This window comes from Pteronotus mesoamericanus, unplaced genomic scaffold, assembly GCF_021234165.1.
Source record: "Pteronotus mesoamericanus isolate MK-2021 breed Mesoamerican mustached bat unplaced genomic scaffold, CSHL_Meso_final contig_639, whole genome shotgun sequence".
NCBI classification, from domain to species: Eukaryota; Metazoa; Chordata; class Mammalia; order Chiroptera; family Mormoopidae; genus Pteronotus; species Pteronotus mesoamericanus.
In genome coordinates this window covers 757,065-899,532 of record NW_026555223.1, presented here as the reverse complement: position 1 = coordinate 899,532, position 142,468 = coordinate 757,065, and the positions used below count along the sequence as shown (strand labels likewise).

Genomic DNA, 142,468 nt, shown 5'->3' with positions numbered 1-142,468 from the left:
CTCTCACCCTGATGTCTGAAAACTCAGTTCCTCTCTGCATGTCTGTGAAGCCTTTCAATCTGCTGCTCCCATGTTGGAGCTCAGAGCAAATGAGTCCAAGTAAGCCTAGACATGTAACCTTTATAGGAACTGGCTGGGACTCCAGAAGTTTCTGTATCCCACAGCCTCAATCCCTGCTGGTTTTTGCAGCCAGAAGTTATGGAGACTTACCTTTCTGGCATTGGAACACTGGACTGGGGGCCCTGGTGTAGGGCTGAGATCCTTCACTCCTGAGGTGTCTCTCCCAATTTTTATTTACCACACGTGTGTGGTACCAGCCTGTTTCATGTTTTCACACCTCCTACTAGTCTCGATGTGATTTTTTCTTTAATTCCACTGTTGTAGGACTTCCATTCAGCTTGATTTTTGGTGGTTCTTAATTATGGTTTCTCTACAATTGAGGTGTAATTTTGATGTAATTGTCTGAGGAAGTAAGCAAGCCATGTTTGTTTACCTATCCCACCATCTTGACTGGAAGTCTAGATATATGTTAACATTTTCATAAATTTCAATTTTGTTGAGCATTTTTTCAAACATGTTTTTTGGCCAACTGTCATTCCTTTACTTTGACTTTCCTATTCTTGACTTTTCCTATTATTTTTGTTCTTTTTTTCCCCCCAATTGATCTAAATGTCATTCTGGATACTTCATTTATATAGTTTACTGATATATACTATATAAATGAAGTATACAGTTATTTTCTCCTAGATTAAATATAGCATTGGTTATATATCTCCTGAATACTCATTCTATTTTTATGATGGATTTCTAGGTTATAAATTGTATAAACTGAAAATAAAATTTTATTTTTTCCAATATTTATTTATTTACTTATTGAAGTGGTCATCAATTTCTCCCAATTTAATGGAAAATTTTATAACAATTATTTACTGTAACCTTCACTGTTTATTTGAAGATTAATTCTAGCAGAGGGTACCTGCTTTGTTTGGTAGTAACTGCTCAACTTTGTTCAAGAATGTTTTGTTATCTGTTAGTAAATCTTATATTTTTCTCCTTAAAGTTATTGATGTATTAATTTTTACTTAATAATTTCTTGAATTTTAAACATTTCTTGTAATATACTGTGATTTTTGTCATACTGTTGGAGTCCATTTAATAATATCTTCATTAGAGTTTTTCCATCTTCGGTCAAATGTGAGGCAGTATTATAATTTTCTTTTTCTTTGACAAGATTTTAGAATTGTAATAAACTGTTCTTTAATAACTAGAAACAACTTATATTTAAGATATAATGAATTTTTAAATATTGACTTTGTATTTTATGGCCTTGCTAGATTCACTTAGTTCTAGACGAGTTTCTTTTTTTATAAATTATTTAGAGTTTTCTGTAATTACAACCAAGGCATCCATGAAAATAGTTTTTAAAAAAATTTTTATTTCCATTACTTGCCTTACTGCATTTGTTAAAAGAATATTTACTAGAAGAATCAGAGAAGACTTTGTTGCTGACCTTAGGGTAAAAGCATTTAATATTTTATCATAAAGTATTAGGTTATCTGCTTGTTTTCCATAAATATCTTTTATCAGATTGGAAATTTGGTGTTGAATTTTGTTAAATTCATACAAAACAATTATTGACATGATCTTTAGGGTTTCAATTTTTTTCTTTTTTATTATAATGTTTTGGTTTCTCTCCTTTAATGTGCTGAATTATTTAGATTAATTTTAGAATGTCACATCAGCCTTGCATTCCTGAATTGTGCCCACTTGGTCATGATGTGTTATCCTTTATACATATGTTGCTGAATTCTATTTGCTAATTATTTTTAGAGATGTTTTGTATATTTTTATAATTGATATTGGTCTGTAATTTTTTAAATATCTTTCTCAGGTTTTAGTATCAGTGTTAAGTTGACATTATAAAATGAGATGGGAAGCGCTAGTTCTTTCTCTATTTTCTTTTTTTTTAAGATTTTATTTATTTTGCTTTTAGAGAGGGGAAGGGAGGGAGAAACAGAGGGAGAGAAACATCAATGTGTGGTTGCTTCTTGAGTGCCCCCTCCTGAGAACCTGACCTGCAACCCAGGCATGTGCCCTGACTGGGAATCAAACTTGCAACCCTTTGGTTCGCAGTCTGGTGCTAAGTCCACTGAGCCACACCAGCCCTGCTTTCTAGATTTTCTGAAAGACATATCGCAAAATTCATATTATTTATTTCTTAAATCTGTGGTCTAATTGATACTAAAGCTATTTAAGTCTGGAGGTTTCTTTGTGGGATTTCTAGTTTCAAGGACAATATACTTCCTCAAATTGAATTTTCATATCACAGCAAACAAAATGAAATTTCAAAGAGAAAAATTCTACTTATAAAGAACATACAATACTTAGGAATAAATTTAACAAAACACATGTAGGATCACTACCTGAAAATTATACAATTTTGCTGAGAAAAGCTAGAGACCATCAGAATAAATGGAAAGATATGCCATTATCATGGGTAAAAAGATCTAATAATGTTTAGAAGTCAGTTCTCCCAAACTGATCTATACATTCAGTGTAACTGAACCAAAATCCCAACAGGCATTTTTTAAATAGAAATTTCTAGGTTGATTATAAAACATAAAGAAATGTGAAGGATTTAGAATATCTTAGACAATATTTAAAAAGAAGAGCAAAACTGAGGGATTTGCACTACTTGAACTCAAGATTTGCTATGAAACTAGAGTAATCAGGGCAATGTGATATTGGTATAATAATAAATAGATAAATGGAATAAAATAGAGAATCAAGAAATAGACCTACACTGATACAGTCATTTGATTTTCCTAAAATATTCCAAGACAATTCAATGACAGAAAGGAAAGTTGTTTCAACTAATGGTGCTAGGACAACTGAATGAATGTGGGGGTGGCGTGGGAATAACCTTAACCTATACCTCACACCATACACAAAAATTAAATTTAGGTGGATAATAGATATGAAATGTATAGAATCTTTTCATGATCTTGGAGTAAACAAAAAAACTCTAACCTTTAAAAGAACTGAACTTCAATAAAACTAAAAACTTCTCATTAAAAGATACCATTAAGACAATGAAAATGAGTCATAAACTGGAATAAAATATTTTCAATACATATATCCAAAAAGGACTTCTATCCCACATATCTAAAGAGCTCATTCAACTTGATAGAATGAAGATTAATAACAAAAAAATGGGTAAAAGATGTGAATAGGCACTTCATAAAAGAAGATATACAAATGTCCAGTCAGCACAAAAAAAGTCCACAGCGTGAGTGTTTTAACTATATTATCTTGGGATGAGGTATGGTGATGCAGATCAAGAGAGAAGCTGCAAAGTATTTTACAATTTATTATACTTACTATTCCCAGGGGAAAACACAGCATGCGATGCAGGGTCATTCTGGGGAAGCACCAGGATCATACACAAGGCAGAGGGAGAGAGACAAGAACCTTTATTGTGGTGTCTATGGGAAAGGATAGACAAGGAAAAGTACGTATTTTGCCATGTATAATGCACAATTCTTTAAAAAGATTTTATTTATTTATTTTTAGAGAAGGGAAGGGAGGGAGAGAAACATCAGTGTGTGGTTGCCTCTTGCGTGCCCCCTACTGGGAACCTGGCCCACAACCCAGGCATGTGCCCTGACTGGGAATTAAACCAGCGACCCTTTGATTCGCAGGCCTGCACTCAATCCATTGAGCCACACTAGCTTGGGCTAATGCACAATTTTTGCCCAAATTTTTGAGGGGAAAATAAGAATGTGCATTATACATGAGTGGTACTAATTTTGTATTTATATAAATGTTTTTAATTTTTATTTGTGCTCATGCATTAAAAGTGTAACTCTAGAAAGCAATAACAATATCTGTATACAAAATAGTACCCTGGAATATGATAATTGGTTGTGTTTCTAAATATAAATAAAAAATGAATTTAAAAATTAAAACGAAATTTTTTTTCCTGAATGTTTGGGCCAAAAACGTGGGTGCACATCATACACAGGAGCACATTGTACACAATAAGATACGGTAGGTGGTTTAGGATTGTTACTTTGAATAATTTCAATAGGCCCTGAAAAATAGGGGCTGTCCCTCATTGTCTGGTACCCTGGCAATTAGAGTAGGTGGTTAGTGGCCTGGAGTATGAGAGCCCAATAAGAGAGGTGGTTAGGGGTGTAGACTTAACCAGCAGCTCAAGCCCAGGTCTAAAACTTGGGTCAAGACAACATTTATAAAAACTATATTATGATGACTCACCAAGAACAATGCAAATTAAAATCACAATAAGCAATTACAACATATCTATTAGAATGGTTAAAATGTAAAAGACTGGCAACCTCAAACAATAACAAAGATGTGGCCCAACTGGAACTTTCATATATTACTTACAGGAGTGTAGAATGGTACAACTGCTGCGCTGGTCAGTTAGCTCAGTTGGTGAGAGCATCATCTCCATAATCTAAGACTGTGTGTTCAATTTCTGGTCAGGGTACATACAATATTCAACCAATGATTGCATAAATAAATAAGTAGAATGACAGATCAATCTCTCTCTCAAATCAATGAATTAAAAATAAAATAAAATGGTACAACTACTATGAAAACTATTTGGCAGTTCTTATAAAATTAAACACAGATCTATCCCATGATCCAATCATTTCACTCCCAGGTATTTGTACAAAAGAATTATAATTATACACCTCCAGAAAACTTGTGCAAGATAGTTTATGGCAAGCTTATACATAACCACAACTCAGTAATAAAAAAGACAATTTCTCCCTTGCCCTCGAAGACATGAGAAGCCACTAATCTACTTTCCATCTCTATAGATTTCCCTATCCTGGAATTTCATATGAATGTGATTATGTAATGCATAGTCTTTTGTGACATTTTTCACTTGTGTAATATTTTTCAAGGTTCACCCAAGTCATAGCATATATAACTACTTCACTTCTTTTTATGGCCAAATAATTTTCCATTGTGGATATTCCACTTTATTCGTTTGCAAGGGCTTCCATGACAAAGTACCACAGACTGGTGGTTTAAACAACAGAAATGATTTTAGGAGGTTTTCAGGGAGAAAGCCTGTAGGAAAAAAGGGTGTTATGCGTGGGTTTTATTTTGTGTCCTCTATCTAATAAATTCCATATTCTCCAAAAAAACCCAAAAAACAAAAATAGGCAACAGAAATGTATTTGCTCACAGTTGTGGAAGCTAAATATCCAAAGTGAATGTGGCAGCAGGGTTGTTTCTCCTGAGGCCTCTCACCTTTGTATAGAAAATATTAATAAAGAAGACCTCAAACAAGATTGGAATCTGGAAGGCTGGTGGGGTGCTCTCATGCCTATGTTGATTGAGAACTCTGGTTATAACTGCCTTCTAACTTTTCTTCTTTGTGCTTGCTGATTTACACATGGCTCACCGTGGATGCATATTCTGGATTGAAATTCTCTTTTTCCCTCAAGTAAATCCTTTTTGTTGGAGAAATATCCAGCTGACATTTTGTTTATGGTCAACATTAGCTTGAAGATAGCCATCTTCTTCCTTTGTCTTCACATGGTCTTCCTTCCATATGTGCATGTCTGTGTCCTAATCTCCTCTTCCTATTAGGACACTAGTCATATTGAATTAGGGCCCACTTTCAAGACCTCATTAAATCTTAACTACCTCTTTAGGGAGCCTATCTCCAAATATAGATACATTCTGAGTTACCAGGGGGTTAGGACTTCAATATATAAATTTTAGGGAGATAACTTTATCCCACAATGCCATCTCTTGATAGCATTTTTTTTATCCATCTCTTGATAGACATTTAAATTGTTCCCCCATTTTGAAGAATACAATAAAAAATAGATAGTTGCTAACATTTACAATAAATAAAATAAGTAAATAATTCCCAGATTTTGGCTATGATGACCAATGCTATTATAAAGATCCACTTACAAGTTTTATTTATTTTTTACAGTGCAAACTCATTTTATTGGTCTGGTTTGTTCACAGCTAAGTCTCTTGCTCAGAGAACCAAAGAGCGAGCTAATGGTGACGGAAGGCAGGGTCTCAAGCCCTCTCGAGTCAAGGGTCTGCAGGTCCTCCTCCATAGCCCAATGGGTGTTTTCTGCTTTTGTGCCTAAGAGGGAAGAAGGGAGATGGTGCTTCAGCTGTGGGGAGGGGGCAGCTATAAGGTAATTTTAGTACAGAGACCAGGGTCTGTTCTTCACAATAGGAAGTAGAAAGTATCACATAAAGTTCTTTATTACATACCTACAAAAACTGACAGAATCACTTGTTTGGGTTTCTTTTCTTTCCTCCCTGCCCCCTACACCCCCACCAACTTTTTCTTTTTAAAAAACAGCAGCGGAGGCAAGGGGAATGAAAGTAGCAAATAAGCCAGGCACCAAGATTCAGATCAGAAGGGACCAGGGACATGAAGACCAAGCTGTTACTGCTCGTAACAGTAACAGTGTTACAGTCACAGTGCAGGCTGGCCCCTAGGCTCTCCCCGAGCACTTTTGGAGGACTGTAACAACCCTAGAGAAAGCAGACAAAAGTGGGAAGACAGCTGTCCCCAGATCAGCAGCATTGCCATTCCTGTGATGGCCACCCTGAGAAGTCAGCTGAATTGAAAGTTCTCAAAGCTCCCAGGTTGGGAGGCCTGATCTGTAGAGCATGGAACCACAGGGGCCAGACCAAAGGGAAGCGGTGGGAAGGGCCAGCACAGAAGAACTATTAGTTCTATTAGAGTCTCTCCTGGGTCCACAAGGGCAAGGGAAATCAGGACTCTTCCCTGCTTACCAGCCAATCAGCATCTTCAAGAAGGCCTCCAGCTAGTCCTTATTGTCCACTAACTTATCCACCACATCCCCATTGTTGATGGTCAATACAGTAGGAAGGGTGGACACTGCATACATCATAGGGAGGTCTGTGTGATCATCAATATCCAACTTGACCATCGCCATCTTTCCATGCTGTTTGGTCACCATCTTTTCTACTCTAACATTGGCCCCAGGATCCTGCGTGGGCCACACAACTGCATGGAAATCCACAACCAGTGGTGTCTCACTCAGTCTTGAAAGTCAGGTCCACTAGGGATGTTAAATGTCATTGTAGAGATTCTGATAGTGTATATTGACCAGGCTGGACTGGGTGTTACTGTCAGGCAACCAGGACTACACTCTGGTTGTGGGGGACGGGTCTGCAGGGCCCTGGAGGTGAGGGGTGACCACCTACCCCAAGAAGGGTTCCTGGAGATTACAGAGGCCAGGAACCTCAGGAGAAGTTGCTGAGCCATTTTCCTGCAGTGTGAGTGGAGGGTTGTACAGACCAGCCCTTCCTGCCCATCAAAGCCTCTCCTCCATTTACAAGTTTTTGTATGACCAGATGTTTACATTTCCCTTGGGTATATACCCAGAATTGGAATCACTGAGTGATAGAAGAACACTGTTAAATCATTTGAGGAAATGCCAGACTATTGTCCTAAGTAATTGTACCACTTTACATTCCTATCAGCAGTGTACAGGGGTTCCATTTTCTGTATATCCTCACCAACACTTATAATTATCTGACTTTTTTTAATTTATAAATCATGTTTATTCTATTACATTTGTCTCAGTTTTTACTCCTTTACCCCCTTACTCCCATCCCACCCCACCCCCTACTCCCACAGTCAATTCCCACCCTGTTGTCCATGTCCATGGGTCATTCATACATGTTCTCTGTCTAGTCCCTTCCCCTTCTTTCCACCATTGTCCTCTTTCCCCATCCCCTCTGGTCACTTTCAGTCTGCTCCATGTTTCCGTGCCTGTGGTTTATTTTGTTAAATAGGTGAGATCATACGGTATTTGTCTTTCATCAACTGGCTTATTTTGCTTAGCTTAATATTTCCCAGTTTCATCCATGTTGTCACAAAAGGTAGCAGTTCCATCTCTCTCTCTCTTTCTTTCTTAAATGCAGATTGATTTTATTTTTTTAATGTCAAAGTTAATTACAAAATATTAAAAAAACTTAAAACCATTATAAAGTCTCAGCAATTAGACCAACATGACACCAGCACCGGAATAATCAAGTAGACCAATGGAATATAATGAGCATTCTAGAGACAAATGTATATATCTATCTAACAATATAATATATGATTAAGTTGATATTTCAAATGAATGGGTAAAATAAGGCTTATTCAACAAATACTGTGCATAGACTACTATTACTTGAAATAAAACAAATATAGAGCCCTATTTCACACATTATACAAGAAATATTCAGGTGAATTAAAAATCAATATGTAGAATCTAAGGAGTTTTAGAAGAAAAAAGAACTAATATTTTTCATGATCTGAAGTAAAATATTCAAACCCAGAAGCTATAAATATTGACAATATGACTATATTAAACATTAGACTATATAGTAATATACATATAAAAAAAGTTAAAGGACCAGGAATAGAATAGAAAAGTATTTGCAACACATCTAAAACATGTTTAATAAAAAAACATGGTTTTTTATTTTGGGGGGCAGGGGGGAAGTTCTATAAACCTTTAATCAATAAATGAATAAAGAATACCAAAGTCATTTAAAGCTTTTTTAAAACAAAATAATAGAAATAGGTAAGAAATATACTAAAACAGGTTTAGTTTCAACAAATAGTAAAGGAACAATTAAAATAACATCATTGTCACAATCAGATTAATGAGTATTAAATATATTGGTAATATCAAGTATTGGCAACTCTGAAAGGAACTGGGTATTCATAGAAACTTTTTCTGCATCTTAAAACAGTCTCTTTAGCATATTTTGCCGTGCTGGTTTGGTGGAGGTGTATTCTTTTAGCCTTCTTTTGTCTGGGAAACTCCTTATTTCACCTTCTATTTTAATTGAGAGCCTTGCTGGGTAGAGCAGTCTTGGTTGCAGGCCTTTGCTTTTCATGACTTGGAATATTTCTCACCACTCCCTTCTGGCTTGCAGTGTTTCTGTTGAGAAGTCACATGCTAGCCATATTGGGGCTCCCTTATATGTTACTACCTCTTTCTCCCTTGCTTGCTTTAGGATTCTCTGTTTGTCTTTGATATTTGCCATTTTAATCACGGTGTGTCTTGGAGTGGGCCTCATTGGGTTCTTCTTGAATGGGACCCTCAGTGCTTCCTGGACTTGTGTGACTTTTTCTCTCCTCCAATTGGGGAAGTTTTCCATCATGACTTTTTCAATCAGGTTCTCTATCCCTTCCTCATCCTCTTCTCCTTCTGCTATCCCTATTATATGGATATTATTACGTTTCAGGTTGTCCTGCATTTCCCTACATGCCCCTTCATTCTTTTTGAGTCTTTTTTCATTTTCTTGCTCTTTCTGGGAGCTTTCTTCTACCTTGTCTTCCAGCTCGCTGATTCTGTCCTCAGATTCATCTAGCCTGCTTTTGATTCCTTCCACTGTGTTCTTCAATTCAGAAATTGTATTCTTCATTTCCTCTTGTCTCTTATTGATAGTTTCTATGTCCTTTTCATGCTGATATAGTTTGCAGTTAGTTCCTCATAGTTTCCCTGTAGTTTTTTTGTAATTTTCTCTGAGCTCACTGAGCTCATTGAGCTTCCTTAGAACCATTGTTTGGAACTCAGTATCTGACAGTTTACTTGACTCTATTTCATTTAGTTTTCTTTCTGGGGATTGCTCCTTTCCCTTTCAGTGGGGCATATTTCTTTGTCTTCCCATTCTTTGTGAGGCTCTTCTCTTTTGCTTCCGCTTCTTAAGTTGATCTGTCTTGATTTCCTGACTTTGTGGTGTGAACTTCTAAGGTAGGAGACCACCGTTCTTTTTCTTTCTGGATCTGCCTCTGATGATGTCATATGTTGACTCCGTCTGACCTTAGGCAGTCTGTTTGAGACTTCCAGGAATCTACTGTATGTGGCTGCCTCCTTCAGATGTTAATCTAGTCACTCTGCACTCAGCAGGCCGGCTTAGAGACACCACAGGGTGGGGCAGAGTCCCTCCTGGGGGCAGGGTTATTGGGTCCTCTCATGGTATTGCTACTCAGGGAAGTGGTATCTGCCTGAGCAATATGGCTGCTGCTGCATGGAGAATGAATCAGTACCAGGGTCCTGCCAACTACTCTCTCAGTTTTCTCCCCAAAGCCTCCTTCCCCCGTCTCTCCTCAGGCATCCCCAGCCCACTCTGCCTCCACCTTTGCCAGAGACCAGTGTAAGTGGCTGCAAATAAAGGTTTATGAGTTGGCCCTTTAAATGGCTCTTTGTGTCTCCAGCTGCCTGTCTCTGGCAGAGAGCAACCCTGATGCTTTTTGCAGCTGGCTGTTCTGCGTGTACTTTTTGAGCTCTGGTGCTTGTCGGCTGGAGATCCCTGCTTATGGTTTAGACCCCACTCTTCTCAGGGGCATCTGGCTGGCTGCTTCAATATCCTTCTGGTGCTGCCATCTGTGGATGCCCCCACCCACCTTCTCGAGTCTCTACCGCACTCCTTACCAGTTAAGTTGTGCTAAAGCTGATTCTTCTCTTTCTGAGGATATAAGGCTCTTCCTTCGGTATTGTTCAGTTCTTCATTCCAGGTGATTTCTCCACAATTTAGTTGTAATTTTAGGTTGGTCCTGGGAGGAAGTCAGTGTGACTTTCACTCACTCGTCCACCATCTTCATTCCGAAAATAACAGCTCAGACTTGTAAATGGAATAAAATATCTAATGTGCAAGCTTTTGTGTTGTTATATCATAAGTATTCTACCCAGAAAGGATTTAAATTGATGAAGTAAAGAGGAGAAAAGATCTCACACCCCTCTCAGACAGTAAAACTCATGAAGAAAAGAAAAAAATGAGAAAAGGAGCTTTTTAAGCACTCTGATTCCTCTTTCTGGAGGACTGGGAGCTGCTTCAGTCCTGGGAACAAGCCATGTCAAGCCTGATATCTCCTCCCTCCTCTTCTCTAGTCACCTTAAAGTTGTCAAGGGCATTAGATAATGAAACAGCTCACTGTTGAGCACACTAAAGGAATGCAGTAATTACCAAGAATCCAAATGAGTAATTTAAATTTGGTTGATAACCCCTAAAGTTATTAACATAAAATATATTGGTTTTGCCTAGGTTTACAAAAAAGTTCAACTTATCTCTGTTATGTCTCTTAAAAATGTAAAAATATTTGCAAGTGGAAGGGGAAAACTGTTTCTGAAAGTTATGAAGTTTATTCATAAATCTGTCAGTCTAAAGAATGCTAATTACTTTTAATCTTCATTAAAAATAAAAAATTCTAATTAAATAGGGAAAGAATAGGTTTTGGTAATAAGCGGTGTAAGTTATGGCAATATATTTTGAAGGAGGAACAAACTAAAAGGGACTAGGAAAGTTGCACAGGGTCTTTGTAAGTTGTAGAGGGTTCATGTAAGTCAAAGCAGATCTGTACAAGTTGAAGAAGGATTGTGTAGAGAAAAGAAACAAAAAGAGAATGAATTGAGGAACTGAAAAAAAGATTAGAAAGGATAAAGAAAAGAAATACACATATTACAGGAAGAAAAAACATTTGACATAGGAAACCCAAGAAGGAAAATGGAAATGGGAAAAAAGAATTAAGGAAAATAAAGGTACATGAGTAGATGGTAAAGCAAAGTGATAATTTTAATGACAAGTGAAAAATCCAAAAGCTCCCTTTAATTTTCCAAAACCAATCGTTATTTCCCAACAGAAACCCCAGGTACAATTGAGTAACAAATTAATTGATTTATCTGTCTGATATACTTTCATTTGTAATTCTAATTGTTATCTTAAAATGTTGTTACCAAAGAAAGGAAATTTATTTGTAAGTCATATTGTAATAAGATCTATAACCATGTCATTTAAAAGTTTTTTCTCATTTATAGACGGCTGTTGTTTTACTCCGATGCATTTGCAAATATGTTACATCTTCAGAAAGATCCATGGAAAGGACTCTAACTTATTCCAAAATATGAATTTCTGAGAATAAATTTACAGATAATACTTTTGAATTTAGTGAAGATTTGTGGGACTTAAGGAATGATGAAATTCATAGAGATGCTGGCAGATAATTGGGATAAACAAGAATTGGTTAGGGGGGACTGAATTATTATTCTTGTGAAATTGTTAAAAAATATTGCTGATAAAAAAAAAAACTTGTTTGTTTCCATAGAGCAATTTGGTCAGTTGTAGCAATATTGAAGCACTTGTATTTTTCCTTCTACTTGATTCCTCCAGAACTTGGAAGCTCTTAATGAGTATTATTATTTTCATGGCAATATATTTATTTGCATGAATCCAATAGAAATCTGATTTCTTCCAGTTTCCAATTGTAGATTTATTAACCGTGGCTTTACAGGAATGTCATGTCTGAAAGAGACATGCCTAGGCTCTGGGTGTCAGCAAAAAACTTTAAGGAATAAAGATTGAATTTGAAAGCCAGGGAATGCCCTTTCGAGAAATGGCCTGGTAACTTGCTTATTTACATGGTTCATGGCAGCCTTTCCAGGTAAGAAGTGAAGGTTGCTTTCCACAGAGATGGCAAGGAAAGAACATCAAGACATTTTGGAGACCTCAAGAACTTGAGGAGTTTATCCAAACCTATAGGTACTGTAGGCAAAGCCCAATGGCAACTGTGTGGTTTGGCTTCCCCGTCCTGAGGGGCTAATTAAGGCTCAATCGAAAAATTCCTTGTAAAATTCCAGCAAAGTAGATTTAAGAAAGCCTATATGATTAATAGCTACTCCTGTTATATTCATGCAAATAATCAGGCAAATTGAAACGACTTAATTCAGTAAATAAATTGGTCTGGATTTGGCACTTTGATAAAAATGAAGGTGATTTTAGGAGAAAAATTATTTCAATAAAATCTATTATAAACAATTATGGAAATTAAGCTCTAGTTCAGTTAATTATCCATAAAATTTTATTTTTCACCCATGAACTAGACTAGATCCTGAATTTTTCTAGTTTTCTTAAATTCTTTGGCTAAAGTTTTCTCATTTCCATAGAAATGGAAGAAAAATTGACAGTGAGGGTTTGTAACAGTGGAAAATGGCTACAGTGGGAAATTATAACCTACCCCACCATTCTTTTGACATTGTTTCTGTAAGTGCTGACTGACTAATATGTGGCTTTGTAGATGAACAGCATGCTTGTATAAGAATCTTAGGAACTAAGTTCAAAAGATACAGACCCTGACCTTCAGGCATCCCAGCTCCAGATTTGCTGACCTGAAATCATGGAGCCAGAAGGATGTGAAGCCAGGACAACTAAACCAAGATGATGCACACTGGACCAGCACTTGCCGTATCAGAATGGACTGTGTGCGTCTGCACATGAACTTTTCAACCCCCTCCCTTGATCTCTTTATTTTGTTGCCCTCTCCCTACTTATAAAAGATTCTGCCTCCTTCAAAAGGTGGAGATGGGCTTTGAGACACGAGTTCCCTGTCTTCCAGATGGCCAGCATCTGCAAATAAACCACTTTCCTGTATATCAGCACCTACTTCTCGAGTATTGGTTTCTGCAGCAGCAGGCAGCTGGACCTGTGTTTGGTTACATGGTGATGGTGGCACAACATCGTAAATGAAATGAATGTCACTGTGTTTTACACTCTATAATGGTTAAATTGGTAACTCATAAATTCGTGCTGTCATAAAGGTAAGAATTCCTTCTTTTTTCAGCTGTATAGTATTCCATTGTGTAAATGTATCACATCTTTTTTATCCACTCACTTACTGATGGACACTTGGGCTGTTTCCAGGTCTGTGGTAATGTGTATTTTACCACAACTTTTAAAAACGAGATAAAAAATCTTAAGCCTAAAGATGGCAGCAAGAAAAGATAAATGAATGAAGAAAGGAAGGTATAGGGCAATAGGGGCGGGAACTGGGTGAACTGAAAAGGTCAGTCTGGTGATCATTATTCAGCTCAATCAGTTGTCACCATGGGAAAGGTGGGCCCAGTGTTTTCAGATTTTAGAATTTTTAAAGATAAGATAGAAATGTGGATTTTCTGCAAAACCACCAATTTAGAAACAGGGCAAGTAAGTGTAGTTTTTGAAAATAGAATGTGGGCCTGCCATTCCCTAACTTTGACAGTAGATCACCTTCCAGGTTCATCCAGCCCAGTATAGGAATGTGGTAACCAGGGACAGGGGCCAGGTGCAGCAAGGTGTCCTGCGCAGGTGACACACTTGCCAGAGATACAAGTCAGCTCTCTGGGGGAAAGGGACCTAGCCTTGCATGCACTGGATCTTAGCACCTTTACCTCTGAGATTTGGAGTAGGATTCATCCCCTTTCTGCAGTGGGTGGGGCTTAACTTGCCTCCCCTCCCTCTCCATTGATGGTAGACTTGGCCCTATGACTGGCTTTGGCCAATGGAACGTTAGCAAACACTGTGGCACACAAAAGTTTAAATGTGTGGGTGCAGTGGCTTGACTCACTCTGCTGAATGCCCTTGAGAAATGTGTGTCCATGATTTTTTGAGAAAAGCATGTCCCCTTCAGCCTGGGGCCCAGAATGAACACACACAGAACGAATCTGAAAGGAAGCCTTGCCAACCTGGGGTCTGACACAGAGCCACCAAGTGAAGTCCACTCTAGATCAGTCCCACTATAGCTGACTTCAGTCCAGTGATCATGAGGCTTTTTGCTGAAGTCACTGAGTTTGTGGATAGATCATTAACCGAATTACTGAAGCTGTATCTGACTACTACACCACTGTCCAATGCCAAAAGATCTGTAAATCCTGCCCCAACCCTGATCCCATGGTTCCCAAACTTTTTGGAATTTGGCTATCTTTACTTTTTTAAAAGTCAAGGACTCCAATGAGCTTTTATTTATGTGAATCCTGTCAATATTTACTGTTATAAATTAAATCCCATTTAAACGGGAATGTTTAAACATGAGAATACTCAAAATCAATTAAAAAATGGACAAAAGTCCTGAATAGACACTTCTCCAAAGAGGACATATAAATGACCGATGGACATATGAAAATGTGCTCAGCTTCACTAATCATCAGAGAAATGCAAATTAAAACCACAATGAGATATCACCTCACACCTGTCAGAATGGCTCCCATCAATAAATCAACAAACGAGTGCTGGCAAAGATGTGGAGAAAAAGGAACCCTCATGCACTGCTGGTGGGAATGCAGACTGGCACAGTCACTGTGAAAAGCAGTATGGAGTTTTCTCAAAAAACTAAAAGTGGAACTGCCATTTCACCCAGTGATCCCAGTTAGAAACTAGATCCCAATTAGATCCCAATGCTGAAACACCAATTAGAAAGAATACATGCACCCCTATGTTCATAACAGCATTATTTACAATAGACAAGACCTGGAAACAGCCCAAGTGTCCATCAGTAAGTGACTGGATAAAAAAGATGTGATACATTTACACAATGGAATACTATACAGCTGAAAAAAGAAGGAATTCTTACCCTTATGACAGCACGAATGTACTTGGAAAATATTATACTAAATGAAATAAGCCAGTCAGAGGAAGAAAAATACCATATAATCTCACTCACATGTGGTATCTAATGAACAAAATAAACTGGAAAAACAAAACGAGAGGCGTGGATACATGGAGAGACTAACAAATCTAAGGGGAGGGGGGTGGGAGGACTGGAAGAGATTAGTCAAAAAACATATATGTTGCCCTGGCTGGTGTGGTTCAGTCGACTGAGTGCCTAACCTGTGAACCAAAGGGTCACCGGTTCAATTCTCAATCAGGGCACATGCCTGGGTTGCGGGCCAGGTCTCCAGTAGGTGATGCCCAGGAGGCAAACACATGTTGATGTTTTTCTCCCTCTCTTTCTCCCTCCCTTGCCCTCTCCCTAAAAATACATAAAATGAAATCTTTAAAAAGAACATATATGCATACCCCATGGACACAGACAGCAATGTGGTGAAGGCCAAGGGTGGGGAAGGGGCTGGCTGGAGGGGGGGCAAAACACAGTGGAGCATGGGGACATCTGTAATGGTGTCAACAAAAACAAACAAAAAAAATGCTCTGCCCTGACTGGTGTGGCTCTATAGGTTGGGCATCGTCCTGCAAACCAAAAGGTTGCCAATGCAATTCCTAGTCAGGGCACATGCCTGGGCTGCAGGCCAGGTCCCCCGTTGGGGGCATGGGAAAGGCAACCAATCGATGTTTATCTTCCCCTCTTTCTCCCTCTCTTCTCCTCTCTCTAAAAATAAATAAAGAAAATCTTTAAAAAAATCATTAGCCATCAGGGAAATTGAATCAAAACCAGAGTGAGATACCACTTCACATACCCTGGGATGGCTATTATAAAAAAGAAACAATAATTATTGACAAGGATGTGTAGAAATCAGAACCCTCATCACCATTAGGGGGGATGTAAAATGGTGCAGCTACATTGGAAATCAGCTTGGTAGTTCCTTAAAGGTTAAATATAGAGTTATCATATTACCAGCAATTCCACTTGGAGATATATACTCAAAAGAAATAAAAACATACATCCATACAAATAGTTGTACACAAATGTTCATAAGTAGCATTATTTGTAATTGCTCACAAGGTGGAAACAACCCAAATGTCCCTCAAGTGATGAACAAATAAATGTAACGTGTTATGTCCATACAATGGAATAGTATTTGGCACTAAAAAGTATCAATAGATGCTACAATGTGCATGAACCTTGAAGAGATGATGCTAAATGAAAGAAGTCAGGCATGAAGACCACATAGTCAATAATTCCATTTTATACTAAATGTCCAGAATAGAGAAGAACATTGATTAGCCACTGTGGGAGCTAAGGGTGGGGGACAGGGAGTAACTGTTAATGGGTGCTAGATTTCTTTTGGGGGTGACAAAATTTTTAAAAAACTGATTGTGGTGATAGTTGCACAGTTCTGTAGATGTACTAATAACCATTGGATCATATGCTTTATGTGAGCAAATTGTATGGGCAAATGTGAATTATAACTCAATAAAGCTGTTATTAAAACACACACACAAGAATATCTCTGTTCCTGTTCCATTAGCAGGCAAAATAATAACATCATCACACATATAAACTCTGGAAAACTCACTGAGTCCTCGTTGGGGGATGACAGTGAGAGGCAAAAATATCTCATTATTATAGAAACTACTGGGAGGGTTCACAGCCCACAGATTGAGAACCACTGCCCCAGATGCTGAAGGAAAGAGCATTAGGATCCCCAGGCCGGTGTCAAGGCCCCCATCACTGCCCCTCCGTGGTTACCAATTTTTTACACCATTCTAAGTTCCTGCTCCATGAAAATAAGCGCTTTCGAGTAGATCCTCACCGCATGCCCATCCCCTTAGCCTTTCTGCCTACTGGGAAGTTATCAGGGAAGGCTGCCTGGAGTACAGGCAACCAATTCTGATAGAGAAAAAAAGTTAGCCAAACCCAGAAAAGAAGGAGATCTCTAGTGGAAGAACAATCTACACCTGGTGGGGACTGACTAGTTGCCTGGGTCCCCCAGGAGGGACCTCACCTCTGAGCACACTGAGTTCTCTTTCTCCCTTCTTGAGCTTATTTTGTTCTTAACAAAAGTGTGATGGTCATTACTTCTTCAAGTGTTGAGTGTTCCCTTTGTATGCTCAGCTGGATTTCATCTTTAGCACAATTCTAGGGGTCTGGGTGAGGCCCATTTTACAGCTGTAGAAATTGAGGGTCAGAGATACGAAGTAACTCACTCAAGATCACATCAGATAGAGCTGACTTTCAGAACTTATTGTTTCTTTTTGTTAAAGTATTTTTTTTTATTGATTCTTGAGAAAGGGGAAAGGAGAGAGAAAGAGGTGAGAAACATCGATCAGTTGCCTCTCTCACACACCCCCAACAGAGATTTAACCACAACCCAGGCATGTGCCCTGACCGGGAATCAAACCCATGACCCTTCCATTTGCAGGACAATGACCAACTAGCTGAACCACACCAGCCAGGGCAAAATGCATGTTTCTATGAGTACTGAAGTCCCCAATTATTATATTATTACTGTTAATTTCTGCCTTTGTGTCTATTAGCTTTTGCTTCATATACTTAGGTGAATCTACATTGGGTGCATTGATATTTGCAACTGCTGTATCTTCTTCTTGGGTTGTCTCTTTTAACATTATGTCATGTCTTTCTTTGATTACCAGAAGAAAGGGGTTGGGGGATGGGTAAAAAGGCAAAGCGGATTATAGTCAACAATACTGTGATAGTTTACATGGTGACAGGTGATTACTAGAATTAGTGGGGTGATCACATTGCAAGGTATAAAAATGTTGAATCACTATATCACACACCTGAAACTAATATAACCAATATAAAATTGTATACCAACTATGCTTAAATTTTTAAAAACTAAAAAAGAATACTAAACATATTTGATGCCAAATCCATGCTCTTGTCATTGCCTCATATTTTATCTTACAGGCTCAGATGTATGCCCTTTAGGAGAAAGTTCCATTTACTATTCATTGCTATTCTCTCCTACCCTGTGCCTGAACCATTGAATTGTGATAAGGTGGGTGCTCAGCTTATGAAGTAGATTCTTAAGCTCATTTCCCTGACTGCACCAGACCTTCCTGGAAACACTTAAACCTTGCAGGGTTTTGTCAAGCACATGGCACATGCTAGACGTGTCCTTGGCATTTTACATGTAACAATTCATTTCACCTCCACAGCTACCCCAGTGGATGGGTACTATTGTCAACCTGCTTTACAGATGAAGAAACAGAGGTACAGAGCAATGCCTTGCTCAATAATACTTTGCAAGCCTAGCGAATGCCGATCCAGGGGATGAACTCCCCTAGTTCACACTTGACCACATGATATTATGTGTTGGAAGGCATGAGGGAAACACAAGAATGTGTGATTTTTGCGAAGAAGTCTGCCATGAGTAGGTAGGCTGGATAATGGCCCCCAAAGATGTTCTTGTCCAAATTCCCAGAATCTGGTAATGTTCCCTTCTGTGGAAAGAGGGATGTTGCAGATGTGAAGATGTGCAGGTGTTAAGGATTTGGGGAAGGGGAGTGTGATCTGGATTATCCTGGTGTCATGATGGAATTACAAAGGGCCTCATAAAAGGGAGGCAGGAGTATCAGAGTTGGAGACAAGATGTGAGGGTGGAAGAGAGGTCAGAGAGGAAGAAGATGCTACGCTTCTGGCTTTGCAGGTGGAGGAAGGAGCCGTGAGCCAAGGAATGCAGGCAGCCTCTAGAAGCCATAAAAGCCAAGGCAATGGATTCTCCACTAGAGCTTTTAGAAGGAATCAGCCCTGCCAACACTTTGATTTTAGCCCAGTAAGTCCCATTTCAGACTTCTGGCCTTGAGAACTATAAAAGTAATAAATTTGTATTGTTTAAGCCTGAGTTTGTGGCAATGTGTTATAACAGCAACAAGAAACTAGCACAGTCTCTTCAGTAGGAGGTGACAATTTTCCTCTCCTGTCAGGCACACAGTGCAAAGGAGTTTCACAAAGACAGAAGAAACATTTGGCTCCTGGGTAGGCAATGTGAAATGTCCACCATCCATGTTAAGGGAGACTTTGTGGTCCTTACTATTTTAATGTCGCATGAGAATGCATTTATCTACCAATAGTGGAAATTAGATTAAAGAAAGAACAAATTCACTCTCCTACAGCAGTAAGTGTTATACAAAATTCATTCTTGCATTTATTTAGAAATATTTATTAAGCACCTACTATGTGCCAGGTACTTTTCTAACACTAGAGATGCAGCAAGAACAGAAGGTATAAAATACCCTGCCCTCATGTATCTTGCACATTCTGGTGGGGAAACAGATAATAGACAAAAGTAGTAAGTAAATGACATTGGATGGTGATGAAGACAATGTAGAAATGCATGCCAAAGACACAGAGTGCCAAGGAAGGAGTTACAACCTTAAAAAGGTCATCAGGGACACCCTCACTGAGAAGGCAGCTTTTGAGTAGAGGCCTGAGGGGTGGAAGAGGGGGAGCCATGGGGATCCAAGGGGAAGAAAATTCCAGACAGAGTGGAGCAGGCAAGGAGAGAAGAATAAATGGACTCAGAGTTCATGGGGAGTGGGGGTACCTTGCCAGGCCTCACGGGCCATTGAAGTGGGTTTGGAATTACTCCCAGTGAAGCCACTGATGGTAATAGCCGTGAAGGGACATGATCTGGTTTGCGCTTCAACAGGAGAATAACTTAGCAGGGCAGGGGTGGAGGCACACAGCCCAGTTAAGGAGCAACTGCAAAAACTCAGGGAAGAGGTGATGTGCATCTTGGTCCAGGGTGTTCACCTTTGGGATATTTCACAACTCCGGACAAGGGGATTTGTGGGCAGATCAGATATGACATAAGGAAGCAAGAGGCGAGTCATCAAAGATGATTCCAAAGATTCTGGCCTGAGCAACAAGACCAATGGAGTTGCTGTTAACGGAGACAGGAAGCCTGCAGGATGAGCCGGTTTGGGAGGAAGATCAGGAGCTTGGCTTTGGACACAAGAAGTTTGAGACTCTACTGGATATCTGAGCTGCAGGTGTTCAATAGATGATTCCAGAAATCAAGGATGAGCCACTCCGGCCACTGGGAGTGCCATCACCTCCATCAAGGTCAGCCTCAGTTGCAGAAAGCCACCCCGCTCAAATCCAGGCCCTTCCTGGGAAGGCCAAATCAGTAACTACTGCAGTCAGGGGTATGAAACCCAGGAGTCTGAGCCACAGGGACAACCCTAATGGGCTCTCCATGCTCCAGAGCTGTCTGTGGGGTCAACCAAGGCCAATATGGTCCCTGCATCACAGTTCAAATTCTCCGTCCACTCAGCCCTGGTTCCTCCCTCTACCTTCCACAAGTGTCAATCCCCAATAAATATTCTGCATTTCAAACTGCATCTCAGTGTCTGCCTGCTTCCAGGGAAGTCAGATTGCAACAGGAACCTGCAGCATCTAGATGGTATATAAAGCCTAGAAGTTGCATTTAATGTATATATAGGACCTACAGTATTTCTGTCCTACTTCCTAAGACACAAACTCTTATTTGGGCCTGACATCCTGACCCTGGGAGACAAGAGAAGAATAAAAAATAGCCGCTACAAACATTTCAGAGAGGCCATGACATGAAAGGCCAAAAAGTCCAACTTTAATAATATTCAGTGTTCAGAAACATTCTAGTTGAAACCATAGAAGCATGCCCTCTCACATCCATCAGACTGTCAAAAATTAAAAAGTTTCTCATTATCAAGTTTTAATCCATAGAATGAAACAAATATGCACAAGTCCATACTGATCTAAGTAAATGATCAAATAAATAAGCAAATAGGGAGAAGAGACAGCTCTGTGTCAACAGAATTCTAATTAATAAATGTAGAAGGAAAAAGGGATGTGAAAAATCACTATGAGGCAAATGTCCAGTAATAACTGTTACAGACAAGATCCACCATTGGATGTTAAAATTAGTGTTTTGCCCTGGTTTCTGTGGCTCAGTGGATTGAACACCAGCCTATGAATCAAAAGATCACTGGTTTGACGCCCAGTCAGGGCACATGCCTGGGGTGCAGGCCAGGTCCCCAGCTGGGGGCGTGCGACAGGCAATCAGTCAGTCTCTCTCCTTTTCCTTCTCCCTCCATCCCCTCTCTCTAAAAATAAATAAATAAAATCTTTAAAATAAGTGGATGAAAGTTTGAGGAGAAACAAGACTTATATAATCTCAGAGTATTCCCAGATACTTACTAATTACAAGGGAAAAGACAATAACTTTACAGTGGAGAAGTGCGGCTACAGTGCTATAACCAAGTGGCAAAGGTCAACATCACCAGTAATTGGACACATGGGACACACGGACATCATGAAACCCCTGATATGATGCATTTTGTGGTATTCTTGGCAAAAAAAAAAAAAAAAAAAAAAAAAAGGACATAACTTCACGCATTTCAACCATAAAAAATATCAAATCCAATTTAAGGGGCATTCTATAAAATAGCTGATCAGTACTCTTCAAAAGTGTCAAGGTCATAAAAGGCAAGGAATGCAGAGGAACTCTCCACAATAATAAATGTTTATTGCTCTGAGCGGCTTTTGTAGAGAAAAATTGCTGTTGTGCACAGTGGCCACCAGATGGCACTTGCATTACGAGGATGGAAACTTAGACGTTGTCAACATTATAAAGAGGTCAATTCATTGCCACTGAGTTCGCTTGCATATGTATCCTATTCCTAATAAAAATGTCATTGGGTTTTTTTTTTCTAGTTAGACAACTTAATTCTAAGGTTCATTTGGAAGAACAATAGGCAAAAAAGGAGGAAGAGGAGAAGTGAGGGAGTAGCTATACCAGATATTAAAAACAATGTAAAACATTATTGGTGCACAAATAAGCACAAAGATCAAGGGAAGGATTAGAAAATCCAGAAATAGAAACAATTGCTTATGGAAATGTATTATATGATTGTGTAATAGTTTTAATTTAGGAAAGAACTTTAGATAAGTATTTAACGTAGTAGGATTGGAGCAACTGCATAGCCAAAAAGAAAAGCTTAAATCCACTTCTCAGATTAGATACAAGATTAAATTCCAAATGTATCAAAGATCTAAATGAAAAACACAGCCTCACAAACAATAAAAGAAAACTCTGGTGAATCCCCTAGTGACCTGCAATAGGGGAAATTTTCCAATGTATCAAAATCCAGAAGCAGCCGTCAGCTCTGTTGTGGAATGATGGAGGAGAAAACTTCGGTTCGCTCCCAGGACCCTGGACAGCGGCAGGTGCGGGACAGGGCTGCACAGCAGCGCCGCATCCACAGGCAGCTTGAGGCCTTGGAGAATGACAACTTCCAGGACGATCCCCACGCAGGACTCCCCCAGCTTGGCGAGAGACTGCCTCCGTTTGATGATGTTGCAGACACCGGAAAGAAAAAATAAAACTCGAGGTGATCATTTTAAACTGCGCTTCCGAAAAAATTCCCAGGCCTTGCTGGAGGAGCAGAACCCAAGTGTGTCGGAGGACCCCAGCTACCTGACGGCTTGTGACGAACCCCCATCCCGGCCCCAGCGCCCCTTCTGTGCCGTATGCGGCTTCCCCTCCCCATACACCTGCGTCAGCCGCGGCACTCAGCACTGCACCGTGGGCTGTCTGGGCACTCACCAGGAGACCAGGTGCTTGAAGTGGGCTGTGTGGCCCTGGGTGTCCCCGGAGAGGAAGGACCTCCATGCGTCATCACACTGGTCTCGAAGAGGACATCAAAAAGGAAGGTGCTCCCTTGGACCGAGGGAGGAACTGTTCACTCACCCAACAAACCTCATGTCTTATCCCCCAGGGAAAACCAGTCTTACTCCCAGGGATGGGGTGGGGAAGTGGGCCAGCCCTCAGGGTACCATCTAATGAAATTCTCATGTGAGCAGATGCCTGCCTTTTGGTCACAGGGTGATTTGGGGGTGAGGGTGATTGGTCATCTCTTCCCCCTACTCACTACTCTGTGTCTTCTCCTACCTGTCCATCACCCCTCCCACTATCCGCCCCTCTAGGTCCCTGACCAGGCAAGATTTTGTCCCATTCTCCTACCACTCCCATGTCTCTGCATTTCTTGACTGCTTCTTTATGTGACTTTTTTTGGTTACTGATTTAGTTCATTTGTTTTTGCTTTTTGTTTCTCTAGTTCCTCTGAGTGTCTTTAGAAAAGTTGTCCTGAGGGAGCTCTTGTTAACAAGGGACTGTGGTACATGCAATTATTAGCAGAGAAAACCCAGAAGTTCCTGGGAGGCATGGAGGAATTCATCCTGTTCTGGGTGGCCCTGGATGCTGTAACTCTTGTGTGGCACTAGAGCTTCTTACACACCTCTTCTGAATGGCTTGTGAGCTATAAGCACCTAATATCCTTGGAGTTGCTGTCCTTGTCCCCAGTGCCCTGTTGGAACATAGCCAAGCAGGTGCTTAGGAAGTATTTGTTGATATTAAGGATATCCAGCAAAGTCAGTGTTAGGCACCTTCTTAGGCTCCTCGCCACATTCGGGGGGACTCCCTCAGGGCTGGCCCAAATGCTCCTGGTGTGTTCCTGAAGAACTGCTTGCTCTTCCTCTGGAGGCTTGAATCTGGGAAAGTGGTGTTGGTGACAGCTTTGTGTTGAATAGTGACAAGAAACAGGGTTTACAGACAGTCTCAAGTGTGGTGGTTTTAAAAGATAACTTTTAAAAATCAAGTTTACCATATTAGTCACTTTTTAAAAATAATTTACCTCAGCCCTGGCTGGTGTGGCTCAGTAGGTTGAGCACCAGCCTGGGAACCAAAGGGTCGCTGGTTCGATTCCCAGTCAGAGCACATGCCTGGGTTGTGGGCCAGGTCCTCAGTGGCTGGAGTGCGAGGGGCAACCATGCATTGATGTTTCGCTCCGTCTCTTTCTCCCTCCCTTCCTCTCTCTCTCTCGAAATAAATAAAATCTTAAAAGATGGCTTTAAAAAAACCCAGAAGCAATAAAAGAGAATTTTGTTAAATGGCCAAACAAAAATATAAACCTTATCCTGTTCCAAGAAAATAAACCTACTAGACACAAACTAAAGACTTCAAATACCCTGGCTGGTGTGGCTCAGTGGATGGAGCACCAGCCTACAAACCAAAAGGCCGCGGATTTGATTCCGGGTCAGGGCATGTGCCTGGGTTGCAGGCCAGGTCCCTGGGTTCCAGCCTGGCCAACCGATGTTTCTCTTCTGCTCTTTCTCCTTCCCTCACTCTCTCTCTAAAAATAAATACATAAAATTTTTCTAAAAAATTTCAGAAGAAAAATATGTGCAACTTATATCACAGACAAAGGATTAGTATGCCTAACTTACAAAGAACATCTAAAAATTGAGGGGAAAAGACCAACGACCTCTTCTTGGAAGTGGGGAAGGTACGTGAACAGAGTTCACATAAAAAGACATGCAGACGTCCCCACATATATAACGGTGTGCTCAACCTCATTCATAATTTAGAAAATTAAAGCTATGCTGTGATCCTTTTTCTCACCCACCTCATTAGCAAAACTCCAATTGTTTGACAACATTTCATTGGCAATGCTGTGGAGAAGGAGGGATTTTCATACCTTGCTGGTGAAATGCAAAACAGACAAAACAACCATGAAGGAGAACTGGGCAATATCCTGCAAATTTATCCTTTGATCCAGTAATCCCTTGTCTAGGATTCTATCAGAAAGACCCACAGATGGTTTGAAAAAAAAAAAAAGCCACAGGAGTGTGCCTCTTTGTTGCAGCACTATTTGTAATAGCAAAAAGAACCAGAAAACTATTGACATGGCCATGAAATAATAGGGCTTGGTTAAATAAACTATGCACATCCATAAAAATAGAATACTATATAGCTGTGAAAAGAAATGTGATACATTAGGATTATACAATACATACATAAGATGCCCGTTGTGGAGACCTCCAAGAGACAGTTCTCACTTAATATCATCAGTAGGTTCTGTGACTAAGCAAAGCAACTTAAAATGAAACTAATGTTACCATAGGCTAATAGAAACAAGAATTCAGTTATCAACATTATAACTAAACAACATCAAATGAAAGTTATTCAAAGACCTGCTATGTAAGAGTAAAGTAAAAAAAAAAAAAAAAAAAGGCAAGGTGCAAACTGGTGTGCAGAGTATGCTGCCTTTGTGAAATAAAGAGGTATAGAGTCTTCCCCAGTTGTCTGGGACCCGGCCCTGGGCCGATCGGGGCAGATGGAGGGCGGCGCAGAGGGCAACAGCCTGGCAGGGGAGGTGTGGGGCTGTGGGTTCTGGGTCGGTTGGTTTGCACTTGACCATCATGCTCACTGGTGAATCACTTACTGTCTCTAAGAACTGGGTGGTCCTGGCAGGGGCAGTCCCTCCGGAGTCAGCAAAATCCCAGATGTCAAAGCATCAGAATATGTGGGGGAAAGGACCACCTGGTTAACACAGCTCCTTGGCCTCTCTGCTACATGCCACCCGCCTTCCTGAACCTCCCTCATCCCTCACTTTCTATGACTCCTCACTCCTCCGGCTCTCCTCCCTGACCCTGTCCATGCCTTCTCAGTGTCTGCCCTGGTCTCCCTTCCCACGACACCTGGCTAGGGGATCTCCTTCTCATGCTGCTGTCTTCTTGGGGAGGCCTGCCCAGGCCCCTGGCTTCAGCAGCCACCTGGGTGCTGACTATTCCCAAATCCCCATTTCTATTCAGAGCTTTCCCCGGAGCCCAAGACCCTGCAGCCAAGTGCTTAGGGAATGTCTGCACCTGAATGTCTCATCTGGAATCTGATCAAATCCAAAGGCAAACCCAACATCTCCATAATCCCAACCCTCGCCCCCTCCTCCTACAGTGCCTATGTTTTGTGGATGGGCACCCCAGCCGACCTGGGACCCAGGCCAGGAAACTGAGGGCTGTCCTAGACTCCTCCCTCCCCCAAAATAGTAACCAAGGCCTTTTCAAAGTCTTCTGTCTCCTCTCCACCCTATCCCCACTGCTCTGGTTTGAACAGTCACTGCTAACTTGTATCGCTGCAGCCAGCTCTGGGTCAGCCAAGGTCCAGTGAGGAGAGAGAAGCCGCACCAGCTACCGAGTCAATATAAAGAGGTTATCTAGGTAACTGAAGGGATAAAAAGAGAACTCTAAGATAGCAGCTCTTAAACTTTAACAAATTGCCTGGAGGACTTGTTAAGATACAGATCGCTGAGCCTGACACCAGAGTCTCTGATTGGTCTGGGAGGACCTGGAATTCTGCGTCTCTAACAAGTTCCCAGCTGAGGCTGAGGCTGCCGGTCTGGGGACCACACTCTGGAGACCGACAGCTCTAAGGAGTGGAAGCACCAAGTGCAGGAAGCAGCTCCACAGCGTTCCTGGAGCTGCGGGAACAAAGACTCTGCACCAGCCGCCTGGCGCTGACATTTCTGATGAAACTCGTTTTGGAAGTGTTAGAAAACGGCAAACTGGATTCCGCTGCTGCTCCAGGAAGGAACTGCTGTGGCTGCCGTGGGAGGAGCGAAGTGTTGCTGGGGTAACACGACCAGTAACAGCCCACAAGTCCCTTCTGTGGAGGGTGTTCAGCGGCGCTGGGAAGCGGTTCCCAGGAGGCAAAACTTTCTCTCTCTCTCTTTCTCTTTTAAAGATTTTATTTATTTTTAGAGATGAGGAGAATGGAATGAGAAAGAGAAGGGAAAGAAACATCGATGTGTGGTTGCCTCTCACATGCCCCTTACTGGGTACCTGACCCGCAAACCAGGCAGGTGTCCTGACTGGGAATTGAACCAGCGACCCTTTGGTTCGCAGGCCGACACTCAATCCACTGAACCCCACCAGCCAGGGCAGGTGGCCGAACTTTCAATGCTGAAACTGGGAAAGTCCTGGGCAAACCGAGGCATAGAATCATCCATCTGGCAGAGTCAAAATGTGGTTTTCTGAGTCAGCATCACAAAGCGGGGAATCGGAAGGTGGGCTCGGAGCTCAGAAACTGTAACTTCGTAAGTGATACTAACTCCTAATGGTCTTCCTGGTCCCCTGCATCCTCATGGCTGCCTCTAGAGAAGCTTTATAAATTGGTAGAACTGATCATTTCGGACTCTTGACAAAAATTTTTCAATACCACCTGTGATTTTGTGATTTATAAAAAATAGATATTTGGCCTGTGTTCTGTTTCCCAGCACAAAGTTCCTAAAACCCTTGGAGTTTCCTAAGTGATAAGAGGGATAAAGGTGACAGGAGTGTCTTTTGTTAAGGAGCCTCTTTCAGCCACACCTGACTTTTGGAAAGCCTGTAGGTAACCTAAGGATAGGGGCTGCTTGCCAGGGGAACCAACCTGTGATTAGAGGGTTAGAACTTTCAGACCCACTCACCCCACCACCCCCACCCCAGGCTGGAGGCTGAGTTAATCACCAGGGGCCATCAGCTGAATCAATTGTGCCTTCATAATGAAGCCTCCTTAAAAACCCCTGAGGGGTTCAGATTGCTTCCAATGCAAGGAAGCTCCGACACCTCCCCCCATACCTTGCCTATGTATCTCTTCCATTTAGTTGTTCCAGAGTTGTATCCTTTTGTAACAAACCCGTAATCTAGTAGGTGAATTTTTTTTTTCCTGAGTTCTGGGAGCAGTTCTACCAGGGAGCATGCAATACATAGCCAAACTGGACAGATTGTGCATAACCTAAAGGGCCCACTATTACTTGCAATTGGCATGGTGGGGTGTGGGATGTCTTGTGGGACTTGAGCCTTTAACCTGTGGGAGCAGATGCTAACTCCAGGTACACAGTGTCAGAGTGTAATCGGTTATAGGGTACCCAGCTGGTGTCAGCAGGGAACTGGAGAATTTCTTGGTGTGGAAAAGAAACTCACACAGTGCTGAGTAGAATTGAAGTACTGAGAGTAGAGTGGTGGGTAGAGGAAACAGTTTTTCCTTTTCACTCTCTGCTAGCCACTCAGGGTGAAAAGTCAACTTTTTAAGGCATGGTAAAAAGCCTCTTCAAAATTATCTTTGGTTACAGCCCAGCCTCATCTCTGTTCCGTATCCTGATGTTCCAGAAATAGATAAATCAAGGCGTTCCTAAACCAAATCATATTCTCAAGATGCTAAGCTTTGGTTATACTATTCCCTCATCTGGATGAAAAGCACATAGACCCCTTTCTTAGAGGAAAATGTAGGATCAGAATATGTGCTTTCCCTTTAAGAATGGAAGTTAGCTTTTTTCAATCTGTAAAGTGTTAGCTGGATTTGAAGGCCAAAGAAAATCTCAAAGCAAATATACTTTTGAAGACAGTATTTACTGTTCTTAAGCTTCTGACACCCAAGGAGAAAAAAGATAACACTCCCAGTGCTAATGAAGCTTGTTAGTTTTTCTTTCCTATTAAAGATATTTTTACATGAATTCTCTTTCAGTCTTGAAGCATTTTTAGACCAATTCCATAAATGAAAAGCAACGGTTGACTTAAAAATTAGACATGGTTTATAAATTCATGTCAGATGATATCAAAGATTTAGCAATAGTTTTCTAAGCCTGTTGTCCAGTTCAAAGGCCATAAGCTTCTTGTGTGGTTATGTGGTTAAGAGAATGATTTTGCTCCCTCGCTCTCTCGCCCCCACCCCCCACAATACTTTTTAAAAATTATTTTTAATTTTAAAAATAAAATTATTTTTCGCCAGTGCTTCTGGCCAGTCTTGTTTGGTGTTTCGCCAGTATAAATTCCTTGTGAAGACTTCCAAGGCAAACTCTGAGCTCTTTATAGGATCCCAGTAGAATCAATACCTTCTTCCTCCAGTGAGTTAAATTATAATTGTTTGCATAACTGTCTTTCCACTGTGCTGATTCACCTTTTGGACAGTAACTGTGGGTTTTGGTGTTTGGACTCCATATTTTTAACATAATATCTTTCCTATGATAGATACCCAACAGTTATTTAATGAATTCAACAGATTTTTTGATAAAACTGAGCTATTTTTTAACGTTAGGCAAATACATGGTTACCTGAGAGCTGACTCTCAGGCAGAAGGCAGAGTGTGGCAGGTATGTTGAGCTTTCTGGGGTCAGACTGATACCGAGAGATCTGATCAGATCGCTGCGGAGGAGTAAGAAGAGGCTGTAGGAGTTTGCCGAGGCATCAGTAAAGTCTAGGATGGGATTGGCTGAGAAGCTGAATGTCTCCAGAGTGCGTGGAATTATGGGCGAGAAGATTTGAAATTACAGAAGGGCTCTCTGGCTCTCTGCTCCCCCAAGGATGCCCGGACGACCGTGCTGCAGCTGCCTGTGTGTCCCAACAGATGGTATTTTGGATGGGAAGGAATCCCAGGCACAGCCTAGGATGGGGCTGGCCTGGCAGAGGGTGGCAGGATTATTTTCTGGGTGTTCTAGAGGGAACAGGCTCTGAGGCAGAAGCCTGCCATTCTTCCAAAATTGTGTAGGCTTTGTATCTTATGTTCTTTTAGTTTGTAAACTAACCCTGTACAAATAAGATAATTAAAACTAAAAGGGGAATGCTAGTAGAACTCAGGTGTTTAGGAGTTTAGCCTTAATTGATGAGCTTAAGTGATTAAGGCTGTAACTAAAGAATTAAGAAGTTTAGCTTTAATTGATAGGCTTAATCAATTAGCCTATCTAGGCTAATACAAGTGGAAAGCTGTTAATCCAAAATTGTGAAGCTTTTCTTTTTTTTTTAAAAAAAAAATTTATTTATCTTAGAGAGAGGAGAAGGGAGCGAGAAAGAGGGAGAGAAACATCGATGTGAGGGGTACATTATCGGTTGCTTCACATTTGCCCCCACCTGGGGACCTGGCCTGCAACCTAGGCATGTGCTCTGACTAGGAATCCAACTGGCGACCGTTCGATTTGCAGGCTGGCGCTCAGCCCACTGAACCACACCAGCCAGGGCCATTGGTTACTTCTTGTATGTGTCCTGACCAGGGATGGAACCTGCAATTTTGGCCTATCAGAAGGGAACTCTCATTGTAACAGTGGAAAATTGTAACGGTGGGAAATTGTAACCCATCCTGCAATTCTTTTGATGTTGTTTCTGTAAGTGTTGACTCTGACTAATATGTAACTTATAGATGAACAGCATATTCCTATAAGAATCCTATGAGCTAGCCCTAGCTGGTGTGGCTCAGTGGATTGAGTGCCGGCCTGCAAAACTAAAGATCGCCGGTTCAATTCCCTGTCACAGCATATGCCTGGGTTACGGGCCAGGTCCCCAGTTGGGGGTGTGAGAGAGGCAACCAACCAATCAATGTATCTCTCACACATCGATGTTTCTCTCCCTCTCATTCTCGCTCCCTTCCCCTCTCTCTAGAAATAAATAAAATCTTTAAAAACAAAAAAAAAAAGAATCCTAGGAACTAACTTCAAAAGATACAGACACCCACCTTCAGGCATCTCAGCTCCGGGGGACTTGCCGACCTGCAGCCGCGGATCCAGGGTGACTGAACCGGGATGGTGCACACCGCCTGTCACTCGCCTCGTTTGAATGGACTGTGCTCATCAGCACAGAGAGAACTTTGCGACTCCTTTGATTTCTTTGTTCTATTCCCTTCTCTCTCTTTATTAAAAACATTTGCCTGCACTATGTGTTCATGGGCTTTGTGACAATGAGGCACCCATCTCCCAGGTGGCTGGCATCTGAATAAAACCACTTTCCTTTACATCAGCACCTGCCTCTCGAGTACTGGCTTTCATAGCAGCAGGCAGCCGGACCTGCTTTTGGTTACACAATCAATGGAGCTGCCCAGCAGGGCGTTCCTCTGCACATGCTTAGGCTGTGTGACTTGTGGTTTGGGTCTGCTCTCTCTGAAAGCCAACTCAGTATCTTGTTAGAAATAGGATAGGATCACTTTGAGCTGGTTCTGTGGTACCAGTTGCAGCAATGGTGGTTCCTACCTCATCTATTGCCCTGAGAACTAAATGAAGTGATGCATGTGAGGTCTGGAGTCTAGTGCTTTAGACTTTTAGACTAATCTTCAGTGTTCACTGTGGGAGTTATTTTCTTTGAAATGTGGTCAGTGGTGCTCACTCACAGCACTGAGAGGTGTAAGCTGTTCAGGGACTAATAGGGATCCAGCGTGTAGCAAGCACTCCTGCTTGTCTCCCACAGCTGTTTTGGGGCAGCTCTGTCTCCCCAGCCCAGCAGCTGGCTCTGCTAATTATTGTATATCACTCAGGAAAAAAATTCTCCAAAAGAACCACCACTGGCCTATGCCAGGAGAGCAGGGCCCCTCAGCTGCAATCGTCTCCATCTCTCCAATTCTTACTAGGAAGTCATTTGAGAAACCACAGGAACTTTCCCAGGCCTCAGGGATCACACCACATGGGAAAGAGGGGCCAACTGCTGGCCTTGGGCTTCCTAGTAGCAAATGCTGCTCAAAGGAGCAGCAGGGCAGAGCCTCCTCTCTGGGTTTGCAATCGACTGCGCAGGCCCTCCCAGCCGGCCGCAGCTCTGCTCCGGGCCTTCCTTTGGCTGAGCGCGCAGCTGCAGGACTGCATGGCTGCAGGGCCCGCCTCTGCAGTGGAGCGTGGACCCCCTTGTGGCTTTGACGCAGCTTGCTTATTTGGGGAGGCCTGGAACTCTCCGGGACCCAGCAATAACAGAGAACTCAGGGCCTTGCGAGGCCAGCTTGCTGTAGTGTAATCGGAAGAGCCTGCCATCAAACAGCACCCACTCTGGGAGGACTGAGACAAAGAAGCAGCAGTTCCTGTAGGAGAGTCACCAACCTCGTGACCAGAGCTGACAGATGTCACCTTGGTACAAGTGCACCTAAGCCAGTGTGTTGTTTGCTAGGGCTGATAACAAACAACAGAAATGTATTGTCTCATAGTTCTGGGGGCTGGAAGTCCAAAATCAAGGTGTTGGCACAGTTGTTTCCTTCTGAGGGTGTGAGGGAAGGATCTGTTCCAGGTCTCTCTCCTTGGCTTACAGATGACTGTCCATGTCCTGCCACCTGTACAAACAGTAATAGCAGACTAACAGCAAAGCAGCCATGCCACCTCCTCCATATAATCTGCCACGTTACATCCCAGAGGCACCTTGATGAAAGGTTCGATGGAAACAGAGGCAACGATATACCAGCTACAGGCCAGCTAATCTCAACAGGATCAGGTGGCAGCAACCCCCACGCCAGTGGGGCACACAGTCTGCAAAGTCTGCGGCCAGAGTACCATTGTGGGGCGCAGAGGCCCTTGGGATCCTGGGCTTGAAACTACATGCTAATGCCTGTCTTCCAATCTCCATCTCAACCATTACTCATCTCACACACACACACACACACACACACACACACACACACAGCCATCCTAACACCTGTTATGCTAATTTAAAGACCTCTGTGTTGCCTCAATATCAGAAATATCACTGAACACTTGTAGTAGCCACCTCTGGAGTGTGGCCCTCTAATCAGAGTCTCAAATGATAACTAGCCTGTCTGCAGTGTACAGATTCAAACAACATACTCACATATCTATCACTGTGTGCATAAGTATTTTTCTTTCCAGGATTTTAGATATTTAATAGCTCTCTTGGAAATAATCTTTATTCTTTTAAAATAAACACACACACACACACACACACACACACACACTGTTCATAATGAAAACACCCCCTAAACCCACTCCCTGCCCATCCTCAACCTCCCCTCTACTCCTCAGAGTATGTGGATGTATATTACAAACAATGCAATGACTCGCAACAGCAAAGCCCCCTCTTCATACACTACTATTGCAATATATAGCTTAGATTTTACCATTGGCAGGGAAAGGAGGTAGTGATGAAGGATGAAGCTTTTTTTCCTAACTAGCAAGATTCAGAAGTGATACAATATAGCTGATGGAAGGAACTAAAAGAAATCCAGTATGACAAGCAGTTGTTTTTGAAATTGAGATATAGTTCACATTCTATGCAACTCACTATTTTTAAGTATATAATTCAGTAGTGTTCAGTACATTCACAATGTCATGCAACCGTTGCCACTTTCCAATTCCAGAACATTTTCATCCCTCCCCCCAAAAACCCCACACCCATCAACAATAACTCCTCATCCCCTCACCCCCCCACAAGCACCTGGCAACAACTAATCTACCTTCTCTGTGCATTTGTCTCTTCTGAACATTTCATATAAATAAAATGATACAATATTTATCCTTTTATGTCTAATTTCTTTCACTAAGCATAATGTTTTCAAGTTTCATCCATATTGTAGTGTGTATCAGAATTTTACTCCTTTTATAGTTTAATAATGTTCCACTGCATGAATATAACACATTTCTTTTTGTTCATCCATTCATCAGTTGATGAAAATTAGGGTTGTTTCTAGTTTTTGGCTATTACGAACAAAGCTGCTATGAACATTTATGTACAAGTTTGTGTGTGAACATGTTTTCAAATGTCTTTGGAATATACCTAGAAATGGGATTGCTGGGTTAAATGGCAACTCTATGTTTAACTTATTGAAGGACAAGAATGTAGTTCAAGGGCAGCATTGAAGACTGGTGAGAGAAAAAGTATGTATTAGTTTATAAACACATAACCCCACACTGGGTGGCTAAACAACAGAGGTCTATTTCCTCACGGCTCTGGAGGCAGGAAGTTCCCGATCAAGGGGCCAGCAGCTCAGGGGTCTTCTGAGGCCTCTTCGTGGCTTGCAGACGGCCGCCTTTGCTGTGTCCTCACATGGCCTTCTTCTCTGGGTGTGCATGCCTTTTCTCGGTGTCTCTCCCTCTTCTTATAAGGGTACCAGTCCTATTGGATTAGGGCCTACTCTATGATCTCATTGAATCTCAGTAACATCCTACAGGCCCTATATCCAAATTTAGTCACATTGGGTGTTAAGGCTTCAACATATGGATTTGGAGCTGGGCTAGGTGTGGGGAGGGAGGGGTGTGCACAGTTTGGTCTATAACAGAGTCGTAGGGCAGGAGGTGAGTAGAGACCAAAACCAGATCATGGAGAACCAGGGACACATGTTTGGGGGCATGCGTCTTCACCCATCCATCCTCAATGGCTCCTGGGAACTGGCTCCAGGGAGAGTCAGTCCCCTTCTGTCCTTTAGCTTCCAGACAGGACTAAGCATTGAGCACAGCTCAAGGTGCATTTCTCAAGGTTGCCTGGGTAAGAGTGGGCCCAGCGGGAATCATTAGAGAGAAGTTGTCTAGGTAGCAAATATGCCCAGAAGGAATGCTTGCAAATTAGATACAAACGACCTGCCTAATTAAGCTTCATTCTTTGGGTCAGCTGCCCAGGGCTTTTGAAAAAGAGTCTAAGCCTGAACAAAGCAGTCTATTAATTCCTGCTTTCAACAAGTTTGAGGGCCTATTGTGCCAGGGACTGTTCCAGGACCTGGGACCCTTGCAGAGTTTATGTTCTAGGCCTGCACTGTCCCACATGGTAGCCACTGGCACAGTTGGCTATTAAGGACATACAACATGGCTAGTCCAAACCAAGATGTGCTGAAGAATAAAAACACACCAGATTTCAAAGACTCAATATAAAATACTTCATTAATAATTTTTATGTTGAATGAATGCTAAAATGATACTATTATGATATATTGGATTAAATTAAATGTATATTATTAAAATTAATTCTATCTCTTTTTACTTTTTTTAAATAGGACTCCTAAAAAATTTGGAAATGTACATGTGAGTAGCATCTGTAGCCCACATTCTTTTTCTCTTGGACTGTGCTCTTCTAGAGGCTCCACCAGGAGATTGTGTCTGATCAAACTCACTCCTATGCCTGTAATCAGAGGGCACCTTAGCTTGGACCACCATTCATAAGGATTAGAAGACTTGGAGCAAATGCCTCTAGCTGATGGTAACTGTCTTAAGTGAGCTCCAAGGACAGGAATAAATGGGAAAAGGAGAAAAAAAAAGAGAGGAGACCAGACACAGCAGGGAAGCCTGGAGAGGGACCCTAAGGGTGCACTGGCGCCTGAGAGCCAGTTGCCAACTTGCCCCCTGTGGGAGGCAGAATACTGGTTGCCCAAAGACGTGCATGTTCTCATCTCAGGAACCTGTCAATGTAATATCTTACATGGCAAAAGGGATTTTTCAGATGTGATTAAGCCAAAGATTTGGAGATGAGATTATCCTGGATTATCCAAGTGAACCCAGTGTAATCACAAAGGTCCTTATAAATGAAAGCAGGATGCAGGAGGGTCAGAGAAAGGAATGTGATGACAGAAGCAGAGGATGGAGTGACGCCCTTGCTGGTTTGGAAGGCAAAGGGGGCCACGAGCCGAGGAATACAGGTGGCCTCTAGAAGCTGGAAATGGCAAGGAAATGGATCTCTTCCTAGTGTCCCCAGAAGGAACTGGCCCTGAAAAACCTTGATTTTAGCCCAGTGAGACTCATCTCAGATTTCTGTTCTCCCAAACTGTTAAGATAATAAGCGTGCGTTACTGCAAGCACTAAGTCTGTGGTGATATGTTGCAGCACCAACAGGAAACTAATACACTCTGTGCCTGCTGGATTGGAAGAGGGAGGTAGTATGCCCACCATGTCCAGCCGGGTTGGCGGGACTCTTCTCCATGTTTGCGCTCAGGGACCCAGGCTCTTCACTCACAGGACAGTCTCTGAAGCATTGCCAGTCTCCTGGCAGAGGGAAAAGACACATGGACAGCCACGAGCTGGCTCTTGATGCTTCTACTTATGCGTTACTTGTGGTCATATTTCATTGGCTAAAGTAAGTCAATGGCCAAAGCTGATATCAACTGGGGTACCTTTCAGGAGAGACAGCAAATATTTTGAACAATGATACAATATGCCCCCTCTTGGCACCACAATGCTGTTTCCAGATACTTTTTCTCCAAACTCTTTTTTTAAAAATCCTATTTCCCATGGACAGACCTCCAATATAACATGTAGACCATAAAACCTGAGAGTCACACTTAGTTCCTCCCTGTCCCTGACCCCATATCAGATCCTTTAAGATGTTCCAGAGCTTCTAAATCTGTCACTTTTCTCAGTACTCACAAAAGCTACCCTCTTCCAAGCCACCGTCATCTCTCACCTAAACTACTAGTGCAGCAGCCTTCTGAACATGATGCCACAATCCGGGTGGGTCAAGTCAGACTATTAAATCCTGTAGTTTGCACTGGCCTTCGGGGAGAGCCTAAAAAACTCTTTCCTTAAAGACTCTTCCCAGCAGGTTTCTGCCTGTGGCCTCAGGCCCTGCCACTGTCCCCATCACCCCACAGTCCAGCCACTTGGCTTCAGTGTTGTGAAACTGACACTTTAATTACTTTAAGACTTTGATAACACGGCTCTCTTTGCCTGGAATCCTTTCTCTCGACCTCCTCTTCATCCTTCAGGTCTCAACTTCACTGAAGCCTTCAGACCTGATTGGGTCTTTCTGTGCACGTGCTCCTGCAGCGCCCCCTATTGCTCCTTCTGAAACACTCAACACCCCTGTCTGCGCATGCTCAGTGCTTCTGCCCGCCGGCCTTGGAGCTGCGGGAACGCGAGCTGTCCCCTCGGCTGCTGGGGGCCAATACAGTGATGGTGCTCAGTGAATATTTTTTCAATGAGAAAATGAATTTGTCATACATAAAGGGTGGGGGAAGGAATGAAAAAAGGTTAGTCAATATAATTATCTGTGATTGAATTAGCTTCCTGACTTGATCATACAGGCCGAAAAGCACTGGGATGCTTGTGCCTCCTCTGAATCACTTAGCCCTAAACTCATCAAATATCATTCCCTTCCTGCATTTCCCTCTGTCTTTCCAGACCTCACAAAATGCCTTCCTCACCCACAGCTATTGGGAGAAATCTGGTTTCATGCCTGAGAGAGTGCTTCCTTCTTCCCTCTCCCTAGCTCCTGCTGTTCTCACCTCCTCCAGTCCCCCTTCTCGGCACCCCCCACAGGTCTTGTAAACTAAGACATCTGGAAAAGACAGAAGCCTCAAGATGCTGCCTCTCCTCAGATTCATCCTTGAACAGAAGGACTTAAATGACAGACACACCGAAAAGAGAAACATAATGATGCGTGATGGGAACCATCCTAAGTCTGGGCTCAGAAGTCTGTCTGCCAAACCAGGCTGCACTATGGGTGTGATGCGGACAGCCTGGAAAGGCCCCGGGATGAAATCATAGGTCCTCCCTCTCCGATAAGATGGTGTCTGAAATTACAGCACTGAAATTACAGTGTTAGTCTCCTAGGGCTGCAATAACAAAGTACCACAGACTGATAAGTTTCTGTTAAGAAGCAACAACAGAAACTTATTTTCTCACTGCTCTGGAGGCTAGACATGCAAGATCAAGGTGGAGGCAGGTTTGGCTTCTGGGGCCTCTCTCCTTGGCTTGCAGACCCCTGCCTTCTTGCCTCTGTGAACACGCATCCTTGGTGTCCATGTGTCTTTTCCCTCTGTCAGGAGACTGGCAATGCTTCAGAGACTGTCCAGTGAGTGAAGAGCCTGGGTCCCTGAGTGCAAACATGGAGAAGAGTCCCGCCAACCCGGGCTGGACATGGTGGGCATACTACCTCCCTCTTCCATTAGACCTTGAGCTGCTTGGTGAATGCAGGGAATAAAGAACCTTGAATTAGGATTGTGGTGATTATCTTCAGGGAAGGAGCTGGCTTTAGTTAAGGTAAGAGTTGGAGGTGTCAACTGATGGTGGTAGCTCTGGAGGCTAGACATGCAAGATCAAGGTGGAGGCAGGTTTGACTTCTGGGGTCTCCCTCCTTGGCTTGCAGACCGCTGCCTTCTTGCCTCTGTGCACATACGCCCTCTTCTTAAAAGGACACCAGTCAGACTGAATTGGGGCCAATCCTAACACCCTCATTTTAACTTAATCACATCTTTAAAGGCCCTCTTTCCAAATACAATCATTCCAATTGTACTGAGGGTTAGAACTTCCACATACAAATTTGGGTGTGGGAGTAGGAGGAGACACATTTTAGTCCATAACAGAGACATTCCCTGGTTTTAGGATTCACCAGTTCTTTGGGATTCTCTGAAAAGGGACAGTAACTACTGGATGAATGAGTAAATAAATTTGTTGTCCATGTAAGTAAGGGACAAGATATAATTAATTTAAAAATGAATGGGTGTGATTAATTATATGTAAATTAGCTTTCTAACTCAGTGAAGGACTGCAGAGGAGATCTCAGGGCCCAAACACCCATATTCTTCCTCTTGGTTGTTTCACTCTTGAAGTTTATCCTTACAGACCAAAAGCAGGAACCCAGAGATGTAGAGACTGTTGGCTCATCACTCCTCCTGGGGTCATCTGCATTAAGCCTGGGTGTTAATAGGTCATTTTCACAAAAGCAAAATCCTGGGACTCCGGCAGAGTGGGAGGAACGATCAGAGCCCTATATATAAAACTCCAGAACCTGAGGGCCAACCCTCAGTTGGTATGTTTTTTAAAAAGTACCCCCAACCCCTGTCCAAAAAAAGAAGGTGGGAACCTATGTTTGTCTCTGCCTCTATAATTAGCAAAGCAAAAGAAATTTTCCCCTGAGTATTCCTAATGGTGGGCTTAGAACCTAAATTTGTACTACCTCTGTAGCCTGAAAGACCTCCAGGCAAAATTTTAGAGTGTTCCCAAGTCAGTTATTCTCACAGGTCCACGGCATAAGCAAACACTAACTCTATCCAGGGAAATGAATTTCAAACACAAGCTTTAAAGAATTTCCACAGATAAAAATCACAAGAAAAGGAGGTCCACAAACCACAAAAACAGAAGGAATAAACCTCAGCCTCTGACTCACAAATGGTATAAATATTGAAATTGTAAGTTACAAAATATAAAATAAACATATTAAATGTTTAAAGAAATTAAAGATGGAGTTTAAAAAGTACTGAAGGAAAAACAGACTATCAAGATTGATGAGGAAGATTTGAACAAGAAAAACTAGAAATTAGAGAAGTGAGAAATTTAAAACCCAGTGGACAAAGTAAATAGCTTATATCACAGCTGAAAGAAGAAACTAGGAAATATACATATTTGAAGAAGTTATACAGGGTGCAGCACAGGGAGAACAAAAGAGGGAAATTACAAAGAATGGGTTAATAAATATGGAACAGAGTGGGGAGGTCCAATATGCATCTAATTTATGTTTTAAAAAAAAGATGATAGAAGGGGGAGAAGCATATTTGAAGTGATATCTGAGAATTTTTCAAAATTGGCAAGACTCTTCCTCAAATTCAGAAAATCCAGTGAATCCCATGCAAAATATGTAAAATTAGATCTACAAGACACAGAACAAACCTTGGCACACTAAAGAGAAAATCATTACAATAGCCAGAAATGTTGCTTCTTATTTCTCAATAACAGTGGAATGATAGTAGCCAGAAAACAGATAGTGGAATAAGATCCCAGAAGTGCTGAGAGTGGTGAAATAAAATAACTGTCACGGAGAATTACAATTCCTTAAGGCCCTCTCTCCAAATACAGTCATTCTGAGGTACTGAGGGTTAGAGTTTTCGCCTATGAACCTGGCTGTGGGCGTAGGGGAAACACAATTCAGCCCACAAGAGAGAGATTCCCTGGTTTTAGGATTTACCAGTCTTAAACGATCTCTCAAGAGGAAAAATAAAATTATTGTTTAGATACACCAAAAACTAGGAACCAATTCCCAAGATACCTTCTTATTCTTCAGAAAGAAGGAAGAAAATCCTAAAATGAAGACATGAAACATAAAAAAAGAATGATGAGAAAAGAAATAGGAAACTAGCCCTGGCCAGGGAGCTCAGTTGGTTGGAGCATTGTCCTATGAACCAAAAGGGTTGTGGGTTCGATCCACAGTTGGGGTACATACAGGAGGAAACCAATTGACGTTTCTTTTCTCTCTCTCTCTCTTTCTCTCTCTCTCTGTCTCTCATCAATAAACATATCCTCAGGTGAGGTTTAGAAAAAAAAGAAATAGGAAACTGAACTGAATGGTAGACATATATTTACTCTATCAAAAGTACAGCAATAATGTCAAATTTTTCTGTTAAAAAAAGAATAACAATCTTAAAGAACGTATATATGGAGAGGATTGTTAAATACTCATAATATTGTAAGAATAACCACTAAAAACAGAGAGAAACTAAGTGTAAAATGTTCAATATAGTATAGAGAGGGAAATGGATGTAGTGGAGGAAATACGATCCAAACAAAGGTGAGAAATAAAAGAAAAATAATAGAGAAAGCTTAATGGGTGGATGGAATGACTGGAAAAATTCAGTATCTCCCCTCTTTGGGGAGCAGATAAGAGCTTCTTTGTTCAAGGTTATGTGAAATATGATATTGTATAGTTGTTGAATGGAAGGTCAACTACATATAGAAAAGCATGTATGGCTACTGAGTAGTCAAAAGGACGGATGGACCATGTGGGTTACTAATTCATTGCTTCTTAGCCCAACCTCACCCATTCATAATGGGCCTTGTGGCACTGAGGCTGGGAATCTACAAATCACATTTCTCCTTTGCCAGCTGGCTCCCTACTAGATTCTGCCAAGAGGGAGCACAGGAAGAGAGACAAAACCATTAGAAGCGATGTACATGTGCTGCCGAAGTGAGCATGAAAAGCGATTAATTTTATGAAGCTGGTATATCCTTGATTCCTGAAATGAATAGGGATAATTTGGAAAAAGACTATTAGAGGCCCATTTGACTTTCGAAGTGTATACACAATTCCTAAATAAAATATTAGATAACCAAATAAAATAATGTATTAAAAATAAAAACAAAACATCATCAAGTATGTTTTAGTAAATATCAGAACGTCAATACCATAATGAACGCACTCCATTGTGGAATAAAGGAGGGAAGACACATGGCTGCCTCCACAGGCTGAAAAAAACATCTGATAAAGTTCAACATCTACTTATGATAAAAGTGCTCAGAAAACTTGGAATGGAAAGGAACTCCATAATTTGATAAGGATTCTCTACTAAAAATCTCCCACAAACTTCACAGTTAACATAGAAACTTAAACTCATTCCCTTCTTCAGGAAGAAGACACAGCTGGCCACCATCACCACTGTTCATGCCTGGGAGTCTTGCCCACTGCAGTAAGTCATTATAAATAAGTATATAAGAAAAGGGAGGGAGGATGACGAGACTGGCACTCTGTGAATGTCATTTGTATTCTATAGAGAAACACCACACCAATAAAACTAATAACACTACCCTGGCTGCTGTGGCTCAGATGCTTGGAACATCATCCCATAGACTAAAGGGTCATGGGTTTGATTCCTGGTCAGGGTATGTGTCCAGGTTGAGGTTTCGATCCCCAGTTGACACATACAAAAAGGCAACCAGTTGACGTTTCTCTCTCTCCCCCCCCACCTCTACCTCCCTCCCTCCCTCCCTCACTCTCTGAAAGCAACAACAAAAATAACTAAGATATTCAGCAAATTAGCCAAATAAAAAATCAAATTGGAAAAAATGAATAGCATTCCCCTATATGATTATAAATAGCTAGAAACTCTAAGAAAATAGATGATTCCATTCAGGTTAGTAACAAAAGTTAAAAAATAATCTAGGAATTCACCTATCAATCCACAATATGTTTATGAAAAAAAATTAATTGGATTAAAAGGATATAAAAAAATCTAACAAATTGGGAGATAAACCATGTTCATGAATGCAATGATTTAATATTAAGATGTTCCTTCTTCCTAAATCAATCTATAAATTCAATGCAGGCCCAAATTCCAGAAAGATTTTTTTGAAGAACACAATAAACAGATTAAAAAATGTATATGTAAGAATCAAGATCCACAATGAGATAAGAATGGCAAAAGAGAGAGATATTCTGTATTAGATAAGATATATTTAAAGCCAGAGTTAAAACAGGAAAACAAAGGTAGTACAACACGTGAACAGACAAACTAATCAAGGGAACAGAGTAGCAAGCCAAAAATAGATACTGGTACATCAAAGAACTTAAGGAATTTCAGAATAAGCACCCTAATCATAAGGGAAAGGATGTATTATTAAATGATGGTATTGGGAACACTGACTCCTTATAAAGAGAAAAGTAAACTTGGTTCCCTGCCTTTCACCATAACACAAAGATCAAATAAATGGAGTAGAGACCTACATATGAAAGATAAATCTGTAAAGCTAGTATATTAATTTCCCAGGGCTGCCAGAAGAAAGTGTCACAAACTAGGTGGCTTAACACAACAGAAATGTATTGTCTCACAGTTTGGAAAGCTGAAGGTCCAAGATCAAAGTGTCAGTGGGGCCATGCTCCCTCTGGAACTCGTAGGGGAATCCTTCCTTGTCCCCTCTTAGTTTTTGGTGGTTTGCTGGCCATCTGGCTTGCAGCTGCATAGCTCCAATGTCTGCCTTTGTTGTCACATGTCATTCTTCCTGTGTGTGTCTGCCTTCAAATGGCTGTCCTCTAAGAAGGACAACAGTCATACTGAATTAGGGACCCACCCTACTCCAGAATAGCCTCATCTTAATTTACCCAATTACATCTGAAACAATTATATTTCCAAGTAAGATCACATTTTGGAGTACTGGAGGTTAGGACTTCAACATATCTTTTGTGATGAGGGGACTCAATTCAACCTATAACATCAGTAGAAAAATATAGAATATAACTTTGGAGTAAATAAAAATTCTTAAACACAGAAAACATAAACCATATAGTGAAAATTAAAATTAAGATTTCTTCCAAACAAAGACATGATTGGAAAAGTTAACTAATAAGTGACAAACTGGGACATATCTTCAGCTTTAAAAAAGTGATTAATATCCAGAATATACAACAAAATTCTGCAAATATTTAAGAAAAGAAACCCAGTAGAAAAAAATGGGCTTAAGATAAGAATGGACAATTAACAAAAAAAGAAATCCAAATATCTAACAAGTATGGAAAGATGCTCAACCTCTTCATTAATTAGGAAATAACATGTTAGTTTAAATCCATCAGAGTGGCCTAAGTTAGAAAGTCAGAGAAGAACTTCTTAGTGAAGTTATTAGAATTAGTGAAGACGTATATTTTGGAACTATCATGCACCTCTATTGGCATAATTTGGTCCGTATATCCTATGGTCCAGCAATCCCAATCTTAGGTATGTAATCCTGAAAAACTCTTGCACAGGTCCTAAAGGATACAAGCACAGGGTTATTAATTGAAGTATTGTTCATAGTATCAAGGATTCAAGGCAGTGATGGTCTTCATCAGTAGGTGAATAATTAAGGATGGTGAATTAATAAATTGGAATACTATGCAGCAATTAGAAACAATGATCTAGATGTTAATAAAAAAAACATGGAATGCTCTTAAAACAATATTGAGCAATCAAAGTAAAAATAGAAATTTAGCCCTGCCTGGTGTGGCTCAGTGGATTGAGTGCCAGCCTGCGAACTAAAGGATCACTGGTCCAATTCCCAGTCCGGGCACTTGCCTGGGTTGCAGGCCAGGTCCCCAGTGGGGGATGCTCAAGAGGCAGCCACACATTGGTATTTCTCTCCTTCTCTCTTCCTCTGTTCCCCCTCTAAGAAAAATAAATAAATAAGAATCTTAAAAAAAAAAGAAAGAAATTCACTTAGTACCATGTTTGTAAATGAAAAACATACACATATACAAAAAACATATATAATACATATACATAAGTGTGCAGACAGGGATGACTCCATCTTAAAGATAATCCACAGCTTTTACTCCTATAGGAGCCCAGACCTTGCGCCCAACCAGGGATTCACACAAGAACTTGCTCTGTCTCAGGAGAATGAGATGCCCTTAACCATGAACTGCCCCTTAACCAGTTCTGGTGCCAAAGCCATTTGGCACATGGCAGTCCCCCTCCCCATTGATTATATACACGTTCCTTTCCCAGCACATGGACTCACTATAAAACACAGAATTAGGGGGGCAGAGGATATTCACATTGACTTGCTATGGTCCAAGACATACCTCCCATGTAAGTTCCCTTAATAAACTCTTCATGTTATGATGGAGTTGTCAGCCTCTTTCTTCACTCCTCCAGCCTGGGAAATTTTATATAACACATAAGACATGACTATATTTGTATAAATCTTTTAGAAATATATACATATCTAAGAACCATTCATTAAACACATTAGAAAGTGTGTCTATGAGATGGAGGAAGAAATAGAAGTAGGAATGGGGATATGGGGGGAAATAACATGAGAGCAGCTTTATACAACTGTTGCTAATAGTACATCAGGAATGAGACAGTACAGCAAAATCAGCTCTCAGAAAATAAAAAGAAAAGAAGAATGAATGAGTGAGAAAAGAAATACAAAGGAAATGTTAAGAAAAGGAGTTTTAAAAGCAAAAATCAGGGCTGGAGGACCAGGCAGTCCCACATTTGCGCGTGGATAAACTGAAAGAACAGCTGGGGAGTGAGGCACACTGCACAATCCAGGGTTCCAGTGAGAGAAAAGAAAGCCTCAAAACCTCTGGAGGTAAAAACCTGTGAGGGTTGTGGAGGCAGGAGAAACTCCCAGCCTCACAGGAGAGATCGTTGTAGGGACCCACAGGGTCCTGGAACGTACACTAACCCACCCACCCAGGAATCAGCACTAGAAGGGCCCAATTTGCTTGTGGGTAATGGGGGTAGTGACTGAAAGCCGGCAGAGATCAGAGCAAATGGCATTATTCCCTCTCAGACCCCTCCCCCACACACAGCATCATAACATGGCAACCTGGGTAGCCCCACCCTGGAGAATACCTAAGGCTCCACCCCTCCCAACATAACAGACAGCTGAGACAAAGAAATATGGCCCAAATGAAACTGGACAGATCAAATATCCAAAAATAGAACCAAGTGATGAACAGATGGCCAACCTATCAGATGTACAGTTCAAAACACTGGTAATCTGGATACTCATTGAATTGGTTGAGTATGGTCGCAAAATGGAGGAAAAAGCAAAGGCTCATGCAGCCATTGTGGAAAGCAGTGTGGAATTTCCTCAAAAAGCTGAAAATGGAACTGCCTTTTGATCCAGTGATTCCCCTGCTGGGACTATACCCTAAGAATCCCAAAACACCAATTCAAAAGAACCTATGCACCCCAATGTTCATAGCAGCACAATTTACAATAGCCAAGTGCTGGAAGCAACCTAAATGCCCATCAGTAGATGACTGGATTAAAAAATTATGGTACATCTACACAATGGAATACTACGCAGAAGAAAGAAAAAAAGAACTACTACACTTCGCGACAGCATGGATGGAACTAGAGAGCATTATGCTAAGCGGAATAAGCCAGGGGGCGAAAGACAAATACCATATGATCTCACCTATAAGCGGAACCTAACCAACAATACAAAGATGCAAGGAAAATAAGACCAGCAACACTGAAAGGAAAAGAAACCAACAGAGACAAGAGGGAAGGAGGGAGGGGTGGGCGGGTAAAAAGGAAGGGAAGGGGAAAGTCAAGGAACATATAGCAAGGACTCATGGAGAAAACCAAAGGGGAAGAGCTGAGGGAGAGAGGGAGGGAAGAAGGGAGGGAGGGAGGGGGCAAGGGAAAGTGGTGGTGGGTAGGCAGAGACAAATGTTTTTGAAAAAATAAATTAATTAACTTAAAAAAAGAAAAAGCAAAAGCAAAGGCTATGTAAAGTGAAATAAAGAAAACTACACAGGGAACCAACAATAAAGGGAAGGAAACTGGGACTCAAACCAATGATTGGGAGCAGAAGGAAGAAATAAACATTCAACCAGAATAGAATGAAGAAACAAGAATTCAAAAAAATAAGGAGAGACTTAAGAATCTCTGGGACAACTTTAAACGTTCCACATCCGAATCCTAGGGGTGTCAGAAGGAGAAGAGGAAGAGCAAGAAATTGAAAACTTTTTTGAAAAAATAATGAGGGAGAACTTCCCCAATCTGGCCAAGGAAATAGACTTCCAGGAGATCCAGGAAGCTCGGAAAGCCCCAAAGAATTTGGACCCAAGGAAGCACACACCAAGGTACATCATAATTACATTACCCAAGATTAAAGATAAGGAGAGAATCTTAAAAGCAGCAAGGGAAAAAGAGATAGTTACCTACAGAGGAGTTCCCATAAGACTATCAGCTGTTTTCTCCAAAGAAACCTTGCAGGCAACAAGGGGCCTGCAAGAAGTATTCAAAGTCATGAAAGGCAAGGACCTACATCCAAGATTACTCTATCCAGCAAAGCTATCATTTACAATGGAAGGGCAGATAAAGTGCTTCCCAGATAAGGTCAAGTTAAAGGAGTTCATCATCACCAAACCTTTATTATATGAAATGTTAAAGGGACTTATCTAAGAAAAAGAAGATCAAAACTATGGACAGTAAAATGACAACAAACTCACAACTATCAACAACTGAACCTAAAAAGCAAAAACAAAGACAAACTAAGCAAACAACTAGAACACAAAAAGAATTACGAAAATGGAGATCACATGGAGGGTTATCAGTGGGGAAGGGGAGGGAGGAGAATAGGGGAAAAGATACAAGGATAAGAAGCATAATTGTTAGGTACAAAGTAGACATGGGGAGGTGTAGGAAATGGAGAAGCCAAAGAACTTACATGTACGACCCATGGACATGACCTGGGGTGGGGGGAGCTGGTGGGAGGCAGGGGTGCAAGGCAGAGGAGAATAAAGGGGAGAAAAAACAATGGGACAACTGTAATAGCATAATCAATAAAATATATTTTTAAAAAAGAACAGAGCTAGCATTTTCCCAATGTCAAAACCGGGCAAGGATAGCACAAGGAAAAAAACCATAGGCCAATTCCATGCATGAAAACAAATGCAAAACAATCCTAAATAAAATATTATTAAGTCAAATTCAGCAATGGTGGAAGAAAGAAGTGGTATGGTTCAACATTAACAGATTAAGCCAGAAAAAAATAATCCGATCATGTCAATAAATGCATAAAAAGGATCTCATAAAAGTCAACACCTGCTTTAAAAAAATAACTTCAGTAAAGAACTTCTACTAGGTTTTCAGTAGATTTCTAGATTTCTTCTACTAGAAACCTACTGAAAATATAATATGTAGTGGTGAAACCTTAACGTTATTCCTTTGAAAGTCCAGAACAAGACAAGGGTTGTCCATTATCACCACTATTATCCAACAATTATTGAAACTCATAGCCAAAGGGAGAGAAATTAGTTGTAAAGATTGGAAAGACTCAACTATCTTTTTTTTTCTCTCTCTCTCTCTGACAGCAGAATCAACTAGCTAGAAAAGTATGTCGACTTCATACTTTTTGCCCTTAACCATGGGCAACAAGGTAGCCAGACCCAAGAGACACATTAAAAACACAACAGCAGCCCTGGCCGGTGCGGCTCACTTGGTTGAAGCATCATCCAGTGCACCAAAAGTTCGTGGGTTTGATTCCCTGTCAGGGCACCTGCCTAGGCTTCAGGTTCATCCTCAGTTGGGCATGTATCAGAGGCAACCAACCAATCAATGTTTCTCTTTCACACCTCTCTCTCTCTCTCCCCCCCCCGCCCCGCCGACCTCTTCCCCTCTCTCTGAAATCAATAAGCATGTCCTTGGATGAAGATTAAAAAAAAAGAAAAACAGCAGTAACTGATTAGAAAAAAATAAAATCCCAGCCACAAATAAAAACAGTAAAGTCCCAGTGAATGAACCACAGAAAGTATGTACAAGATATCCCAGGAGAGAATTATACCTATGTCCAAGGACAGAAGATTCAAGATTACAAAGACGTAAATACTTCCCAAATTAACTTCATTACAATCCCAATCCCAATCCAAAAGTTTTTTAGTGAAGTTGACCAGTTCCATCCCACTTCTCCCCATTCCCATGACCATGCCCAACCAGGTTTAGAACAAGCCAGGTCCCCTTCCTCACCCAAGTCTAGGCATGTGCTTGGCCACTGTTTGCTCTGCTGCCCACCTGCTTCTATGACTTGAATCACCCCCTACACAGCTGGTAAACAGAGTAATGATGTCAGCATAACACAAGCATGTTGGTTAATATGCAATTTTCTCCAGGAAATTAATGTTTTGAAGCAATGGAGTTGGGGGAGGACAGCTTTAGTAATAAAAGATCTCAAGGGGATAAATTGTCTATCTACAGAAAATATCTTCCTTCATATCCACAGTGGCTGATTTAATGGTTTCAAATACCACAGTCCTTGCAATAATGTTGTGGTATGTGGCAAAGCTGTGAATGCCAGTAAAGTCCCTGAAACTTATTTCCCTATCTTAAAATAGCAGATTAATGAAGACTACACCTAGGATTAGATTTTTAATCTTAATGAAAATGGCCTTCATTAGAATTTAATATCTCCAGACCAGCATTTTCAAGCTAATATCTCCAGACAAGTCCCAGGCTTTATAATTGCAAAGGGACAGGAGAAGTTGCTAAGCACAAATGCCTGTGGAAAATTTAACTGTCCTATTAGAATTGTTACTGTTTTTTTAGTGCTCTGATTATGAAGTTGCATACATTTTGAGCAATCCATCTCTAATTCTACTTTAGCCATTGTGGGTGAAAAAGGGCCACTGTAATAAATCACAGGATGGTCTGATTATAGCTTCCTAACAGGGTGGATCATGGTGGATGGTCAACTATTTGCTCAAGCATATAATGTCTTTAGTAAAGGGTTATCTTTGCCTTAAGGAAGCCCTGTCCATTGTTTCTGTGCATCTGTATTAACACATCTTTAAAATACCTATTTTTCATAACCCTCAGAAAGTAAACACCCTCAAGAGAGCATAATTTTTAAAAATTATATTTTATTGATTATGCTATTACAGTTATCCCAGTTTTCTCTCTTTGACCCCTCCACCCAGCACGTCCATGGGTCATGCATATAAATCCCTTGGCTACTCCATTTCCTATACTGTACTTTACATCCCCATGGCTATTCTGTAACTACCTATTTGTACTTCTTAATCTCCTCACCAATTTACCTATTCACCCACACCCCCCACCCATCTGGCAACGATCAAAATGCCCTGTATCCATGATTCAGTCTCTGTTCTTCTTGTTTGCTTAGTTTGTTTTTCAGATTCAATTGTTGATAGATATGTATTTATTGCCATTTTATAGTTCATGGTCCCGTTAACATTTCATAGAATAATGGTTTGGTGATGATGAACTCCTTTATTTTTTCTTGTCAGAGAAGCTCTTTATCTGCTCTTCAATTCTAAATGATACCCTTGCTGGGTAAAGCAATCTTGGCTGTAGGTCCCTGCTTTTCATGATTTTGAATATTTCTTACCAAAAAATTCTAGCCTGCAAAGTTTCCATTGAAAAATTAGCTGATAGTCTTATGGAAACTCCCCTATAGGTAACTAACTGATTTTCTCTTGCTGCTTTGAAGAGCCTCTTTTTATCTCTGACCTTCGGCATTTTAATTATGATGTGTCTTAGAGTGGACCGTTTTTCATCCATCTTGTTTGCAGCCTCTTGTTTGGGGCTCTGTGCTTACTGGACTTGCACATCTATTTCCTTCATCAAATTAGGGAAGTTTTCTTTCGTTATTTTTTCAAAGAGATTTCCAATTTCTTGCTCTTTCTCTTCTCCTTCTGGCACCCCTATGATGCAAATGTTAGATTTTTTGAAGTTGTCCCAGACGCTGCTTACACTATCCTCATTTTTTTGGACTACTTTTTGTTCTAGTTGTTCTGATTGGTTGCTTTTTGCTTCCTTACATTCCAAATCATTGATTTGATTCTCAGCTTCATCCACTCTACTGATGTTTCCCTGTAAATTCTTCTTTATTTCAATTAGTGTATCCTTCGTTTATGACTAGGTCTTTTTTATGCTGCCGCAGTCCTCACTATGTTCCTTGAGCATATTTATAAACGGTGCTTTGAACTCTGCATCTGATATGTTGCTTGTCTCCATTTTGTTTAGTATTTTTTCTGGAGTTTTGATCTGTTCTTTTATTTGGGTTATGTTTCTTTGTCTCCTCATTTTGGCTGCCCACCCCCTGCCATGTTTGTTTCTATGTATTATTAAAGCTGCTCCCTGTCTTGGCAGTGTGGCCTAATGTAGCAGATGTCCTGTAGGGTCCAGTGACACAGCCTCCCCTATCATCCAAGCTGGTACTGGAGGTATACCTTTTATGTGTACTGAGTACATTCTCCTCTTTTAGTTGAGTCTTGATTGCTATTTGCAGATCAATGGAAGGTATTTACCCAGGCCAGTCAGCTGCAAGGACTGGCTGTGACCACTGACCACCAATCTCCGCCCTCCGCGGAAGATTAGCTATGCAGAGACAGGGTGGTGGTGCTATGACATGTCCACTGGGTGTGCAGGATCTGGGGTTTCTCAGGTGATGCAGGCCAAGGTCACCCCCCACCTGTGTTCTGCCCAGGGCTGCCTGCCTGAGCTATAACACAATCTGAGATGGTTGCCATTTGTGCTGGGCTTGGAGATTCCCAGGCAAAGCGAAGGTGTGAATCTAGGTTGGCTGCTACTAGTGCTGGGCCTGGGACCACTTAGCAAGAGGTACAGGGACTAGGGACTGGGGACTTCCCGAGGACAGGTGTTGCTTGTTTGATATGATTTAAGAAGTTGTAAAGCATGAGCCAAGACCAGCCATTCGTATGGAAAAGCAGCTTGGGTGGTCCTGTAAGTTGAGTGGGATGGAGTCTCTGGGGACCCTCAGGGCAGAGCAAACAGTGCTGGCCAGGTTGATGGCGTCTCAGATATGGCACAAGCTTGCCAGCTCTGTGGCTTTGTCGGGGGAAGGTTCAGAAAAGAGACATTGGCCTCTGCCTGCCTTTCTATCTGGGAGAAAGCTATCCCCCAGCTCCCACCTTGATGCCAGTCACTTCAGTTCCTCCCCATATGCACTGGTGCCTTTCAAGCTGCTACCCTGGTGCTGGAGCTCAGAGGGAGTGAGTCTGAATTAGTTCCTGTGTGGTTCTTTTTTTTTTTTTTTTTTTTTCCTTGTAGCCATTTTCAGGGACCTTAAAGACTTCAATGTCTTCAAGGCTCATAACATGGCCTTCCTATTGCCAGTTCTCTCTAAATTTCTGCAGAAACACATTCAGGTAAGCAGACTTATTGACTGACTTTTGAGTGGGTTCTTTAAGGGGAACTGCTTGGGTCTCCAGAAGTTTCTTCTATTGACTCAGTTCCTGCTGATGTTTGCAGTCAGAAGTTATGGGAGCTTATCTTCCTGTCACTGGAACCCTGGGGGTCCTGGTGTGCGGCTGGGACTCCTCACTCCTGAGATACCCCTCCTGAATTTTTATCCAACACAGGTAGACATGGGACCAGCTTGTTCCATATCTCCACCTCTCCTACCAGTTTCTTTAATTCCGCAGTTGTCAGGCTTGCATTCAGCTAGATTTCTGACAGTTCTGAGTGATGGTTGTTCTATATGTTTTTTGTCATTTTGATGTGGTTGTGTGAGGAGGCGAGCTGTGTTTACCTATGCTAACATCTTGACTGGGAGTGGCAACAGAGCACATTTTTAACTAGCCTGTACAGTAACCCTATCTATGCCTTGCTTTTTCCCACCTTCATGTACTATTCCTTATGTTCCCTCTTTTAATTTCAAATGCAAAAGAGCAACTGCAAACTGTCATTCTGGGAAGCATTTTTTACAATCTTTTGAGATCTTGCTTCCAGGTATATCCTCCGTCTGGCTACAATAAGTGCTAATAAGTTCTTTTAAAATTTCTAAGATTTGAAAGTTCTTATCTGATACCACAAAGCCTTGTTATTTTAGTGCACTGTGTCGCAGAACTGCAGGTTTTTCAGGAACTGCATGTATCAGGTTATAATAACAGAACAACCTGTACTCAGAATGAAGCAGGTCCTCCCTTTTCCAACAAGCATTCTTCATGGGTACTGAGTGGCCCTCCAGGTAGCCAGGATCCCGGTACCCACCTCCCTCTGAGAGTGGAACAACTCCCAGGGGGGCTGTGAGACAATTCTCTGGGGTTTGGGAACCATAGCCCATCAGAGTTCCCCTCTTCTCTCCTCCCTCCAGACTCCCAGACCGCTCAGGAGAGGCTAAGTGAAAAGACTCAAAATTTTGCACTTGACAAGCTTGCAGGTCTTGAACAAATCACTGAACCTCTGCCAACTGTTTCCTCTTTTTTCCCCTTTCCAAGGGCATTTTAGAGGGGAGGGGTATTGGGAGACAGAGTAAAAAATGGTGATGGGATTGAGAAGTACTACTTCACCATGTATAATGTGCACCCACATTTTTGGCCCAACATTTCAGAAAAAAATTTAATTTTTTAATTGATTTACATTTAGATACTTGTTTTTTGTATAATAAAGGAACTTCAGCATTTACTTTTTGAACATAGGGTACAAGAAATTTTATGTAACAAATAATTACAAAACACAAGAACAGATACAAGGTACAAGGAATTTTATGTACCGGTAATGATTTACAGTATTTACGCATCATAGAAGACCAAGAACTCTTAGTCACTGTCAATATCAGAAATATCATCTTCTTCAGCCCTGGCTGGTGTGGCTCAGTGGACTGAGTGCAAGGCTGTGAACCAAAGGGTCGCTGACTTGATTTCCAGTCAGGGCACATGCTTGGGTTGTGGGCCAGGTCTCTAGTAGGGGGTGCGTGAGAGGCAACCACACATTGATGTTTCTCTTTCTCCCTCCCTTCCCCTCTGTCTAAAAATAAATAAATAAAATATTAAAGGAAAAGAAAAGAAAAGAAAGAAATGTCCTCTTCTTCAATTTCTACATTACTGGTGTCTTTTGAAGAGTCACTTTCCTCACACCGGTAAATTTCATGGTCCTCAGTTCCATCCATAGCATTGCTGATGCTGCAATTTTTAAACGATTCCACGACCACTTCCTCCTTGACGCCCTTCTTAATACTGTTCTACGATCTTAGGATCCAATCACAAACCTGGGCGATGGATGCTTTCTTCATCCTGCCTATAGGTATTTAAATCATTACCAGCTGACTGCATCCAAGATGACTGCTCTTTCTCCATTTAGGGCCTTAAAGGGCTTGTTTACTGACACACCAAGAGGTTGCAGTTGGCTGGCTAGCCCACTGGGTATCACAGCAAGTTGGATTTTCAAGTTCACTGTGATTGCTTTTACACTTTGTGTAACATGGGCTTTGAAGTGATCAAAAACAAGCAAAGCTGATTTAATACGGAATTAGTACTACCCATGTATAATGTGCATCCTTATTTTTCCCTCAAAAATTTTGGCAAAAAAGTGCGCATTATACATGGTGAAATACAGTAATTGGTAGTTACAAAACAGCAGAAGGACTATAGTTCATGACACTGTAATGTAATTTATGGTACCAGGTGGGCACTTCAGTTATCAGAGGGAACATTTTATAACCTACAGGAATGTTGGTCAGCTGTGCTGTACGCCTGAAACTAACACAGAAAAAAGTGTTGACTGCAAATTGTAATCGAAAAATAAATTTAAAAATTAATAAGATGAAATACATGAGATGGCATTTTTAAAACACATTTTTGTTTTTTTAATTTAAAAATCTGCCTTTGGTTCTTGCCATGTCATTTACAGTCCGAGACCTGGACTTCAATTCTCTTACGCGTCCTCGGTAAAACGGGGTCTAAGCCCTCTCCGCCTCCCACCCGGTAATCAAAGTTCCTATTATGCGAGGCGGGAATCCGCGCGGGTACGAGTTCTGGCTGCGGAGACAGGAACCCACAGCTAGTGGGGAAGACAGATGTGGCTGTGCTGTCCCCAGGGACAGCAAACACATCCTGTCAGCCCCGTCTTCCTCGCAGAGGCCTCACCATTGGCCCGATTCCCTAGCTTGCTGGTGCCACCAACGGGCTCCCGAAGCCCGAGGTTTGTGGGCTGCCCCCGGCAAGCGCGGGTCCGAGAGCGGACTACACTTCCCGGCGTGCACCTCGGATAGGGGCCCCCCAGGGGCCGTCCAGCAGCCGGGACCGCGTCCGGCCATTGATAAGAGGCTCTGGGCAGCAACCATCCTTTACACAGCTCCTTTTTGCTTTGCGAAGCGCTTCTGTCGCCATCAGCCCCACCTTGGGCCGCAGCCCCCGCAGAGTCTGTGAGGCACGCTCCCCCCGTTCTCCTTCCCTCCTCCACGCGTTCGGCCACTGGGTCTCAGGGAGGATCCAAGGCCAGGCTCATTTCTCCGGGAGGGTTCCTTGGCCCCGCGAAGTCCCCACCGCCGCCAGTGGGGTTCTAGGGACTGGGGCGGGCCGCGGAGCCGCGCAGGGGAAGACTACAACTCCCAGGCGGCGCCTCGGCGGCGGCCACACGTCACTCGGGCCCCGCCAGCGGCCCGGGGAAGCAGCGCGGGCGGGGGCAGGGGCTGGGGCCGACCCGGAGGCTGGTGCAGAGGATGGGGGCCGCCTGGCCGCCCCGAGCTTGAGAGGCCGAGGGGTGCGCCACCCCGTCTAGGGGCGGGCGCCCCCCAGGCCAGCCACCCCGCCCCTCCCGGCAGTCGTGGCCCGGGATGCGGAGCCGGGGGCCGCCGGTGGAGCTGCGCGGGGTGAGAGGCGCGGGGAAGGGGGCTGCCAGCTGCCCTCGCCCTCGTCCCCCACCGGCGGGCCCCGGCAGGAATTCCGGAACCGGGCGGCCAAGGCCTTCTTGGCTCCCTGACGTTTGAGAGGGACCGGTGAACCCGCTTCCCTACCCCCACCCCGCCCCGCCTGGACAGCTGAATCAGAGCGGACGACCCTGCCCTTTTAAAGCGGCTTCTTCTTGCTCCTGCGGAGGGCTCCCCAGCCATGGCCCCCAGGAGCTCCCTAGAACCCGCAGGGACTGCCCCCAATCCTGGCCACCGGGGCCCGCCCTCTGCAGCCCGCGGGCAGCCTGTCTGAAGCGGTCTCCCGCAGCCCCCGGCCCCTCCCCCATGGAGGAGGAGGAGGGGGGCGCGGCGGCCAAGGAGTGGGGCGCGACCCCCGCGGGGCCCGTCTGGACCGCAGTGTTCGACTACGAAGCGGCGGGCGACGAGGAGCTGACCCTGCGGAGGGGCGACCGCGTCCAGGTGCTTTCCCAAGACTGTGCGGTATCTGGCGACGAGGGCTGGTGGACCGGGCAGCTACCCAGCGGCCGTGTGGGCGTCTTCCCCAGCAACTACGTGGCCCCCTCCGCACCCGCCGCACCCGCCAGCCTCCAGCTGCCCCAGGAGATCCCCTTCCACGAGCTGCAGCTAGAAGAAATCATCGGTGTAGGGGGCTTTGGCAAGGTCTATCGGGCCCTGTGGCGTGGCGAGGAGGTGGCCGTCAAGGCCGCCCGGCTGGACCCTGAGCGGGACCCTGCAGTGACAGCAGAGCAGGTGCGCCAAGAGGCCCGGCTCTTCGGAGCACTCCAGCACCCCAACATCATTGCCCTCAGGGGTGCCTGCCTCAGCCCCCCACACCTCTGCCTGGTGATGGAGTATGCCAGGGGGGGTGCATTGAGCAGGGTGCTGGCAGGTCGCCGGGTGCCCCCTCATGTGCTGGTCAACTGGGCTGTGCAGGTGGCCCGGGGCATGAACTACCTACACAATGATGCCCCTGTGCCCATCATCCACCGGGACCTCAAGTCCATCAACAGTAAGTGGTGTCCTCCCCGCAAAACTTGCTTTCACAGAACCTTAGGAGATCAGGCCTAGGTGGTGGGAAATGGGGACACCAGAAAACACTGCCTGGGGCAAGAAGGGGCAGCAGTTATACCTTCAGGGTCCAGCGAGGTAGGCCTGCCCCATTCAGGGAGAAAAGGATGGTTCAGGAAGTTTGAAGGACTACCTGCCTCCCAGGCTCCAGAGTCACAGTGGCTCAATAAGTATGTACCCGTGAACACTGTGGCAGGCCCTGGTCCCCAGTGTGAACAGGGCAGATGCAGTGCCTGCCCTCATGGCACTGCCTGTCCAGCCAGGATGCCAGGATCCACCAGGCAGAGACAGGGAGCCTGGCCTAGAGTGAGAGTTTCTCAATCTTGGCACTGTTGACCTTCCAGGAGGGGTGATCATAGAGTCTGTCTTGTGCGTTGTAGGTTGCTTAGCCGCATCCTTGGTCTCTACCCACTAGATGCCGCTAGCATTCCCCACCTCCAGCTATGATAAGCAAAATGTCTCCAGACATTGCCAAATGTCCCCAGGGCAGCAAAATTGTCCCTAGTTGAGAATCACTTCCTGGAGTCCTCCTACACCTCTGCTCCAGCTGGCTGAGGCAAACTGGGAAAGATGAGGAAGAAGGAAAAGAGACTGCCTTATGTAAAAGCTTCCAGGCTGCCGAGCCTGACATGAGCTCTCAAAGTTGATTGGTTGTTGAATGAGGACTGGGGCCAGCTAAAAGGGAAGGTTCCTCAGGACCCACACACATCTAGATCAAAGAGCTTCTCCTGATGTCAGCAAATATTAATTGAGCCTCTATTAAGTAGGAGCCAAACGGGGACCAAGAAGGCCACGATATGTGTCCTAATGTCCTACCTGCAAACTAGAGATTGCATTCATTCCCTGGTAGTTCCAGAGCATTGTTTGCCAGACCCTGTCCTGGCGCCTAAGGATACAGTGGGAAAAACCCTACTTTCCTGGCTCTACTATCCTTCCTCTGCCCCCTCTCACTTCCTTTCATTTCTGCGTTTACTTATTTATTCCTTAAGTTAGTATTTCCTGGGCCAGATCATGTGCTAAGCTAGAGGGATTGATAATGAATAACACCAGCATGTTCCCCGCCCTCACAAGAACTGTGAAGTGTTCTCCTCAATCCTCACATCTCATCTATTTCTGATCCCTGTTAATTCTACATCTTGAAATTTGTTTGAATCCATCCCATTATTTTTATAAGTTTGTTGCTGTGCCCCCACCACCACCTAGAACAGAGGAGTGAGTCGTCCTTACCTCCCAGGTCTGGCATTGGTACACTCAACAGAGAGCTACCAAGTGTCTGAGGTGTGTCAAGCCCTGAACCAGGGCTGGAGAATGAAGTGAGACAGACATAGTTGGTTCCTGCCTTCACAGATGCTCGTGCTCTACCTCCTCTGAAATGCTTGGTCAGTGGAGGCAGGACTACCTGCATGCTCCTCTTGGAGACTGGGACACCTTCTCAGCTCTTCCTCACCTCTGCTAATTCACATCCTACAGTTGGGGTATAAGGACACTGCTGTCACACCCCTGTTTTTGTGTAGCCAGTGCCATTAGAATAAAGGGTTGGTGGGACTCTTCAGGCCAGAGCTTCCTGCTCAGGCAATGGTACTGCTCTTGCCTGACACAGAGGACACAGAGCCTCAACAGCACTGCTCCACCCAGTCACCCTTCCCTAAGTAGCTCCTCATCTGATGTCGTACATTCATCGGGTCTTTCAACCAATAATCCTTAAGCAGAATTAAGCATCCTAGGCACTGTCCAAGGCTGTGGGATTACAAAAGTGAACAGGGTAAGGTTCCCTTCTCATGAAAGTGACAGTCTAGTGAATAGAAATAGGCGGTTGATATTTAGATAGATAAAATTTCCAGAAAGTATCAGGCTCTGAAGGAAATAAAGCAAATTAAAGATGGGGCAGAGAGAGCTCTTTAGATCGGGTGGTCAGGGAAGGCAACATTTGAACAGAGACCTGTACAAACAGGACCCGGTTTACAAAAATGTGGGTAGGGCAAAGGACGTGAGGAGGGAATAAATGTGCCTTGTTGGAGAGACAGCAAGGAGACCCAAGGGGTTGCAAGAGTAGAAGTGAGGCCAAGGTAGAAGCAGATGAGGTCAGAAAGGTAGGCAGCGGCCAGATCCTGTTGACCTTGGGGGCTACGCCGAGGACTTCGGGCATTTTATTCAGTGTAGTAGAGGCCAGTGGAAGGTTTTAAGCAGGGGATGACATGATCAGATATATATTTTAAAGGAGACTGATGTAGGCCCAATCTGGAAGATGCAGAAATAAAGTGTATGGCCATGAGGTTGCAACCTCTGTCACAGGGTCACTCCACGAAGAGGAGAGGTAGGGACCTAAGAAGGAAATACTTCTGGGAGTTGGAGTCAAGACTAGAGAGTCATGGGAGGCTGCCAGGAAGAGGTGGCATTTGAGACAGGCTTTGAAGAGTGGACAAGATTACCAGCTGTGAGACCAGGGGAAATGTTCTGATCTCTTTAACCCCTAGTCTCCATCTGCCAAATGGACATGATGCTAGAATTACCTCATTGTTATTGTGAGTGGAGAAGTAACCAAGAAGGGTCAAAGATAAAAGTGGAGAAATACGGAACGATTATGGCAAGATCACACACTGATAGTAATTGCCAAACTAATGCTTTTAAAGGACCTACTGTTGCTTCAGGCAATAAATCTTTACTACAACCCTATAAGGTAAATAACAGAAGAGAAATTTTAGTGGTAGGAAAAATAAATTATACAAGATTATGCAGCTAATAAGAGGCAGAACTGGAATTCAAACCCAGGCGGTACACCTTATACTCTGGCACTTCTGACTGATGGAAGGTAGTAGAATATCATAGCAGCGTTGGGCTCTGATGGCAGATCTACTTCAGGTCTTTGCCCCACCATTTTCAAGCTGTGTGATCCTGGCCAAGCGACCTCATCTTTCTCAGCCTCAGTTTGCTAGTCAGCAGAATGGGTTGCTTGCTAGTTGATTCATGTAAATGAATATAATGAAATGAATATAAATGAAATAATTCATGGTTGCTTAGCACTGTGCCTGCCACAGAATAGTCTCCTGATCAGCGCCGGCCGTGATCATCGTTACTGTTGGTGTTGACAGCGGGCAGCCAGTGAGTTGAAACCATTCAATATGCTTGGGGGATGCATCCATCCGGATTTGTCACAATGCTGTTGTGGTACAAACTACCCCCGAAACTCGGAGTCTTTGAACTCAATGTCATTTATTACTGCTCATATATCTGCAGGCCAGCTGAAGGGTAAATGATTTAGGCTGGGCTCAGCTGGCAAGGCTTTGCTCCAACTATCTCTCATCTTCCCTGGACCGGCAGAAGTGCAAGAGGACAGGCTGGCACGTGAGGTGTCTTAAGGCCTCGGCTTGGCACTTTCATTTCTGCCTCTGCTGGCCAAAGCGAGTCATATGGCCAACCCAGAGAAAAGGATGGAGAAATGCACTCTGCCTCTAGCGGAAAGACCTGCAAAGTCACATAGAATATGGCACAGAAAGGAGTAGAATTGGGCCCCCAGTGCAGTGTACACAGGGGATGGCAAAGAAAATCCCTTCCGCTCATGGTTTGTAGTTTCTACTTCTGGGGAGGCTAGGAGTTCAAGGCTGGAGCAAGGAGAACCAAGGCCTTGGCCATCGACCTTTCACTGAGCTCCCCAGGGTCTCGCCTAGAGTCAGAAGGACAGGGGCCTCATGGGAGCCTGGGGCAGGGATTAGGCCGCCCACCTGAGGTGGGAGGGGGGGAAACGAGATTCCAGCTGAGGCAGGGCCAGGACTTGCAGTGTCCAGCCCTCCAGGTCTGGGGTGACTGCCTTTCTTCCTACCCTGCAGTCCTTATTCTGGAGGCCATCGAGAACCACAACCTTGCAGACACGGTGCTCAAGATCACAGACTTCGGCCTCGCCCGCGAATGGCACAAGACCACCAAAATGAGTGCTGCGGGGACTTACGCCTGGATGGCCCCAGAGGTTATCCGTCTCTCCCTCTTCTCCAAAAGCAGTGACGTCTGGAGGTGCTGATGGTGGGGCTGGGGAGGCCTCCTGGAAAGGGAGGAGTGAGGAGGGGTGAGGGCTGAGTGGGAGGGACAGCCTCCACCTGAAGCCAGGATCCGGGCCTAGCATAGGGGCTGGCTGGCAAGGTCAGACCATTAGGCAGGCACCGAAGCAGGTCTCTGCTCTGCCAGCCAAAGCGGCAGCTGAGGATGACTTGGATTGCAGGGATGGGGGCGGGGGGCAAAGATATAGAAATAGGATGCTATCAGTACCAAAGGCCCTTCAGACGCCAGCCAGTACAAGGCTCCCACTTGTCAAACAGGAACTTGAGGCTTTTGGAGACAACCATTCATCCACCCACCCATCCATCCATCCATCCAAGTGTACTGGGTGTTAGGGATTCAGCAGGAAATAAAAATATACACATTATCTGCTTGCAGGGATAGTAAATAACTAAGTACACAAGAAGCTGATAAAATTTGTTTTTAAGTTAAGAACATTGTAAAATAATGTTAAAAGATAAGTTAATTCACCAGAAAAAGCATTAGACAGCATCACAAGCCAGGAGGTTGATGGAGAAGTGCTCTGAGGGCTGGAGGACTCCGTGAGGAAGGCTTTTCTGAGACGTGGTACTTGAGCTGCTTTCTGGGCGATGAGGCAGAACCAGCTGTGCAGAGTTTGGGGGAAGAAGCTTCCCAGGCAGAGGGAACAGCTTGCACAAAGGAGGGACTGAGGTGAGAACAAGATTGGTAAGTCCCAGAGACAGCAATGAGGGCGCACGTGGTTGACGTAGAGGAGGGCAGGAAGGCCCCTCGGTGCAGCCCCGAGGTCCGGTTTTATTTCTAAACATGGAAAGCCATTCAAGGCGTTTATGAATGACATGATCTGAGTCAGCCTTGCAAAGTCTCCCCTCCAGCTGTAGGGCAGAGGATGGATTATAGGGGAAGGAGCGGGGGCAGGAGGCCAATGAGGAGGCTGTTGCCATCACCTGCGAGGCTTTGTGGCGGCAACAAAACTCTTCAACCTAGGGTCTTCGACTGGTCCCCAGCTGAGGCTCCAGGTGGACCAAGCAGCAAAGTCATGGCTTTGGGGCAGACAGATCAGACAGGACGTCTCAACCAGAGCAGCACTGCCCTTTGGGGGAAGTCCTGAATGGCTTCACATCAGGCATTCATTTGTGGTCCCTGACATGTAGCGGAGCCATATTTCAGTGGCAAGGAAGAGAAACCTCAAAAGCAAGACTGAAGTCTTTGCTGTCACGTAAAACCAGGACTGATATAATGTTAGAGATTCAAGGCCTCGTGTCATGGTTCCTTAATGGGGGTGTCATTGACTTTGGACAGGATAATTCTTGTTTGTGTGATACTGTCCTATACTTTTCAGGGCAAAAGTATCCATGGTTCCCAGCTGCCGAACTTCAGTATCACTCCCCAGTCGTTGTGACAATCAAAACAGCCCCATAGGTTCCCAGGGACATAGGAAATGTAGGGGGTCATGCCACCTCTAATTACAAGCCACTCTTATTTTTTTCCACCTTGTATGGCCTCCATTCCCAAGTTCACTTCATGGTCCAAAATGGCTTCTTGAGTTCCAGCTTTTAGGTCCACATTGCAACCAGTTGGAAGGAAAAAAACTGAAAGGGCACTCCTTCCCTTTCAGGACACTTCCTGGAAGTTTCTTGCACACTATGCACCCTCCTACAATCCCACTGGCCAGAACCATTGTCATATGGGCATATTTGGCTGCACAGGAGGATGGAAGATTAGTTCAGGCTGCATACGCCCAGCACAAAGTCACGAGGACTGCCACTGAGCAGGAAGGGAGGCTGTCGGCTGCATGAGGCAGGGGTTGCCTCTGTCTGGCTCCAGTGCCTAGAACAGTGTCTGGCACAACATGGATATTTGATAGGTGTGCGTTGGATGAATGCATGTGTGGATATGGGGAGCATGGGGGTCTACGACACGTTAGGCACTGCAGAGAACAGCAGCCAAGATCCCGGCGGAGAGGAGGGACACACAGGTCACTATAGCAAAGCGATACCTGCTGTGGCATTATGTAGCCATTAAGAACGTGGCCCTGGGCATCGAGCAGACCTGAGTGCAGGTGTGGCTCCACCACTTGCTGGCTCTGTGACTGTAGGCAAGTGGCTCGACCTTTTTGAGCCTGCATCTGCTCACCAGATAAAATGGGGGTCATGCCAAGATCTTCTGCCTTCCAGGGCTGTTGGGAGGATTACTGAGAGTGCTAGCAGAGTGCTAGCCAGAAGAAATGCTTTATAAATGTTAAATAGTGTTAACTTGTTTTCAGAGGTAAGTGCCAAAAGTTCAATGGGATCATAGAAGAGGGACCTTTAACCCAGCTTTGGAGGCTGTGGAGTCAAGGAAGATTTCCTGGCAGAGGGAGCACCTGAATTGAAACTCGAGGGACAGTTACACAAAAGAAAAAGTGTTCTCGACAAAGGGAACAGCATGTGCAAAGGCCAGATGTTAGGAAGAACAGGGCTTGTTCAACTCTTCAGCGTGGTTGCAAGATGAAGCTGAGGTTGGTATGGGGCCTGAGAGTGCTTAGAGGTAAGGCTACAGGGGTCAATCAAAGGCCAGGGCTAAAAAGAGAGGATTTGCCCAGTGGACACAGGAGACCCACAGAAGGTTTTCAGGTGGGGGGAAGGGGAAAGAGAGCAACACTACCGCATTTATTTGAGATTAGGACAATGGAGGTCAAATTAGGTTCTTCTGGCCTCATTGGCTAGACTGATGTTCGGGTGAGGGAGGCCCCCCCAGGGGACCAGAGGCAGGGCCGGTGTATAGGTGAGGATTAGGGCGGACTGCGGCATCACCCCTCCCTCTCCCCCACCTGCAGCTTCGGGGTGCTGCTCTGGGAGCTGCTGACGGGGGAGGTCCCCTACCGTGAAATCGACGCCTTGGCTGTGGCATATGGCGTGGCTATGAACAAGCTGACTCTTCCCATCCCCTCCACATGCCCCGAGCCCTTTGCCCGCCTACTAGAGGGTGAGCCAGGGCCCCGTGGAGAGGGTAGGGTCAGCTTGGGTGGCAGGGGCCCTTGGGCCCAGTCCTCGCCCCTTCACACCCACCCCTGCCAGTGGGCCCAGGAATAAGGAGGAAGGCACTGGACCCATCAGAGTATGAACAATCTCCCTGACAGTTGGCTCCATGGCCCCCAGAACCTTACTCTGGGCAGGCCCACAGCTCTTGAGGGCTCCCTGGATTCAATGAAACCTCTTAGGATTCATTGGTCCTGGGATCCCTCCCTGGTCCCTGATTCTACCACCAGTCAGGGAGCAGGTCCCTGGGTTTCTCTCCCAGAGTTTCACTGAATGACATGTTGCCAGGAGTCTGGGTTTGAATTCCTTTCCCTCAGCTCCATGGAAGCTGTCCACAGCCCCTTGAAGTTCTGGCTTTCACTGAGCAGGCTGGTGCCCCAGAGCATAGGCACTGACACCTCCACTCCCACCCCAGAGTGCTGGGACCCAGACCCCCACGGGCGGCCAGATTTCGGCAGCATCCTGAAGCAGCTTGAAGTCATAGAACAGTCAGCCCTATTCCAGATGCCGCTGGAGTCCTTCCACTCGCTGCAGGAAGACTGGAAGCTGGAGATTCAGCACATGTTCGATGACCTCCGGACCAAAGAGAAGGTAAAGGCAAGGGGCAAGGTGAGAGGCATGGAGCAAGGTGCCTGAGTTCCGATCCCTTGGGTGGGACAGAGTCCCTTCCCCTGAGCTGGGGCCAATTTTCTTTGGTGTATTAAGAAAAGACAGCCTGCTGTTGGTGGATTAATAAGGAAGAGGCACCCTGCACTGACGTACTTACAAGTGATCCCGCATGAAAGGGAGAAAGGAGAGAAGGAAGGGGACACATGAAAAAAGATTTGCAAAGTATAGACTATTATTGAATGATGGGTTCATGGGGACAGTATTCCTTCTCTGCTTTTGTGGTTGTTTTCAGTTTTCCAAATTGAAGAGTTAAAAAGTTAAAAATCAAAGAGGAAAAAAAGGCATTCTTTTCTTTGGGCTAACACAGCCTCCTGTCCTGGCATCCAGCTCGGCTAGCGAAGTGTGCTTTGGATTGTGCCCCCTGATTTGCTTCACAGCAGGACACTGCTGGGCAGGGCCCCAGCCAGACCAGGCAGCCCTGGGTCCATTCCAGGGGCAGGGTTGCTAAGCCTCTCCCCACAAGCTGCCCATCTCCTCTCCAGGAGCTCCGGAGCCGCGAAGAGGAGCTGCTACGGGCAGCTCAGGAGCAGCGTTTCCAGGAGGAGCAGCTGCGGCGGCGGGAGCAGGAGCTGGCTGAGCGTGAGATGGACATTGTGGAGCGGGAACTGCACCTGCTAATGTGCCAGCTGAGCCAGGAGAAGCCCCGAGTCCGCAAACGCAAGGGCAACTTCAAGCGGAGCCGCCTGCTCAAGCTGCGGGAAGGCAGCAGCCACATCAGCCTGCCCTCCGGTACCTCCTCCACCCCTTGCTCATCCCCCAACAAGCCTCTGAAGCATCCCTAACCTGGGGTTTATCACTTTTTTAAAAAACTTTTTTACTGCATAGTATATCACACACAGACAACCACCAAAAAACTGTATGGCTTAACAACGTAGTATAATCCCCCCCTTGAAAGCAAAGCAGAGAACCTACAGCTGCCCAGACGCCCTTCGCGTGCCCTGCAACCCCCTAAGAGGGACCCCTGCGTTGGCTTTCAGAGCAGTCACTGCCTGACTATAGTTCTGTACCCCAACGATTTGCTCAATAGCTTTTAATCCACCTCCTTTTCCTCCTTGCCAGTAATTTGTTGAAAATGCATCATTTATCCTGTAGCATTTCCCACAGTCTGGATTTTGCTGCTTGCATTGCCCTGGTATCACTTCACATGTCCCCCGAGCCCTGAATTTCCTATAAAGTGGTATTAGTTTCAACCGTGTGAAATCGCTGACGGTCAGCCATTTTTGACATACAGAGACAGAAGTTTCAGATGGCTCTCAACTTAATCAGATTGAAGTTCAGGTTTGATGTTTTTCTTTTTCCAAAGGCTGATTTCCTAGGTAATGTCCGAATGCTCATCCTCTGCCTGTGTGAGGTTACAGCCACAGAGCGGTGCCCTGAACAGCGCCAGCTCACAAAGACAGCGCAAGCCACGTGTGCAATTTTGAATTTTCTAATCGCCACATTAAGAAAGGGAAAGAGAAACAAGTGAAATTTTAATGATATACTTTAGCCCAATATAGTAAAATGTTATGGTTTCACATATAATAAATACAAAAAGACTTGTTATTGGGGTATTATACCTTTTTTCCATGCTAAATCTCTGAAGTCCAGTATGTATTCTATATTCATAGCACATCTCAATCCGGGGATTAAATTTTCATAAAAAATACTTGACCTGTATTTAGATTTCATAAAATATACTATAGAAGAAGTAGAGTCACACACCCAAGTTATTCCAAATATGCTTAACCATTTCTAATGACCAAATCTGCATATCCATCTTTAAAAGTAAACTTTAATTAATTACAATTAAATTAATTAGTTAAATAAATAAAGGTAAAATTCTCCAGTTCCTTGGTCCCATAAGTCACATTTCAGATGTTCAGTTGCCACATGTGGCTAATGGCCGCCATAGGGGGCACTCAGGCCTAGATCCCTAGTCAGCAGGGCAGCAGCTCTCAAAATTGAGCATGTATCAGAGGGACCTGGAGGGCTTGTTCCACCACAACTAGATCGCTGCACCTCACTCCTAAAGCTGCTAACTCAGGGACAGGGACAGGGGAGCGGTGCCAAGAACATGCATGTCCAGGATGTTTCCACTCAATGTCAGTGCCACTGGTCTGGCAACCACACTTGGAGAACCACTGCATTGAGGAATGCAAATGGCGGCGTGCTTTCTATGCTTCCAGAGGGAGCTGCTCTCGTGAACCACACAACTGTTTGCTCTGTTTTGCAGGCTTCGAGCATAAGATCACAGTCCAGGCCTCTCCAACCCTGGACAAGCGGAAAGGATCCGATGGGGCCAGCCCCCCCGCAAGCCCCAGCATCATCCCCCGGCTGAGGGCCATCCGCCGTGAGTGTCTCCCAAGACCCTGACCCGTCCACCAGTCAGCAAACTTCTCTGGGCGCATACCTTGCACCAAACCAGAGGAACAAGACAGGGTCCCCTCCCTCATTCTCATCAGGGGAAAGAAAACAAATACATCAGTAAGCAGGCAGGATAATTTCATGTAGGGATAAGCACTATAAAGGAAATCAGGGAAGGAAATAGAAGAGCTGCTGTTTTCCATCAGGAAGTCCTGTTTGAGGCGCTGGGGTTTGAGCAGGATCCTATGTGGCAAAGAGTGAGAGAGACATGCGGAGAGCTGAAGCAAGAGTGTCCCTGGCAGAGGGAACAGCAAAGGCGAGGGCCCCGAGGTAGGAACAAGCATGGCCTGTGTATCAGTCCACAAGACCAACTTGGCTGGAGTCCAATGAAAGGGAGGCAAAGCAGTAGGTTTGTGGTCAGGGATCCAACAGTGGTCAGATCATTCTGGGCCTGAAGAGCCGGGATAAGGAACCTGGATTTAATTTTAAAGGTGACAGGGGAGCCCTGGAGGGCTGTGAGCAAGGCAGTGATGTGATAAAACATCCCATGTGATAAAATTTTCCCTCTGGCTGCCGTGAGGAACATGGGTGGCAGGAGGGCAGGAGCGAGGGCGTGAGACAAGTGAGAAGACGGGCGCTGGGCCGGGGGAGCGCCTTGGAGGGGGAGGTGGCTGCAGTGGGGGCTGCCTGGCAGAGGTGTGGCCGTCGGGGTTTGCTGACAAGTCGAAGGCTACAGGGCTGGATCCTGAGGCTGTTCTCCCCATCATTCGCCTCCAGCCTCGCACCGCACACTGGCCCCCTGCACACCTCCAGGCACCAGCTTTGTACCAGGCCTGGGGGTCATTCTCATGGGGGACACGAAGACAAATAACGGCCACATAGTGGAATCAACATACTGGTATCAGGATGCATTTCAACGTGTGATAGAAACAGGGAAGACAGGGCAACTGACCATTCAGGGAACAAACTACTCCAGAGCTGGAGGCTTAAAGGGCAAGCAACCAACCAGGTCAGGGAAGGGGCTGAAGAGGGGCAGGATTCCAGGGGAAGGGCAGGGCCTCCGCAAAGACAGAGGTGTGAAAACACCCAGCTGGGATGCGGTAGACGCAGGGCTCCAAACATGGCACTTGTGCCTTCTGCCTGCATATCCTGACTCTAGCCGTCTCTCCTTCCCTCTCTCCGTCCACACTGGCCTCCTGGCTGTTCTGTGCACACTCCATGCTGCCCAGCCTCGGGGCCTTGGCGTTTGCTGTTCCCTCGGCCTGAAATGCTCCTCTGCCTTCTTCCTCACTCCCTCACTGCCTCGTGATTTTCCTGTTTTCCGCATGAAGCCTTCCCTCGCCACCAGACCCCTTTCCAGCTTCACATTTCCCACAGCACTTACCACCTTCTGATGCTGCACAGGTGATCTACCCAGTGTGTCTTGTTGATCATCTGCCTTCACCCACTAAGATGGCAACTCCAAGGGCAGGGGACTTTGTCTGCTTTGTCCACTGCTGTCTTTCAGCGCTTGCCACAGGGCTTGGTACAGAACAGGGACTCAGTAAACATTTGGGAATGAATGGGTGGTTGAAGGATTAGGCTGTCGGGAGTGATGGAAATAAAGCTGAGGAAGTCAACTGGGAATAACGTGAAGGGCCTCGAATGCCAGGCTGAGGAGCTGGGACAGTGTCCTGACGGCGGTGGGGAGCTATGGGCGGATTTAGAGCATGGAAGGGTCGTGATGCGAGTTTGGGCTTCCAGCCGGAGGATGAATCCGAGGTAGGGAGAGTGAAGCTGGGAGTCCAGCAGGGACAGATTTCCTAAGACACAGTAACCAAGTGGCTTCTCTCGGCCCAGTGACTCCTGTGGACGGTGGTGGCGGCAGCAGTGGCAGCAGCAGCGGCGGCAGTGGGACATGGGGCCGCAGCGGGCCCCCAAAGAAGGAAGAACTGGTTGGGGGCAAGAAGAAAGGCCGGACATGGGGGCCCAGCTCCACCCTGCAGAAGGAGCGGGCTGGAGGAGAGGAGAGGTACCCGCGGGAGCCCAGGCCGTGCCCGCCCCCAGGCCCGTGGCCACCCGAAGGCCCAGGACCGCCCCTGCATCTCTGGTTCCCCTGCAGGCTGAAGGCCCTGGGGGAAGGAAACAAACAGTGGTCATCGAGCGCCCCCAACCTGGGCAAGTCCCCCAAACACACCCCCATTGCCCCAGGCTTCGCCAGCCTCAATGAGATGGGTAAGAGGATAAGGGTGCTTTCCAAAGGGAGGGAAGGAGACATTCCCTGGCTGAAGAGGACCCTAAACCAAGATAAAGGGGTTACCATGCCCCAGGGTTGTGGGGAGGGAACCATATTTCACTGGGCCAGAGGGTAGAGAGCATTCCCCGAGAGGGGGGTGTGGGCATCACTCCCAGGGGCAGGGCGCTTTGGGGGGAGCCATGCTTAGGGGACTTGGTGGTCTTGCTGGTGGAGGGGTCATTGGGGGCAGCCCCTTGCCTCCAGGTCCCCAGCGACCTCCGGGAGTCCAGTGCCGGCCCTCTCCGGTTGCAGAGGAGTTCGCGGAGGCAGATGGAGGCAGCAGCGGGGCCCCCTCTCCCCACAGCACCCCGGCCTACCTCGCGGTGCCACTGCCCGCCGAGCCCTCCCCGGGGGCGCCGGCGCCCTCCCCGCGGCACGGGCTCAGTGCCCGGCGGCGCTGCGACTTCGCGCTGCTGGGCTGCGCCACGCTGCTGGGCGCCGTGGGCCTGGGCGCGGATGTGGCCGAGGCACGCGCAGCGGATGGCGAGGAACAGCGGCGCTGGCTCGACGGCCTTTTCTTCCCGCGTGCTGGCCGCTTCCCACGCGGCCTCAGCCCGCCTGCGCGCTCCCCAGGCCGCCGCGACGACGCGGGCCCAGGCCTGGCGCCCTCGGCCACCCTGGTGTCTCTGTCTTCCGTGTCCGACTGCAACTCCACGCGTTCGCTGCTGCGCTCGGACAGCGACGAGGCCGCGCCGGCGGCACCCTCTCCACCGCCCTCCCCGCCCGCGCCGTTGCCCAGCACAAACCCTCTGGTGGACCTGGAGCTGGAGAGCTTCAAGAAGGACCCCCGCCAGTCATTGACGCCCACCCACGTCACGGCCACTCGCGCTGTGAGCCACGGGCACCGGCGGACGCCCTCGGATGGGGCGCTGGGGCAGCGGGGGGCGCCGGAATCCTCGGTCCACGGCCCTGGTGAGTGAGGCAGCCTGCGCCCCGGGTGTGCAGAAAACGTCCCTTCTTCCCTGCCCCTGCGGAGATCCAGTGTCCCAACCTGGCAGCCATTTCCTGCTTAGCGTGGGAAGGAAGGGGCTTTGTCGCCCTCGCCCTCACTGCTGGAGGCATTGTGGGGCCCCAGGCGATTGAGACACAGGATGGTGCCGAGGTCGCAAACCCTAATGCCCATAGGGTCAGGCAGGTGACGATGGCGACGATAATAACTGTAGCTGATACTCATGTGCCTAGGCCCTGTTCTCTGGGCCTTTTCTAACCTGACAGAGATGATTGGAACATAGAGAAGTAAGTACCTCCTATCAGGCACTGAGCTACTGTTTGATATGATGATGGTGATGATGATGATTTGATTTATTTTTCTCCTGTTGGAGAGGTACTGTTATCCCCCACTTAAAGATGCTGTCATGCCTGAGTCTCTCCATAGCTCTGAGCTCTAGCCCAGTGTAGGAGAGTTAGGAGGGATGAGGGCTTTTCCAGCAGATTTTTGAGAAAATTTTCATGGCAACGATCCTGCCTTTTCAGTACCACGCTCTGCTCCACCCCACTCACCTCGTCTGATCCTCTCTTACCAGGCCCTCCAGATCCCCTGGACTTTCCCCGCCTGCCCGAACCCCAGGCCCTGTTTCCTACCCGCCGCCGGCCCCCCGAGTTTCCTGGCCGCCCCACCACCCTGACCTTTGCCCCAAGACCCCGGCCGGCCGCCAGCCGCCCCCGCCTGGACCCCTGGAAACTCGTCTCCTTCGGCCGGACACTCAGCGTCTCGCCTCCTAGCAGGCCGGACACTCCGGAGAGCCCCGGCCCCCTCAGCATGCAGCCCACGCTGCTTGACATGGACATGGAGGGGCAGAGCCAGGACAGCACAGTGCCCCTGTGTGGGGCCCATGGCTCCCACTGAGGCCTGCCCACTGCTACCCGCCTGGGCAGCCATGAATGTAGCGCCCCAGGCCTCCCACCAGGCCACAGGGCAGGGGAGGCCTTGGGCAGGATACTCTATTTATTGGGGAAGGGGGGAGGGGGGACACTTAATTTATTCCTTTGTACCCTGGGGGTGGGGCCCAGTGCTCACCCTGCAGCAGGGGGAGGGCGGGCAGGGATTCTCAGGGACAGGGCGACATGGGGACTCAGCACAAAATGCAGCATTAAAGGTAACCCCTGCCCCCACCGTGCTTGGCTGTGTGTCTTTCCCTGGCCCGGGCCCTGATCCTGGCTCGTCCCCAGTGGGGTGCCCCCCCCTTCCTCCCTCCCTGTTCCCCTCTGGATTTCCGAGGTCTGGGGGTGAAGCCCCGGCCTATGTCCCCTTCCTGGTTCCCACAAGAACATCACACAAGGAGGTTAAGATTACCAGTGATAAGGGCTTTACCAGCAAACACATGAGTCAGGGAAGTTACACAGTGAGGTGGGAGTGAGTAGGGGTAGGGACAGTCCCCCTCGGTGGGCTTCAGCCGACGATATCTCGAGGCCGGGCCCCACTGTCTTCCCGCTGGAGACCGCACCGGCTCATCTTCAGCTGAGTCAACTGGATGTAGCGTAGGACATTGGTGTCTGCAGGGCAGGTGGACGGGGCATTATCTGGGTGTTTGGGGGCAGCAGGTGACATCTGTGGCACCTCAGCTCACACCTCACTGTCCCCAGCTTCAGCGGCTCCCTCACTGGTATCACCAGAGCCCTTCTGCAAAAGCCGCAGACCCACCAAGGAAGGAAGCGCACCGTACCTCCAGGCGCCTGCGTTTGCTGTGCCGCTGCCGGGAGAGCCTCTGCTCAGAGGCTCCTGTCATGCTGTTTGTTGTCCGGTGACATTTGCATGAGGCCTGTTTTCTCCCAACCATTTACCTGGAAAACTCATCTTGCCTCCATTCCCACAGCCCCATGCCATTCACCAACCATGCTCCTTTTCATTGGCTCTTAATACAAAATTGTGCTCTGCATCTATCTGCACACCCACGCGCCCTGACTGTGATCTCCCGGAGAGCAGGGAACAAGCCTCCAGCCTGCCATCCCCTCCATCCTACCACCCCCCGCCCCCCGCAAATCCCTGGCATTTCCCATCCTGAGGTCTAGTCCCCCAGCAAGGGCTCCACAAGTGGTGGCTAGGAACACACGTGGACGAATAGGTGAGTGTGGGAAGGGGTTCGTGAGGGAGGGAGTGGATGAAGGAGTCGGGGGTGAGGGCAGGCGAGTGGATAGGGAATCTGCTGAATGGGAAGCATCAGAATGAGTCGATGTATAAGTGGCAGGTGCAAGAATGGGTGTGTGTATGAGTGGATGTGTAGAAGTAGGTGGAGACGTGGACTTGGGGTGGGTGGTCCGGCACTCCCTTGAAGTAGTTTAGCCCTGGCCTTCCTGCCCTTGTTTCCTCTGCTCTAGCCCCTTTCCCTGCTCTGCCCTGCCCCTTCCCTCACCTGTGGGCTCCCGGCTTCGAGCCTCCTGCAGGTAGCGCAAGGCGCGTGCATAGTCACCCAGGTGGTAGAAGGCAATGCCAGCGCGGTAGGTGGCCTTGAAGTTCCCCTGCTGCTTCTCCAGCACCTTGAGGCAGTACTCGCGCACCCGCTCGTAGTTCACCAGCTCCGACTGCAACAGGCAGGCTGCGGGGGGGCGGCACCAGGACCGGTGCTCTCAGAGCCTGCTAGCAACCCCAGACTTCACTGACCGCGAGGAGCACGGCTTTCAGGCTGCGGGAAATCCCCACCCTTTCCCACAGCGGAGCCGGGACTAAGATCTTATTCAGGCCACCAGGGACTGCCGAGCTCCTGACCAATCAGAATAGAATCAACATGCGCCTCCGCTAGAGGGCGCAAGAAACACAGACACAAGCTATGGGGCGATTTCATGGGGGGGGGGGGGGTCGGAGAGTACTACTAAGGGCAATCTCAGGTGAGGGATAGGGCCTTAAATGGTTCATCCAGGGTAAGTCCTTCTTACCTGAGGTTCGCGGGTGGCATCCCAAAGCCCACTTTCTACATCCCAGCTCCTTCCATCCCTGCGGTCCCCTGCATTGCCAACCTCTCTCCTTGCTAAGTTCTGATGTCTCCCCCCAGAGACCCCAGCCCTGGCCCCTTCAAGCCTCCGGCCTCCACCGCGCCCAAGGCTTCATGGTTGCCCCTCACTCCTCACTCCTGTCACATATGCACCCCCTGCGCCCTCGATGGCCGCGTACCCGTGAGACAGTCATAACATTCCACCTCCGTGTTCTCCACCAGTCGCTGTTGCTCCTCGCTGAGGCGCGCCGGCCCCGGGCTGGTGGCGGGCCCTGCGGCGGGGGCGGGCAGGCCTCCAGGGCGAGCCCCCTGCGCCGCCTTCAGTTGCAGCAGTGCTCGATGATACTTGCCGATGGCTTCCCGGAACTTCTTCTCTCGGTAGCAGCGCTGGCCCTCAGCCTTGAACGCCACGGCGGCCCGCAGGCTGCTGTCGAGCGCCGCGCCCAGGCCCCCCGACGGCTCTGCGGCAGGACCGGGCCGAGCCGACCCATGGCGGGGGCCCGGGCCCGGCGGGGAGAGGGCGGGAGGCGGGCGCGGCGGAGGCTCCGGGGCAGCGCTGAGCATCAGCACCGGGGACAGCGCGCCGCGCTGCATTGTGGGAAACTCCTGCGGCCGCCGCTGCAGCTACCGCTGCAGCTACCGCATCGCCCCCCGCGGGGCCGTTCCCCACCCTTTCTCCACCCCCGCACCTCCGGCAGCAGACTCAGGCTGCCCCCTATGGGTCTAGAGAAACCCCTCAAGACGTCCCCACTTTCTCCTTCAAATCAGCCCCAGCTCTTGTTCCCCAGCCCCCCTCTCCCCCCTCCCTATTCACCTTACTCCCCACACCCTCCTGCCTGCTCTCCTCCCCCGTGCCCAAAGCTCCCAAAGCTTTCTAGAAGAAAAGCACAAGTCTGGGGGAAAGAAGAGGAAGATTTCAACCTCGTGGAAAGCTGTTTTCAGCTCATTAGGCATTTGGTATTTTGGCTAAGGACACAGGCTATGGACTCAAGCTGCCCAGATTCAATTCCCTACTTTTTTTCCTCACCTAAATTGCCTGGAACCCTGTATTCTCCTCAGTAAAATGGAAGGGACAATGTAGCAACTTTGAAGCTCATTTCTTTATCTATGCAACAAATATTCACTGATATATTTTCTGTGCCCAGCTTTGGGGTGGGTGATGCTGGGACATAGCAGGGAGTGAGTGAGCCCCAGGCCCTACCCTCATGGAGCCCCTAACCCAGTGAGGACACAGACCTACTGGGCAGTGACAGCCCAGAGTGGGCCAGCCTGGGAAGCTCAGGCAAAGTGACCAGGACAGGAGGGGCGAGGCACAGGCAGAGGGGTTGAGCCCGAGGTGGAGGACACACAACAGGCTCTGAGGGCCTGGAGGAGGTGTCTTCCCTAGGCTACAGCAGTGAGCGAAGGCTTCCCGGGGGCGGGGGTGACTCTATGAACAAGAGATCTGCTTCTTGCCCTCACTGAGCTCACCACTGAGTAGGAAACCAGTGGGAATGCAGGTAGGTGACAGCCCAGAGTGAGAAGCACAATCATAAAAGTATACAGAAAAGAACACATGTGAGAGGCTTTGGGGAAAATGAGGCTGAAGGGGGTGCTTGTCTTTCAACACTCCTTAGCTACTTACTTAGCAGTGGAACCTTGGGCGAGCTCCTTGATCTGCCTCCATCTTGCCTTCCTTCTGTGTAACATGGGGATAACAAGTGAGCTTACTTCAGAGTAGTTGTAGGGACTGAATTGTGTTACGCAGATAAAGAACTTAGCACAGGGCCTGGTACCTACTGGGCAATTAACAACCTGTGTTTCTTATCGTCACGGAGACTGTGAGATAGGGGATCATAAGTGCTTAGCTCTGAGTCAGCATCCATGTATGGTTGTTGAATGAATGAATGAATGCATCACTTCATATATTACCACCCCCACCCCCACAAGACCCTAGCTTGGTTTTCACTCCAAGAACGAAGTTTGTATTGCTCTGTCCCTTCCCCCTCCCACTGCACACTCCCCTCCCAGGAGGTCCATGGTAGCGCCCACCTGACAGTCCCAAACCCTAACAGGGCACCTTCCATTTCAACATTATCTGATTTTTATCTCTTATTGTACTTTGCTGACACAGGCTCTCCCCTATCCCTGGTCCTCCAACCTTGAACATCTTAGGACAAAAACCTCCTCCTCCCCTCACATCTAAACCCTGGCTTGGATAAGAATTTAATATTCCTGAGGCTGAATTCCAGAGCAGCGAGGTCACCTTTCTATACATCAGGTGTGTTTTGTTTTAATTAAAAACGTGGAGACTCCTTGATTCATTAAAAGTTTTTCTGAGCACCGACTAAATGGCTAGGTGCCAGGAGCTCCATAGAAACAGGGAGCCACCATCCCTAACTCACGGTCATGCTAGGATGCTATGCTATCACTTTCACAACACCTATTAGGTGTCAGGCAATGTCCTCAAACTTTGTGAATATATTAATTTACAACCTTATTACAACACAATGAGATTTAGTAAATCAGATCTCATTTATCAAACTTTTGCCATCAAAGACCTGTACTGTTACAAACTAATGACCCTCACAGGCCAGGATATGTGATGTGTTGGGTTTGTGCTACCATTAAAAATATTGAATTAGTTGCCAACATATGAAAGCAGAGATATTTATGGAATTGCAGACGTTCAGGGTCACCTGAACAAAATCCAAAAATCTGGCAACACCGAGGTTGCCTTCATGACTGAAGCGGACACTCTCAGTTTCTCACAGTCCCCATCCCTCCTAGATTCTTCCCAACTCTGAGAGTGAGGGCCATTCAGCTTGTGTTGCGATTTTTCTGTCAGCTTCTGTCAGCTTCTATCCACGTATCTCCCGCAAGTGTCTCCGCTTGGTGTCCCAGTTTGATCCGGCAGAGCCGCGCTTGCGGAAGCCAGTCAGTGCCCTCTAGCGGAGGAGTCTGTAATTTGCAGCATAAACGGACGTGGTAAAAACATCCAATCAGAAGGATGAAGGCCAGAAAGGAACCAATTAAAAGCGAGAGGGGAACCTGCATTCGACCAATGAAGACAGAGAGCGCTCGGAATAAAAGAAACTATTTTATTGACGTGGGACACGGACACACACGGAGTCTTTTTTTGATGGGGTCTCATGGCTCAGCACGGCCGGGCTGGGGGCAGCGGAGCAGGCGGGCGGCCGTGAGGCTGGTGCCCTGACGTTGAGGCCGGGCGTACTTGAGGAAGATGGCGGCACGGCCAGGCGCGGGACCTCGGAGCGCGGCGCGGACCATGCACGGCTCCAGCAGGCCCAGCTCTGAGGGGCTGTGGCGGAGAGGCGGGGAAACTAAGGTGGATGCAAGGGGTAGCGGTGCAGATGGCCTGTAGTTGGAGCTCGGGGCTCGAGGCCGAGAAGACACATTGACTTGAGTCCCCGGACACCGCCTGGGGGCTCTATCGAGGTCGGGCATATGGCCCACCATCCAGAAAATGACTGGAGGGGGCTGGAGACCGGTAGACCCCTGATTCTCTCTGCAGGGCGTGGTTAGGGAGATGCAGAGCTCTCGAGGAGGAAGGGGATGGGGCTGAGGATAAACTAGCACTCAACTCTACCCCACGAGCACAGGCTGGGATCAAAGACAATTCACCGGGTTCCTTGGTGGCATGGTTAACAAGGAAGTGGGTGCTCTAGCAGCTAAAGGGGCACTCCATTCAGAGTTAGAGGGAAACTGGGGAACTCTAGCCTAGCAGACCTTTCATTCTCAACCCTGGAACGCAGTTGGAGAATCTTCCGGGTCTGGGCAGATTCTGTATTCCACCCTGAACAAAATTAAGGGTCCCCAAATCTGAACAAATGACCCCACTCTCTCAGACACTCTCAGAGAAAAGCAAACGGGGCCCCCTCCCAGATGGGTTAAAACCCCATTCTCTCTTATGCCCAGAAATACCAAGTCTAGCTGTCCTCATATCCCCTCTCCACCCCTCCCTCCCCCATAATTGTTCTCACTCTCTGAGACGGTAAAGACAGCTTCCAGGAAGGCAGATCTTGCAGCCACCACCTCTCCGGGGGATAGAGGCCTTCCCCCGTGGCAGTACCTGTAAAGTGTCAGCTCGGGTCCAGAGTCCGTGACATCGAGCACACGGTGCGCCAGGCTCAGCGCAGCAGCTGCGCAGCGACCAGGCTCCCACCCAGCTGCCTCGGCCTCCAGCAGAGACAGCTCCAGGAAGTAGGTGGCAAGTAGCATCACCTGCCAAAGCATGGGGAGACCATCAGGTCACACCTCTATACTGCACAGATCACTCCCCTAGGTGCATAAGCCACGCCCCTTCCCTCCCCACCACACCCCCACCCCCTGCCCCCAAACCTGGAGGTTGCTCCCTGCGAGCGCACCCAGTAGCTCCAGGCAGAGGAGCGGACCTGGGTGGTGCAGCCGAAAATCCAAGCGGCTCAGGATGCGGCGCTCAGCTCGCAGAAGCTCAGCCTGGGAGAAGGAGCCAGCACCCAGGAGGCAGAGGGAGGCGGGCTGTGGATTCGGGAGAAAGAAGTGGGGGGAGTCTTGGACTCTGGCTGTTAATACCTACCCTGAGTTCGGGTCTGTCCCCATCCTGGACCTCAGTTTTCTGTTCTGTGAAATGGGGCCACTGATTTGTTGCCTGAAAGTCATGGAGAATACAGACTTCAGAGTCAGAAAGGCTGGGGTTCGAGTTCAAACCCTGCCACTTCACCCTGTGTGACATGGACATTCACCAAAGCGCTCTGAAATGCAGTTCCTTTGTCTGCAAAACAGGGATATTGCTCCTACTTCACTAGGCAGTTCTGATAATGCACTGAGTTTACCCATGTTAACTGTAACTTCTCAACAAGGACTATAACTATAGTAACTGTATTAAGACTGAGTCCAAGTCCCAGATGCTTGACTTTGGGCAAATGTCTTCCTCTTTCTTGGCCTCAGTCTCCTCCAATGTTAAAGGGACACATTGGCAGCCTGGATCTTATCGGATCTGCTGGGATTCCAAGACAAGAAGTGTTCACTAGGAGCGATGCTTGGCACAAACTAGGCGTTTGACCTGTGACTGCCATGAGTAGAAAGGACTCCATCCTCCCAGCCCCCACCCCAGAAGTACCTCTGGAAGCACGCACTCTTCCATTTTGCAAGCCAGGAACAGGCAGGCCACACCCAGCAACTGCAGGCGGTGGAGGCGCACCCGGCCAGACCGCAGGTAGGAATCAAGCAGGTGCACAGCCAGGTAGAGCGTGTCCCCCACCAGACCCAGGTACTCCTAGGGAAGGGCGCTGGTGACAACCAGGCTGTGACGCAGGCCCAGCCCCACCCCATTCCCAATACAGACGTACGTGCACCTGGACCAGCCAGTCCACCACTAGAGCGCGCATCTCCGGGGTCACAGTGCGGGGCAGGGCCCTCTGGGGCAGCACGCGGCACACCTGAGGTTAGGTCGGAGTGCCTTACTCTCCACACCTGTGCCTCAGCCTCTCTCCTCAGCTCCAGCCGTCGGTGAGGCAGCCTCGTCGCCCAGGTTGGAGAAGGCACGAGTGCCACACCCATACTGGCCGTGTAACCATCTAGAACTCAAGATTCCTCTCCTCTGGATGTTTCCCTATCCTCCTCTCCAGTCTGCAGCCCCCATGGCCACAGGACCTCCTGAGCATCTCTCCCTGGGTTCCCAGACTCCACTCTTGGCCACGAGTCCCTCAATTCCTCCTCCTCAGAGCACCCTGAAGGGTCTTTCTAAAGCACAAACCTGACCAATTAACTCGCCAGCTTAAGACATGTCTGAGGCTTCCAGTGCCCTCAGGAGAAAATCTAATTCCTCTCAGACTCTCTCAGGCCCTGCCCCTGCTCCAACATCACCTCCTCCCTCTCCTCACAGCTGCCTCAGCCTTCTTTTGGCCCTAGGCTATGCCAAGCGTATCCCTGCCTCAGGGCCTATGCATGCATGTACGTACTGTTCCCTCCACCTGACATGGTCCATCCCCAGCTCCTTGCATTGTTGACTTCTCAGTCATTCAACTCTCAGCTAAAATTTCCCTTTTTCCATACTCCTCCCTATCCCTCATATTATTTTCAGTCTGGAGGTAGCTGAGTGTTTTGTCTGTTTGACCCACTAGGCTGCCGGCACCGGAAGGGCAGGGATTTCTGTCCAAATCTCAGCTGTATCTCAGTTCCTAACAGAGACCCTGGCTCAGGAGAGATGTTTGCAAGATGTGTGTTAAATAAATTCATCCGTTGAGAGTTTCTTCTGTCAGCACCCGTCTCAGACAGATGTCTGAGGACTACCATGGCCTGTGTTTTAGTCTTTATGGCCCTTCTGAAATTATCAGTTACAATTGGTTGCTTGTCTTCCACAGTGAAGACAGACTGTGTTGTTCATCACAGCATCCCAATGCCTGGAGCATCAAAAACATTTGTTAAATTTACTTCGAAACTACAAATTTTTTAAGGCACAGGGAGGACAGATTAAAAAAAAAAAACACCCAGTATTGATAAATCGCTAAATATTTGTTAAACGAATAAATGTGAGAGACATGTGTACGAGGGGCTCTGAAATACCAAAGGAGAAGCTGCAAACAGCCTGGGAAGGTGGGAAAGGGGATTCGAGGGTAACTGTGCAGCAAAAGCCACGCCACAAACTTGGGGCGGGGCTGAGGTGGACCGGGAGGGAGTTTTGAAATGCCCATTGAGCGGGCGCTGGGCGAGCCGGACAGCTCTTGCCTCAGCCAACCCGCCCGACTCTGCTGCCCTCGAGGGGCATTTCCTGGCTCCCTCACCATGACCTCGGCGAAGATGTCCCCGGCGTACTCGCGTTCTCCATGCAGCCCCAGCGCGCTCAGCGCCTCCTCCAGCCCCCGCGGAGCGCACGGCCCCGGGGGCCTCTCCGGGCGTCCTGGGGAGGCGCTCTTGCTCACGGAGACGTCGTCGGGGACTGGGGCGCTCGCAGGCTCTGAGTCGAGGGAAGCTGTCGGACTGTGCTAGGGAGAGGGACCGGGGTCAGAGTCTGGAGGAACCGGCGCCGGGAGTGAGGCCCCGGCTCCTGCAGCTCACCGGCATCGTTCGGAAGGACGTCGGTAGCGAAACCGAGAGCCCACCTCTTCTTGGGGGAGCCAGGATTCGCGAACGGCGCTTTAAAGGAGCTTGGGCGCATGCGCGCAGAGCACGCCTCACCTGGGCAGGTGGGGCGGTGCGCCACTGCCGGATACTACGCGGGCCGGCTCTGCTCCGTCCAAACCTTCAGGGCAGGCAGCTGCAGTCAGGCCCTCGTCCTGCTACTTACTCCGGGACTAGAAGCAGCCCCTCGGAGCCTCACGTTCCTCAGCTACCAAGTTCCTCCGCTGTAACGTGGGGATTTCAAACCCAGCTGACAGACTCGTCCTTCGCATTTATAAGACTGCGCCTAAGTGCCCAGTACAGGGCTTAACAGTCTAAGCTCAAGTCCTAGGGGCTATAAGTCACTTCACAACTTAAAGGCCTCCGTGTTCTGTGCAGTGGGAATTCAGGGGTGAGCAAACCCCCTGTGACCAGTGCCTTTAGGCCCAGAGACGGGCCTGTCATGGGGACAAGTCACCGGCGGCTGGATCTGTCTGGAGTGCAGCAGCCTCCTCACGGGTCTCCCTGTTCCCATCCCCCTACAGCAGCGGCCCCCAACCTTTTTGGCCCCAGGGACCGGTTTTGTGGAAGACAGTTTTTCCACAGAGGGGGGAGAGGGACAGGAGGAGAGTCCAGGCGCTAATGTTAGCGAAGCTTCACTTGCTTACCCGCTGCTCACCCCCTGCTGTACAGCCCGATTCCTTAACAGGCCCCGGACCCACGGACTGACGGGACCGGTCTGCGGCCGGGGAGCTGGGGTCCCCTGCCTTACAGCCTGTTCCCCGCACACTGCCAGGAGGGATCCTGTGCGCCCCTAGTAAGACAGATCGCACTTGGCCTCTGCTCAGGCTCCATCGGGGCTCCCATCCCCCTCAAAGTGAAAGTCCACAAGGACTTACATTATCTTTCCACCCCCGACCCCCGCAAGTACCCCTACAGCTCATCTCCTCTCCCAACCTCCCCCGACCCTTCCTCTCCCACCACACGGGCCTCCCGGCTCATCCTCACACCCCGTCATGTTACTACCGCAGGGCCTTTGCACTGGCTGTTTCCACTGCCTGAAATGGTACCTCAGATGACCCTCAGTTCCTTTAAGGTGCTTACTCAGATATCACCCTCTCCTTGAAAAGCGTCGTCCCGAGCACTTCCTGTCCCCACTCTCGGCACTTACTCTCTCCGCAGCACTTAACTGCCTGATTTGCTGCACGCCCGCTGACTAGAGTGTGAACCCCATGAGGGCGGGGCTTGTCTGTCTTTCATGGTTGTATTCCCAGTGCTTAGAACAGGGTGGGCACATAGTACTCAGTAAGTATTTGAATGAAGGAGTGAAAAGGCTAGTCTTGTAATTTAGAGGTAGCGGTCTCCAAAGGACCTCTCTGAGGTGACACTGGAGCTGAAACCTGAAAGAGGAGAAGGAGCCAGGAAAGCAAATAACCCAAGTGGAGGGAACAGCCTGAATGAGCAAAGGCCTTGAGGTAGGAAAGAGCTCGCTGTTTTCAGGCATTAAGAGGTCAGTGAGGCTGGTGGAGTGAGCAGAGTACGAGATGCTGGGCCGATGGCTTCCTGCCATACTTACAGTGAAACCAGACTCCTTACCACAAGGTCCCCTTGGCCCACTGTTACCTCTCTAACCTCATTTCCTTCCTCTCTCCCCCACCCTCACTCGAGACACCTTGTCTTATCGTCCCTAAACATATTGGACACCTGTCTGGCTCAGGACCTTTGCATTTGCTGTCCCTTTTCATGAGCACTTGGTGAGAACCTGGCTATTTACATTCTCTAAGTATCTCTACTCAAGATACTAACTACAAAGAGAACATAGTCACTTTACAGTGGAGAAACCTGACAGGCACCACCTCAGCCAAGGGATGAGTCACGGTCGCTAAGGGGATGTTTGGAATCCTGCTGGTAAGTTGCACTAAGGGCACATCATTTCTGGGAATTCCTACCCAAAACAGCTTGAATATAGCCACAAGGGAACACTAGACAATCCCTAATTGAGAGACACTCTGCAAATAACTGTCCTGTAAGCTTCAAACCTGACAACCGAATTCAACAGTGTGAGCCTGGATTGAATTGCTGGCCAGGACATTTTTTCTTTTGTGCACAAGGACATTAGTGTGACCACTGTAGAATCGGCCTGAGAAGAGCAGTGTTTCAATGTTAACTTCCTGACCCTGATCGCTGGACTGTGGTTAAGTAAGATACTGTTCTCGTTATAGGACAGGTAGATACATATGGAGGGGGGAGGGAACAAAATAAATGTAAAACATTATGGGGAACCTGCCTGAAGGGGAGATGAGATTTATAATTTTTAAGTAAAAAATGTAGATTTATGAAGTGGCAGAGATAGTACAGAGTTCCCATGTACCACCCACCCAATGTCCCCTATTAACATCTTACACACTAGTGTGGTAAAATGTCACAATATAATGAACCAATAGAAATACATTATTCAAGTCCATGCTTTATTCAGATTTCCTGACATTTTACCTAATGTCGCTTCTTTAATCTAGGACCCCATTCACGGTACACTTAAGTCTTCTCATCTCCTAAGGCTTTCCTTGGCTGTTAAATGTTTCTCAGGCTTTTTTGTTTTGAACCACCTTGACAGCTTTGAGGATGAGCAGTCAGGTATTGTGCAGAACATCCTTCAGTTAGGATGTGCCTGATGTCTGTGTTCTTTGACCGGGGGACTCTGTTCTGGGGAGGAAGGCCACAGAGATCAAGTACCATTCTACACGCATCATACTGGACACAGACTGCCGATGCGACTCATCACTGCCGATCATGACCTTGATCGCCAGCTGGCTTTGCTCCTTGTATGTACTGTACTCTTTGGAAGTCCCTTTGCCGCCCACACCTAAGGAGTGGGGATATGCTCCCCCTCCTTGAAGATAAGAGGCCATCTACAGAAGTATCTGGACTTCTGTACAGATTGCTCTTTTGGCCATTTAGTGTCAGTATGGACTCATTTTATACTTTGGGTGTAACCAATACTACACAATTTTGGTGCTCAAATTGCATTCAGCTTTGGCTACCAGAAGTTCTTCCCATTGGCTCCTGTCTCCCTTTTCTTGCCATTGGTAAGGTTTTCTTTTCTAAGCAGGTCCTTACTTCCAGGGACAACCAGATGCTCCAGGCTCATCCTGTGTGTTTCCTGCTCCAGTTCATTTTAGCATTATTTTCAAAAGTTTCAAAGTTTTCTACCAGTCTGCAATTATTCCCAGTTGAAGTTAAAAATACGTGAATCACACTTTTTTGGAAAGCTAGCAAACACATATTAAAATGCAGCAACCCTGCAACGTAGGCCACAAAAATAAGTGCACAAGCTCAGTGAGGACAGACCGTGAAAGCTTTACTACAGGACTACTGCTAGCAGTGAAAAACAAGAACCTGGACACGGAGTGAATCCTTATCCACGGGGGCGCAGCTCAATCACGCGAGGCGCATCCACCCTGAGGAACCTTATGCGGCAGCTGGAAAGCATGGCGGCGATGCGCATGGGGAGTTCCCTGAGACGCACAAGTGGCTGAAAGAGGGTCTCATCTTTACCAGTGACCCAACACACCTTCTGAATGCACATGCGGGTGGTAGAAGTGTGAGTAAGATGTGGCAGGACAGCGCCCAGGCACCTGGCATGATGAAGTGGGAAGAAAGAGTTGTGCGGAAAAAGGAGGGACCAGCCTTTTCACGATACCACATCCATTTGCAGAGAGGTAACGTGATACCAAAATCAGCACCCAAGGCCTGGGATCTGGGTGATTTTTACTTTCTTCTGCATACTTTTGCTTGCATTACTCTTTACACACACACACCCACACCCACGTGACATTTCCCACATGCATGTGACAAAAAGATTAATCAAAATTTAATTTTTTGAACTGGTAAAATTTATTAAAACTCTTCCACCTAAAACTCCCTGTTTGGGAAAAGTTCTACAGAAATAAGAAGCACCACTGCATCTAAGGACATTCCATTCAACAGGGGGAAGCAGTTGATTAACCTGCAGGAGCCCATCCGAGGAATGTAAGACAAGGTCCCCAGGGGCAGACCCACACGGGAGAGGGGAGTGGCTGTGTGAAAAGAGACGCTCTCTAGCACCAGTCACCCCTAGAGGAGAGATAGAAGGCTTTTCTTTATAGTCCTCTCTGCTGTTTTTCTAATTACAACGAGGACCTACTTTTGTAATTTAAAAAATAATGTCCATATGAAGTTAGGAAAAAATCAAAAAAATTCCTTGAGTCTTGGCTGCAGGTAACACAGATTTTTATAAATTGGATTCAACTTTTCTGCTACCTTCACTTAAGATCTCAAAAACTCCATGCATGGAAAGCCTTAGCTTCTGGCAAAATCAGGTATGAAGTTCACCTGTGTGCAGCAGCCACCCTGGTCCCAAGGTCTGGGAGGAGTAATTCAAGCATGGGACCAGCCCGTCAGGGGACTCCCAGGGCTGTGAGGGCTGTGACGCAACCTGAGGTGTTCCCAGCTGACGGCCACCACAAATCCCAAAGACAGGCCAAGGAATCTGTATGGGAACGCGGGGAGGGGGGGCCCCCGGTTTAGCATAAACAGGTGTGGGGGATGAGCAGGCAATGCCTGCTCTAGGGCTCAAGCACCAGGGAACATGAAAGTGCTTGCCCTCACACCCCCGCCTTGTTCAGAGCCGCCCAACCCTGACCTTCAACCCCACCTCTTTCTACCTGAGCAGCTTCTGAGGGCCTGGGATGGTCTCTGTCCACTGGACTCCCACCCCAGGCCCGGGGAGTCTCCCAAACTCCTCAGCAACTTCCACCCCCAGCACTACCCGCCCCTGCCCTCCTCCCAGCCTGAGCTTGACAACACCTCCACCTGAGAAGCCTTCTCTTCCTCAACGACTTGAAAGGCCCTACCTAACAAAGCAATGGGACCAGGAGGCAGCTGGTACCTCTACCTGGGGCTGAATTCCACAAGCAAGGAAAGGCCCTGGGTGGTGGGCCCGGTCTGAAACAGAGTCTTTATTGCTTGTACCGTACAAATATGAGGAACGGGCAAGGGCCGGTGGGGAAGAGAACTGTCCGATAAATGACAGACACACACAAAAAGGAAAAGAGACCTCCCACCCTCCCCAAACCAACCCCACCCCACCCCACCCCACCCCAGATGTCTCTCTGTGAACTACCTACGGCGGTGGGGGTTGGGGGGCTGGCAATCAAAACCACAAAAACTACATTCCAAATACCCGGAGATGTTGGTGGGAAAGAGGGGAACAGGGCAGCAAGTGGACCACAGGTGTGGCTCCCTGCCTAGGCGAGCACCCCTCCTCCCCGCGATGAAAGGCTGGGGTCAGGGCCAGAGGCCCAAGCCCACACACACCACACACACTTGAGGCCTGGACACACTTGCCCTCACACACACATACCCAACACACCCACATACACACGCACCCTGGGTGCATCTATGTCTCAGATGCACCTGGACACCCACGCACAGTCCAAGGCACACATGCATGCGAGTGCCTCCAGCACTGACGCACGTTCACCTTAAGGCTGCAGAACATGGGGCTGGGGAGGGGGAAGGGTGAGGTGGCCTGAAGCCTCTCTTCTTAGAGGGCCCCACCCCAGTTCGTACCCGAGATGCCCATCCCTGCCCCCTCCTCAACCCAAGTCCACGGGGCCCAATACTGTCTCGGTGCAAGATGTGTAACAGCCGAGGCTGGTGCCCCTCGGCCCCAGGCAGAGAGAAGCGATCCCAGCCCCCATCCTGGAGGGACCGGGGCCAGGCTCAGGTCCAGTGGGTGGTAAGGCCAGCTGGAAGGAAGCCCTGGTAAGGCACGGGTCTGGGGGGGTGGGAGGCCAGCCCCTGAAATGTTCCTCCTGCCTTGTCCGTAGGGTCAGGAGAGCAGCATGGAGCACAAGGGAGGCAGCGCCCAACCCTTTGGCCCCTTCGGGTTCCCCACCAGCTAACTGACCCCAGCCTCACGGGGGAGCTCTAAACCTCTGCCCCCACAGCTCCCAAAGGCCCCAATGGCCCTGGACATTATTGCTTTTCTGCCCCTGTGTGAGGAGGGGGCTGGACTGTCCCCTTGCCAGGCCACTTGGAGCTTAATGACAGGTGTGGAAGGAGGCCCAGGTGCTGTCGACTCTCCAAGGGCGGGACAGTGCAGAGGCAGGCAGCTGTGGGCGCCTGGCTGGCAATTCAGGCAGGCTCCCGACTCCACCTGTGCTCCCCACTGGGGCTCGTGTTGATTAAAAACCAAAATCTTCCCAACTGCTCAAAGGCCCAGTCCTGGGGCAGGCTGGGGAGTTTCCCAGTCCTGATCTGGGCACAGAGGTGAGAGCAGGACAGGATTCTGGAGGCAGGGCCGCTGGGTCCGCTGAGGGGAGTTTGGCAGAGGACTGAAGAAAAAAACTGGAAATGGGGGTGCAGGGATGAGGGCTGGAGATGCAAACAAAAAAGGCAAAATAAAAAGTAAAAAAAAAAAAAAAGGAAAAAGTCCCCCCCAACCCCGGTGGTGGTGGCAACCATGAGTGTCCCGTGGTAGTGGCAGCGGGCAGGCGGGCATCACTGCTCACTCCCGGATGCTGGCCGAGTAGGAGAACTGGGGGAAGTGAGTCCGCTGGTCCAGGTCGAGCGAGGCCAAGCTGTCATCTGCAGGAGTCAGTGGGGGTGGATTGGGGAGAATGGGACTGCAGAGGGCCCAGGACCCTGCCCAGACTCCTGGGGTGGGGGTGGGGGTAGCACCAGCCCCAGGAAGGACCCCAGCTGGTGAGGTGTCCACTTTCCTGACATCCCCTTGAGGGGGTCACAGCCACACCCCGAGGCCAGAGCCCGTCCTGGGGCTCCAGAGCTGCTCCTTTAGCCATCTGAGCGTCCCACCAGCTCCCCTGCTCTCCTCCTCCTCCCTTCCCACATCTCAGTCCACCCTGAGGTCCACCCAGACCCCTCTGGCCCAGCTCCTGGCCTCCTGGCCACCCACTCCCGCCCCCAACAATCTTTCCTCCACATGCAGCCACAGGTCTTTCTAAAGACCCGATGCAACCCCGTCCCTCCTCTGCACAAAACCCTTCCCTAGTTCCCCATACAATTCCCCACTCTCCCCTCCTGCTCTGGCCCTCATGCCCTCTCCCCTCCCCACGCATTCTGGCCTCTGCAATGCTGCCCTCTCTAAGGCGTCCACATGCCATTCCTTCTGCCAGGACTGAGTCTCGGCTACCATGTCTCCAAGTCTCCCTCTCCAGGAAGCTCTCCCGGACCTGCAGGCCCAGTCAGGCATTCCCTCTGGGATCGCGCAGCGCCTGTCCTAGCCCTAGCCCCGACCACTCCGGGCTGTCTCCCCAGCTGGGCTGGGAGCTCTCGGAGGGCAGGGCCCAGGGCTGTCTCCATCACTGCTGTGTCTCGGGCAGAGAGCCCAGCACCGGGCGGTTGAGGATAAGAACTCAAACAGCTACAGAGTCAATGTAACTAATCCAGCTCCAAAGACCCAGGAGCTTGGGGAATGCAATTATGGATCTGCCATCTCAGCACTGACCACTCCCCAAATGTCTCCTGCCCAGACTTCTGCCTGGAACACTGGAATGTGCTAGACCCAGTGGCTTTTCTATCCAGTACATCACTGGGTCCACAGATGTCTAACAGCAAAAACCCTTCGAGCTTCCTCCTGGAGAACTGGGTCAGGAGCAGACCCCCTCCACCCCTGCCAGGCCCACGGGGTTCGGGGCCTCATACTCACAGCGGTCCGGGGGCGTGATTGTGATGGACTGGGCGGTGAACTCGTCGTCGAAGTACCTTGTGTCAACCTCAGATGTGACCTGAGGTTTGAAGGGTGGTGGGAGCTGTGGAAGAGAGGAACCCAGGCTCAGGCTCCTGAGAACAGGAGGCTTTGGCTAAGGTCACCCACAAAGGGCCAGGCTCCCGCCGGGAGCAGGTGGGTGGTGGCACTCACCTTCTTCTGTACCACGTCCTGCCAGTTGATGCTGAGGAAGAACCTGTGCTCCATGACCTCCTTGGCATCACTGGGCCCCCCACCGAGCCTGGAACGAGAAAGCCATGAGCACCCACCTCCCGGGGCAGCCCAGCTCAGGAGGCACTTCCAGCGCAGGCCTGGGCCCATGACATGCAGGTGGCCCTTTAAGAACCCTGTCCTGGCCACAGGCCAACACCTCAGAGGAAAGCGAGGCAGGGAGGGAGGGCCCCGGTCAGTTGGAGCTGGGAGACTGCAATCTGGCCCCCAGCCCACAGTGCGAATGGAGAGTGGGTGGCCACCTCACACCCTGGCTCTGCCACACATGGCTGTGCCACCCTAGGCCAAGACAGGACCTCCCTGTTCCTCAGTGTCTCTATTAAACAAGGTAGTATGGGCAGAGAACTAAGGACAGGCCTGGCCCCCAGGGGGTGCTCCCTGAGTGCCAGCTGTGGGGACTATTAGAGGCTGTGTGGGGACCGCACACTACTTCCACCGGCAAGTGTGCCTGTGGACACTGCTCCTCCGGGCCAAGGGGATGGTGGCAGCAAGTGGCACAGGGCAGGGCAGGGCAGGTGCCAGCCCTCACCTCTGCTTGGGGTCCTTCTTAAGCAGCCCAGCAAGCAGGGACTTGGCCTCAGGGCTGAGCGTGCGCGGGAAGCGGATCTCCTCCATGAGGATGAGCTCGAAGAGGCGCTCGTGGTCCTGGTTGTAGAAGGGCAGGCGGCCGCACATCATCTCGTACATGACCACGCCCAGCCCCCACCAGTCCACGGCCCGGCCGTAGTCGTTGTCCTCCAGCACCTGGCAGGGAGGGGTAATGAGGGGCCAGGCCCACAGGCTGGGGCCCAGAAGCTGACAGGCCCAGTGGGGACAAGGCCCTGCCTGGGGCCGGGGAGCACCGTCTAAGGAACTGCGGCCTGGCCCCCGGGGTCTGGCCTGGGGACACACCCAGTCCCAGGGCCCCGCCTCCCTCTGCATCGCAGCCCCAAACACCTCGGGCGCCAGATATTCAGGGGTCCCGCAGAAAGTTTTCATGGTAGCCCCATCACTGATGCCCTCTTTGCACAGGCCGAAGTCAGTGATCTTGATGTGGCCATCTTTGTCCAGCATGAGGTTTTCCAGCTGTAGGAAAGGTCAGTGTATCAGTGACATGCCCTCCCAGGGATCCCTGTCACCTTCCTGAAACCCCAGAGGGCCAGCCCTGTCCTGGAGGGGCCTGTGGCTTGGGATGGCAGCTGTCACCCCAGGGGCTCCAGGCTGAGCGATGAGGTACCCCAGCACATGCTGAAGCCTCACCCTCTGAGGCTCCACACCTCCCCAGTCCCTATCAACCCTGGGGAAGCTCGAAAAAAAGCAGAGGACAGACTGACCGTTGGAGCCTGATCCTGCCCCAACCTGCCTCCCACTGTGGGCTACAGTTCTCCCCTTTGGGCGCGAGGATATTTCTTGTATTTTTTCCCCTAAACTTCACACTAATGGGCCATTTAGTGAGCCTCTGTATAACCTCCCCCAGGTCAAGACAGAACATCTCCAGGCCCTTAGACCTCACCATGTGCCCTTTTCCTGTTAGTAACTACCCCTCTGCTCCAGACAAAGAAGTAACTTTACTTTCTTGCTCTTTTTTGCAGTTTCTCCTACCTACACATCTACCTGTAAACAACACAGGTTTGTCCTGCCTGTGGCTTTTTGCCTCAACATCAGTCTGTGAGATGCATCCACGCTGCTGCATGTGGCTGGTGTTTGTTCTCTTTCACTGCTGTGCAGAGTCCCAGGGTGTAAGCACACAATGTGGATTTTGTCTATTCTCTGACAGCAGATACTTGGGTTGCTCCCAGTCTGGGGTTAGTGTGAACAGTGCTGCTAGGAGTGTGTGTCCCCATTTTGAGGTGCACACAGGGACCTGTTCCTATGGTGCATGTATCTAGGGCACAACAGCTGGCTCGCTGTGTATGCACATGGCCAGTGTTGGTGGATTCTACAAACTGTCTTCTAAAGTGCCTATACCAATTTACATCCTCTAGCTGCCCAGGGGCACTTGCTCACAAGAGGCTCAGAAGGGACCTCATGTTGGGCTGCTTGCTGTGGAACCACCCCCTGGGTCTGCAGCAGGAGGGTCTGGGCCCCAGAGGGAGCTGGACACAGACACATGAACGAGAAGGGCCGTCCCTGGAGGGAGGAGCTCGGCTCCCTGGTGTGCATCCTGTGTATATGCCATGGGCCAGCCTGGGCCCTCACCAGGAGGCAAGCACACACTCACCTTGATGTCTCGGTATACCACGTCCCTCGAGTGTAGGTACTCCAGGGCTGAGACAATCTCTGCGCCATAAAAGCGGGCCCGCTCCTCCGTGAAGACACGCTCCCGGGACAGGTGGAAGAACAGCTGCCAGTGGAGGGAAGGAGGGAACATAAGACTCCTGGCTGAGAGGAGGGAAGATGGACCCTGCCTGGTGGCCCTGTGACAACATGATACCTACTCCATGATCCAGCAAGCGACAGCAAGAAGGAGCAACTGAGAAAAGAGTTCACGTGAAGGATGGACAGCAGGCACCAAGGGTAGAGTAGAAGAGGATGGCACGAAGGGGAGAGTGAATGAGGGAGTGACAGCAAGGAAGCAGAGAAACACAAGTCACGAGCAAGTGACAACAGCTGTGAGACCAAATGGGACAGATGAAGCCCACGATCATGAGCCAGCGAGTTACAGCTACGTGAGAGAGGACAAGGGATGCACAGTGGGTGACACCGAGTGGCTGGCTGCTCTGTGTCAGGAGGGTTCAGGGAAAGCAGAGGACTGGCAGCTCTTGACCTGCATACACTTTCTTTGCAGGTCACCCTTTGAGCATATCCTCTGCAGCACTGTCACCCAACCGCCCTCACAGCCCTCTCCGCACCTCGCCGGACCTCGGTTTGCGTCCCGCCCACCACTCACTAGCTATGTGAACCTAGGCAAGCCACTTAAGTTCTCTCAGCCCGTTTCCCCACCTGCAAAATGGAGAAGATGCCTGCCTCAGGGGGCGGGAGGATGGAACGAGCAGACCCCAGTAAGTCTCCCTCTGCCCTCTATCTCACTCCGCCCATACTCGGGAACGAGACACCCAGAAAGCCTGGTGGGAGACAGTGCGACTCACCTCGCCACCATTGGCGTACTCCATCACAAAGCACAGGCGGTCGTGGGTCTGGAAAGCATACTTCAGTGCCTGCGGGGAAGGAAGGTGGCTTGGGCACTGCTGACTCTGCCTAGACACTCCCCACCCTGGCCCAGCTGTGGGAATCCGGCAGCCAGGGTTCAAACCTCAGTTTCACCTTTTGGGGTATGTGAGTGGGTTCATGGCTCTGCGGATTGGGAGAGGGTTAGTGCGCTGAGCACTCTGTCTTCTACCTGCCACTAAGCTTCCAAGAAGCACAGCCAGGGGAGAGACTAAGTTCTGAGCAATCAGAGCCATTCTACATCTCTCTTCCTCTTCCTATTATACAGTCAAATTATTAAACTCTCTCACACATATATGCACACACTCACCCACACACACGTGTACACACATACACACGAGGTTTGCTGGCTGGGAGATGGAGATGACCCCAAAAACAGCTTGGACAGCGATCTGCCAAAAAGGAGTAGTTCTCAAACTGTGCTCTAAGGAGCCCTAGGGAGGGTTCCACAGAACCCTGCGTTGACCCCTCTGCACACAACTCCACTGTTCTCTGTCTTCTACACGGAAGTCCCTCATAAGATTTCATTTGAACAAGCGCTCTGGCTTTACAGAACACCTGGACAGCAGCTGAAGTAAAGAAACAACCCATGAGCCATCCTGAGCCTGGTCCATTTAACTGGTGGCTGTAGCCCAAAGAGGTGTCTGCTCAGTCTAAGTTGACAGGCAGCACAATGATCCATTCTGCTTCTGGGATTACATTTGAAAAATAAATACAAAAAAATAATGTTCCCACTTTGACTAACTGGCTTAAGTGTCTCAAAATCATAAAGACAGCAGTTATGCTCTCCTGGGCCATCCTGTAACGTAATTTCATTGGCCAGCTGAGGTGCTCACATGAAGCCACTGTCTATGAAGAAGCCATCACCCCTGGGGTTTTGGTTCAGGCTACCTGGGGAGCCCAGCAACACCTGGCACCAGCCATCTGGCCAACACTAAGTCTGTGCTTCATAATAGTAGGGTTGGGCTCGTTCCCTGAACTCTGGCCAAAGTAGCTGGCCTGGAGGCCCCCATGGCACACAGGCTGGGGGGATGCCACTCACAGTGAGGAACGGGTGCCTGGTGTTCTGGAGGACCCGGCTCTCGGTGACCGTGTGGGCAACTTCATCCTGCAAACAGAGGCCAGGGGAGGGACTAGTGGGTGACAGAACGCCTGCCCCCCACCTGAGAGATGGGACAGCTCTTGGTGAAATACAATTCCATTCCTAGCAGATATGCAGAGAGAGAGAATGACAGGATTGGCACATGACCATCCACAAACCCTAACAAAATAAGGGACCTAGGCAAGGACATTCAGTGGCTCGCTCTCAAAACCACCAGATGAGAAGTTGATGGGGCCTTCATGACGACAAGATCAGGCTGTTATCTCCCAAACCCACAGGCCAACTTTAACATCCCTAAGGGGGAACTAGCAGACATCATGAGGCTCCTGAGGTGACGCCACGGGCTGTGGAAATCACCACCCATAAATGTTCTTGCTGGAAGAAGAAACTGAACCTAGAGTCAGACCCCAGGATGTGGAGCAGCAGATCTGTGTTTGGTCTCCACATGGGCAGCACCAGTGTCAGCTGCAAACTTTGACAAAAGCAGATTCTTGGGCTTTTCTGCGGACCCACCAGACGTGAGCATGGGCCCAGCAGCGTTTTCACAGCCCTCCCGCTGACTCTAACACTGCTGGACTTTAATATCGGAGCACGATGCAGTCACCTGAGAGCTGCTGACAATCCTGAATCACCTGCAGACCCGGGCCCTGGCTCTCCCCCAGGGCAAGCCTATCCCCAGAAGGCATTTGGTAATAATATCTGAGGACATTTTTGACTGTCACAACTCAGGGGAGAAGGCAGGGGAAGCATAATACTACTTTAGAGGGTGAAGGCAGGAGGTTGCTCCACACCTTAGAGTGCGTAGCATGCCCCGACAGCAGAGAACAATCTGGCCCAAATGTCAACAGTGCTGAGGCTGAGAAACCCGGCCTTGGACCAATGACACTGGGACTGTGCATTTTATTGGCTATAATCACAATACCACAATTATAGTCTTTAAAATCTTCACCTGTTAAAGATACCTATCTAAGTACGTATGGATAAATTATATGCTATCTAAAATATGCTTTAAAATCCTCCAGAACAAAGGAGGAAAGCAGAGCTAATGAAACAAAACTGGCCAAATGTTGATAACTGTTGATGCTGGATGATGGCTAGCTATGCAGGAATCCATTATATTTATTTTTCTTTTAAAATTGTTGTATATGTTAGGAATTTTCTATTTTAAAAACTTTAAATAAATAAAAAAATAAGAATAGAATTCCATTCCTAGCCTAACCTCCTACTGAGACATCCGGAGCCACGCTCCCACCCTCATGGCCTATGGGGACACCTCCTTCGGGGCCCTGATCGTGCCTGTAGGTGAGGCCCAGATGGACCCTCTCACCTCCCTCCCCAGGCACTCGCAGAGGCTCTGAGGACTTACAGGGCTGAGCACAGGTCTATGGGTTTGGTAGGGAAATGAGATGTTGGCAGTGGAAGGCACGATTAAGTGTCCCGGCCCCATGTGTGTCCCCCAACCTCCGAGAGGCCAGCCAACAGCAGCCTGGGGAGAACCCACCTTGGCGATGATAACCTCCTTCCGCAGGATCTTCATGGCGTAGTAACGGCCGGTGGCCTTCTCCCGCACCAGGATGACTTTGCCGAAGGTGCCCTTGCCGAGGAGCTTGAGATAGTCAAAGTCATTCATGGTCTGCCAGGGTTGAGGAGAGAACAAGGCCATCAGCACAACTTGGCTCATGGCCCACGGGAGAAAATTATCACAAAGGAAAAGGAAAATCGAAGGACACTGTTGCCAAAATGCTCCAGTATGAGCAGGAAGAGAGGCTCTGGGCAGCAACTGCTGCTTCTGAAGTGGCCTTCAGACCAAGGTTCTCCCAAACATGAGGCCCTGGGAGGGCTCCATTGTGGGGGGTGGGCAGATGTTGACGACCGCTCAGGAGGAGGTGGGCAAAGAGCAGCCCTGGGGCACCCACACCGTGAGATCACCCATGCTACAGGCAGTCCCGGCGGGGCTCTCCATGGAAGCCAAGGGCAGCAGGGCCAACGCCGTGGGGGAGCGGTGCTCACAGACTGGCGGTGCTGCCTCCCACCCCGAGAGCACTTACCACCTTGGCGCGCGCCTTGCTAACTGCCACTTCCATCTCCTCAGCCGCGGAAGAGTCACTAGGAGAGCCACACTTGTAGTCCATGGGGTCCTCACCCGGGCTCCGCTGCTTGAGGCTGTTGGCGACCATCTGGATGGCCTGTATCCACTCTTCCCTGTGTGAGGACAGGTCAGGGGAGCCATGAGACCTGGGCAGGAAGGGCTGAGCCCCAACCCCCTAAACACCTTTGAGTGTTTTGGCAAGATCTCTCTGAGCTGGGGAGAGCTGACGGGACGAAACTGAAATTTTACAGGTGCCCAGGGTGGGAGGGGGCAAGAGTGGATTAAGGACAGAGCCATCTATGGCCTGGGAGCGGCCACTTGAAGTCAGGCAGCAATTAAATGATCAAAGAGGGGCGACCACCTTTCTTCTCAGCCCCTTGAAAATGAGCTGCCACCCTGAGCCTTGAATGAGAGAGACACAATGCTCCTCTGAATTCCTCCAGAACAAATGCAAGCTCAAGTGTCCAAACGACCCGATGTCCTGCTAAAGAATACCAACAGTAAAAGGAAGCATTCATTAGCCAGAGTAGCTGAAGATCTTAAAAGGCAAGAGCCACAGACATGACTCCCTAGAGGGGGCTCTCCGCTGGAAGGATGGGTCAGGGACAGAGGTTCCCAGTGGGGAAGGGATGTGGAGGGGAAGGTGGCAGACAGGGAAGCAGGTCCCAAGAAAGAAAGTCTGATTTAAGAACCATAAGCCAGTCTATCACTCATGATTTAAAATTTGCCGGAGAAGAATTTGCTTCTTATACTTGCAAACTGTTCTGTCTGGGGAGAGAGAAAAATAAGTAAAAGTGACCAGAGACCAAGAAGAAAAAAACATGAGGCTGGATGATACGAATTGTCCATACCCCCCATTTTTGGCCCACCACCTAATTTTTTAAGTGGTCTAATGCAGTACCTGTTGAACCTCCTATGGATTTTGCCTATGTCTATAAAACAGCCACATGAACAGTGGGAAAAAAGAAGACATTTGCTAGGAATAAGAAAATTCAGAGAGTGCAAGCAGGCAACCTCCAAAATCACAGTGTTAAATAAGCCCCAATGAGTACAGCATCTTCCAGAATCCCCCTCCAGCCCCAGGCAGCAGGTGTTAACTGTTCTGTACTCCTGAGGCCGCTACCCAAGGTCACATAGGCAGCAAGTGGCTAGGCTGAGATTCCAAGGCAGAGCCTGGGCCACCCTTCTGTGCCACACGCCTTGAGTCTCCATTTCCACGTACACCAAACAGCACTACAGTTGACCCTGGACCAAGGCAGGGGTAAGGGGTGCCAATCCCCTGCATAGTTGAAAATCCACATGTTAACTTTTAACTCCCCCAAAACTTAACTACTCATAAACTATCACTGACTAGAGGCCTTACTGATAACATAGTGAATTAAATCCTATTGTTTGCTATATGTTTTATATACTATATTCTTATAATAAAGTAAACCAGAGAAAAGGTTATTAAGAAAATCGTAAGAGCAAACGCATTTACAGTATTTATTGGAAAAAAACCATGTATATGTGGACCCATGCAATTCCAACCTACGTTGTTCAAGAGTCAACCATACTTCTAAAATCCATCCATCTTATGACACATGTCCTTATTTAATTGGGCATTGCTTTTTCGTAATGTTGTATAAAATAATGGTGTGTCTTCATGTGATGGCATCTTAAATTCGAGGAAACATGGCAACAGTACTGAGCTCACGGGGCGCTATGCGATTGCGAGGGCGCTGTGCATCTCAGAGAGAATGAGGCAGATATATTTGTAGACTTGGAATGACCTGAGACAGGTTAAGTGAAATACGGAAGGTGCAGAACAGAGCACAGTATCACACTATGAGAGTTAGAAACAAAAGGAATTTATGTACACACTCTCACAGAAGCACAAACATCTCTGAAAATGATGGTCCAGGGAGAGAAGTGGTGCTCAGGGGCAAAGGACAGTTTAATTCCACTGTCCTCAAACAATAAACACACAGAGATCACTCACCCCTCCTCCTGCATTACAGATGGGGAGTGCACCAAGGCCCGGTGCACACCCAGGCAAAGCACACTGAGCCCAGTGCACATCCAGAGGGAGCATGCCGAGGCCTGGTGCACACCTATGCAGAACAGCACTGGCTGCTTCTCTCTCTGACCCAAGGCCTCAGGCAGGCATTTCCCAACTAGTTTTACCCTGTGCCCTCTTTGGAACCAATCACAATATAAATCCATGTTAATATTCCTGTATTTCTAAAAAAGGGGGTGGGGGCACATTTGATTTACTCTATCAGATTATAATTGTCCTCTTAGAAATTTCAAAATGCTGACTTTGGGTGTGAGACCATGGATTAAAAAACATCGCCAATCTCCTAAGAGATATGCTCATATATTAAAAAGAAAAATATGTATATATCTAACACAGAGACTGTCACGTGAAAAGCAACAAGTTGCAGACTAAGATGCCTAGCATGCGCTTGTCGTTGTCCACAAGGGAGAACACAAAGAGCCCGTCAATGGTAGCCTGAATAAATCAGTGACGGTGCACAGGGCCTCTGGAAGCAGCTCTGAGGGGTTCCTCTGGAGCAACCTCTCTGGGATGCAGAGTGTCTGACCAGGAGCATGGGCTCTGGGACCATGCCAGCTGGAGCTCGAATGGCACCTCTGCCACCTGGGCAAGCTCACCCCTCTCAGTCGGCCACCGTCGGTGACAGGCTGGGGACACTGTGACACTGGTAAGCTGATGTGTGCAAAGCACTGCATACATAGAAAGTGCTCAACTCAAGGAAGATGTTAACGATGGGGCCTGGGCTTATCCCATCCACCTTGACTCAGGTTCCCAGTCCCACAGGGGTCTGCAGAATTCACAGGGGATGCAGGAGGTTGGATGCGAGTAACTGGAGCTCTCCCAATGCCTGACAACCCTGTTCCAACTGGACTGAAGTTGCAAGGTTGCAGCACTCAGAATTCAGAGAAAAAGCAAGGGCCTCGGTCCAGGATACTCCCTAAGGGTTTGCAACACGGTGTCTGGGGCAGAGGGGAGCTCCCACCCAGAGCTGGGGCCAGCTTGCCTTCCAGGCCTCAAAGGGGAGCCCCCTGGGGAACAAACCTCCTTCTCCTCAAGAGACACAACAAAACAGTAAGAGCTCCACAGACAACACCTTGTTCCATCTCCTTAAGAGTACTAGAGGAGGATTGGGCATGTTTTTGATGTGGAAACTGAGGTGCACAGTCACCTGTGGAGGCCACACAGCCAGGCCGTGGTGGAGCCACCTAGCTCCTAACACCCCACTACTACTCTCTAATGAAAGTTACAGCTTCCTTCCCAGATGAGGCCCAGAGGGATGAGGCAGGGGGCTCTCCTGAGGGCTCAGGGCAAAAGGAAACACCAGGCCACAGCCCAGGAGCTGGGCAAAGGAAAGCTGTTCCTTGGGGGTTGGCCTCTTCGAGAGGGACTCCCCCACTGAACAGCAACACAAACACCCATCACTTGCACAGGGGCACTCTATTTCTTTAAACCATGGTCTTACACCCAAAGTTAGCATTTTAAAATTTCTAAGAGGAGGTAGCCCCATGAGTCCTCCTGATAACCCTATGAAGTAGGTAGTTATTTACCTCCTTTGATAAACAAGGAAACTGAGACAGAGAGGCTGACATGTGCCCAGTTACATGGCCAGCAAGCAGAGGCCAGGGGCCCAGCTGCCCTTACTGCCCCCAAAGCACTTCTCCCCTCAGGGGAACTTCCAGGAGCCTTCTTATACTTCATTTGGGCTCCGAGGCCAGGAAGGCACATTTGATGGAGCCGTGCTCCCCCATGCAGCACCAGGCCGTGCTCCCCCATGCAGCACCGGGCCGTGCTGCCCCATGCAGCACCAGGCCGAGAGCGACACAGGCTCGGGAGCCAGGAGCTGGGGTCTGGAGCTCAGCTCTGCTAACCGGCTATGAGGGGCCCCCGAGTGGCCTCACTTCTCTAGCCTCTATCTGTCTCCCACATACATGGCACTGTCCAGCGGCTGAGCGCACAGGCTCTGGCTGGATGGCCTGTCCCTCCTGAAGGTAACATTGGACAGGTGATTTACCTTTCCTGTGTCTCAGCTGGCTGCCATGTAGAGCAGGGACCAGAGGGTAGTGTAAGGGTGAAACGCAACACCAGACATAAAGCACTTGGGGCAGTTCCTGGCGCAGAGTAAGTACCTCAAGGGGTGGCTGGGAGAATTCGCCCCGCCAGCCAGCCACCCCTTGCCATCTTCCTGAGTGCTTCCTGAATGCCATCTGTGTACCCGCCTGGTTCTGGGTGCTCAGAGGCTGTGGAGGAAACCAGCCCCACAGAGCTCCTAGCCTAACAGAGAAGGTAAGTGTATAAAGTTTCCAAGGCAGGGACTGGAGCAGGAAGCCCCTTCTCAGAGGGTGGTCTGGGAAGGCCTCTCCAAGGATGTGTCACGTAATTCAGGACTTGACCAATGCCCCTGGGACACAAACTATCCCCCGCGCCCAGAACAGGCACTTGGCACACAGCTGTGAAATGAAATGGAGGGAAGGGGACAGCCATACAAAGTGCTAGGAGGGAAAGGCACCTGCTGGGTGAAGAGCATGGCAAAAGCCCCGAGCAGGGGGAGCCTGGGTGTTTTCAGAAGGCCCAGCAGGTGTGCTGGAGCTGAATCCCACAGAGGGGGGCACGGAGAAGATGAGGGTAGGAGGGGGACAGGTCCAGACCACAGGGGACTACATGTCCCCCCGTCTTAGGAGTTTATATCTTTACATGGGAAGTCACTGAAGGCTTTACCTAAGGGTGACGGGATTAATTTCTGTTTTAAGTCAGCAGCTGCTGTGTGGGGCACAGATTGGGGGCAGCGAGAGGAAGCATGGAGAGACTACAGCAGTCCTCTGGGCAGAAGACGCTGGTGGCAGAGGAGATGGAGGAGAGAAAAGGTACCAACAAGCAGGATTCCATGGGGCGCCTGGGCAGTGCTTTCACACTTACTTCCCCTTTTGTTCTGCATGACAGTCAGGGAACTGAGCCCCACTGAGAAAGTGGCACAGCGCCAGCCTGACTCCCGATCCCGGGCCCCAGCCCTGAGACACCCTGCTGAGCAGGACTAAATACATCCCTGAGGGAAGCCAGGGTAAACCAGAGGTGGCAGGGCTGTCCTCAGCACAGCTTCAGGAATAACAACTGGCTGCTGGTCTAACGGAAGATGAGGGACTTCTCTCCCTAACCACGGCTGCGCTCTGACCCAGAGGGGTGTTTACAGCTGGAGGGCAGCTGGGGTCCCAGAGACTCTGTTCACAGACACCCTCAGGTGGCTGAGTTGATGGATCCAGACTCAGCCATGCCTGGTGGAGAAAACTCAGGCCCTTGAGGTCTTTCTTTTCTTCTGTAATTCCCTGTGCCTCCACTTCACTGCTAGTATCCCTGTTTAACAGGTGGGGAACTACCTCCTAGAAATGTCATGAGGATAAAATGAGTTAATATATGTAAAGATCTTAGAGCACAGTCTGGCCAAAAAAGAGTTAGTTTTAGTTATTCTTTTATTCATTCAACATTTACTGAATATCTACTTATGTTCCCAGCACATATAAATAGAAAATGTGGCCGAGGCTGGGTAGCTCAGTTGGTTAGAGCGTTGTCCCAATAAGCCAAAGTTGCGTGTTTGATCCCCGGTCAGGGCACATACAAGAATCTAAGTCGAATCTAAGAGAGAGACAACAAGTCGATGTCTCTCTCTTTTTCTCTGTCTCTCTCTCTCTAATCAATAAATAAATTTAAAGAAAGAAAGAAAGAAATATCACATCTGGTAGATAGATGCTATGAAGAAAAAGAAAGCAGAGTAAGGGTATGAGAAACACAGGGGGAGGACAGAACCCTCCGAGAAGGTGACATTTGAGCAGAGACCTCATGAAGTTAAGGAAAGAAAGAACAATATTATCTGGGAGAAAAAGATGCTAAGCAAAGAGAACAGTAAGTGCAAAGGTCATGACGTAGAAAGTGTATCTGGCATGTTTAAGGAAGAGCAAGGAGATCAGTGTGGCTAAAGTGAGGGAACCAGTGGTAGGAAATGATTCTGAAGAGGGGGCCAGACCACGTGGGACTTTGTAGAACATGGCACTGACTTTGGAGCTTACTCCAAGTGGGACTAAAAGCCACTCAGAGTTCTAAGCAGAGAAATTACATTATAAGATTTACATTAAAAAGATCACACTAGAGGATCTGCGGTCAAGATGGGAGGCATGGACAGACACACTTCGCCTCCTTGCACAACCATTAGAAGGATTACAACTAACCTCAAAACAAAACACACACCCAGAACTTCCAGAAAATCAAACTGTATGGAAGTCCAACAACCAAGGATTTAAAGAAGACATTCATCCAGACGGGTAGGAGGGGCAGAGAGGACATGGTGTGGCAGCATCGCAAGGAGGTGGGGACCAGGCAGCAGTGGCTGTGGCCGGCAGCTGTAAAAACCAGTGGGAGTTGGGGAGGCAGAAGAAACTGCTGTTCTCTCAGGAGAGTCCATTTAAAGGGCCTACAGGCTCCTAGAACACATGCAAATCCACCCACTCTGGGAATCACCAGCAGGGCAACAGCTAGAGGGGTGCTAGTCGCATAAGTGACTGGGAAGTGGGACAAGTGCCGAACAAACCTCCAGCAGTCAGGCAGTGGCACTGTCCTCTCTCTGAGCCCTACCCCACACACAAAGCCACTAAGCTGTGAAGCAGGCTGCACTGCCTTGGCGACTACCTAAGGCTCTGCCCCATACAACGTAACAGGTGCCAAGGCAGGGAGTCAAAGCAGCTCTACCTAATACACAAAAGAAAACACAGGGAGGCTGCCAAATTGAGGAGACAAAGAAATATGGCTCAAATGAAAGAACAAAACAAAACCCCAGTAAAAGAACTAAGTGAAATGGAAATAGCCAACCTATCAGATACAGAATTTAAAACACTGGTGATAAGGATACTCAGAGAACTCACTGAGTACCACAAAAGCGTAAGGGAAGAAATGAAGGCTATGCTAAGTGAGATAAAGAAAAACCCACAGGGAACCAAAAGTGAAGGAAGGGAAGGGAGCCAGGGTTCAAATCAATGAACTGGAATATAAGGAAGAAATAAACAGTCAACGAGAACAGAATGAAGAAACAAGAATTCAAAAAAACGAGGAAAGAATAAGAAGACTCTGGGACATCTCCAAACGTGCCAACAGTTGAATCATAAGGATGCCAGAAGGAGAAGAGGAAGAGCAAGAAACTAAAACCTTATTTGAAAAAAAACAATGAAAGAAAAATTCCCTAATTTGGCAAAGGAAATAGACATACAAGTCCAGGAAGCACAGAGAGTCCCAAACAAGTTGTATCCAAAGAGGACCATACCAAGACACATCATAATTAAAAGGACAAAGGTTAAAGATAAAGAGAGGCTCTTAAAAACAAGGGAAAATAAGTTACTTACCTACAGGGGAGCTCCTATAAGACTGTCAGCTGATTCCTCAAAAGAAACCTTGCAGGCAAGAAGGGACTGGCAAGAAGTATTCAAAGTGATGAAAAGCAAGGACCTACAACCTAGATTACTCTGTCCAGCAAAGCTATCATTTAGAACGGAAGGGCAGGTAAGTGCTTCCCAGATAATGTAAAGTTAAAGGAGTTCATCATCACCAAGCCCTTTTTATATGAAATGTTAAATGGACTTATTTAAGAAAAAGAAGAAGATTAAAATGACAACAAACTCACAATTATCAACAACTGAATCTAAAAAACAAACTAAGCAAACAACCAAAACAGGGACAGAACCATAGGTATGGAGATCACCTGGAGGGTTATCAGCTGGGAGAGGGAAGGAGAGCGAGGGGGAAAGGTACAGGGATTAAGAAGCACAACTGGTAGGTACAAAATAGACAGGGAGATGTTAAGAACAGTATAGGAAATGGAGAAGCCAAAAAACTTACATGCAGGACCCTTGGACATGAACAAGGAGGGAGGGATTGCTGGAGGGAAGGTGGGTATCAGGCAGAGGGGGGCAAAAGGGGAATAATTGGGACAACTGTAATAGCATAATCAATAAAACATACTTTAAAAAAAATCACACTAATGCAATACACTATTAAGTATACCAGGGGTCTGCAAACTTCTGCAAATGTCCAAACAGTAAAATATTTTAGGTTTTGCCAGCTACATGGTCTCTAGCACAACTACTCAACTCTGCCACAGTAGAGAAGTAAAGTAAACAGAGCCAAAAGGCAGTAATAGGACATGTAGATAGTGTGGAACATTCTACAAGACAACTAACCTGGCTAATTAAAAAAAAAAAAAAATCAATGTCACAGGGCAGGGGGTAGACAAAGGGCTGATCTAGGTTGAAACGGGCCAAACAGACACCATGTACCTTGATTAAATGCTAATTTGCAAAACAACATTTTGAGAACAACTGGGGACAATCAAGTATGGCATGGCTATGGGGAGGCTGTCACTAAATACGTATTATAAAGAATCACATCAAATGTGATAATGGCACCATGATTCTATAGGAGAAAGTCCTTATTCTTAGGAGATGCCAGAACCTGACTCAGGGCCCCCCAGTCCTAAGAAAGGGATTCTTCCCCACACTGAAGGGCATGGTATCTTACTAAAATGAAAATCAGAGTGGGTCTCTTGCCTAAGAAAACACTTTGCTGGTTCCACACCGGTCCTATTCCAGGCTTGCACACTGTGTGCCAGCCACTGCTGAATCAAGGGCTTCCTATTTGTCATCTCCCTGAACCTTTTAGAAACCCTGTGACAAACCCCAACTGACTCACTGTCTGCCAAGGCCCGTGGGGATCTCCATCTGGAGTCCAGGCCCTAGCTGAGCTCACCAGCTTCTAGGCTCTCCACTTCTCCCCTTCCAAGACCTCTGGCCTTTGATTCCTTGGTGACACGAAACTTACTATGGTCCCTGGAATGACGAGCTACTTCACCTCCAGGCCTCTACGCATGCTGGTCCCTCTTTCCTATATCTGTTGCCAACTCCTTCCTACCTGTACTTCAAAACTCAGCCCAACATCCAGGTCCTATGCACCTACTGGTCCTAACTGGCTTTTAGTGGCAGTGACACCTCAGCTGGCCTGAGAGGTTAATTCTGTTCCCTTTGGTGAGTTGAGTATATTTTTAACCTTGGGAAAGTATGCAACAATAATTACAATATAGACTGTGGTAACGTGTCTTGTGATTTTTGTTTTGTGTACGCTACCACTAGCCACATGTGGCTATTTAAATTTAAATTAATTAAATAAAATAAAACTATCCCATTCCTCAGTTGCACTAAACCACACTTAAAATGCTCAATAGGCAGTCTCTTGGGCACTGTAAGTACAGAACATTTCTATCATGGCAGAAAATTTTCTTGGATGGCACTGTTTTGGGGTTCTTGAGGAGGTCAGCTGAATTCTTACCCCACAGACAAGCTAAAAGACTATTTCTCAAAGAAAAGGGACAACATGAGGAAAAAAATATTTGCCACTCATTACAAAGAGCTAAGCTTCCTAATATATAAAGAGCTTTCAGAAATAAGTAAAAGACTACCCAATAGAAAAATAGGCAAAGAATATGAACAGACAATTCAGAAAGAGAAATTCACATGGCCCTTGAACATATGAAAGGAACTCAAAGTCACCTACAGAGGAAAGGCTAAGGAAAACCACCCTAACATGCCATTTCCCACTGATCAGATTGGTAAAAATCCAAATGTTTTAAAACACAAAGCTGTGTGGACACTCTTAGACATGGCCTAATAGACACACTTCTCGACTGTGGAAATGGCACAAATACATATTCCCTGTAACCCAGCAAGCCTCCATGCAGTAATTCATCTTACAAACGAATCTGCCTGCACCTATGTCAATGAGACAAACACAGGCACTGCACTGTGGCACTGCTCGTAATGAGCCAAGGCTGGAAACAACCCCAGTCACCATCCATAAAGAACTGCTCTACAAACTTGGGAACATACACATGCAGCTGTTCCAAAAAAAAGAACAACAACACAGCAGCAGCAGCTTGCTATAGATAGAAGCAGAAAGATTCTCCAAGATAAGTAAAAAATCAAGTTTAGAACAGTTTGTGTACAGTGCTACCTTCAGTGTTAAACAAACAAACAAACAAACAAACAAAGGGGAATACGGCATGAAAGGCTCTATCCAAGTGAGTCTATCCCTGCTGGATAAAGCTCTCAGAGGACACAGAAGAGCAGTTAAATTGGGGGGGAGGGGGGGAGCAGAAGTGAGAGGAACGTTTTCACTTAAAAAAAAAAAAAAGCTTTGTTTTTTTGATGCTTTGGTAGTGGGGGGGGGGGCGGTGTGGTGGTGGGTTTTTTGTTTTGTTTTTTTGTCCACATTTTAAAAATTATTTATTTCCTGGAAGTACTTTTAAGTGTGATAGGCTGTAATACAGAACACATGAAAAAGATGTGACTAGATTATAAGAAAAACACCTGTTAGTAAAACGGATCATACTAAAACAGCTGCACACTGCTCCTGGGGCACACAGGGGTATACTGTTTGATTTTTCAACTAGTGAAACTATATCATCTCTTCTGATTATTACACTGATCTTTTTAAAATTAAGTCTCTGGACAACCTGCCTCAAAGTCAGTGGAGATTCTCATTCCCAATGCTCTGTGACCCCCCACAGGTCTCCAGATAATCAGACGCCTGGATGCGGCCCCAAGCTCCATCTTGTTAACAAGCTCTGCCAGTGATTCCAGTGCACCTTCCAGTGCTCAGACCATAGGGCATTGGTAGACTGAGAACCCCTGCTCCTCCCAGCTCCAGCTGGCGAGACCCCCACATCAGAAGGGCTGGGACAAAAAACTGCGAAGTAGGGGCCCAGGGTAATCTGTCCACCTGCACCACTTCCCCTCACTAGGCCTGGCCACTCTCAAAGGGCAGCCACAAAGAGGCTCAGACTTGCCTCTCATCTGGAGAGTCTACATGGAAGGTCCTCTCGATGACTGTGGTCCACTGTAGGCAGCGTATGACAAATGTGTTGGGCCGCGGTCTCTCAGTCTTCATCAGCTGGCATTCTGTAGGCAGAGAAAAAACAGAGATAGGAGGGTAAGGGGAGAGCCCTGCTGACCTGGAGACCACAGTCCCCAAGTCACCTCCTGTGTCCTGGCCCCATACCACATGGCACTGGGGACACTTCAGTGGCATAGTGTAGATAACTCTGGACTTGCCCTCCTGGGGCTCAGGATCCAGTGTGTGTGTGTGTGTGTGTGTGTGTGGATGGGGGACAGACCACTGGACAACGATGGCTCAATGGTAAGGACTGTGATGGGGGGAACCCAGAGGCAGGAGCATCTCTATCCTGAACCCTGAAGGAAGAGGGAATATGGTCAGTCAGATAGAAGAGTGTGTCATATATTGAGCCCAGAGGTGCCAAAGGGCCCAGCACACCTAGGAAATGGCAAGTTCTGCTCTAGGTGTAAGTAGCAGAGAAGTGAGACAGACCGCAGAGGTGGGCAAAGGCCTGCCTCCAGGGCTCAGGGACACGATGAGGAATCTGGGGCTTTGTCCTGAGGGCAAAAAGGAGCTATGGAAGGCTTAAATAGAGAGGGGCATGGACAGACTTAGACAGACCCCTCTGGCTTTGTGTAGAAGATGAGAGAATGGACACTGGGAGCCCAGGCAGAAAGCTGGAGCCACAGGGATAGGAAGGCAGGTAGACAGGACAGAAGGGAAGCAGAGAGAGGCACCTGGGATGTGGCTGAGGCCTATAGCCTGAGGACTAGGGGGCAGTGGGGCACTCTCCAAAATGGACACAGGGAGTGGGAGGTTGGGGGGAGTAAAGGGGAAACCAGATGGCCGGTTTGGGACATGGTGGGTAGGAGGGACTTAGGGGACACTCAGGCAGAAATGTGGAGGAAGCTCCTCAAGATGGGCTAACAGCTCAGGTAAGAAGCCAGGGCTGGAAACAGCCATGTCAGAGCCACCAGCACACAGGGAAAGCAACCAGTACAGGCTTTAAGCAGGACAGAGAGGGGACCAGGGCTAAATTCCAGAGACTGCAGGTAGGAGTGAGACTAGGCAAGAAGCTGGAGCAGGGAACTAGGTAGGAGAGAATGGTGGTCTGGGCTATGGAGTAGTGGTGGAGATGGAGGTGTCTTTGAAACGTTCTTTGGAGGCGGGACACCGAGGATTGGTGACCAATCAGGTCAGCAGGGAAGGAAGGAAGCAGGGGGCAGAGGGTTGGCAGCAAAACTGTGGTTCTGCAAAATCCAGGCGAGGGCTTTGGGCCTGCCAAAGCTTTCACTGGCCAGTGTCCAGCTGGAGGGCAACACTTCAGATACCACAGAGGAGACAGAGGATGTGAGGTTAACCCTGCAATCAGCTGAGAGGGAGGCCGTGGCTGCTTCTAGTTTAGAGGGACAGAGAAGCAGACTGTTAACAGAGCACAGAGGCACCTGACACCAGCCAGGACCCCAGGGCCAGGCTGACAGCAGCCAGAACCGCAGAAGCACCACTGCCTGGGGCCGGATGCTAGGAAATGCCTGGCTTCTCCCTGCTTCCCACTTTAACTCATGCAACTGACAGGTAGGTGGAGCAGGAGAAGGGTAGGAAGCAGGGCAAACAGGCCCTGGTCAAGCCCACAGCCCAAGAATACCCATTGTGCCCTCAGGGACTGCCAGTCATTCTCTAAGTATGCAAACTCTGGCCTACCCACCACAAAACGTACCTGCAACAGAGAAGTTGTTTAGTGGGGGCAGGGTCTGGTCAGGGGCCTCGGGACGCTCCTTATAGCCAATGAAGGAGCCATCACTCTTTAGCAGGAAGTACCGGGGCCTCCAGGTCTTGATGTATTCACCTGAACCAAAGCAGGGACAGGGAGAGAGGTTAGAGCAGACAGCCCAGTTAAACAGAGCCTTACAAGGGGCACCTGGGTGGGCAGGAGAGCACCTCTCCAAGAGAAATCCTTGAGGCAGCCCCTGTTGACGGAGGCTGGCGCCAGGCTGGGGCCAGTGATTCAGAGGTCAGGCCTGGCAGGAAGACGCCTGCTGCAGTGCCCCAGGGCACCAGCTGCCTCAGCTTGTGGCCAGCAGCAAGCCATCCTCGCCAGCACGTGGCCCAGTCCCAAGAGAGAGGCTCAGGCTCCCAAACACACATGCCCCGTGGCCCTGTAAGGCCAAATCCCATGGGCTGGTATTCACCAGTATAGCAGTGCAGGTGGATCAAATGTCAAAACACTGTGCCAGGCCGGGTATAAATGTTGCTGCGCCCTCCAAGTGTCCCTTGACCCCTTCTATTTGCTCTAATCATGAATATCCAAGTACCCTATGTACATATGTACACACACACACATTTACTAGGACACACTCCTTACAGGCCTGCTGAAGAAAATGAGATGGGCTACAAAATAGGTGAAGAGGTACAAATTTCCAGTTACAAAATAAATAAATGATGGGGATGTAAAGTATAGCACAGGAAACATAGTCAATAACATTTCAGAAACTTTGTAAGGTGACAGATGGTTAACTAGACTTATCATGGGGATCATACCATAATGCATATAAATATCAAATCACTGATGTACACCTAAAACTAATAGAATATTTTATGTCAATTATATGTCAATAAAACAAAAATTTTAAATAAAATGCTATTTAAGTTCTCAAAAAATAAAATAGATGATAAAACATAACTTACACATACGTGTCCCTAGCAACATTATTCATAACAGTAAAAAGTGAAAACAACCCAAAAGTCCATCAATTAATACATGGATAAACAAAACATAGCATATCCACACAATATAATACTATTCAATTATAAAAAGAAGTAAAGTATGGATACATGCTACAACATGGATGAACCGTAATTTATGGTAAATAAAAGAACCACAGATTAGATGATTCCATTTATATAAAATGTCCAGACTAGACAAATCTGTAGACATGAACAGCAGGGTGTAACACTGTCTCACAAGGGGCACCTGGGTAGGTGGAGGGTGGACAAGAGAGCAGGCAGGAGAATGGCAGTGAAATGTGTTAAAATTGATTGTGCTGATGATGGTAAAACTCAATACTAAAACCCCCTGAACTAAACACTTTAGATGGCTGAATTCTACTGTATGAAAATTATATCTCAAACTGTTAAAAAATATAGGATCACAACCATAAAGCAGCCAGATTATGGCCCAGCACACCGCAGGCACTCACTAAATGCTCTCTACTATCAGCTCACGGTGCGGAGACTGGGCCAAAGCCCTTACTCATCTGGCACATGTGAGATAGAATAGCAGGGTGGGCTCTGAGCTGTATTTGCTATATGGCCACTAGTAAAAGTCCCTTCACTTCTCTGAGTCTTTGTTTCCTCTTATGAGGCTATCCATTAATTGATATTGATGATGATGATGATTAGATAACACTATAGTGGCACTTTGTGTCACATAGTATCCTAAGTATCTTATAGATTTTAACTTACCAAATTCTTTCAAATGTAGGTACTAAATGATTCTGTGTACAGTAAGTTCAACAACTAGCAAAACCCCAAATTCAACAACAGATTAAAAGGATTATACACTATGACCAAGTGGGTTTAATCCCAGAAATGCAAGGGTAGTTCAATATATAAAAACCAATCAATGTAATACACATTACTATAATGAAGGGAAAAAGGCAAACAACCATTTCGATTGAGGCAAAAATAGCATTTGATAAAATCCAACACCCTTTCATGATAACAACACTTAGCAAACTAGGAATAGAAGGACATTTTTTCTACATGATAAAGAACGCTTATACAAACTCACAGCTGACATCATTACCAATGATGGACTGAAAGCTTTCCCTAAAGTCAGGAACAAGACAAAGACATCCAATACTGCGTTTAATAGCAGTGGTGAGAGTGGACATTTTAGTCAGGAAAAAAGATAAAAGGCATCCAATGTGAAAGAATAAATATAACTATCTTTATTTGCAGATAACATGATTCTATATAGAGGAAATCACAAAAAATCCACAAAATAATTACTAGAGCTAATAAACAAATTCAGCAAAAGAACAGGCTAACTAGTTGTGTTCCTTTACACCAGCAGTGAACAATCCAAAAAAGAAATTAAGAAAACAATTCTGCTTGCAATAGCATAAGGAGGTGGAAGATTTATACAATCAAAACTACAAAACATTGCCTGAAACAAATTAAAGCTAAAGACCTAAATAATACAAAGACATCCTGTGTTCACAGACTGGAAGACTTGATATATTTAAGACAACAATACTACCCAAAGCAATCTACAAATTCAGTAATATCCCCTATCAAATCTCCAACAGCTTGCTTTTTTTTTTTTGCAAAAATGGAAAAACCAATTCTTAAAGATACATGGAATTCAAATTTACATGGCAAGGAGTCCAAAACAGCCAAAACAACATTGAAAAAGAAGAACAAAGGAAAAGGACTCACATTTCCTGATTTTACTACAAAACTAAAATAACTGAATCAGTGTGGTTTAAGGACTGACATATAGAGCAAGAGAACAAAAGTGTCAAAACAAACAAACAAACCATGATCAACCAATTTTCAACAGGAGTGCCAGGACCATCCAATGGGGAAAGACTGGTCTCTTCAACAAATGGTGCTGGGACAACTGGATATCCACATGTGGGGGCAGGGTGGGAAGAGAGAGAGAGAAAAAAAAGAAAACAAAGTCGGACCCCTACCTCACACCATATACCACATATAAAAACTAACCCAAAAGGATCTACTTACATAAGAGAGCTAAAACTATAAAACTCTTAAGAGAATACACAGGGGTAAATCTTCTTGGGTTTGGCAATGGATTCTTAAGTATGACACTAAAAATATAAGCAACAAAGTAGACTCATTTTAATTAAAAACTTTTAGCCCTGGTCAGTGTAGTTCAGTTCGTTGGAGCATTGTCACAAACCAAAAGGTTGTTGGTTCGATCCCCAGTCAGGGCACATACCGAGGTTGAGGGTTTGATCCCCATTTGGGGCTTGTACAGGAAGAAACTGATCAATGTTTCTCTCCCTCTCTCTCTAAAAGCAATGAAAAATTGTCCTTGGGCGAGGATAACAAATAAATAACTTTTGTGCAAAGAACAGTATAAAAAAAAGAATAGCCCTGGCTGGTGTGGCTCAGTAGATTGAGCCCCCACCTGTGAACTGAAAGGCCATCAATTCAATTCCCAGTCAGGGCACATGCCTGGATTGTGGGCCAGGTCCCCAGCTGGGGGCATGAGAGAGGCAACCCATTGATGTATCTCTTGCACATTGGTATCTCTCTCCCTCTCTGTGTCACTCCCCCTCTCTCTAAAAGTAAGTAAATAAAATCTTTAAAAAAATAAAATAAAAATAAAAAGGCAACTAAAAAATGGGCAAAAATATTTGCAAATCATGTATCTGATAAGGATGCAGTAACCAGAATGTATAAAGAACTCTTACAATTCAATAACACAAACAGCCTGATTATAAAATGGGCAAAGAACTTGAATAGACAGTTCTCCAAAGAGATACAAAGGGGCAACAAGCACATGAAAAGAGGCTAACATCATTAGTCATTAGGGAAATGCAAATCAAAACCACGAGAAACCACTCCACACCCACTAGGGTAGCTGCAATTAAAAAAAGAAAAGAAAAAGAACACTGCTGGTAAGGATGTGGAGAAATTGAAACCTTTGTGTATTACTGGTGGAAATGTAAAATGGAGCAGCCCAATAGAAAAGTTTGGCACTTCCTCTAAAAGTTCAATATTGAATACACTGTAGATTATAAATATAGAATATATGACCCAGCCCCAGCCAGCATGGCTTAGTGAGAAGAGCATTATCCCACAAAGCAAGAGGTCGCTGGTTCAATTTCCAGTCAGGGCACATGCCTGGGTTGTGGGCCCAGTTGGGCGTGTGTGGGAAGTGACCGATCAATGTTTCTCTCCCTCTCTTTTTCTCTACCTTTGTTCTCTCTCTAAATAAATGCATAAGATCTTAAAAAGAAAAGAAAAGAATATATCCAATAAGACCCAATTTATATAACCTATATATCTATGGATTAAAAATATAGAACATATGACCCAGCAATTCTACTTCTAGGCATGTACTCAAAAGAACTGAAAACAAGTACTCAAATACTTATACACAAATGTTGATTGCAGCACTATTCACAATAGCCAAAAGGTAGAAATAACCCAAATGTTCATCAACAGACATATAAACAAACAAAATGTGGTATAGTCACACAATGGAATATTACTTGGATATAAAAAGGAATGAAGTACTGATTCATGCTATAACATGGATGAACCTAAAAAAATTATGCTAAGTGAAAGAAGCCAGACACAAAAGGCACATATTGTATGATTCATTAATATGAAATGTCCAGAGTAAGTAAATCCATAAAGATAGACAACAAACAAGTGGCTGCCAGGGGTAAAAGGAGGGGGAATGGGGACCGACTGCTTAATGAGTACAGGGTTTTCTTTCAGGGTGATGAAAATGTTTGCAACCAGACAGAGGGAGTGGTTTCACAACACTGAATGTACTAAAGGCCACTGAATTGTACACTTTAAAATGGTTAATTTTGTGTTAGATAAATTTCACCTCAATTTCAAAAAGCAAAACAAAAACTAGAAAAACTCACCTATGCTACTAGAAGTTAGGAGAGTTACTGCTTGGGGTGGACGGGGGGCTTCTGAGGACTATCTTGTTCTACTTCTTGATCTGCACACTAGTTTTGGGGTGAGCTTGTAATCCAAGCACTTACCTGTGGTGTTTTATACATCAGTAACAAGCTAAGAAAACAAAACAAACCTAGAAGGAAAGGAAAAGCATCCTCACAACAATTCTACTTTCAGATGAGGAAACTGAGGCATAGAAGGTTCCATTACTTGCCCAAGGCGTGATCACAGTTTTTGACCAGGAGAGCTAAGATGGAACCCGGGTTTGGTCTGTCCACTCTTGACCGCTAGGCTGTCTGCCTCTAACCTGGCAGATGGGACCAGGCCTGGAGGGGCCTGGCAGGGGCTGTGCCAGAAAGGGGACCAGCACAGAGCATGAGCCACTCCAATAGTGGTGCTCTCACTTTGCCCATTCCTTGAAGGGACCTTGCCGAGTGAAAGGCAGCTTGTGGGCCAGGCCTTGGAAGCACTGCCACCTCTTTGCTGGAACGTCCAGCAAGTCAGTCTTCCTGCTGAGCCTCAGCATCCTGGTCTGTAAGATGCCTGCCTCATAGGGTGGCTATGAAAATGCAACAAAAGCCCTGGTCAGGTCGCTCGGCTGGTTGGTGCATCATCCCATACACAAGAAGGTTGCAGGTGTGACCCCCAGTCAGGGCACATGCCTAGGTTGCAGGTTCGATCCCTGGTTGGGGAGCATATGGGAGACAAGTGATCAATGTTTCTCTCTCACATTGATGTTCTCTCCCGCTCCTCCTCTTCCCTCCTTTACTCCCTTCCTCTCTCTCTCAAGTCAGTAAACATATCCTTGGGTGAAGATTTTTTAAGAAAAAGAATAAAGTACATCAAAAATCGGGCTTGCCTACAGCATAGTCCACGCCTGGCACAGAGTAGGCACAAAGTAAACTGGGACTATTACTACTGTAACCACCAGGAGTTAGTGGGGTAGGATGACACAGGTGCCAAAACAGCTGCAATCGGCAGGGGCCACCTTGCCTCACCCACCTCTGCCAGCTGCTGCTCAGAGACATGGGCCCTGGGAGGCCCAGGAGTGACTCAACACGTGTGTATATGGTGCAAACACAGGCAGGTGCATCCCAGCTAGGCCATCTCAACAGCTCATCTGGCCCACTGGTAGCACAAATGAAGACACTGAAGGCCTGAGAGGGGCTGAGACCCATTTACTGCTATCAGCAGCCCTGGACCAGAGACAAACCCCAACCCTCACCACAGTTCTCCAGCTACCTCCAGTGGTCCCACACCCCAGCCCAAAGAGCCACACGGGCCTTGGGAAACTCAGGAGCCCAAGATCCTGGCCTACCAACCACACTCACACCACCTCCACACACAATCCCAACCGGTCACCCAGTAATCAGTTACTGAGCGCCTACTGCGTGCCAAAGCACTTTCCTAGGGACCAGGGCTACCGCAGCCAACAAGCCGGATCAAATCCCTGCCCTCAAGGAGCTCCCAACAGAGGCCAGGTTGTTAACCCATTTTACAAATGTGAAACCAAGGCTCAGAGAGGTGACAGCTTGCTCAGAGTCATACCAAGAGGAAGTAGCAGAGCCAGGATTAGAACCTTGACATCTGCCAAGGTTCAGGATGCTCCACCCATAGCCCCAAACACAGGACCCAGTCTGGGGGGCAGATCGACATGCCTGGAATGACACCCTCTCCTTTAAGGGCAACAGGAACAGGTCTCACTGCTCATTCTGATGGGGAAGCTGGACCTGGGGAACTGCCTCTGTCCCTCATTGCTGCTCTGTGCCTGTGGGCTGGGAGAGAACAGGATGGGTGGGCACTTCTCCCTGTTGCCGAAGGACCAGCCCCATGAGCATCCCTGCCCTCTTCAAACATGCCTATTCACTCCCCTCTCGGGACTCACACGCTGTCCCCTTCGCCCTCATGCTTTTGCCCCAGTTAGCCATGGGGCTCACTACCTTGCCTCCTTCAGATCTTTATTCATATGGCCTCCTCTCAGCGAGGCCCTCCCTGACCACTGTGTTTATGACAGCTCCCCTGCCAACCTCGCAGCCCCTACTTCTCATGTTGCTTGGTTTTTCTCCACAGCACTTACCACCACTGGACACACATGCCTATTCCGGTGCCACCTGCTCTCCTCATTAACATGAAGACAGGAATTTTGCCTGTTAGGTTCACTGCTATATCCCCAGTGCCTAGATCAGTGCCTGGATCACGGCGGATGCTCAATAAATGTTTGCTGAGCTCTTGCCGGGTAGCTCAGTTGGTTAGAGCATTGTTCTGATACACCAAGGTTGCAGGTTTGATCTCCAGTCAGGGCACATGCAAGAGTCATCCAATGAATGCATAAATGGGTGGAAAAACAAATCAATATCTCTCTTTCCCCTCGCCCTCTAAAAATCAATGTTAAAAAAAAAAAAAAAGAATCCATTCTAAAATAAATGTTTGCTGAATGAATGAAAGTACACAAAGAGCAACTATCAGCAGGCCTGACACCTCCCTCCCTGAAGGAAGGTCCACAGAAGCCAGGACAGTCTGCCTCCTCCTACTCAGCCTGATCAAGCCAACTCGCCACACGTGCTTCTTCCCAGCTGCACCTAGCAGCACAGCTGGTTAAGTGCCGCAGCCCAGGGTCTAGGGATCTAGCCTCTTAAGTCTCTTTCATATAAATGACTTCACTTCTCTGGCTTAGCTGCCCACCAGCATAATCAGATCAGGTCACACACCATGGCTCGCAACCTCTTGGGCTTCCGATCACCTGGAGAGCTCCAGCCAAGGCCTTTTCCATCACTGCTCCGTTCTGTTACCTGCTCCCGCTGACCCTCACTCCCTCTGTTCCAGCCACTGTCCCACCTTTGTCCTTTCTGTTATCCTTAACCAGCTATGTGTATGGCTCCCTCCCTTGCCTGCTCCGGGCCTCTGTTCACTGTCATCTCCTCAGAGCCATTTCCCCTGACCACCCCTTCTCTCCCCAACCCCTTCGTCCTCATAGTTCTGATTTTTCACAACAGACTTATCACCACCTACCATCACGTCTGCTTATTTATTGTGTGTCCCCACTTCCGAATGGAACATGTACTTCATGAGGACATCACACTGTCCCCACTGCCTGGGACACCCTGGCATACTACACACACTCAATGAGTATTTGCTGAATGAGTGCTGAATATCACCTCAGGGTGTTACTTCAATTAAATGACTTCCCTTCTCTGCACCTTAATTTCTTTACCTATAAAATGGCGCTATGAATGAAATCACTAATGCAGAAGCAGAAGTGGAGGCCTGATCTGCAGGCTCATGCAGGTTGTCCTGGTAGGCCTGGAGACTCGGCCCCAGGCGGAGCCACAGCTCCCCTGCCCAGACCACTGCTGAAGGAGTCAATGAAATGGGCTCATAAGGAGCTACTGGCTTGGAGCAGGCAGATGCAGCTGGGATGCTGGCTCTGGGGGACTGTGAAGACCACAACATCAGCTGCCAGGAGGAAGGGTGTGTGTTTCGGGGTGGGAGGGTGCAATCCTGCGGGCCTAAGTGGCATGAGTAGTCCCTTACCACGCTTGTGAAGCCAGCCTTCTTTGATGACAGACACCTCGTTCATGGTAGCAGCGTCACACGCTGTCACCTAGCTCGGGACAGCTCAGGGCAGCAGGACATGCAGGAGGCAAGGTGAACAGAACACAATCTGCAAGACAAGAGGGGAGCTCATCAGAGTTGGAGGGGGATTTAGCCCCAGCCCCTTCCCTCAGGACAGCCAAGCTCTGAGGTTCCTCTGGCTGCTCGGTTTGCTCTGTACACGGTGGAGCCAGTGAAGAGTGGGAGAGCCCTGCTCCGAGGGCCCAGTGTGGGTGGGAGACGCAGCTATGTTCCCAGGGACCCCAATGTCGGAGGGGGATGGGAGGAAGAATACAACTCTGCCCTCAGAGTCCTTCTCTACAGGGGGCAGAGCTCCCAGCCTACATGCAGGTCAGACCCTGTGCTCAACACCCATGGTAAACAGAGGCAGCCCACCCACTCACCCTCATCCCAGGCTGGGAAGGTGGCAAGGAAGCTATGGCCCCACCTCCAGCGTCACTCCCATGCCTCAACACTGAGGTAACCCGGGATGAATCAGGCAGCCCTGGGCACCTGAGGGAGTGCTCAAAGCCACCGGCATCTGCCTGCCACCCGCCCCCCTCTCCACACACACACACACTCTCACTCACTCTCTCCTTTCCAAATCAGGGAGCCAACAACCTTCCATCTTTAGCAAACCATTCCCCTGCAACAGGCCACCCTGTGTCACTCCCTCAGGCTCAGGTCCTTCCTTGCCCCCACCAAATGACCAAGAAAAGCAGGTCTCGGGCGCTCCAGCTCTTGACCAGGAAAGCAACCTACGGTGGAGACACACACTTGTCGGGGGTCCAGGAGCCAGTTCTGGGGTCTCAATCAAGGCCCTGGTCCCTTCCCCGAGACCTCTGCTTCTGTCCTCAGGGACCAGCAGCTGATAGACTGGCAGACGCCGAGGCTGCTGCTCCTGTCTCAGGTTCCAGGGCGGGCGGAGGGGAAAAGGGCGGGAGCCAGCCACCAGCTGGGCCCCTACCTGGAGCCTGGACAGGAGCCACAGAGCCCAAGGCGCCTTTCGCCTTTCCTGGCCTGAGGTTATTTGCGGACAGCAGGTCAGGAGCTACTGTGGCTCCCAGAGAAGTGGCAGCTGGCTGTAGGGACACCCTGGGCATCAGCTTTCTCCCGTGCCCCAGGGGAGCTGGTGGGCTGGACACACTACTGCCTGGCATGTGACTGTGGCAGGCTGTCAGCCAGGCACAGAGAAGGAGGTAAGTGGGAGGAAGCGGGGAAAAGACAAGACAAACAGTGATGGAGAAGTAAACAGCGAGATGAGAAATCACGTTCTGAACTCTAAGCCGCAACGGCAGGGTCAGAAGCAGCAATGGGGCTTCCCTCCCCACCAGGCAGGACAGGCACCGCAAAGGACTCACATTCCATGACCCCAACAGCCAGGACTGCCAGATATTCAATCCTAAATAGCCCACCAGTCTGTGCTGCAATCGCTAATATGGCCAGTCTCTCCAGAGATGCAGCCCTTCCTAAGTCTGGCTGAGGTCCAGGGCTGTCTTCTCCTTGGAGAGTCCTGACCCATGTCCTCCCTGGACTCCACCCCTCCAATCTATCCTCCATTCAGCAGCTATGGGGAACCTCTAACCTAACCTTGTCTTTCCCCGACTCAAAACCCTTCCGTGACTTCCCACTGGCCTCGGAGAAGAGACAAGCTCCAAGGCTTGGGATTCAAGGCCTCTCAGGACCTGGCCTCTGCTGTCCTGTGCTCCACTGCTTCCCACCCCTGCTGGCCAGGACGGTCCCCACAGCCCAGCCATCCAGCTTCCTGACTGTCTCTCCCACATAACCCCACCTCCTCTTACCTCCCCTCCACTCCCCCGTACCACAGCCTCCTCCCTGGGCTCCCAGTCTCTGCACTCAACCCCTGTACTCCAGCTAAATCCAGCCCTCTCCCTCCCTGTGAGCCAAAAAGCACTTAGAACACCCTCAGTAAAGGCTAATGACCATGACAATGATTACACCTGGTACTACTCCCTCCAATCCCTCTTCCCCCCACCCCCTCTCTGCCCACTTCTGTTACTGAGGCCTTTACTTTCTTGAGTTCTCCCTCCCCCTTGAGGTCTCAACCAATTCCTCCTCCAGAGAGCTTTCCTGACCTCAAAGGCTTCACTGGGTGCTCTCTGTGCACTTCCTCAGTCAATTCTCACCACACCTATAAATGCTGGCGCAGTGGACCAGCACACTTGGGTATCTGTTGAGTACACAATGAATGAACCCAAGTCTCCCCAGCAAACCCCCAAGACAGGACCAGACGCAGCACAGAAACACTCCCAAAGTCCAGCCATGCCACCAAATTGTGTGTGTGTGTGTGTGTGTGTGTGCGCGTGCGCATGTGCGCGTATGCGCGCGCGCACATGTGTACGTCCGTTCCCTAAGCTCCAGACACTATCCTGGGTGCCAGAGACACAGCATCACAAAGGCACAGCGTCTGCCTTCATGAAGCTCACATTCCAATGAGAGAGGTAGACAAGGTACCAATACACACACAACACTGTCAGATGGTGAAGAGGCACTGAGTAGAAAAATAAAGCAGGGGAAGAGGATGGCAGGGAAGGGAGCTATGTTATCCACATGCTGTGGGAGGCTGTGAGCAGGATGTGAGTCCTGACATGTAAGGGAAAAGAATCTCAGGTAGGGGAATAGCAAGTACAAAACCCCTCAGACAGGAAGGAGCTTGGTAAGCATGGGAAACTGCCAAGTGGGCCATGTGGCTACAGGGTCAGGAGCCTGGAGAGGTGAGTGGCAGACCATTTAGGGCCTGGAAGCTGTGGTGAGGACTTAGGGAATTCCTCCTCCACACAGGGGCCGACACTGCACCTTCCCAGGTATGAGTTCGGTTCGGAATAGTTCCCGAAGGGCTGGGATGGACCCGGAGTCCAAAGGCAGGGTGGACTGGACAGGAAAGGATGGGGCCTGGTCCTCTGTCAGCTCTCCTCTCCCCTCCCCTCCCAGCCCAGTGACTTCACCTCGAGGAGCCTCTGTGATTCAGAGGTATTAAAGCACCCGCTACGTGCAGAGGTTCAGCCTGCAGCCTGGCCCCCCAAAACATCCAAACACATGGCTGCCATGATCTGAAATAGAGAAGTGAAGGCAGGCAGGTGTGACCGAGAGTGGCCAGGGTTGCAGGGCCCAGGAGCCACTGCCAGCTGAGTGGCCCTGAGCAGGGTGCCAGCGTTCCCATGGAGTCTCTCTTAAATGCTCCGCCCCACCCCACCAGAGGGGCAGTGACCACACCTCGGGTAGGGCAGAGGCACGGAGAGGGAAAGACAGTTACCTTGGGTCCCCCAGCTAAGCAGTGGTGGAGGCGCTGGCCGCTGCACACCAGAGTCTCTTTTTACATTCTCATTTCAGCGACTAAGAAGCCAGTAGTAACTTGGGCAAGGGCAGGGGGAGGAAATGGAAGATCCCCTGTGTCCTGGCTGGATCCTGCCCTGTCCTCCCACTGAGGGTGGTGCCTCAGCTGAGGTGCTTGTGACGCAGTCCTGCGGTGATGAAACACCAGGCACCTCAGCCAAGAGGATGGCCTGCTCCCTGGGGAGCTGCCAACGGAGGACGCCTAGGCAAGAGGACAGAGACAGAGCCTCTGGAGGTCAGGTGTCCGTGCAAAGGGACCTTCCCTGGCTGATGCCAGAGAGCAGCACGCCCCATAGCGGGGAGCACCTGCACGGCCCCACCCCCACTCCCCCACGCACTGCTGCTCCCTAGGGTGTCCACACCTGAGTCTGCTGAGGGCCTGGGCTGGAGCTGCCGCTATCGGCTAGAGATGAGCCCCCTGGGAAGCAAGGTAAAAGAACAAGGGCACCTCAGCAAGTTGTCCTGTGGGAGAGAACATCCAAGGAACATACAGAATCTCATTCATTATAGGGAAATGCAAATTAAAACCACTCACCAGAATGGCTAAAATTTTTTAAACTGACAATGTCAAGTGTTGACAAGGATGTAAAGGAATCACTACTAGTTAGAATATCAAACAGTCAACCACTATGGAAAACTGTTTGGCAGTAAGAATCAAAACTTAGTATGTGTCTATGCCATGACCCAACAATTCTGCCACCCCAACAGAAATGAGTGTATGTGTTTACCAAAGGATATGTATATACTAGAATGTTCACAGCAGCATATAGTAACCCCCAAACTGGAAAAAGACCATGTGTCCACCCACAGAAGAATGGATAAATTAACTGAAGTAAATTCATATGGCACAACATTATATGCAATAAAAAGGACTGAACTACTGACAAATACAACAGGGATGAAGTGTAAGAATGTGACATGAAATGACAGAAACCAGACACAAAATAACACTCCAAGTAAGAGTCCATTCATAGCAAGTTCAGAACAGGCCACGTGACGTTATTTGTTTAAGGATGCCTTTCTTGCTTGTAAACTGGGCCGAAATCAAGACAACAAATATCCCAAAGTCAGTAGCATGGTTAGATTTCGGAATAACGGGGTGGGGGCAGGGGGCGATATTTCTGGGAGCTGACGATGTTCTGTAGTCATTACACCAGGCTTTGCTTTACAATTATTTGTTGTACCTTACTGTATAACATAAATTTAACATTTTTTTCTGTATTTTATGACAAAGAAGTAACTATATAAAAGAACTAGAGATTAAAAGGAGAGCTGAAATTGCTCCTCCTGGATTCCAGGGCTCCCCTGATCTCAAGGCTGGCCTTCCTGGATCTTCCCCTCAAAAAAGCTGGATCACCAATGAATGAGGAGGAGGAATCCAAGGTCCAAAGGGTCCAAATTTCCACCCCAGTCTCTGCTGCTTTTTGGCTGTGTGGCCTTAGGCAAGTGACACCCTCTTTTCCCTGCAGTGGTCCCATCTGTACAAGGATCCCTCTGGAGGAAGGACACACACTAGGAGGAGCATGGCAGCCCAGAAAGCAGGAGGCTGGAGTTTTAGCGGATACATTTAACTCTGCACAGAAGAAGGCTGAATGGGGATGAAATTCACCATACTCAACGATCGGCTCCAAGCGGGCAGGAGGAGGCAACTGGACAGGAGTCCCTAACTGGGTTCTGATCATACTGACAATGTTGTTTTGTTTTTTTTTTTATCCTCACCTGAGGACCTTTTTTCCCCATTGCTTTTAGAAAGAGAGGAAGGGAGAAAGAGAAACATAAATGTGAGAAACATTGATTGGTTACCTCCCATACACACCCAGACCAGGGATCAAAGCTGCAGCCTAGGAATGTGCTCTGAATGGGAATCGAACGCACAACCCTTTGGTTCCAGGATGACACTCCAATCAACTGAGCCACACCGGCCAGGGCAAAGTTTTAGTTTTTAAAGTAGTCACTGAGTACATGCGTATCAGTGACTTTACTGTTTTGTTTCAAACACTCTATAATAAATTACTTCTTTAAAGACATTTTTATTTCACTATGTCATATTTCTCAATGGTTTTCAAATTAGCTCCTTCAGAAGCTGCATCTCACAGAGCTGGGAGTCAGATCCAGGAGGCAATTTACAAGACAATGCAGGGTCCAGCAGAGACAGGCCCTGGATGAGGTCCTCGTCCTAGCTGGCAGTCTTGGGAAGGGTCCTTGCAAACCTGTTTTCTCATCTGCAAAATTAGTCAGGTGGTGCCTGCCACTTAGGGTGGTTGCAAGTTCTAGTGCTTCTGTCTTCATCCTTCTAGAGTCTGGGACCCTGTGACTACCTGAATCAGAGTCCATCCCTCCTCTGTTCAAACCCTCAGGTGTCCCATCTAACCCAGAGTAAAAGCCAAAGTTCTTAAAAGGAACCCCAGAACGCTCTGCAGACTGCACTGATGTCCCTTTACCTCTTCGAACACATTCCATTTCAATGGTGCCTGCTCCAGCAGCTCCTATGACATACTAGCACATCCTGACCTCAGGGCCTTTGCACATGCTGCACCCCCAACCAAGAGGCTCTCCTCCGGGTACCCACAGGGCCCCACCCCACCCTCTTCAGTCTCTGCTCATGTCAAGGCTTTTCTTTGAGAAGCTTTCCTAAACTCCCTAGACAGAAGTGTGCCTGTCCTTCCTCCCCTGATGCTTTTTCTCCATAAACGCTTATTGTCACTCACACGATTACACATATTTACCTGTGTAACAGTTTATTGTCAACCTCTCCTCACTGTATGTCAGGGGCTCGGGCCTGTCTTGATGCATGGGGCTGGGTACACTGTGGTCACTTAATAAATATTTGTGGAATGAATGTGTGTGTATGAGAACAGGCTCAAAATAAGTGAAAATCCTTTCCTTGCCATTTGTCAGGTCCTTTTTCTCTCGCCCCCTCTCCCTGACCTGGTTTCTTTGCCAGACAGGACAGATGGGATTGAGGGAGTCAGGAGCGGAGGCTGAGGCTCTGCATCTCCAGGCACTTGAGAGAGTAGGGTGAGGGCTTCTTCCTGGCACTGAGACCCCCTCTGGGAGCCTGTCACCTGCCCTTTAATCTGCACCTCACCTAGAGCTCCGAGAGGAGGACTTGCTCAGGAAGTAAGTTCAATGATCAGCATGTGCTTGTGGGAATCTGGGAGGGACGGCACACAGTGGGCGGGGGAAAACGACTCCCTCATTCACCATCCGCAGCTCTGTGAACTGCTCTCATGCTTTCTGAGAGCATTTTAGCAAAACTGATAATGTGGAAAACACACGTCCTTGGAGGAATTTCTGCAGAAAATGCTTATGACAGTGCACAGAGGGGTTTCTCAGCCTCAGCCCCAGTGCTGTTTGGAGCTGGGTAATTCTGGCCATGGGGACTGTTCTGTGCATGGCAGGATGTTTAGCAGCATCCAGCACACCCTCCCCCAAGCTGGAACCATCAAAAATGTCTTCAGACATTACCAAATGTTCCCTGGGAGCAAGCCACCCTCTTTGAGAACTGCTGCTCTGAGGATATTCTTGCTGGACTCATGAAACACGGGAAGCAACATAATGTCCACAACAGCTTCTGGTATTGTAGTAACAGTTAATATGATGTCAATGCTAAAAGAGAGAATGTCTATATAGCCTTTACCACATGCCAAGTATACCTAAGTGCTTTGTACATGCAAAGTCAACCCTCACAGTGACACTATGCAGCAGGCTCTTACGCTATTAGCTCTATTTCTATAAAGAAACTGAGTCACAGATGTGAAATGACTTGCCCCCATCACCAAATCAGAACACACAGAGGGGTGAGGCAACCCCACCACAATACACTACACGGCCTCAGGCAGGCTCAGATTCAAGTCCCTGCCCCCTGACTTTAGAGCCTCCTCAAGCCTCAGTTTCCTCCTCTGTGCAATGGGGCTGAGAGCAGTGCCTCCATCGAAGGCTCATTCACAGAAAGGGCTCGGCACAGCACACAGCCCTCAATGAGAATCCGTACAGCTGACAGAACACAACACAGCAATACTATGCATGAGAAATACTCGATGGGCCAGCACTGACCACCAGTGTTCAATGTGCTCATGAACAACAGAACATCCAACCTGATCCCTTTTCTGAAACAAACACGGACACAGCATGTCACCTCAACTCTGATATGCTTTTTTCTCATGTTGACATTACTGAGATTGACTTAACATCTCACAATCCATGTGTAAATTTCATCTAAAGCATCCTTTTCAGAAAGGCAGTTGTACAATCAACTATGGATCTTACGGGGAATAGCATCACAGACTGGGGATGCAAGAAGAGGTCTGTGTTTAACGGTCACATACAGAGGAGGAGTTGTGTCAAAGTGCCAACAGAGGCAAAGTAAAGGTGCAGGAGTCAAGGTGGCCACAGGAACCAGACACACTTCAACCTCAGTTGTGAGGCTGGGCTGTGTGACTTTGGGCAAATCGCTTCCCATTTCTTCGCCTCAGTTTCCTCATCTGTATATGAGAAATAGCAATAGTATATACCGCCAAAGTTGTTGTAAGGATTAAATGAGTTAATCCACATTGAGTCCTTCAAACAGATCCTGATACAGCAACTGCTGAACACCTGTCAGGTAGCACTATTTCCTCTGGTTGGTGGAGACATAGGGGCCTTCACTTCCTCTATTACACACTTCCGTAACATGTGAATTTTTTACCTATTCCATTTCCTTGATGCGAAGGCAGCATTAAAGATACTTCTTTTCCTCTACCACCACACTCTCCCCCAGCTGCCCCATCTGTCTACTTGGAGCAGGTAAGACTGGAGGCAGGCTGAAGATGTGGGTGAGCTGCAAAAGACACTGGGACAAGAATAAGCACTAGAGCAGATTTCTTCTCTACCCTGCCACCCCCCGACACATTCCCCCTTACCCTGCCATCCAAGGCCTTATGGCACCCACAGAAATTATGTCAAATATCTGAGTTTGCCTGGCTGTGGACTACAAATATGCTGAAAGCACCATGCTGCAGCCAGAGGGACCCTCCAAACACAGCTCCGACCCTGTCCCTCCCCTGCTCAGGGATCACATTCAAGGCCCTTATGGAGGCTACCACGACCCAGTTGGAAGACCTGAGGTGGCTCCCGCCTGTTCTCCAGCCTCAAGGGTCAGTATGCTTCCCCCCACACACTTTCCCCTTCTCTTAGTCCCTTGAATACTTCCTCCCCTCTCTCTCACCCCAGGGCCTTTGCACATGCTAGTCCCGCCACCTGGCACACTGCTCACGTGCCTTTACCTGCTAAATCCTTGTTTCCTCAGGGAAGCATCCCAACAGCCCCCTGCCCTACGATTCATAGACACTCAGAGCTCAGCCTTCCCATCCCCTCACAGCACTTACCTCTACTGTGCTCAGCCACATGTACAATTATCTGGGTCATGGTGCCCCCCCGCCCCCAGTGGACTAAGCTCCACAAAGTAGGGACGGGGTCTGTCCTGGTCCCCCTGTGTCCCCAGTCCCACTCAGCCCAGATCAGGCCCAGAGTGCTCATTAACGCAGACAGGGGTGGCAAACAGAACCACAGCTTTTGAGCTGAGTTCTGCCAAGTGAAGGAGAAACAAAATATCCTGCATTCATTCATTCCACAAAAATGGCACCCACACTGTGTCAGCACTGCTCTGGTCAGAAGGGAGGCAGCAGTGACTGAAACAGAGCTCTCAGCCCTGGCGAGCTTACAGGCCTGGGGGTAGGGGAAAAGGATGCAGGGTGGACAGGCATTAAAATAAGTTAAACAAACAGGCAAGTTATACAGACTATCAGAAGCGGACAAATGCTGTGGAGAGAAGCAGCATATGGAAGATTAGGTGCTGGGAAGAGGGTGAGGGCTTCTGATGTTGTATAGGGTTATCACAGAAGGGTTAGTGAAATGGTGAAATCTGAGCAGAAACCTGAAAGAGACCATGCAGCTACATGCACACCTGGGGAAGGGTGCACCGGGCCCAGGACGAGCAGCACCAAGGTCTGGCCTGCATGAGACACAGGAGGTGGTGGAGGAGAGTGAGGCACATGTGACTACAGAGGAAGCTGGGGGCCTGCCCTAGGCAGGGACTTCCAGCCACTGTAGGGACTGTGGCTATTTCTTGTAGAGAGATGCGGAACTGTTGGCTTGAGGAAAAGCAGCACATGGAATCCCCTGGCCCCAGTGAGGAAGGGGCTGTGTCAGATCCTTCTTCTCAGTTGTCCTCAGAAGAAGCCCTGTGCACTGGCCTGACTCTCCTAACACCTGGCTCGCTTCAGGACCATGGGGACCCACATTCTACAGGTGGGATAACTGAGGCCTGGAAGGATTCAGCGAGTACCCAAGGCCGGGCAGCTAGAACAGAGCCAAGACGACTGGATCATGCTGTCAGACTCTTCTACTTCCCTCTGCCCTTGCTCCCAAGAGATAGAGCCCTCCCACCCCGCCCCGACCCAGCCCATCCTTACCATCCCTGACACCCCACAGACCTAGACTGTCCCTGACAAACTAACGTACAGACACACACACACGGCCCACCTAGCCTGGCTGAGGGGTTTCTCCCTCAAAGGCATTGCTCCACACCATCACTTGCTGCCTCCCCAGCCAGGAGATCTGAGGCAGAGTCTGGTGGCCTGAGTCCCATCTCATCGTTGGCACACCTGGGAGCAAACAGGCAGGGTCCCACCCACGGCTAGCATATCCTGAGTGCTCACAACATGCCTGGCCTGAATTAACACCAACCCTCACAGCAACCCTGAGAGGTAGATGCTGTTCCTATCCCCATTTTTCAGAAAGAGGAAACTGAGACCCAGAGAGAACAAATCACATGCCCAAGATCACGGGTATGTGCAAGAGATGGCTGACTTAACCAACAGAACTTTCTGTAATGATGAAAATGCGGCTATTATGGCTAGTGCAGCTAAATAACTGAATGTTTAGTTTCATTTAATTTTAATTATTTAAAATGTAAATGGCCACACAGGGCTATTGGCTAGCTGATTGGAGGTACAGCTCTGCAGAACCTCTGCTAATGAAGCAGCAGGAGTCTGAAGGCAGGAGGAGGGTGGGGGTGAGGCTAGCACAGTAACACTCGTAGGCCTGAGGGGCCAAGGAGAGGCTCCCACACAATGCCGCGACCCGAGCCCTGACCCACTCAGGCCAGAGGGCTCGGACAGGGCTCGGACACCAAAACCCACACCTGGAGTTCTAGTCGATTCACATACTGACTACCACTTCCAGGCTGCGAGTCTCATCTCTGAACCTTAGCATCCTCATCTATGAAATAGGATCTTAATAGCAACCTAACCGAGCCTATGCTTCTGTTATTTCTTAACAATCCAGAGTCGTCATGGGGACCCAATGAGATGTGCTTCACAGGCAGCCGGGGGATGAGGCCAGCATTTTGGAAGACAGGCAGCAATTACACAAAGGCCAACTCCAGAGTCAAGGGCCTGCCTGAGCTTCAGTTAGTCAGAGCTGTGGAAATGGCAGCTATGTGAATACTGTCACTAGCTGGCTAAAAGAAATCATCCAGATGATTCATGACATGCCTATATTAACTTTTGGAAAATATCATCTAAATGAAAACACAGCTAAAAAAAGTAGACAACTTGCAGACACTACCCCAAATCACATGCTCAACACCTGCCGCTGCCACCCCCCAGGTCTTTGGACACTATTTTGAGAAGCACGGCCTGAAGGGACCCCAGACCTGCCTGCTGGACCTGTGCCCTGCCACCCTCCTCTCTGCCCTGCTCTAGCCACAGTGGCCTGATCTCAGTGTTGCCACCATATGGAAGTGCCTCAGGGCCTTTCCTGTGCTGTGTGCCTGCCTGACCCGTTCCTTTGGGCTTTTATCTTCAAGCTCTGATGCCTCACCTCAGGAGCTTTCTCTAAGGCCCACTCCTGCCAAGGCCAGCTAGATCTCTGTTCCTTTCCTCGGCCACATGGAGCGCTCAGAGGGCAAAGGCTACTTCTCTGCCTCCTGCACAAGACTGCGTGCCGCTCCCTGGTGTCCAAAACTATACATGGCAAGTAACAGGTACTCAATAAATTATTTGTTAAGAGAATGGAACATACTAATGACCAAAAACAGTCAAGGGCTGACACCAGAGGCCATTCAAGAATCAGACCCCAAGGCAGGGGGTGGGGAGTGCCCCCTCCTCTCCCTCCCCCTCCCCCTCGGCTCTGAGAGATGGAACTGCCAAGGGCTCCATGGGCATCACAGGGTGGAGAGAGGCAGCCACATCCCACCTCCTAAGCAAGCAGCTAATGGCGCTAATTCAGTCATTTCTGGAACAACCAAGGCCTACTTTGTGCCAGCTCTGCCTAAGAAGAGAAAGCAAAAACATCATTAAAACAACAGTAATGACCCCAGAAACTGTGGCCATGACATCGGTCAGAAGCAGAAGAGCCAGTCCTACAAAGGCAGACTTAACGGCAGACAGAGCTGTGTTGTAATTTTACGTCCATCACCTAGTAACACTTCTGGCAAATCCAAGCACCCTCCTGGGCCTTTGCATCCTCACCAGTGAAATGGGAACAGCTGTGTCAAGCTCCCTGCTTGTGGTGAGGACTGGTGAGAGAGGGCGCCACACAAAACCCCAGGGGGGCCACTCTGCTGACTCTCAGCAACACAGGCACCCTCTCCAGCTTTCCGTGTCTCAGGTTCCTGTCTGCAAAACGGAGGTGACTGCTATACACTTCACAGGCTGTCATGCATCTGAGCTACCATGCACAAAAGTGCTTGGAGCCATGTCTGGCTGAGCAGGAACTTCGAGATGGGTGTGATTAATTTTTCTGTCCAGAGCGCCCCCCGCAGCAGGGAACCTCAGCTAATTGGCCTGCCATTCCCTCCCAAGGCTTTAAACACAAACCTACTCTGCCAACCAGCAAGCCCGGGCTGGCTGCATCCAGAGCCCTTTCTCTGCTCTCAGGTGCCCAGCCTGACAATCTCCAACAGCAGAAGCAGCAGCAGCTCAGATCCATCAAGCACCTTCCCAGACAGCCCATGACAAGCACTTTCTAACATGTTAGCTCCCTGATTCCTCCCTACAGCCCTGGCAGGGATGGTCCCATTTCAGTTGAGCAAAAATATACCTCACAGAGATGAAATAAGGTCCCCAGGGTTCCCCAGCAACCAAGGGGCGAGCTAGGAGCAGGGTTTACAACCAGGCTGGCTGCCCCCAGCCCAGGCCACTTTGAAATAACCCACCAGATGAAGATGACCTAAAACCAGACTGCGAAGGGTTGGGGACGGGGGCAAGGGATTAGTGGCCACGCCAGTCCGTGGGGAAGGGCCCAGGAGGTGGCAAACCAAAACAGGCTTGGATTTCTGGCCTCACCCTTAGAAACATCTGTGGACGAGCTTCCTAGACAGGACAACCAGGCTCAAGGAACTTCCTGCAGAGACCTCGGACATGTAGTCTCCTCTCAGCCAGATCCCGCTTGCTGTCCCCTGCTCCATGAACCCAGCACAGCAGGCCTTGCTGTGGGTCCCGAGTTGGCAGTGGGTCCGGCCCCCAAGGGCTGAGATCTCACCCTGCTGCCCCTCCCACGCCTGCTCTCCCTCCCTCCCTGCTCCCAGGGCTGTCTCCCCAAGCTGGGCCTCTCACTGCTTGGCTGGTTGTCCAGAAGAGCCTGCCACGGAACCACCCCACCGTGCAGCCTTGAGGCCTGGTGGTTAAGAGCCTTCCACTTGGGAAGTCAATGAGAGGCCCAGGGAGGGGTGTCCCTGGGTCCCCCAGAGGCTTAGAGATCAACTGCAAAGGACACTCTTTTCCATCCTCCTAATCCAAGGGAATTCTGAAGATCCCAAGAGTGTTCTCTGAGGGACTCCACTCCTTCCAGGAAGTCACTCCAGAAAGAGGCTGGGAAAATCAACAGCCAGGTTCTTGCTCACCGTTCTAAAGCTTAGCTAAGTTTGAGGCTCAGCTGCAGAATTAGAAGCCCCCCTCACCCACAGTTACTGAGCGCCTTCCTGGGCTAAGGGACTCTGGAGCCATGCTGCCCAAATTGAGTTTGGCCCCAGCACTCCCAGGCTGGGGGGCCCAGCACAGGTTACTGAGACTCTCCGGGCCTGTTCTCACTTCGGTGAGGTAAGACTCATAGCTGATTCCGCTTCGGTCTGAGGGGTCTTCATTCAAGTTCTCCCATGGCTGCTTCTTCACACACCAGTCCCAACCTATGAGTCACCTCGTCCAGGAGGCCCTCCCTGATCATCCCAGCTAAAACATACTAATACCAAAGAAAAATAAAGAAAAATATTAAAAGATGAAAAAATAAAAACATACTAATATCTCACACTCTCTTTCCCCTGACCTCTGTTCTCCTTACTTTCATAACGTTGATAGTGCCTTCATGTCCTACCACAGATTTGTTTCCTGGGCTCCCATCTCCAGCAGAAGGTAGGCACACAAGGCCTGGTCTTCCAAGTTCCAGAGCAGTGCCAGGAATGGTGTGGACCCTCGGGCACAAGCTCTCTGAGTGGAAGGCAGAATCAGCAAGTATGGCTTTTATCAGGTGTCACTTTGTTCTGCACCGTTACTTGATATTAGCCCACCTATTTAGGATAGGGATGGGTGGGCAGCAAAGCAGCCCATTGAGCCTCCCCCCATTTGTCCCTAAAGGGAACAGCCATGGGCCCTAGGGAACACGGTGTGAAAACCACAGAAGAGGGAGGCAACAACCGGGCCTTCAGCATTTCTAAGGCAGTGATTCTACTCAAGGGGGAAGTGGGAGGCATGTGAAACTCCCTGACTGGCTCTAAAATCTACCCCCGCCCCAAGCAGAAGCCTGAGAACCTCTCTTATGACAAAAGGCACCTGCTAAGAGCCTAAATCTGACCAAGCTGCTCCTCAGAGTGGGCTGCAAGGCTCTGAGTGACCCAGCCCCTGGCCTCCCCTCCTACGTCCTTCACTCACCCTGCCCCTGCACCTCCCCAAAATCGGCCTCACTGGCACTCCTGCACTGTGGTTCCCCCCCACACCCCAAGGCTATGCCCTCTCCTCAAACCTCCTTACCCATCTTAGAGGCCTTCCTGACAACTCATCTAAAGCAGCACCAGTCACATCTGATTTTAATTCACTGCCTAGCCTCTCCCTTTAACCTGTCCCTTATTTATTCCCCAGGTTTGGGTTTGTCTCCCTTGGCTCCACAGGGGTAGGGCCTTGGTCAAGCATGCCCATGTATCCCAAACAGCTGAAGCAATGCCAGCCATGCAGTAAGGGCTCAATAAATGGATGAATGGAAACTCCTCAGCTCTGGAATGCCTTCAGGATCAAATCCACGCTTCTCTACCAGGCCCGCCAGGCTCTGCAAAGCCTGGCCCAAATCTACAAGCACTTCTCCAACTCTCCCTGCCTACCCTTCCATCTTGCAGCCTTCAAGAGGGCCATTCCCACCACTCTGGGGGGCTGTGATGGAGGTTCACTAAAAACACATGTAGGAAAGAAGAGGATTTAGCAGAGACTGACATCTATAAAGGAGCTGGAATTTAGACCTTAAAGGGGCTCTAGGCAGCAACTGTGTGGAAGAAAGATGGGCCCTGGGTACTGCATTTGCCAGTTTTTATTTGACTATATGTTCCTCCCACTCCCAACTCTCCTCTGGAAACCAGAGATGCTAATTTTGGCCATGTCCTCTTCCTGGTGTTATCTGATAAGGCTCTCTCTGTAACCCGAAAAACACTTTCAAAATCCTAGCATAAATGAGAATTACAATTGCTAAGATATCCTAAGGCTCACCATGTGTCAGGCACTCTTCTTAAAAACAGTGAGAGCAGTTTTTAAGAAACTGCTCAGTGAGAGAAATGTTTACTGTAGTCTTACTGTTAAGCCTTCCCCGTTATAAATGCTTTCCACACGTTAACCCATCTCACCTTCACAATAACCTATCGGGGATAATTGTCATCAGCCCGTAACACAGATGATGAAAAGGGCTCAGAAGGCTTAGAAGGCTTGAAGAACCTGCTCAAGGTCACACAGCCCAGTGAGTAAAAGGTATGGATTTGAACCCAGTGCTCTGAATCACTTCAGTGAAGCTCTTTACAGAGGTCAGAGACCAGGACACCAGATCCCTGAATCCCGGCTGGGCGGAGCTGGGAGGCTGGACAGCAGAATGTCAGAGATGACTGAGGGTGGGGTGTTGCTGCTCTCAGGACTGCTGATTAAGCATTTACACAGTGCCAGGCACTCTTTGAGGAGCTTCTCTTGAATTAACTCATTAACTCCTCACAAAAGCCTGAGATGGGTGCCTTTCTGAGCCCACTGCACAGAAATGAACACTGTCGCCCAACGTCACACAGCCAGAATGTGAAAGCCCAGAGCTCGCATGCTGCCCACTACACCATCCTTACGTAGAGACCTCTTACCTGGGTGCCCTGGTAGCCATGTCACCCCCTGCATGGTGCTCTATCTCCTCCCAGCCCCCAGCACACACTGTGCCCTGGCTGCTGACAGAGGTGCTCAGCACAGCCCTAGGCTCTGAGGATGAGGAGAGGGAAATGACCATGGGTGCAGCTGGCAGGGTCCAGGGCAGGGGCTTTGAGGTGAGAGAGACCCAATCTAGCTTGGGACGCAGTGAGCTAGGGATACATGACACCAGGGATAAGCAGATAGACATTCAAACCCCAGCTTGGCCCCCTAGGTCCGATCGACCTACATGGGGCAATTCCGCCTCTGAGCCTCAATTTCTGACTCTGCAAAATGACAGAAACACCATATCCACTTCTGGGTGCAAATAAACCACTGTTCCAGTTACTTGTTGCCAAGAGTTTTACTCTGAGGCCAAATGGGGCCAGGGGTTCACATCCCAGCTCTACCACTTCTGGCTATGAGACCTGAGGCAAATCATTTCACTTCACAGCAAGTATCTCAGTTTCCCAGTTTCCTTATCTGTAAAGCAGATATCACACTTCTTATCTGATAGGGGTCTATAAAATGGCAACCAATACTCACCCCACAGGGGTATTCTGAAATTTAAATGAGACTATGCGTGTAAAAGGCTTGCCACATGCCTGATATACGGTGAATGTTTAATAAACACTGGCTATTCACTAGCTCGGAAAATGATTTGCCTTTTTGTGCCTTAGTTTCCCCTTTTAAAATGGAGCATCGCAACAGTACCCACAGTTCTAGTATATATTTAGCAAGTTAATCCACATGAAGCATTTTGAACAGTGTGTGGCACAGAGAACGCATTCAATAAATGTCAGCCATCAATCTCATGGTTATTGTTTTTATTGCTGCTGTTAACCCCATGAGGCAAACCCTCTAAAACTAGCAGAAAGAAACCAGAGGAACAAACCCCTAGAGGAGAAAAATTCCACAGAACCACTATGGCCTCAAAGAGACTCAGGGACCATTGTCTCTTGGAACCACAACCCATTGAAGCCAGGAGGCTTGGAAACTGATGCTATGGACCAGAAGCAACCATCCTCTCCTTTTGACCATACCACCAGCCCATGTTAGCTGGGTCAATCAGGGACTGGAGCCTGCCCTTCAGGAACTCCAGATCTAGGGCAAAGGTTACCAGGCAAGCCAAGGTCACAAGCTGGCCGGGAGAGCAGGGGCAGTGGTTTCCCATCTGGAGTGGGCTGCTCCAAGCACCCACCCACCAGGCCCAGTGAGAAACCAGACCCGTGAGGAATTTGATTGTCCCAGGCCCTTTAGAAAAGCAGTCTTCCTCCCTGGATCAGGCTGGGCCAGGGTTACCTCCCTCCCCAATCCCCCTGGCCTATGCAAAGAGGAACAGCTGGGAAAACAGTGCTTAGCCTCATTGCCACCCACTGCCACCTAATGGTGAGGCCAACTGTTATTGCCTGATGGGGAGTGTAAACATGATGGGCGCCTGGACTGCTAACCAGGGACACAATCAGCCTCATGGACGGTGGAGGGGCCTGCACTGGGTGGTGGGGTCTGCAGTGGGTGGTGCCTGGCTCCTTCACACCCACCCTCAACCAAGGACAGGCCCTGACTGGATTCCCCATGCTTGTCTGAGACGGGGGGGGGGGGGGGCACTGAATGGCAGCGCATGGAGGACGTAATTACTCCAGTTCAGGCCTCTTACTGAGCCCAAGTGGCCTCCAAATTAAGAGGAAGGGGGACCTCAGAATCCTAAGGATCAAGATGTCCCCAGCCACTCTGCCCTGGGAGGGGTGTCCCACCAAGCACTCCTTCCTCCAAAGTCTTAAGCAGGTCCAGGAGCACAGCTCCCTAAATCAAAGTTCAATATCTCTTCTCCCTAAATGGAGTCAAATGCTCAGAAAACTTCAAATAGCGGCCTTTAAGACATCTCCCCACACCCTATGGAAAGAAAGAACTTGCCACAGAGGTGTCTGTCCCACACACTTTAAAATAAAGTGTAATAATAGGAAAGGCTTGTGGGGTAGGCAGCAGTCTAGTGTCCATCCAGTCCCCTCCCCCCAAAGTTATTAAGTTCAATAAAGGATGATCCTCCCTCCATCTCAGTGTAAACCCCAAGCCCCACCCACCAAACACAGCAGGCAGATACCCCTCGGAATCCCTAGTATTACAGTCCTCCTAAAATACTCCCCTGAACGTCGTCTTCGGCCTGCCCTGTCCCTCAAAGATCATAAACATCACAGCCCTCCTACTTTCATGTAGCGTTCTCTACGTTCCGGGGATGGCTCCCCCCAGCGCCTCAGTGGTATAACCCAGACTGCGCTATCCGAACCACACTTGGCGTACAGCTCCCTCCCCACAAAGCTTCCACCTCTCTCAACGTGTTTTAGGAACTACTCCCACGGCCCCGAATAGGCACAGCCTCCTACATTAGGCGAGGCGCGCCCCTTTAATGGCTTAGCGCTCGCCCACCAAGCACACTCTCACTTTACGGCCCACGAGTTCAACTCCAAGCCCGCACATGCTAGGGTTCGTGCCCCTAGCTCTTCAGTGGTTCGGTCCTCGCACTTTGGTAGGCGCCCCCCAGACCGCTTCAGTGGTGCAACCCACCGCCCCCGCCCCCGGACCCTCAGGGCTAGAACCACCGCCCCCGCGCAGCCACCCCGACTCATTCCCGGAAGGGGGGGTTTCGAGGACCGCGGCCCCCGCCCGGCAGGCACTGGTGGTACGGCCCAGCGCGGCACTGCGGGGGGTCCCGACGCGACCACCGCGGGGGCGGGAGGGCGTTCGGGGACACGCACTGGCGCGCTCACCTGTCACCGGCAGCCGCCCAGCCTCTCCGGCGGGGCTCTACTCCCGCCCATCACCACGCTGCGCTTGGTCCCGCTCCTGTGTTTCCTGGTGGCAGTGGCAGCAGTGGCGGCGGCGGCGGCGGCGGCAACGCCTTCTCCGAGCCAGGCCCAACGGCTCGCGCGGCGCGGCCCCCCCGCCCCCTCCCCCAGCCCCCGCTTACCGCCCCGTCCCACCCACTGGCCGGAAATACCGCCTTCTCCCGCCACAACAGGAACTGACGTAAAAGGGAGAGCTAGACTCGGAGAGCGATAGAGCGCAAGCGCCAGGAAAGGAGGCGGTGGACTTAAAGCAGAACGCCTCCGTACAGTAGGCAAGTTTGGGCCGGCGTAGGTTTGTGTTGTGCCTCGCGCAGGCGCCGGACGAAAAGAACAGCCGGGAGTGAGCAGGCGCAGTAGAACTCTGACCGACGCCCGCTTTCCCTAGAGGCTAACAGCGGTGCTGTTTCCCAACAGCCCCTGTTCCTTATTTGCATACGCTTTGATCTGATTTTTGCCCGGGTCTCGCTTTTCTTTCTGGTTCCGAGGCTCTTAAAGAGCCCTGGACCTTGGGGTTAGGACGGATTTCCTTTTCAGTGTGTCCCTCACGGTTGAGCTTAGGCTGTGATATCCAACTTTGCATTTTCCTGCTGGTGACTGGACAGAAATCTCGACTGTTTTTTGTATGCTTCAGTATCCACAGCTGCCCAATGGAAACAGTCATACCTGCGTAACTGGGCTATTAGACTATTTTATGTAAACAGAACAATTTATATCAATTAGACATTCTATGACTCCAAAATACTGTTCTTACCTGCTCACCATATATGCAATTAAATAGGGGATATAACTTTTTTATGAGCTAACTTGGGCCTACAAAGTTCTTAAAATCATCCTGCAGAAAAAGAGTTTTGTGCACATCTTGATCATCTTCTTCCTCTGCATGCTGAGCAGTTCACGACCCGTTCCTCTACCTCTAAGTCTTCCTGGACAACTCAAATCCCTACCCCTCCTAGGGCACAGGTGGATTATCTCACTGAAACCTCCAGTGTGCTTGAGTATAAACTCCTTGGGGTCCTCCTAGTAGTCAAAGATAATGGCTTTCAAACTGTTTTAAGGCCTAGTACACACATATGTGTACTTACCGTATAATGACACAAAAGTCACCGAATGCTGTTTACCTTTGTGTGTGATGCACTCTGATACTTAATTTTTTTTTTCAGTGCTGTATGAGACCCTGTGGAACTGATTTACTGACCCACAAGTGGGTCATAACTTGCAGTTTGAACAACACTAGTCTGGAGGTGAACAGCATTTACTGGCTTTGGAGATGGACAGGCCCTAATTATAATCATGCCATCACTATGTTCTTGTCACGATAACGAAGATCACTATGTTCTTGGTAAGATAACTGAGCCTACCTTTCCTTGTGGCAAAATATCAATAAAATTTATTTAGCAATTGTTATGGGCTAGGTGCTGGTCTTAACGCAGTCCTGCCGGTGCCGTCCTGCAGCTGCCAACCTGATCTTCAGGGTTAGTGCAGCAGTCCCGGTCCCAGAACAAGTTAGGGGTGGAGGTAGGAGTTGGACCCTGGCAGTGTGATCCAAGAACCTGTGCTTTGCACCTATATCAATATTATGCAGAACAAGGGGAAGTATTGGCCCTACCCTTGTCCCCTGTGTCACCTCCGTAAATCACTTAACTATCGTTCTAGGCCTGTCTCTCAATTTCCACATCAAGACTGGTTGAGGAGAAAACTCCCTAAAACCCCAAATTGTTCTCTACCCTCTAATCTATTCTATGAACTCCCCTCCCATGACTATAAATATGGGCTGCACAAGCATTTTTCTGGGGACGAGGGCTGGTAACTCTTCATCTGAAGTCTGCTCAAAGGACTCTTGATCCAGAAAAAAAAAAAATGATTTAAGGATCCTGCCCTGAGGGATGGAGACGATATCTCCTCAAAGCCCCTTTATGTCCCCAGGGAGCAGACATCAACCCATGGAGTCCATTTCAGCTCTTCTCGTGGAGATAGGGCTCCAGTGGTGATTGGACAAGCTGCAAGAACCAGCTCTGAAGGTCCCCAAGTGGGCAGGCTTCTCATCTCCAGGAGCTCTGGGGGTCTATCCCTGGCAGTGGTGGGGGTGGCCATAAGGGGTGGATCCTCTCTCCCACTTGTGCGATCAGGAGATGAAAGCAGAAGGAATGAGAATTCCCCCTTTCTTCGTCCTACACAGAGCTGTTTCAGGGGAGAATGTCAATAGCACTGATCAAATTCTCAAAGAAGCCTGGCACCATTAAGAAAGAGTTTTTATTTAAAAGTATTTCTCATGTTATAAGAAACGTTAAAATATCTTTCACACCCCAGCCAGAAGTTACAAAGCCCCTCCCTAGAGGCTACTGTGTTAGGAAGATCCTTTCAGAGTCATTTTAAGTGTTTGGCAGAAGTACAGATAAGCCTCAGGGATTCTGTAAATGTGGGTTCCAATTTTCTTTTTATGAATTATGTTTCTCTTTCAAAAATTATACTAGAAGACACCATGTACATTCAATTTTTAAACACATAGGAGATTCTGAAAACATTCCAGTTGTGCTAAGCTAATGCACTTTGGGGCAGACCTTAGAATGAAATTTTGTCTGCACTCATTAAGATTGAATGCCTGATGGTTGCCAGATGGGAGGGGTTGTGGGGGAAAGGGTGAAGAGGTGAGGTGACTAAGAAGTACAAATAAGTGATTACAGGATAGCCATGGGGATGTAAAGTACAGTATAGGAAACAGTAGCCAAATAACATATGCATGACCCATGGACATGAACAATGGTCTGGGGATTGCCTGAGGGAGTGGGAGATGCTGGGTGGAGATGGGCAAAGGGGGAAAAATTGGGACAACTGTAATATACTATAATCAATAAAATATAATTTTAAGAAATTGAACACCTGCCGTGAATGGTGTGGCTCAGTGGATTGAGCGCTGGCCTGCAAACCGAAGGGTTGCCGGTTTGATACCCAGTCAGGGCACATGCCTGGGTTGCGGGCCAGGTCCCCAGTAGGGGGCACATGAGAAGCAACCACATATTGATGTTTCTCTCCCTCTCTACCCCTCTGTCTAAAAGTAAATAAAATAAATAAAATCCTTTTAAAAATTGAACACCTTATTGATCTGCTCAAACACACAGATGGCTTCCCATCCCATGCAGAATAAAAGCTAAAGACCTCACCGCGGGCTTCAGGGCCCTGCATGGGCTGCCCCTTGCACCACAAGCACACTGACCTCTCCTCTAGCCCCTCCGAAAAGACAACTTTATTCTTACCTTAAGGCTTTGCTCATGCTGTTCCTTTTGCCTGGACTGTTCACCCCGACTCTGATTTTTGCATGACTGTCTCCTTGTCTTTCAAAACTCAGTTCAAAACTCATCTCTTTGGAGAGACTTTTCGTGGCTACCCCAAATCCAAACCAGCCAGGTTGTCACTATCTCTTTATACTTTTTTAATTCCCTACCTAGCACTTAACACTAAAGAATTTTTTGTTTATTTTGTAATTGTCTTCCCTTAAACCAGAATATAAATTTGCCCCGGAGGCAAATTTATCTTGGGCACCACTGCCTTGCCAGCCCCCAGAACAATGCCCGGCACACAGCTCGGACTTAGGGGTCAAGAAATACTTGACTGACTGTGGTTTTGGTTAGGAAAGTTAAAGTTCTGTACTGGGGTGATTTTTACTTTAACTCTGAACTTGTCTACTTACAAAAAGTTGAACAGTAATAATCTCTTAACCTTTATTGAAGAACTCTCACTTATCAGGCACAGTGCTAGGAGCTATACTTGACCTTGTTAAATGTTCTTGCAGGTAGAAGTCTCTGTGAAGCCTATTGTGCAGAAATAAACATAGGTCCAGAGAGGCCAAATATCACACAGCCAGAACATTGTGCCACCTGGATCCACTACCAAAGATGTTTCAGGCCAAGTCCACACTTACCTTCAGCACTGGACTTAACCTACATGGATCCAGATTTGAGATACAGTAGTCTCGTTTCATACTGAGTTAAAGTGTGTGGATTTGAAACAGCAAAATGCTTGAAACAGAGTTTCCCATATTATTAAAAAAAGTTGAAATGAAAGGAATATCATCTCTTTTTTAGGTCATCAAGAAGGACATCAGTCCCTTGGCCTGATACGCCAAAGTTTCTGGTTTGATCCCGTCAGGGCACATATAAGAATCAACCAGTGAACGAATAAATAAGTGGAACAAAAAAACTGGTGTCTCTTTCTCTCCATCCTCCCTTCCTCCTTCCTATCTTTCTCTCTAAAATCAATAAATAAATGTTTTTTAAAAATAAGGGCATCATTTCCATAACTGCCCATGGAAGTGATTTATAAACTCAATTCAAGCTGTTACCACAAGATGGCGCCACATGCACTAGCCATCCAGGGCTGCAACCTTGCTGAGCGCCTGCAGCAAGATTCCAGCCACAACGTGGCGGGCGGCGGGGCGGCGGGGGGCGGGGTGGAGGGGGGGGACTGGGCGGGGGGCGCCTTTGTGCTGTTGTTTAAACATCCACTCTTTAAAAGTAAACTGACACAGCTCTTCAAAGCAACATGTTTTGTTGGCGGTTTCTTTTGCTGCGGGGAAGCTTTTTAGTTTGATACAGTCCTATTCATTTATTTGAGCCTTTATTTCCCTTGCATTTGGGGTCAAATTCATAAAATGTCTAAGACCAAGGTGCATAAAGTTAGTACTTATGTTTTATTCTATGTAAGTTATTGTTTCAGATCTTATATTTAGATCTGTAATCCGTTTTTAATTAATTTTTGTACATGGGGACAAACTATAATCTACTTTCATTCTTTTGTATGTGACTTTACAATTTTCCCAGCAGCACCATTTATTGAAGAGGCTTTCTTTTCTCCATTGTGTGTTTTTGGCTCCTTTGTCAAAAATTATTTGCCCATATACATGTAGTTTTATTTCTGGGTTCTCAATTCTGTTCTATTGGTCTGTGTGTCTATTCTCTGCCAATACCATGCTTTTTTTATTATCGTTGCTCTGTAGTATAATTTGAAGTCGGGTAGTGTGACACCTTTGGCTTTGTTCTTTTTTCTCAGGATTGCTTTGGCTATTGGGGGTCATTTGTGGTTCCATACAAATCTGATGATTTTTTTTTCTACTTCTTTTAAAAATGTCTTTGGGGCCTGGCTGATGTGGCTTAGTTGGTTGGGTGTTGTCCTGCAAACCAAAAGGTCACTAGTTCAATTCCCAGTCAGGGTACATGCCTGAGTTTCAGGTTCAGTCCCTTACGGGAGCACATACAGAAGGCAACCCATTGATGCTTCTCTCATTAATGTTTCTTGTCTTCTCTCCTCACTCTCTTCCCCTCTCTCTGAAATAAGTAAATAAATAAAATATTTTTAAAAGATTTTATTTATTTTTAAAGAGGGTAAGGGAGGGAGAAAGAGAGGGAGAGAAACATCAATGTGTGGTTGCCTCTCGCACGCCCAAAACAGGGGACCCAGGCTGCAACCCAGGTATGTGCCCTGAATGGGAATTGAACCGGTGACCCTTTGATTCACAAGCCAGCACTCAGTCCACTGAGCCACACTGGCCAGGGCTAAAATAAAATGAAAACTTTAAATGTAAATGTCTTTGGGATTTTGATGGGATTGAATTTATATTGTCTTGGGTAATATGGACATTTTAACCATGTTGACTCTTCCAATGCATGAACACAGAAACAAAAAGGCAACCAACCAAATGGGAGAAGGTATTTGCAAACAACAACTCCAATAATGTGTTAATATCCAAAATATATAAAGAACTCATACAACTCAACACGAAACAAACTATCTAATTAAAAATGGGCAGAGGACTTGAATAGGCTCTTCTCCCCAAGAAGACATACAAATGGCCAATAGATACATCAAATGATGCTCAACTCCACTAACTATTAGGGAAATGCAAATTAAAATCTCAATGAGCCCTGGCAGGGTAGCTTTGTTAGAGTGTCGACCCCATTAGCCAAGCTTGCAGGTTCGATCCTAAGTAAGGGCACATACAAGAATCAACCAATGAAAGCATACTTTAGTGGAACAACAAGTCAACGTGTGTATGTGGGTCTCTCTCTCTCAATAAATAAATAACCCACAATGAGATACCACCTCACACCTGTTACTGGCTATTATTAACAAGACAAGTAATAACAAGTGCTGGAGAGGTTGTGGAGAAAGAGAAACCCTCATTCATGACTGGTGGGAATGTAAACTGGTACAGCCACTGTGGAAAACAGTATGGAGGATTCTCAAAATTAAGAATAGCTACTATATGACCTAGCAATCCCTCTTTTGGGTATCTGCCTGAGAAATTTGAAAATATCTATTTGCAAAGATATATGCACCCCTGGGTTCATTACAGCATTATTCACAGTGGCCAAGACATGGAAACAACCCAAGTGTCCTTCGTTTGATGACTGGATAAAGACGTGGTGCATATATACAATGGAATACTATTCAGCCATAAAAAGATGAAATACTGCCATTTGCAAAAAGATAGATTGACCATGAAAAAAACATCATGCTAAACCCAAGGGCTACAGTTACTTTATTTTTTTTAATCCTTTTTTAAAAGATTGTATTTATTTACTTTTAGAGAGAGGGGAAGAGAGGGAGAAAGGGAAGGAGAGAAATAGCAATGTGCAAGAGATCCATTGATCATTTGCCTTTTGCGCCCCACGGGGACCCTGCCAGCAACCCAGGCATATGCCCTGACTGGGAATCAAACCAGCAACCTTTTGGTTCACAGACCGGAACTCAATTCACTGAGCCACACCAGCCAGGGCAGCAGTTACTTTAAAAGGAAGTTTGTTTGTTTTTTTTCCAACAAGCACAGTAAAAGATACTTAACATCATTAGTCATCAGGGAAGTGGGAATCAAAACCACAATGATAAGATATTTCACACCCATTAGGATGGCAGTAATCAAAAAGACAGGTGAAAGAACTCATGCACGTGGACAGAGTGGTGATTGCAGAGGGGGGAGGGGGGAGGGATGGGTGGAGATGGAAGAGGGTATGGGGGAGATAAATGGTAATGGAAAAAATACAATTAAAAAAAGACAGGTAATATGGTGGCGAAGATGTGCGGAAATTTGAGCCTTCATACGCTGCTGGTGAGAATGTAAAACTGTGCAGCCGCTTTGGAAAACAGACCAGCAGGTCTTCAAATGGTGAAAAATAGAATTAACATACAACCCAGCAACTGGACTTCTAGGCACATACCCAAGAGAATTGAAAACATACAAAAACTTGTACATGAATGTTCATGGAGGCATTATTCACAATGGCCCAAAAGTGGAACCAACCCAAACGTCCATCAACTAAATAAACAAAATGTTATCTAGCCATACAATGCAATATTATTCATCAATAAAAGTAAGTGGAGTACTGACACACGCTACAACACACACCTTGAAAACATACTAAATGAGAGAAGCCAGACATGAAAGGCCACATGCTGTATAATTCCATTAATATGAGAGGTCCAGAAGAGGCAAATCTATAGAGACAGCAGGTTCGTTGTTGCGAAGAGCTTGATGAGGGAGACAGGGTGTGGGAGAACTTTGGGGAACAATGGTTAAGGGATTTATTTTCAGAGTAATGAAAATGTTCTAAAATGTAGTGATGGATGCACAGCTCTGAATTGTGTACTGTAAGTGGGAAGTGGGTGAATTGTCTGGTATGTGAATTATATCTCAATAAAGTGGGGTTTTTTTAGCTCTTTATGAGGTTGATACCGGGTGACATTCCTATAGCAGTGTCCACACTCCCGTTATTCCGGGTCTTCCCCAACATTGAGACCTGAAGCTTTTTGCCAGTCTACTGGGCACAAAACAGTCTTATTATATATATCCTTTTGTACCTTTGAGTTTTGTACTGTTTGCATGAATTAATAAAAAAAAATTTAACTGTAGGCTAATAAATTATTGCTTTTCTGCTTTAAACATGCTTTCTACAGTATATTGGGGTTTATATTAATTGCATTTTTAATTATATTTTATTGATTATGCTATTACAGTGGTCCTGATTTTTACCCCTTTGCCCCCCTCTACCCAGCATCTCCCACTCCCTCAGGCAGTCCCCCCACCATTGTTCATGTCCATGGGTCATGCATAAAATTTCTTTGGCTACCCCATTTCCTATACTGTACTTTACATCCCCATGGCTATTCTGTAACTACCTATTGTACTTCTTAATCCCCTTACCTCTTCCCATCTGGAATTCCCCACACCCCCCTCCCATCTGACAACCATCAAAATGCTCTCTGTATCCATGATTGTCTCTGTACTTCTTGTTCATTTAGTTTGTTTTTTAGATTTGATTGTTGATAGACGCATTTTTGCCATTTTATTTATTGTTCATCGTTTTGATCATCTTTTTCTTAAATAGGTCTCTTTCACGTTTCATATAATAATGGTTTGGTGATGATGAACTCCTTTAGTTTTTTCTCATCTGGGAAGCTCTTTATCTGCCTTTCGATTCTAAATGATAGCTTTGCTGGGGAGAGTAACCATGGCTGTAGGTCCCTGCTTTTCATGACTTTTGAGTATTTCTTGCCAATCTCTTGTAGCCTGTAAAGTTTCTTTTGAGAAATCAGCTGACAGTCTTTTGGGGACTCCCCTATAGGTAACTAACTGCTTTTCTCTTGCTGCTTTTAAGATTCTCTCTATCTTTAACCTTTGGCATTTTAATTATAACGAGTCTTGGAGAGGGCCTCTTTGCATCCACTTTGTTTGGGACTCTCTGTGCTTCCTGGACTTGCATGTCTATTTCCTTCACCAAATTAGGGAAGTTTTCTTTCATTATTTTTTCAAATAGATTTCCAAGTTTTTGCTTTCCCTTCTCCTTCTGGCACCCCTATGATGTGAATGTTGGACTTTTTGAAGTTGTCCCAGAAGCTGCTTATACTACCCTCATTTTTTTTGTTTCTTTTTCCTTCTTGTTGTTTTGATTGGTTGTTTTTTGCTTCCTTATGTTCCAAATCATTGATTTGATTCTTGGCTTCATCCACTCTGCTGTTGTTTCCCTTTATTTCAATTACTGTTGTTTATCCTTCATTTCTGACTGGACCTTTTTTATGCTGCTGAGG

The 142,468-nt window shown here is 47.5% G+C and overlaps 4 protein-coding genes, 1 non-coding gene and 2 pseudogenes across 8 annotated transcripts; 2 read left to right on the top strand and 5 right to left on the bottom strand.

Moving 5' to 3' along the window:
- Window positions 1–6,809: 6,809 nt before the first annotated feature.
- Window positions 6,810–7,309, bottom strand: LOC129076662 (thioredoxin, mitochondrial-like; annotated as a pseudogene).
- Window positions 7,310–22,654: 15,345 nt separating this feature from the next.
- Window positions 22,655–23,321, top strand: LOC129076661 (zinc finger HIT domain-containing protein 1-like; annotated as a pseudogene).
- Window positions 23,322–51,249: 27,928 nt separating this feature from the next.
- On the bottom strand, window positions 51,250–51,379 carry LOC129076719 (small nucleolar RNA SNORA33). Its single transcript, XR_008529757.1, has one exon. It is a non-coding gene; the product is annotated as a small nucleolar RNA SNORA33 (small nucleolar RNA).
- Window positions 51,380–54,574: 3,195 nt separating this feature from the next.
- On the top strand, window positions 54,575–70,192 carry MAP3K10 (mitogen-activated protein kinase kinase kinase 10). 2 transcript variants are annotated; one of them, XM_054580781.1, is made up of 10 exons: window positions 54,575–55,846; window positions 59,730–59,910; window positions 62,750–62,898; window positions 63,367–63,542; window positions 64,103–64,349; window positions 65,836–65,952; window positions 67,806–67,977; window positions 68,068–68,180; window positions 68,494–69,153; window positions 69,765–70,192. In XM_054580781.1, exons 1-10 carry the CDS (start codon window positions 55,162–55,164, stop codon window positions 70,085–70,087), a joined length of 2,823 nt encoding a protein of 940 aa, XP_054436756.1. In that variant the 5' UTR covers window positions 54,575–55,161; the 3' UTR covers window positions 70,088–70,192. The 2 variants fall into 2 exon arrangements, with proteins under 2 accessions (XP_054436756.1, XP_054436754.1); XM_054580779.1 differs by having other exon boundaries at window positions 68,446–69,153.
- Window positions 70,193–70,539: 347 nt separating this feature from the next.
- TTC9B (tetratricopeptide repeat domain 9B) lies at window positions 70,540–72,859 on the bottom strand. The gene is made up of 3 exons (XM_054580785.1): window positions 72,347–72,859; window positions 71,592–71,774; window positions 70,540–70,734 (listed from the first exon to the last, which is right to left on the bottom strand). Exons 1-3 carry the CDS (start codon window positions 72,759–72,761, stop codon window positions 70,631–70,633), a joined length of 702 nt encoding a protein of 233 aa, XP_054436760.1. The 5' UTR covers window positions 72,762–72,859; the 3' UTR covers window positions 70,540–70,630.
- Window positions 72,860–75,296: 2,437 nt separating this feature from the next.
- CCNP (cyclin P) lies at window positions 75,297–79,211 on the bottom strand. Its single transcript, XM_054580813.1, has 7 exons — window positions 79,206–79,211; window positions 78,932–79,132; window positions 77,498–77,587; window positions 77,269–77,424; window positions 76,509–76,667; window positions 76,240–76,391; window positions 75,297–75,468 (listed from the first exon to the last, which is right to left on the bottom strand). The coding sequence occupies exons 1-7, from the start codon at window positions 79,209–79,211 to the stop codon at window positions 75,297–75,299; spliced, it is 936 nt and encodes a 311-aa protein (XP_054436788.1).
- A 3,912-nt stretch (window positions 79,212–83,123) lies between these two features.
- On the bottom strand, window positions 83,124–133,473 carry AKT2 (AKT serine/threonine kinase 2). Of its 3 annotated transcripts, none has more exons than XM_054580782.1 (14): window positions 133,316–133,473; window positions 114,742–114,871; window positions 106,259–106,387; window positions 104,495–104,606; window positions 93,547–93,700; window positions 93,000–93,131; window positions 91,439–91,504; window positions 90,318–90,386; window positions 89,450–89,572; window positions 88,186–88,314; window positions 87,779–87,993; window positions 87,172–87,259; window positions 86,959–87,061; window positions 83,124–85,877 (listed from the first exon to the last, which is right to left on the bottom strand). In XM_054580782.1, the coding sequence occupies exons 2-14, from the start codon at window positions 114,785–114,787 to the stop codon at window positions 85,798–85,800; spliced, it is 1,446 nt and encodes a 481-aa protein (XP_054436757.1). In that variant the 5' UTR covers window positions 114,788–114,871; window positions 133,316–133,473; the 3' UTR covers window positions 83,124–85,797. The 3 variants fall into 3 exon arrangements, with proteins under 3 accessions (XP_054436757.1, XP_054436758.1, XP_054436759.1); XM_054580783.1 differs by lacking the exon at window positions 133,316–133,473 and adding an exon at window positions 115,564–115,703; XM_054580784.1 differs by lacking the exon at window positions 133,316–133,473 and adding an exon at window positions 115,579–115,655.
- Between the last annotated feature and the right edge of the window lie 8,995 nt (window positions 133,474–142,468).

Bases quoted from the DNA above. Each gene is read 5' to 3' on its own strand.
- AKT2 (XM_054580782.1), bottom strand. From the start codon at position 114,787: ATGAACGAGGTGTCTGTCATCAAAGAAGGCTGGCTTCACAAGCGTG. The intron at 106,388-114,741 runs GTAAGGGACTAC...GCTTTGGTTCAG, and splicing joins AGGCTGGCTTCACAAGCGTG to GTGAATACATCAAGACCTGG. The intron at 93,132-93,546 runs GTAAGTGCTCTC...CAACCCTGGCAG, and splicing joins GCAAGGCGCGCGCCAAGGTG to ACCATGAATGACTTTGACTA.
- TTC9B (XM_054580785.1), bottom strand. From the start codon at position 72,761: ATGCAGCGCGGCGCGCTGTCCCCGGTGCTGATGCTCAGCGCTGCCCCG. The intron at 71,775-72,346 runs GTACGCGGCCAT...GCCCCCCCGCAG, and splicing joins ATGTTATGACTGTCTCACGG to CCTGCCTGTTGCAGTCGGAG. The intron at 70,735-71,591 runs GTGAGGGAAGGG...CCTGCCCTGCAG, and splicing joins TCGAAGCCGGGAGCCCACAG to ACACCAATGTCCTACGCTAC.
- MAP3K10 (XM_054580779.1), top strand. From the start codon at position 55,162: ATGGAGGAGGAGGAGGGGGGCGCGGCGGCCAAGGAGTGGGGCGCGACC. The intron at 55,847-59,729 runs GTAAGTGGTGTC...CCTACCCTGCAG, and splicing joins GGACCTCAAGTCCATCAACA to TCCTTATTCTGGAGGCCATC. The intron at 68,181-68,445 runs GTAAGAGGATAA...CCTTGCCTCCAG, and splicing joins CGCCAGCCTCAATGAGATGG to GTCCCCAGCGACCTCCGGGA.
- CCNP (XM_054580813.1), bottom strand. The intron at 77,588-78,931 runs GTGAGGGAGCCA...ACCTAACCTCAG, and splicing joins ACATCTTCGCCGAGGTCATG to GTGTGCCGCGTGCTGCCCCA. The intron at 76,392-76,508 runs GTTTGGGGGCAG...ATGCTTTGGCAG, and splicing joins TCGCAGGGAGCAACCTCCAG to GTGATGCTACTTGCCACCTA.